Source organism: Pelmatolapia mariae, linkage group LG7, assembly GCF_036321145.2.
Source record: "Pelmatolapia mariae isolate MD_Pm_ZW linkage group LG7, Pm_UMD_F_2, whole genome shotgun sequence".
Classification (NCBI taxonomy): domain Eukaryota; kingdom Metazoa; phylum Chordata; class Actinopteri; order Cichliformes; family Cichlidae; genus Pelmatolapia; species Pelmatolapia mariae.
Window position 1 is genome coordinate 28,966,431 of NC_086233.1, and position 144,179 is coordinate 29,110,609.

The window sequence follows — 144,179 nt, forward strand, 5'->3', positions numbered from 1 at the left end:
CGTGTATTCATTAAAATGCCGTCTAATTGCACACGGCCGGATCAGTGGTGGTTATTTTGGATTCCTCCTCAATATCTGAACCTTAACAGTAGCACTCGTCAGTACAGCCCTGTTACTAGTACTAGTCTGTTGTAACTACGTTTTCTTGTATATAGATTCCTGGACCCATTTCTGTTTCCTGATCTGTTCCCCTGAGTCTGGCAGTGAGGTGTGGAGTAAACGAGAGCGTGAGTGGTGAAGAGGATTGTGAAAGTGGAGAGTGAGGAGCGGACGTGTGGTGTGTTTTGGAACCGTTTCCCTTGCATCCCTGGAAATCCCAGCCCTGTGCACTGTATATAGTTTCATCTCGTGTTGTTGTTAATAAACTTGGGACTTTTATTCTGAATTCAGCTGCTCTATGCCTGAGTCCGTTCCTCCCTTATGACAGTTTTCTAAATAATCGAATATTAATACAACGATAAAAAACACTTGAAATTGGAGAAAACTAATGAAAATAAGGTCCTGGCGTTTCTGCACATTTCCTAGTAATTGGTGCATCTTTCCCTGGAATTAATTCAAGACAGACTGGTGATCACAGTCTTGATGGAAATGTTTGATGGACTGAGATGGAATGACCCAGGAGTACATAAAAGTCCCACAGGTCTTAAACTAACAGCTTTACTTTATGTTTTCCACCAAACACCAGTCACAACATCCACACTGAAGAGTGGTCTCCAGGCTGCTGCGCTTCCGGGTAGAGCGGCAAAGAAGAAGCCAATAAAAGGAAAAAGTTGAGATGGTCAAGTCAATTGGCTTTTATTGTCATTTCAACCACGTCATATCCAATGCTTTTCTTACGTGCAAACAATGCGCAGTATCCACAGCGTCACAAGCTGTCAAAATCAGACCAGCTTCCTCCAGCTTGCCAAATCAAGCACATGCAAGCACACAACGCAAACCAATGTACCCAATGGACAAGCAGTGACACAAACTGTGTTCAAAACATTCAATAATACACAGAGTGAATCTGCGTGTCCTACCGCTTCTGATGTGTATGTTGCGTCAATCTTTTTCGTGTCACTGTGGCGGTGCCGTTTCCAATAACTCCTTTGAGAACAGCGTCCGACTATCTGAAAGCTTCGTGACTTCAAAACGTATATCCACAAATCCTCTTCATTGTTCTGATGCATGCGATAAAACACATTTGAATGTTGGGACTTCCATCCGCAAATGTGGATGTGTGACGTGTCTCCAATGAGCCACTTAGTCCCATTTGTGTTTGCGTATTTATTTTAAAACAAAACAACAAACTTTGCGCTTTGATTCAAAACAAATGTACAAATGTATTAACTGACGTGCTAAAATGACGGTCAGCAGAAAAGTTTGCAACCAAACCACTCCCCCAACCTCCGTGTTGAGAACGTCAGGTAAATAACGTGCGACCCCAGGATGCAATTATCTGAGGTGCGGGGAAAATCTAAAGTGCCACCATAACAAATAAAGAAAACCTAAACATTCCCTTTGGCTCTTACAGTGAAGTTCAAGTCTTATTACTCTGGTGTAGTTCTTTTATAGCATAAATGTTAGCACTGCACCTTTAGTGAAAATGTGTAAGAGAACAAAACAAAAAGTTGTTAATTTGAGAACAATATTTTCTGAACAAAACATTTCATCTCTGCTGCACTCTATACAGAAATTAAAGTCAACCAATTCCTCAAACAACATGTTCAAAAAACCAGCAAAAACTGCAAAAATCTGCCCCACAACGCAAAGATTCAGCTCAAAACCTCATTACAGGTTTCTCATACTTTAAATGATCCGTCAGTTTTGGAATACAACTTATTTTCATCAAACTTAGCACTTTTTTTCTTATATAACTAGTATATTGTCTTTTAGAAATCAAAATGTAAACATAATTAAAGCTCAGACCTAAAGCCGACTCCATGGGTCTAAACTGACTGGAGTTTTTGTTTACGCACCAAATAACATCGGTCTGCTCTTGACGCTCAGTGGAAAAACAAACAAAGGAAACGTTCGCTGTTCAAGCTTAACAAATATAAAAATTAAAAATACACTTTTATAGTTGCGGTGGTGTTGTTTTTCTTGCACAACAAAGAACCGAAGCCTAAGCAATGGCTAAAACAGAGGTAAACAATTGAAACCCAAACACACTCCCGTTCATTTCAATACGCATGATCTGAGCATGCGCGGAATGCAAACGCTCCACTTTGATGGGTTCCAGCGACAGTGACGTCAGCGCTTTTGTATGAGAAGATCAAAGAAGATCAAAGCGCTGACGTCACTGTCGCCGCCACAGAAATGCTTAAATACCCCACTTTCACCTTCCTAAACACAGTTTCACTTGGAGCATTTTCAGAAACAGCGATTTGTTCTTGCAAACTAGTATTCTTTGAGAAAGGGAATACTTTTACATTTAAAGAATTCAACAAGCGTTCTTTTTTTTCTTTCGACACTTTGTGTAAAGTTTTTAAAGAAATGTCACAGGAAAGATTCATTAATTCATCACAAAGACAGACTGAGGCACAGGTATCTCATAACACAAGAATGCAGGCAGGGTTTGAAACCATTGAGATGATGCTCCATGAGCTTCAGAAAAGGCAAGAGTGTCTCCTTAAGCAGGAAACGAGCATTGCTGATTTAGAAGGTCTTGAATGCCAAGTGGGAGAAGCTCAGTGTTTTGTAATTAAAAATAATGAAATAATAGAAAGACAGTACACAGCAGAGATTGAAACCATTAATCTGATGCTCCATGAGCTTCAGGAAAAGGAAGTGTTTCTCCTTGAGCAGAAAAGGAGCATTGCTGTTGACCTGTCCAATGTTGAAAGTGAGAGAGGTGAACAAAATAAAGACAACACAAATCTCAGGAAAGCTTTGGAAAATCTTGAGTGCAAAGTGGCAGAAGCACAGGGTTTAATACTTAAAAACAATGAAATAATAACAAAACAGAACAGGGCAGAGATTAAAACCATTCAGATGCATCTGCATGAGATTCAAAAAAAGCAAGCGTTTCTCTTTAAGCAGAGAAGGAGCATTGCTGCTTTAGAAAATCTTGAGTGCCAAGCAGGAGAAGCTCAGCATTTAATAATTCAAAATAATGAAATAATAGAAAGACAGTACAGGGAAATTGTGTACAAGTGGGAACTGATAGATGACCTTTATAAAATTTTAGAAACAAGGCTACAGACGGCCCAAGATCTTAAGGATGTGCTCAGTATGGTGCAAAAACAAAATGTATCGGCTAATGTGAACAATGTGCAAGAGGAATGTCAGATCGCTGATGAACTTCTGCAGCTGGAGAATCCTCCTCTTGAACCTGAGGAAGTTGAGACTCCTGTCTCCGAACCACCTCCTAATGAGGTTCAGACTAGTGGTTCATGGCGTCGTGGTGCCAAACGCCTACTTGAAGTAGGTTTACATCTTGCCACAGCAGGCAGTTCAGAGAGTCCTGCCTCTGAACCACCTGCTGACGAGGTTCAGACTAGTGGTTCATGGCGTCGTGGTGCCAAATGCCTACTTGAAGTAGGTTTACATCTTGCCACAGCAGGCAGTTCAGAGAGTCCTGCCTCTGAACCACCTGCTGACGAGGTTCAGACTAGTGGTTCATGGCGTCGTGGTGCCAAATGCCTACTTGAAGTAGGTTTACATCTTGCCACAGCAGGCAGTTCAGAGAGTCCTGCCTCTGAACCACCTGCTGACGAGGTTCAGACTAGTGGTTCATGGCGTCGTGGTGCCAAACGCCTACTTGACATAGGTTTAGGTATTGCCACACTGGGCCTTCTTGCTCCTGCAGCTTATTGGGGATTCTCAAAGATTTTTGGCCATCTGACTTTACGCAGAGTGTATAAGTCAGTGGAGAGAGAACTATCTGAGCATATAGAGCTTAAACAGAAAATTAAAGATCTCCAGTTGGAGATGAACACTCTAAAGCTCGAAAAGAATTATCATCAATTATCATCAGAAGACCTTGAAAAAGAGAGATTAGTTTCAGATGAGATTGAAGACAACCTCGATGATAAAGTGGCCCATCTGGAACATCTGATGGAGGAATATCAAAAAGAGATGAGAAGTCTCAGAGCGGCCCTGTATGATCGTCAGAAAAAATTAGGCAGAAAATTACAATCTGCAGCTAAAGGTTCATGCCCTTCGAGTAAATAAGAAAATCAAAACTGAAAATAATGAAAAGCCTGTACTCAGATCTTAAGGAAATATGCTGTGCTCTCTTTTATGTTTTTGGCTCCTCATCTCCCAACCAGTCATGGCAGATGGCTGCCCCTCCCTGAGCCTGGTTCTGTCATAGGTTTCTTCCTGTTAAAAGGGAGTTTTTCCTTTCCACAGTTGCCTAGTGCTTGCTCATAGGGGATCATTTGATTGTTGGGGTTGATAATTTCAATCCAATTGGATTGAAATTAATTGGCTTGAAGTGAAAAACTTCAGGTGAGGGGTTCACTTGATGAAGAGCACTAAAAAAAACTGCGGAAAAACATCAAATGTAGTTATTTGCAAATCAAAATAAAGAAAACAAATATTTAAAAATTCCCTACTGCTTTGTTTATTTATTTAAATGAACAGTTTTACATTTTGGCCACTGTGTCATTTACTGCCAAGTAAATGGTTTCAGACTGGCCAGAACGTCACATGAACATCAGCCTGCTATAACTAATTTTTCAGTGACTTAGTATGAAGTAATCGTCCTATAGACAATGTGTGTGTGTGTGTGTGTGTGTGTGTGTGTGTGTGTATGTGTGTACGGGTTCGTACTATCCTGGTGGGGACCAAAATCTGACTTTTACTATCCTGGTGGGGACTTTCTGCACCGTGGGGACCAAAATCCAGGTCCCCTTGGGGTTGAAAGCAATTTTCACACTCAAAATGCGGTTTTACTGTCAGGGTTACAATTAGGTTATGGTTAGGTTTAGGGTAAGGGTTAGGGTTAGGCATTCATTTTTAATGGTTAGGGTTAGGGTAAGGGGCTAGGGAAAGCATTATGTCAATGGGATGTCCCCACGAGGATAGCAAACCAGACATGTGTGTGTGTGTGTGTGTGTGTGTGTGTGTGTGGCCAAGCCACACAGTGAACCTGGATGAGTTGAATTTATTTATTAACCTCCTAGGACCTGCCGTCCACATATGTGGACATCACATCTTGCGTTATTTAGACCAAAATATTCAAATTTGCTCTACACGGGCCTGATATCTACTTACGAGGACATTATACTGCTACTGTTCTATCAACATTTTAAATGAATATCCTCATTTGTGGCTCTCATTTTTTAAAAAACAAAAACTAAGGTAAAAATCTGGAAATTCTTTGTTTTTACATTCATTGGGCCCCAATATGCACAAATATCCAAGAGAAATTAAAAATGCATGTCGTGGCAGAGTTCGGGTCTTGGGAGGTTAAAGTAAAGAAGAAAAAAAACTGTAAAACAACATTCAGTTATCTGACATATTTCGAAGGAGTACAGGGGATGTAATCTATAGGCTAGTGTTTGGATTTTTAAGAACGACAGGTGTTTATCTGAGATAAACGGAGGCGGAGAAACCTCTCCGACCCACACTCCAGTCCAGAAGGTGGCGATAATGCAACTAAAAGTTGTTTGCAACCGCCATTAAAATGTAGAAGAAGAAGCACAAGAAGAAGAAGAAGAAGAAGAAGAATGTTTTTTCGTTGGTTTGCTGAGAAGCACTCGTCAGTACAGCCATGTTACTAGTACTAGTCTGTTGTAACTACGTTTTCTTGTATATAGATTCCTGGACCCATTTCTGTTTCCTGATCTGTTCCCCTGAGTCTGGCAGTGAGGTGTGGAGCAAACGAGAGCGTGAGTGGTGAAGAGGATTGTGAAAGTGGAGAGTGAGGAGCGGACGTGTGGTGTGTTTTGGAACCGTTTCCCTTCCATCCCTGGAAATCCCAGCCCTGTGCACTGTATATAGTTTCATCTCGTGTTGTTGTTAATAAACTTGGGACTTTTATTCTGAATTCAGCTGCTCTATGCCTGAGTCCGTTCCTCCCTTATGACAGTTTTCTAAATAATCGAATATTAATACAACGATAAAAAACACTTGAAATTGGAGAAAACTAATGAAAATAAGGTCCTGGCATTTCTGCACATTTCCTAGTAATTAGTGCATCTTTCCCTGGAATTAATTCAAGACAGACTGGTGATCACAGTCTTGAAGGAAATGTTTGATGGACTGAGATGGAATGACCCGGGAGTACATAAGAGTCCCACAGGTCTTAAACTAACAGCTTTACTTTATGTTTTCCACCAAACACCAGTCACAACATCCACACTGAAGAGTGGTCTCCAGGCTGCTGCGCTTCCGAGTAGAGCGGCAAAGAAGAAGCCAATAAAAGGAAAAAGTTGAGATGGTCAAGTCAATTGGCTTTTATTGTCATTTCAACCATGTACAGTGCTACAGTACAGAGTGAAACGAGACAATGTTCCTCCGAGGCTGGTGCTACATATGACATATAACAGACAATCAAGACAGGATTACATAAAGTGCAATATGTAAAAATTGTAAAAAAAAAAAAACCCAAGACAAGACAGTGCAACACTAGACAGAACAGGACGATACAGACACAAGACAGTATTTATTATTTTGTTCCACTTCCCCTTTGCCCCATTTATTCAGTATATTTCTGGTTTTCCTTAACAAAAAAATTGCTGTCTATGGTCTCATCATTCACACCATCTGGGCTCCTAAAGAACTTTTCTTCTGCGCGTAAGTCAGTTAAACTCATCCTGCTACGGCCCTAGCAGGGCCTCCTCCTGAAGGTGCCTGTGTGGGCGTGTCCTACAATCTCTTCTGCCTGAGGTGCCACCTTTCTCTTTTACACAGCTAACTCACATCAGTAATTAAAGGTATTTAAGCCCAGGGAAAGGTGAGCTCTGGGCCAGAGTGCCATGTGAATAGTTGCAGCTAGTAAGCTGCGTGTGCTCTGCTCCTACTTGGTGGGGAGTAGTGTGTTTGGCAATTTATCCTTCTCTGGCTTACTTCTCAGTTTAATTGACCAACGTTTGAGTTTTGTTTTGTTTCTTTAAATGGTGATAGCGGCTTGTCCGTCTCTTTCAGTTAGTATCGATAGAAACTTTAATAAAACTCTTTAATTTAACCATTTTGCCTCTGTCTCCTTTTTCTGACCCAGACACATTTTGTTACTTCCCCTTCATCGCCTGGACCCTTTTAGGGGAACGTAACACACCCATTGCAATAAATCTAGCCCTTAAATAACTTTGCATTACACTGCTTTTCTGGCTTGCCTTTTAATGGTGAGTGCAACTGTTTCATAAAGGTTTTAGTGCACCATAAACTCCAGCAGATATTTTTGTCACAATGAAAAACATTTTAGGAAAATAACAAGAAGTAAAAGAAGGAAACCCACAGAAGCAGAAAGGATAAGACGTGCACCAGATCTGAGACAATAACCAGGGCCAGACCGTTTCTGACACCTCGATCATATTTATTGTGCAACAACATGGCACCAGAGGACATTTTTAATTTGTCTTGGGAATAATTCACAGGACTCAGATCAACACAGTCTACTCTCCAAAACCAGAACCAGAACAATAGGCTGAGTTCATGGTGGACGATAAATATTCATCACTAGAACGATGAGACACAAACACAGAAGAGCCGTTTGTAACGGCAGGAGATGCAGTGTTGACAGGCGGCAAGAAATGTAAGTACAAGGCTACGTCTGTCTCTATCAATAATTATCCCATATCATACAAAAGATATGACACATATAAACAGAGAATTGTCCAGGTTCATCCTGACCATCAACCTTTCTGACTGAAGATCACTTCTGCCAGCACCACAACACTTACTGCTAAACACATTTAAAGGACCAGTTCTGTGTTTTTACAGTTTTAGCTCACTTCATTTTAATGCTATAAACAAATGCTTCATAAAAACGTGACTGAAGAAATCCTCCAAAGCTCACTGTCATGGTTTCATATCGTTTTCCTACATTCAAGGCAGCCTTTGCTTTACTTCAGTCCAATCTTGTGCAGCTTGGTTTAGCAATCAGTACAAGCCCACAATGACTCCTGGGGTTCATCGGGGATCTGCTTCATATTTCCAGTTTATTTTAATGTAAACAAAAACAAATAGAAATCTAACAGCACACAGATGAAACTCTGTAGAGATTTCGCAGGTCTTTCCAACCCACTGTTGTCAGACTCCACAACAAAGACTTTAACTGATCAAACACACACCCACACATGTGCAATAACACTAAGTGCAATACTCCTTTCTGGCATCGTTGTATTTTTACTCAGTTGTGTACAACATTTTATTCTATTTTTATCCTATTGTATATTTTATTCTACTGTATATAGTATTTGATTTTATTCTATTCTGTACAGTTGTGTACTGTATTTATTCTTATTGTAGTCTAATTATTGCTTCAGAACTTTTGCACTGTCCACTTCCTGCTGTGACAAAACAAATTTCCCACGTGTGGGACTACTAAAGGTCATGTTATCTTATCTTATTTAAACATGGTGAAGGTGTTGATGAACTTACAGTGATTACATGGTTTCACACACAATCACCTGCCAATCAACTTTAAATGACATAAATACAGATGCAATTAAACTGCACATGAATCCCATAAACATGAAGCTCTGACCTCCTACATGACTGAAGGACTTCAGGTTTATCAGTGACTGAATCAGTTGATCCTAACAGCTCCCATCGTGACAGACAGATAAATAAATCTACAACATTAAACACTAGAAATGAAATATATTAGCAAGACCTTCATAAAACCTACATTTAAAGTGATTCACATTCATGTGCTCACACTGTCTCTACTGCCGGCATGACAGCCCCCCCCCCCCCCCCCCCCCAAAGAAATAATAATATAAGAAGAGTGAAAAAATAAATATACACTTTAAGACTTGGAGGTAAATGTATTAATAACAATTTACAATTTGAATGATTTAAAGTGACCTTGAAGTGATTTAAAGTGACCAGCGTAGCAGCTTGTAAACATGAGCAGAGTTCTTGAGTGTAAGGATTGTCCATAGAGCAGCATCTGCATTACAAAGGCAGTGGTATGTGGAGTGCAATAGAGTTAGGTAACGGTTTGTGTGGGTGTGGGTGTTGGGGGGGAGTGGGAGAGCCGGTAGTGAGTTCAAGAGTCTGATGGCTTGTGGGAAAAAGCTACTTCGCAGCCTGGAGGATTGGGCCCCAATGCTGCGATAGCGTCGGCCAGACGGGAGGAGAGAAAAGAGTGCGTGTGAGGGAGAGAGATGTTCCAGTGATCTTGGCAGCTGCTTTAACAATCCGTTGTAGCTGGATGAGATTGCCGAACCACACAGAGATGCAGCTGGTCAGAACACTCTCTATGGTGCTCCTGTAGAACACGGTGAGGATGGGAAGAGGAAGGCTGGCCCGCTTCAGGCGTCTCAGGAAGTGGAGGCGCTGCTAGGCTATTTTGGTGATGGAGGTGGTGTTGATGGTCTCGCTGCACCAGAACGCCAGCTGCTCAAACTCATCTCTGTACGCCGACTCGTCGTCGTTGCTGATGAGCGAACCTGATGATGTGGTTGGAGCTGTGTAGAGCAGTGCAGTGTCAGGACAGCGAACAACAGCGGGGTGAGAACACAGCCTCGAGGAGCTCCTGTTCTCAGTCTGATGGTGCTGGAGATGTTGTCGCCGATTCTGAAGAGCTGTCTCGGTTTTACTGACCTGCTGGGAGGCAGATGTTCAATCTTCAATCTTAAGCAGAATATCCAGTGATGAGCAGCTTCTTTGTACTTCCCGTTTCACTGTTGTTTCTTCTCCCAGCAGATGACTTTCTTATTTTGGAATCATATAGTATATGTGAGGAAACCTGCTGTAAACTGCAGTCTGTGCACTTAATACACAATGAAAATATATATTTTATGTTATTAGAATAAGATGTGTAAAAGGACTTTGATGTGTGTGAGTGACTTCTATTGTTATATCATACACTGATTAGTTTTCTCTGAAATCTAAACAGAAGAAACAAAGAGGTATTTACCCTCCGCCTCTTCCTATAACTGTACAAATATTATATTTTATTATAACTGTCTTGTTAAACAGAATTCAGATGGTGGCGACAGTCTCACCCTGGCGGTTCAGCTCCTTTCCCTCGTCCATCAGGTCAGAGGTCATTTCACTGTCTTCCATAAACTGCTGGAAGCCCAGAAGATCAAGGCAGCGGGTCCTTAAACTGAAGAGAACATTGATTACGACACAGAATCACAAACATAATTACATACAGTACTGTGCAAAGCTTTCATCAATCAACAAAATGCAGTGAATGAACAAAAGAGAAATCTAAATCACGTCGCATTTTGAAGGAACTCAGCTGGTCGGTTGTTCCAAAGATCTTGGAGAACTAACCACAGATTTTCTGTGGATACAGGCTTCCTCAACCCCTTCTGTCTCTTCATGTAATCCCAGACACATTCGATGATGTTAAGATCAGAGCTCTGTGGGGGCCGTACCATCACTTCCAGTACTTCTTGTTCTTCTTTACACTGAAGATAGTTCCTAATGACTTTGGCTGTGTGTTTGGGGTCGTTGTCCTGCTGTAGAATACATTTGGGGTTAATAAACAATCATTAATCATTCATGAACTGAATTGAATGGAATGAATTGAACTGGAGATTGCTATACATGCATTTATTTCCTCACGCTTGGACTACTGTAACTCACTGTTGATGTATCTAAGCAAAGGTTCTCTGGATCGTCTGCAGGTTGTGCAAAACGCTGCCGCTAGGGTTTTGACAAAATCTGTATTCACATGTGACACCGTTGCTATCTCAGCTACACTGGCTTCCTGTTGAATTCAGAGGCCATTTTAAGATCCTGGTCTTGACTTTTAGATCAGAGATGTTGGCACCAGCCTACATCTCTGATCTGCTACAGCCCTACGTCCCTAGACTGTGGAACTCTCTCCCCCAAACCTTAAGAATTGTGGATGGAGTAGTTGTTTTTAAAAAAAACTGCTTTTGGTTAATTTTGCCTGTTTTAAATTGTCTGTTTGATATTGTCTGTTTTACCTTTCTATGACTGGTTATCTTATGTGCAGCACTTTATGACTCTGTCTAGAAAGGCGCTATATATATACAGTATATATATAATTTTATTTACTTATTTATTTTTCTGAACGCATTCTATGTTTACAGCGTTGTTGCATACCTGCCTAAACCTTTGGCACACTACTGTATATGTAACCGCTGTGTTCCTGCATTGTGTTCCTGCGATGAAAGGTAAAAAGAATGAAAGACCTCCAAGTAATTAACTTGCCCGCTCCAGTTCCTCTCCTACAGGGAATTGTAGAAAAGGGGAGAGGCCAAAGGGGTACCCCAAATTTAAAGGGTTGCACCAAAAAGGTGTAACAGCAGGTGTGTTACACAGTGTGGGTATTTACAGAGGTGTGAGCAGTCTGCAGCTTGTTGTGGTGGGAGATGGCCGAGTCCATGTGGATCAAACAGGGGAGGAGTGAGACGACAGGACAGCCTGCAGGAGGAAAACACCACAAAGTCACAAAACCTCCATCAAGTTGACTCCTCCATTATCTCCGGGTCAACATCTGGGTCACATGATATGTTGTTTAATAACACGTTGACTCACTGCACAACTCTGTAGTTTGTGTGCTTTAAGAAAAATAAGAGGAGACTTTAAGGTCTTTTGAAACAGTACAAATGTTCGCCCTGTATATGAGGAGGAACATTCCCGAAAGAAACACGTGTACTTGTGTCTTCTCTTGGTTTACAGGGATGTGTTTCCTCACGCTTTCAGAACCCTTTCAAGTACCCTCACAGAGTGGAGTGTCTTTTAACATGATGAACTAGAGACTCACACAACCGCAGGTTACATCAAGCACTGCATGGACACTGTCTCCACGGAAAAGCCTGTCCTGCTCTACCCCAAACGTAAACCCTGGATGACGAGTAAGGTTCAGGCATTGTTAAAGGCATGCAACTCAACACACAAATCTGGGGACCAGGACATGTACAGCAGAGCAAGAGCAGACCTTAAATAAGGCATCAGAGCAGCAAAGCTGGACTATTCAAACAATCTATCAGACCACCTCTGTGATAACAACTCCAGAAAGGTATGGGAAGGCCTGAAACACATCACCAATTACAAAGGCAGTGGGACAAATATAGATAATATGGACATCTCATTAGCAGAGGAACATAAGCACTTCTTTGCCCGCTTCGAGAAAACTGCAGTCAACCCCACCATGCACGACGCCCTGCCCACAGCCTCCTCTGAGCACAGTCCCCACACATTTAGCCTCCAAGAACATGAGGTCGGCAATGTGTTCAGAGCAGAATATCAGAGGAAAGCAGCTGGCCCTGACGGAATACCTGGTAGATTGCTCAAAGCCTGCGCCGACCAGCTGGCTCCCATGTTCACCAGACTATTCAATCTCTCCCTGTCACATGCCACTGTCCCTCACTCTCTGAAATCTGCAACAATAGTCCCCAAGTCCACCACCATCAGTAGCCTCAGCGACTACAGACCCATCGCACTGACTCCAGTGATTGCACAGTGCTTCGAGAAGCTGCTCCTAAGGCACATAAAGGACTGCCTCCCACCCTACAAGGCAAAAAAGTCCACAGAGGATGCAATTTGCACCGCCCTTCACTCTCCTCTGCATCACCTGGAGTATCCTGGGAAATCAGTAAGGATGCTCTTTATTGAATTCAGCTCGGCCTTCAATACCATCATCCCAGACATTCGTATAGACAACCTTTTAAACCTAGACCCAGACCATTTCATCTCCGCCGAAGTTATCTCGGAGAGAAGTAGAGCAAGTGTGTAAGTTCATCTCTGAATGTTTGTAAAGCGTTCCCATGTTAAGCTTAACAACCGATATATGGAGCGACTGCCTCTCGCTCTCCTGCTGCTACTTCAATCGTGAAACTGCTTAATGATCAGCTGATCGGCTTTTCTGTCACGAGTCCGTCTCTCTTCTTTGTTTTTGGCCCACTTTGCGCCAGAAAGAGTAAAACCAGCGGCTGAACAACAGCAGCACGTTTAAGCTTGATAAGCTGTTGTTAGAATATATTTAATATTACTTTCTAGACCAGGATCGTTTTCTACGCAGCTGACAACTGGTAACTGTGCAGGGGCGGATCTAGCAAAGTTTAGCCAAGGGGGCCGATAGGGCATGAACAGGGAAAAGGGGGGCACAAAGACATACCTTTCTTTCTTATTCTCATTTAAAATGTCTAGCTTTTAATAAATAATTATCTGAATCTTACACCCAAAGTTTTAATCTGATGTAAAATGTGTAGAAGTCCATTACTGTATATAGTAACTGTTAAGTCTAATATACCCTAGTAAGCTATAGTACTTTTTCCTTTGGGAAAGTACCATCTGTGAATCCTGCAATTCTGTTGAAGAAAGATGTTTAAGCTATTTACTTATTCTTGAAAAATTATTTGTTTCTGTGCATTTTGTTTTCATCCTGCATCAAATTAAAGTTGATTACATCGATTAAGCATCATGAGTTGGAGGGTGGTTCCCTATTTTTTCTTTTTTCTTTTTTTTTGCTGGGAGTTTGCAACCCTATTAGTTAGGTTGCTTAATATTTATGCTAAGTACTCTACCAGAATAGGGAGGATGGAGTAGGTTTAAGTTTATTAGATTGATCAGTGTTGCTGAACTATGAAATATTTTGGGTGCAGTGTATTTTTTCCCCACACACAGGTATAATGCAGAATAGCTTTAGTGTTGTTGTTTATTTAAACTTGAGTATGAACTTATACAAAATGCAGCGAGATATTAAAAAACAGTTTTATTGATTAAGAAACACACAATATCGGATTCATATGGGTATCGGCTGATATCCAAATTTATGATATCGGTATCGGACATAAAAAAGTGGTATCGTGCCATCTCTACCCTAAACACCAAGAAAACAAAGGAAGAGGTCAGCGTACCACACGCCATCCCCGTGTGGTACGCTGGTTGCACAACAGCTGGCAAGAAGATTATGTGCAATGTCTTATGTGCAATATCTCACTCTTTCCATGCTCTGTGCAATATTTTTGGCTCATGTGCAATATTTTGGTCTCATTGGAATCACCACCCCCACCCTAAATGACCATGGCCCCTCCACCCTTATTTTATTTATTATATTATATAACTGCCCTTGTATACAACCACACAATGTTTCAATGTTTCCTACGCACACACCATGTATATAGTTCACTCACACATATATGGATACATATATATTGCTTTTTATTTATTTATTTGTTTCCCCCTCATTGTATATTGTTTTCCCTTCTTTACTTTTCACCTTGTGGTCCAGCTACCCAGTTTCGCTGTGCAAGAAACTACACAATGACAATAAAACTCTAAGTCAATACCAGGTGCAAAGGAAGAAGATTGTGATGAAGCATGCCATCTGGTGGAGAGAGCAAGCATTACGAGGCAGTGAGCTGAACAAGAGGAGCTCAGCGGTCTGAATGAAGTGAGATCGTGTTTCAACAACGAAGCACTGAAACAAACGTCACATGTCACGTTTCCTTCATTGTAACACAACAAAGACTCAGCTGTGCAGCACTCCATCACACAGCAGCTTTAAACACTTTTAGAGGCTGTATAGAAATATGAAGCTCTGTGTCTGACGGTTTGTGTGTAAACTAGCGTCTGCCCTCTCAGGCTCACCTCGATGTACTGGTAGTTGTAGCCTCTCAGCCAACCGGATGACAATCAGCGAGAGGACAGGCCACGTGCTGAAGAAGGTGAAGAAGGTGCACTTGGACCAAACCACAGCCACGCTGAACAGAGTGAGGACGACGGAGAGGAGGCGGTAAAACCAAAGGTTCAGGAGGCACTCCTAGTACTACTCTGTGACACACACACACACACACACACACACACACATACACAGGGCAGTGTTTACTCTTCGATGTCACTGCCACTAGCACCCAAAGGAAAACTGTAGCAGGACACCTGTGCAGGTGATCACAGCAGGAATCTGATTACACCCACCTACAGTCAGGATGTAGATGTATCTGCTGAGCCAGCCGGCTGGCTCTGACAACGGGAAGCTGTGGACGAATTGGTGGGTGGAGCTGTTCTCCTTCTTGGCCACATCATCCAGGTGGATGGCATGCTGCAAGAGGATCTACCACTGCACATCAGTACTGTTGTGTCTCAGCACGGTGTAGATCACCTGCACATGATGGGTTCAGACATGAGAGCATAAAAAAAAAACACAGAGTTACTGCTAACATTAACCAATCCATGAGAGCGTGACAGCAGGTGACTTATTACCTTAAAACCCCTGAGGAGAAAACCAGTACTTTAAGAGTGCACAGGAAACAGAAGATTTCAGCTGTGTGCAGCCTGAGGAGGAAACTACGAGCACAGAGAGAAACCTCATCATCACCTCGTCATTATCTTCCTCTTCTTTTTTTGCTCTGTGGTGGAACGAGGACTATCTTTTCTCCTCTTCTTCTGCTGTTTACCTGAACCACCATCAAACAAAGCTCAGCTGACAGCAGTGATTACAAAGCTATTGAGTCATGTCTTTATCGCCTTTTGCATCGTGTGCCTTAGTTTGGTTGAAGTCTATGGTACCGTCACACTGGTGCTCTTTCAATGAACCATCACAATGAATAACACGTGTGACAAGCCAGCACAGCTGCTAGGAAACTAATACTCTCCCCACGTTTTACATACAGATCTTTCTCCTGTGTGATTTCACTGTTGCTTCTTGAGATTAAAAATATAAATAAAAAGCTTTTCTTTGCCACTTTGTGTCAGGTTTATATTATTGGATTGTCATTTATGCTTAGAAATATTTACTCATATATGCTTAGAGTTTTATAATCAATTGCATGTTGATAGAGGTTTGATCCTTAGCAGTCTGTAAAGACTGTGTGCCTTCCAGAGTGTTCTGGCATACACACTCACATCCTGCGGTCACGAGAAGAGGTTGTACCTTCTTTTATTGTTTTATGGTATAGCAAACAAGTATAAGTGTACTGTAAAATCTAATTGGTTCCCAGAACTAAAAAAAAAAGTTGAGTAAAGCTTAGCTAAAAATGACTAAATTTGGACAACTTATTTATTTTGAGTACTCTGTACAGGCTCATTTGTTCCCTGAACTCTGTTTAACAGGTACCGCATCCGTATCTGCCAACGGAATGAGTCGCCACCAAAAAACCCCCCACAAAATTACTCTGGCAAAGAAAAAAAAATACACATCTCTCCATAACAAAATGGAGCCCGAAAGAAAAACGTTTCTGCTGTGTGGGATCATTTTGATCTTTTAACTGCAAATAAGGTAACTGTTTGTTTCAGTGTAATCTACCAGAATAGGAAAAACAGCAATTTGACTTGAAGTGTAAATTATTTATTTCATTTTATGCAGGATAAATGTTGCATCTGTTCTGCGGAGCTTTCTTACAAACAAAAACAAATCCTCAGTGTTACAGAGGCATTACAGAGCCAAACATGAAAATGAGGAGACAAACACACTGAGAATGAACACAGGTCGGCCTATACTGACACTGAACAGCTTTATCATCATTTTTTTTTTATTAGTATGCGTTTTATTTTTCAAATCAAGCATCTAGGAAGACTGTTCTGGACCAAGCAGTCCTGAATTTTATTATAAAGGACTGCCAACCCCTTAGTATTGTGGAGAGTGTCAGAGAGAAAAATTCCAAGATCAGAGGATCCTTTAACGTACTGGGGGAATAGGAAGACATCTTATCAGAACCTTTTCCACCTGACTTTACAGCTTTTGTGTACCCTAGCTTCATCTGTGCCTGTGAGTTTTCCAAAGCTGGGGAAAAGGTGTAAAAAACAAACAAACAAACAAACAAACAAACAAACAAACAAACAAACAAAAAAAAAAAACAACACAATAGACTAAATGCAAAAAGATTGGATAAACTTATATTTCTGAATAGAAATTTATAATAAACTGAGTCGAATGGGTAATATTACATTCACAATACTTTCATCTTAATTTTCATTTAATGTGATTCACACTATATTTTAAAGATGTAAATGGCCTGTATTTGTATAGCACTTTACTAGTCCCTAAGGACCCCAAAGCGCTTTACACATCCAGTCATCCACCCATTCACACACTGGTGATGTCTACAATATTTGCAACATAAAAGATATAAAATGATTCCATAGAAAGTACAATACCTTACAGTGTATAAGTATGACTAGGTCATTGAATTGTTGTGAAATGTTGTGAGTCTCAAGTAAGTTGCCTACAATGATATTTAAGGTCCAGCAGGTGTCAGTATGGAGCAAAACAGCAAAACTGTGTCCACACAGTTTGGGGAATGTGCTGAAACGCTTCACGAGGCCTCATCTACCCATCACTACCAATTAGTTTGCCAAATAACAACTTGGCCTATGGCATCAATTAGTGCACAACTATACAAAAAACATCAAGTTACAGTCAAAATCTATCAAAGTCATTCAAGCTGCGCTCAAGCTGCGCTCAACAGAAAGTTTTGCCTCATGCTCACCCTACCTTTCTGCTCACCAACATCAGGTGCAGTGAACAGGTGAGTGCAACCACATTTATCTTCTACCACACCCATGAGGCACGCCCCACACCCGTGCACCAATACAGTGAGTCCATTTAAACCAACCCACTTAGTCAAAAAAGAGCAACTCATATGGCTCCTACATTACTTATATAATCAAGATAAAATATATTTATTGTTCTGTCACAAGTGCAGTCTCTTATTTAAACAACACATTTGTTTTTCATTCCAACACAGGAGCTGGAATGTCGTAATATTTTAAAGATGACTTGTTTCCAGTCCAGGCATTACTGCCTGAATGACTGTCATGGATCGAGGTGATCCAAATGTAGGTGCAGAAGAAAGTCTTTAATAGGGCTGGGCCATATTATACCGTTCACGGTAATACCGGTACAATGTTAGGCAACGATAAGAAAATGAAATATAGCGATAGAATATGGGTAAAACGCGCATGCGCAGTGCCTTTGTTTTCATACGCACATGGCTGATTGTTGAGTGAAACGGATGAACCAGAATCGGTTTGTAAAAATGGTGCAACTTCAGTGATGTGGAACTGGTTTGGTGTTTGTCCGTCAGATACACAGCAAAGCACATTTTTTTGTAGAACATGCAAGCGGGCCGTCGTTATTGCCATATTTGTCGGACTAAGGTGCTTGTAAATCTGGGAGTAATCTGGGTCCTAATCTCCGTCGCTTCAGGTCCCAAAGTCAACCGAACACACAGCATCACTGAGAGTTAAAAACTGTCTAAATTCTTTCATCTTTAATAAAACGATCAGCATTGCTGCTTTACCAGGTGTTTAACATCCAGGCATCCATGAAAACAGAATTTATTACATTTAAGCGGAAGTTAGCTCTCTAGTTACCTAAGCATGGTATAGCATGTTCTGACTGAGTGATTTCTGAAAAAATTCAAACGTATAGCTCTGCTATCACTTCCAACATAAATGAAGACAGAAAATTAAACAGCAGTGACGTTTGTAGGGTTACTGAAGTTGGGCTATGTGGTATATAATGATGTGCTACGTGATCGCTAGCGACACAGCTATGTTAGCATAACATAAACAGTGAAGCTGGAGGATAAACGCTAACACTTTTCCACTCGATAAAGGTTAACGTGAGGGTTCGTGGTGGTTAGGGACAAATGCAATCACATGGCAAGATGCTGTAAACGGACCAAACTTCAGTCAGGAGAACAACTGAGATAATCCATCCACAATACGAGGTTAGTCATTAATATACAGCAACAACATGGGAATAGAGCAGCTGTGATAGAATACAGCATTAATGAATCAATGGTACAGAAGTGGAGGAAGCAAGAAGAATGAGTTGAATAAAGTTTGATTTATCTGACTGCTTTGTTTCGCTTAAAGTGCCTTATAATCCCGTGCACCTTATGGTCCGAAAAATACATATTTGGCTTTTTTATTTGGCACACTGCAGTTTAATAAGGAGCTTGGAAAGAAAAGCGTCTGGACTTCTTGAGTTGCTTGAAGACGTTTCACCTCTCATCCGAGAAGCTTCTTCAGTTCAGTTCTTCTTCAGTTCCCCTTAGAACTGAAGAAGCTTCTCGGATGAGAGGTGAAACGTCTTCAAGCAACTCAAGAAGTCCAGACGCTTTTCTTTCCAAGCTCCTTAGTCTACGATGACCTGGATGACTGAGAACCTTCACAGACACACTGCAGTTTAATGTTGCAAAGCACCTCTTTTTAACTTAAGTGGATATTATAAATGGTTATGCTCAGGATATGTCAGCCCATTTCTACTGGAAATGCATTTGGGTTAAACTTTCAGCAAGGAATTTGCATTTGCACTGTTAAATTTTGATATAGCTTTAATGCATAAAAAAAAAACAGCTGCTTGTTTAAAGTATGAGAAACCTGTAATGAGGTTTTGAGCTGAGTCTTTGCGTTGTGGGGCAGATTTTTGCAGTTTTTGCTGGTTTTTTGAACTTGTTGTTTGAGGAATTGGTTGACTTTAATTTCTGTATAGAGTGCAGCAGAGATGAAATGTTTTGTTCAGAAAATATTGTTCTCAAATTAACAACTTTTTGTTTTGTTCTCTTACACATTTTCACTAAAGGTGCAGTGCTAACATTTATGCTATAAAAGAACTACACCAGAGTAATAAGACTTGAACTTCACTGTAAGAGCCAAAGGGAATGTTTAGGTTTTCTTTATTTGTTATGGTGGCACTTTAGATTTTCCCCGCACCTCAGATGATTGCATGGCTGGGTCACACGTTATTTACCTGACGTTCTCAACACGGAGGTTGGGGGAGTGGTTTGGTTGCAAACTTTTCTGCTGACCGTCATTTTAGCACGTCAGTTAATACATTTGTACATTTGTTTGGAATCAAAGCGCAAAGTTTGTTGTCTTGTTTTAAAATAAATACGCAAACACAAATGGGACTAAGTGGCTCATTGGAGACACGTCACACATCCACATTTGCGGATGGAAGTCCCAACATTCAAATGTGTTTTATCGCATGACATCGCATCGCATCGCATTATTTAAGGGCTAGATTTATTGCAATGGGTGTGTTACGTTCCCCTAAAAGGGTCCAGGCGATGAAGGGGAAGTAACAAAATGTGTCTGGGTCAGAAAAAGGAGACAGAGGCAAAATGGTTAAATTAAAGAGTTTTATTAAAGTTTCTATTGATACTAACTGAAACTAACTAACTGTGCTACATATGACTTATATGTCATATAGCACCAGCCTCGGAGGAACGTTGTCCTGTTTCACTCTGTACTGTACCACTGTACATGGTTGAAATGACAATAAAAGTAATAATTTGACCATCTCAACTTTTTCCTTTTATTGGCTTCTTCTTTGCCGCTCTACCAGAAGGCGCAGCAGCCTGGAGACCACTCTTCAGTGTGGAGGCTGTGACTGGTTTTTGACTCGTGGGTCATTCCATCTCAGTCCATCAAACATTTCCATCAAGACTGTGATCATCAGTCTTTCTTGAATTAATTCCAAGGAAAGATGATCTAATTTCACACACACACACACAAACAGCCACAGCATGAAATTACATGGAAACGGTGTCTATAGGACCTTTACTTCATCCTAAGTCATCCTAAGATAAATTCGTTATAGCAGGCTGATGTTCAAGTGATGTTCTGGCCAGTCTGAAACCATTTACTTGGCAGTAAATGACACAGTGGCCAAAATGTAAAACTGTTCATTTAAATAAATAAACAAAGCAGTAGGAGATTTTTTAATTTTTATTTTCTTTATTTTCATTTGCAAATAACTACATTTGATGTTTTTCCGCAGTTTTTTTTAGTGCTCTTCATCAAGTGAACCCCTCACCTGAAGTTTTTCACTTCAAGCCAATTAATTTCAATCCAATTGGATTGAAATTATCAACCCCAACAATCAAATGATCCCCTATGAGCAAGCACTAGGCAACTGTGGAAAGGAAAAACTCCCTTTTAACAGGAAGAAACCTATGACAGAACCAGGCTCAGGGAGGGGCAGCCATCTGCCATGACTGGTTGGGAGATGAGGGGCCAAATAAAACATAAAAGAGAGCACAGTATAGTTACCACAGGTTGGTATGGTCAGTAGAACGTGGTTGGAAAACATCATTACTGTTCTTTAAAATGTAACTGGTGCACATCGACAATTGCAGTAGGGCTCGAGTAGATAATAAGCACAATTCCACAAATAGCAGCTGGGACATTCACTTCAGTTGAACATCTTTGAGTAGGCCCAGCAAGCAACAAGGCCCGCTGTGGCAAGACCTAAACCTACTTTAAGTAGTCGTTTGGCACCACAACACCACGAATCACTAGTCTGAACCTCGTCAGGAGGATTCTCCAGCTGCAGAAGTTCACCAGCAATCTGACATTCCTCTTGCACATTGTTCACATCACCCGATACATTTTGTTTTTGCACCATACTGAGCACATCCTTAAGATCTTGGGCCGTCTGTAGCCTTGTTTCTAAAACTTTATGAAGGTCATCTATCAGTTCCCACTTGTACACAATTTCCCTGTACTGTCTTTCTATTATGTCATTATTTTGAATTATTAGACGATGAGCTTCTCCCGCTTGCCGCTCAAGTGTGTGTAAAGCAGCAATGCTCCTTCTCCGCTTAAAGAGAAACGCTTGCTTTTTTTGAATCTCATGCAGATGCATCTGAATGGTTTTAATCTCTGCTCTGTTCTGTTTTGTTATTATTTCATTGTTTTTAATTATTAAATCCTGTGCTTCTGACACTTTGCACTCAAGATTTTCCAAAGCTTTCCTGAGATTTGTGTTATCTATCTTTTCTCCATCTCTCTCACTTTCAACATTGGAAAGCTCAGCAGTAATGCTGCTGTTCTGCTCAAGGAGAAATTCTTCCTTTTCCTGAAGCTCATGGAGCATCAGATTAATGTTTTTAATCTCTGCTGTGTTCTGTCTTTCTATTATTACATTATTTTTAATTATGAAAAACTGAGCTTCTCCCACTTGGCGTTCAAGACTTTCTAAGCCAGCAATGCTCATTTCCTGCTTAAGGAGAAACTCTTGTCTTTTCTGAATCTCATGCAGATGCATCTTAATTGTTTTAATCTTTGCCTGCATTTTTGTCTTATGAGATACCTGTGCCTCTGTATGTCTTTGTGATTCCTCTCGATTCTCTTTGTCAGAAGGTGAATAATTGAATTTTTCCTGTGACATTTCTTTAAGAGCTTAACGCATAAATCACTAAATCCTTCTCTTTCTCAAAATTTCCTGGTTTGCAAAAACAACTCGCTGTTTCTGAAAATGCTCCAAGTGAAACTGTGTTTAGGAAGGTGAAAGTGGGGTATTTAAGCATTTCTGTGGCGGCGACAGTGACGTCAGCGCTTTGATCTACTTTGATCTTCTCATTTCAAAGCGCTGACGTCACTGTCGCTGGAACCCATAAAGTGGAGCGTTTGCATTCCGCGCATGCTCAGATCATGCGTATTGAAATGAACGGGAGTGTGTTTGGGTTTAGGTCTGAGCTTTAATTATGTTTACATTTTGATTTCTAAAAGACAATATACTAGTTACATAAGAAAAAAAAGTGCTCAGTTTGATGAAAATAAGTTGTATTCCAAAACTGACGGATCATTTAAAGTATGAGAAACCTGTAATGAGGTTTTGAGTTGAACCTTTGCGTTGTGGGGCAGATTTTTTGCAGTTTTTGCTGCGGTTTGCAAGCGCAACCCTTGCAGTTTTTTAGCTTTTGTTGTTTGAGGAATTGGTTGACTTTAATTTCTGTATAGAGTGCAGCAGAGATGAAATGTTTTGTTCAGAAAATATTGTACTAGTCCTGATGATCCTGTACATGAAAAGCAACATGTGCATATCTTTAAGGAGCATAATGTTGCAGATTGACACGCTCTTAACTGGAGGCAAAGTTCCAAATTAACCACAGACTTTTTCTGAAGATCCCTTGACATAGCAGTCAAACATTAGAAATTCACATGAAAATAAAAGTGTGTGTGTGGTAAGACTTGACTAGATGTTTGCCTATTGCAGACTACATATGAAATATGGTTAAATCAAAACAAGAATGTTAACTAAGAATATGGACAAGTGGTGTTCTTACCCACTTTGTCACAATGTTCTCAAGTTTCTAGTCATGAAGAAGAATGTTACATCTTATCTGTCACAAGTAAGCAAAATGAACCCACTGCTTGATTAATCCAACAGCATGATTTTTCTTCATTACCTAAAAAGGAGAGCCCAGTTTTTGATGGTGATCTACTTCAGTACCTGTCATGGTCTGGGTGTGTTTGTGTGCCAGTGTTTTGTTTTTTTTCTTTTTTTCTTTCATTGAGCCGGCAGTTTCCCTCTGGGAGGATCCACAGTGTCCCTGCTAATTGCTCTCACCTGTGGGTAATAAAGCTGTCGAATTATAAGGCCAGCGCTCTCAACTTCGCTTTGCCAGATTCGCAGCTAACCACAGTTAATGCAGGCCACTGTTGTGTTTTGTAAACGTCATAGTAAATTACCTTGCCCTTGTACCTGCATGCCTCAACATCAGGAGTTTTGGATTTCTTACCACTCATCCGGATCACTCTCCCCTCCACGCTGCTGATCCACCTGCGACAAGGAAGCAGTTTACAGGAACTTTCAGAGCCAATATCTGCCAGCATTCTTCTGGAACCATACCTGAACTTGGTTACTCTTGTTTCAGTGACTCTGACCCTTGCCCAGGACCCTCCATCCAGTCTGACTCTCCCTTTGGCCCCCAAATCGCAGAACTGCAGTTTCATTAATTGAAATCTCACTTATTGTTTGCTTAGCTCAGATTGATTGCATAAGTGCTCCATAGTTTTGGCTTTGTTCACGGCACAAGTGTAAACTCGCTGCTTAGTTCACAGTTGAATAGCCTTGTTGCATTCACTTGTTTTCTAAATAAACTTTGTCACTTAAACGTTCCCTGTGCTCCATCTGCATCCTGCATTGGAGTCCTTTTCTCTCGGGTCGGCTACGACTGTGACGCAGACTTTTATTAAATGATTTGAACACAACATTGAAAGCAGAAATAAAACCCTAGAGGTTTTCTTTATTATTTAGAACAATACACAAAAGGACAACCAAGAGAACCTGTGAGGAGTTGCCTACACATGACTTCAGAAGCAGGATTCAGAAAGTCTTTGTTACAGCAGCATTTTGGCAACATCATTGGCTGTTTCTCGTATACGAGGAAGACCAACTGGTCAAAAGTTACCAGTACTTTTTATGCAAAAATGCTGATAAACTCAATTTATTTGAGTTGTCTTAATTTAGAAAATACTAAGTAAGCCGGAAGTTTTGCTTCTCACTGCGGAAGGATGAAAGATGTGTTTTGAAAATGCCAGGTCACTACCGTCCTTCTCCCTCGCGGATCAGTCCGCATGTTCATAGTGCCAGCATTTGTTATGGAATATGTTGATCAAACCTGGAGAAGCGTCAGCTCAAGATGTTATCATCGGGTGAGAAAGCCGAGAAAGACAAAGCTGATTCTGATGCGTCGGGTCCGCTCTGTGTTACGTCTTTGTGTGGAATCCGTGTGCCTGCTCTCATTTGCTGTTTGGTGGTTGTGGAAATAGTTTTGTGAGCTTTAAGGCACCGAAAGCGCTTTACAATGCCATTATTCATTTACGCTCACATTCACACACTGGTGGAGGCAAGCTACGGTTGTAGCCACAGCTGCTCTGGGGCAGACTGACAGAAGCGAGGCTGCCATATCCCTCTGGCCAACACCAGTAGGCGGTAGGGTAAAGTGTCTTGCCCAAGGACACAACAACCAGGACAGAAGCCGGGGATCGAACCGGCGACCTTCCGGTTACAGGTGCCCTTCCCAACCCCCTGAGCCACGGTCGCCCGTGATTGCACAGCCATTAAGGATGAAATCAGTTTCTGAAAAGTGTTCTGTTTTTTTTCTCCCTCTGCTTGCTTCTTACTGTCTTTGAGGCTCGGGACCAGCACTCCTGTTGTTGGACAAAAAGAAATCAACTCAGTGTTTTGGTTTTCCAATATATTAGCAACTGTCAGTGACATTTATATTAATCAGGCTGAACTTTAATCATACTTTAGATCAGCCTGTTTTACTTATTGTTTAATTTTGCTATGGTTTGGGAAAGTTGTTTCTTTACTGATCTTTTCCTGTCTTCTGTTATTAGACTTGAGATATGACTGCACTATGCTGTTGCTGTGACTCCAGTTAATTCTACAAGACATGCTGTGTAAGTAAACAAACAACAACAGTTTGGTCTGCATTTCTTGAAAGATCACATCCCCCAAACTTAGTTTAGAGGGTTTACACTGTATATAGTGAAGTCTGCAAGTTTTCTAACAGCAAAATTTGTTTTGTGCCCAAATCATTTTGCACATCATTAGAATGAAAGTTATTGGCCATGTTTGCATAGCCCTTTTTAAAATGATGCTTTCATGACATTATTGTGTGTTGAGAAAATATATTTTACTGTTATTTTATCATTGCATCAGAATCATATGTAATAAGCATTACATTAAAGCATTTATTGAAGCTATTGACATTACATTAAAGTTGGGATGACAGTGACTGTTATAACCTCATGTTAATCTTCTATTTACAGGTGTTAGTATAATCATATAATCTTTCATTGCAGGTGTAACCATGATCATCTTTATACATATTGCCCCCTGGTGCTTATTATGGAGTTGTGCTCAAGTCAGTAAGGGTTAAAAGCTACAGTCAGCGGGATGTCTGATTGATCTATTGAGGGAAGTGGCTCAGAGCGTAGAAGGCCGCACACGCTTACAAAACACATATACCATGTTATGCATCATTATCCTTTATTCATTTATATTCTTTTATTAAGCTTTGAGTAGTGGCATTTGATTAGAACATTTATTCAACATATTAGCTGTATGGTTTCAGTTAGGTTATTCCACATATGAAGAGTTGGCCTCTGTCCTTACAGACAGAGTGAATGCTGAGGTCGAGGCACACACGCACACACACAAGCAGTAGTTAAACTCATGTGAAGGGGAGAGTTCAAATATTTAGAAAACAGTTTGCAAGGCCTTGTAGCTGTTTGATTGTGCTTGCAGGAGAGACTGTTTGTTCCAGGGGATAAGCAGAGTTAGAAGATTACTGGGAAGGATCTGGCCTCGGGAAGAGGAAGATGTTCTTTTAATTAGAGATGGCACGATACCACTTTTTTATGTCCGATACCGATACCGATATCATAAATTTGGATATCTGCCGATACCGATATTAATCCGATATAGTGTGTTTTTTAATCAATAAAACTGTTTTTTTAATATCTTGCTGCATTTTGTATAAGTTCATACTCAAGTTTAAATAAACAACAACACTAAAGCTATTCTGTTATACCTGTATGTAAAAAATACACTGCACCCAAAATATTTCATAGTTCAGCAATACTGATCAATCTAATAAACTTAAACCTACTCCATCCTTCCTATTCTGGTATTTTAAAGAGTACTTAGCAGAAATATTAAGCAACCTAACTAATAGGGTTGCAAACTGCCAGCAAAAAAAAAAAAAGGGAACCACCCCCCACCTCATGATGCTTAATCAACGTAATCAACTTTAATTTGATGCAGTGTGAAAAAAAAATGCACCGAAATAAATTATTTTTCAAGAATAATTAAATAGATTCAACATCTTTCTTCTACAGAATTGCAGACTGCACAGATGGTATCTTCCCAAAGGAAAAAGTACTATAGCTTACTAGGGTATATTAGACTTAACAGTTACTATATACAGTAATGAACTTCTATACATTTTACATCAGATTAAAACTTTGGGTGTAAGATTCAGATAATTATTTATTAAAAGCTAGACATTTTAAATGAGAATAAGAAAGAAAAGTATGTCTTTGTGCCCCCTTTTCCCTGTTAATGCCCTATCGGCCCCCCTGGCTAAACTTTGCTAGATCCGCCCCTGCACAGTTACCAGCCGTCAGCTACATACAAAGGATCCTGGTCTAGAAAGTAATATTAAATAAATTCTAACGACAGCTTATCAAGGTTAAACGTGCTGCTGTTGTTCAGCCGCTGGTTTCCTCTTTCTGGTGCAAAGTGAGCCAAAAACAAAGAAGAGAGACGGACTCGCGACAGAAAAGCCGATCAGCTGATCATTAAGCAGTTTCATGAAGTAGCGGCAGGAGAGGGAGGGAGAGAGAGGCAGTCGCTCCATATATCGGTTGTTAAGCTTAACGTAGGTACGCTTTACAAACATTCAGAGATGAACTTACACACTTGCTTTACTTCTCTCTGGGATAACTTCCTCGGAGATGAAATGCTGGTTTGCTAGCGAGGCTACAAATACACACAGCCGCTCTATCACGTGAGCACACTGCTCCGACATGCTACGGTTATGAGCCGAGTTACGCCGTGTCGCAAGTTTTGTGAGGTGCTTTTTTGATATTTAATGGATCGGATTACATTTTTTATTTCTCACCGATATCCGATCCAGCAATTTACGTCAGTATCGGACCGATACCGATACGTAATATCAGATCGGTCCATCTCTACTTTTAATGTGTTAAAAGTTGTCAACATTGATTGTATTGTACCTACTTTACGCATGAGGGGGCGTTCTAATACCCTGAGGTTCATAAAAACTATTGTTGTGTGGTTTTCGGTGAGAGATCGATGCTGTCGGCGCAGTATTCATCTCCCACACGTGTGCATTAAAATCATCGTTTTGACTTGACCCGGCTGGACCAGTGTTGTTATTTTGGTTTTCCTCTTGTATCCATCCCCAATATTTTGAACTCATAACAGTTATGGGGGCTCGTCCTGAGGTATTGGGGTGGAAGTTGAATCTGGAGGCTTGGACGGTCCGAGGTGGTCGAACGGACAGGCGCGAGCCAGTGAGCTGAAGTGAGTGGGCAGACCGGTCACATCTAAAAGGTGAGGCACTACCTGTTGATTTATTCCGAAGTGTGCCAAATTGGACATTGACAAAATTAAAAGTCTGCTCACTGAAATTACTGGTAAAGGTCTGTTTTGATTTTGGTGAAAACCTCATGAGAAGTGTATTGTTGTGAATATGTGATTAATGGCTGTGGTTGGCATATTGTGATGCAAAGCTGGATGTTTTAGAGTTTGAAAATGCTTTTGATTCAAGTAATGTATACATGATGATACAAAAGGTTGAGTTTCTTTTTCTCTCAGCTTGAAAACACATAGATAGATATTTTTGATAAATCAAGTTACCGTTTGGCTTTAGTATAATGTATGGTGTATTTAGAGTATGAGCTATCTTGATACAGAGAAAGTGGAGTTTGCCATCGTGGAGGATTGAATGATGTTCTGCCTCTGTGGTCAACTCCAGACACAGGCTTTAAGCAGTCATGAGCTGCTACGTTCACACTGCAGGTCTTAATGCTCAATTCCGATTTTTTGATCAAATCCGATTTTTTTGTCTGCTTGTTCACACTACACATAAAATGCGACAGCAAACGCTCTCCAGTGTGAACGCTCAAAGCGGCCCGCATGCGCAAAAGAAGATGTCACACACAAGGTGCTGTTTAGACCCAGAGCAAACAATATTGTTTGACTGATGGCCCTTAAAATAAAGACTTCGGACTTTACGTTTCACAATTTTTGCTTTAAGTTATTTTGTTATTTACATAATAATGTATATAACCTAATAATTATCCTTATTGCTGTTTTAGAGGAGCGGTGCTTCAAAGGATAGCTGCAGATTACTGTCAGATTCTGCAGATTATACAGTACAAATAAAATGTTCACGTTTCTCCAACGTTGTCTTCCCAACAGTTTCACTAACATCTACACTGGATGGCCAGGAAGCGTTCGCGATGTCCTATCGGGCGCTTCTCCGGCGCTGATAATCGGCGTCTGTCTTGTGTCAGTGACGTAAAAGACGGATTTAATGCGACCTGACCGTTCACACAGCAGTCGCTTTCTAAAACATCGGATACGTATCGGATTCAGTACCACTTACGAAAGTGACCCAGATCGGATTTGAAAATATCGGATTTGTGCCGTTCACACTGTCATACCATGATCGGATACGGGTCGCATAGGGTCGAAAAAATCGGATTTGATGCGCTTTCGCCTGCAGTGTGAACGTAGCCTAATGAGCGTGACAGAGCAATAAGCTTAAACAAAGTACATTTGGTGAATCTCTCTGATAAAAAAAATCTATGAGCACGCAATAAAGTGGACTTGTTAGGGGCAGTTTAACATAAGTCTGGTGAAAAGTTTAAATTGATTTGTACTTACAGACAGACTTTAAAGAAAATTGTATTTGTAATGATAAAATCATAAAATGATTTGGATCATGTTTGCGGTGTGAAGCATGATTTTATAAGATCTTTAAGTGGTTATTGTTTTAGTTGAATAATATAAGCATTTACATTTAATTTACTTTACTGTTTGGTTCTATCATTATATAGGGTGTGATTAAGCATGAATTTCACCACTATATGTGGTGTAGCAACTTAATTTTGTGTAGATAAAGGGCATGCTTATTTCAGGGCCGTGCCAAATTGAAATTTCACCTATAGGGGATTTTCTTTACATGAATTGCATTTGTCTCAGTGAGTATGAATAAAGGATTAAATACAGTGAATTCTTGAGGGTGTGTGTGTTTCTAGGGGTAATACTGGTTTTATACATTGATATTGAGGAGCGGATGATTGTGGCTAAGTGTGCGGATAGATACCGTGAAGACAACTTTGCAGCTGCTGGGTGTGAGTAGCTGTGTGTGTGTGTGACAGGAACTCTGCATGCCCATAAAAGGCAACTGCCAGACTGTGTGGAGTATGCACCCAGACAGAGAGAGAGTAAAATCTAGGTAGATGAAGTGAATGGCGGTTTTCAGAAATGGAATACTAATTGAATGTTTTAGTGTGTTAATACAGGTGGATTTCTCTCAACCTGGAAACCTGAGTACAGCGAAAAAGGATAGATTAACAGGATTAGGACGACAGACTGGCTCAAAATTTTACAGCCTTGACCTCTTACTTGGTCCCCACCCTGAGAAGAAGCTTAAAAGACATCTTCTCATCCGGTTATCGGTTACCATCACTGGAAATTTTCAGGCAAGTTTTTGGCTAAATTGTTGTTAGCACCATGTGTCCCTGAATCTCACGAGCAAGCCCTAACTCCTGGCTGAAGACAAGGAATGCTGTTATTTAAGGTGGGAAATCAAAAGTTGGGAAACAAAATAAAAACACACACACAACCAGAGAAATGTATGAGAAAGGCACTTGTTAGAGGAATGCCTTGCTGGAGAAGCAAGTTAAAATAACCCACCTACAAACGCACACACATGCAATGAAGAAACAGCTTACACTCATGAACATGTGAAGATTTTCCAGCAAGGTTAAAGCAGCGAAAATTAACAGACACCTGTTGTTTTAATGATGAAGTTTATCCACTACTAACAAATAAACTCTCTGGGTTGCAGGACAACAACTTAACTTCAAAAAGAAAGATACTGGTATGACCAACCAGTGTTGAAACAACAGATTTAGTGGTTAAGAGTCAAATTGTGAGATGTTTTTGCTGATTGAATAATATAAGTGATTACTGAAGGAAGGAAATTGCTTTTTGGGCTTTTAAACACGATCCTAAGAATTTTAACATGTACCTGTGTTGTCCTGTCAACTTGGTGGGTTGATTATACGGTGAGAAAAAACAAAAGGGTGAGAGAAGGCTGACACAGGGCCTGGCCCGGTGTTTCTCCCCTCTCTGAATAACACAGCCAAAACAACATCATTTTCCTGTTCGTCTGTTTTTGTTTTGTTTTGTTTTATCTCTTTATGTTTAATTGCAGGCTGCGTTGCCAGCCCGGAAAGCCGAGGCTGACCTGGACTCCTGCTCTCCCCTCTGCCATCTTTGATGTGACCCTGACCAAACGCTGCAGCAGCTGGACCCACAACAACAACCTGAAAATGTAAACAGTGCTGCAGGAAAGCGATCTCATGCAGCAGAGACGGAGCGCGTTAAACCCAAGGCTCGTTTCACTACACGGGGGAGATTTTGAGACAGCTTCAGCTGACAGAGCTGTGACGAGACGCCCATTAAGCCCGGATGAAAGGTGAGGCCGAGCAACAGAATGCTGACCTTAACAACTCTGCATTAACACTGTGCAGGACAGTGATGGACCAACACGGCAGCAAAAAAGGCGTGCCAGAGACAGGAGGAGTAACTGAGGTCAGGAGGCACCTCAGAACGGACAAAAGCACAAGAAGAAAATAAGCTGAAGGCACAGGTGTCGGGGCTCAGCCAGGAGCTGACCTCTGAGAAGAGCCGGACAGCAGAGGTGCAGAAGTCCGTGGAGCAAAGCAAGGAAAACATCAATAAACTTCAATCTGACGTGTACGGAAAAGACTCTGAGGTTTCTGTCCTCAGTAAGAGCTCAAGGCATCAGAGCAGAAACTGAGCATGGCTCAGGAGGAGCTGGACAAGGAGAAGATGCAGGTTTCACCTGCGGTGAACATGGACACTGGAGAAAAGCACTGCCTGATTTGGGGCCAGAACCAGGACAGACTGAACTTTGAACAGCAGCAAGGGTGGCGAACAGGCTGAAATGGAGGAGGGCAGGACCCCAGGGCACGCTTCAGGCCGTGGTTTACCCAAGACACCAGAACAGGAAAGTGATGAACACACAAACACACACATATATATACACTGACTCAGAATGAAGAGAAACACACACATGAACACATGTGCACTCGTTGATTGAGTGAGAAATGACACACACACATACACACACACAACCACACACCTGAATCGAAATGCTGAGGCATTAGAAGTGATACATACACATGCACACGCTTGTGCAATGAAGAGTGATGCGCACACACACATGCGCTGATGCAATGAAGAATGCTTTGCTAACAAATGCTTATGCTGATACGCAAAAAAAAAAAGAAAAAATGCTGCACACAAACATCCAAACACAGAATCTGTCACAACAACAAGAAGCCATTGATTGTTTATTGGTAAATGCGTTTCATGTCACCCAGAGGGCATTTGTGTAGATTTAAGGGACAGGGTCTAAAGCAGTTTGGTTATGAAAACAATGTCTGTTTATGGCTCAGGGCCTCGACTGAATTGTTTACTGTGCTTCACACAGCCTGTGTGGTACAGAGTGAAAATGTTGAATTAACGGTGTGAGTTTTATTTCAGAGCACCACATGTTGGTGATGGAGACTTAATTAAAGCAGGAACACACTGGAAGAAAAAAAGAAGGTCCTGGGTTCAAGTCCACAGTCTGGCTAGTTTGCAGTGGTTTCTCTTTGGGTATTCTGGTTTCCTGCCACAGGTAGAAGTCATGCAGTTATTAGAGCTAGGTTAATTGATGATTCTAAATTACCAGTGAATGTAAGTGTAAATGGTTGTTTGTTTTTATGTGATAAACTGGCGAGCCGTCCCCGCCTAGTAACCTATCTCTTCAGGGTTGTTTCCCAGCCCTCCTGCAACCAGGATAAAGATAGGAGGATGGTAGTTGTTGTAGGCCCATTCAATTTTTATGGTAACCGGGACCTAGACTTTGTTAAACAGTATGTGATATGAAGACAACATGTAGTATTTAAGTGACCGAGTAGTATTTATATAAGTCTTATTGAATAGTGTTGAAATAAATTGACAGAATTGTGAAGGATTGAAATATTCCAAGAGCTCAACTTACTTGATCTGAATATGTTTCAATCATGTTCTATGAACACAAAAGGCACAGGTTTACTGAATATGGAAAAGTTGTGTTGATTTAACTCAGTTGTTTAAGTTTCTGCCAATACAAAATATTTGTGTGCAACCGGTGTCCACTATTGAATCAAGTAAATCCAACATGTTTTTCAGTGCAAAAGGAGTTATGGTACCTGTATTCCTACACGATATTGTCCGTGGAGTTAGGAGAACTTTGTGGTGAAGTTTTGGTTAATTTTTGGGTTTTGCTTAACACTAGGTCGATTTTTATGAGTGAGGTTTGGGTTGTTTTCTTTCTCTCTTTTTTTTTTTTTTTTTTTTTTTTTTTTTTTTTAAACCTGTCCCGTTTGGTTCTTTTGCCATCAGAATTGTTGTCTAAAGGCGAAGAAAGATGCCCAACGGATTTACTTTACCAAATGGACCATCCCAGCCTTGCCGTAATGGTCCATTTGATTTACCTTTTATTGTTTATTTTATTTTATTTTATTTATTTTTTTTTTTTAACTTGCTAGATACGGGACAGGGGAAAAGAAAAGGGAGAAAGAAAGAGGGGGGAAAAAAGCAAAACAAAACAAAACAAAAAAAAAAAACAGCGGAGAAGAGGGACGGGGATAAAGGGCAAAAAACAAAAACCAACAAAATAAGCAGACAAAAAATACATATATCGATCACCTGGATCACCTGTTGAGAAAGAAAAAAGAAAACAAGCAGAAGAAAACGAGAGTAATAGAATAAACAACATCACAATGATATATGGGAATATAACACTAAATACTTAATATTAAACATTATTGTGCAGCACGTAAGATCGACAGCGCACAGTGTGCTTTGAGGTAGGAGCCAAAAAGGGTGTAGTTTGTGTGTGTGATCACCTGTGTGTACACCTGTGAGCATGAGCGCGCTTGTATTTAAAAGGTTCCTTAATGTAATGATCTGCTAGAGGGTGTGGGGGGCCACAGTCCCATCCTCCAGGGCATGAAGCAGGTATGGAGGAGATCAAAACTCCAGACATCCAGAGGCCCCCAGAACACAAGAGACCAAGGAAGACCAACAGAGGGGCAGCCGCGCCACTGTCCCAGAAAGAGCTGAGGAGAGTCCCAGATGAGGGGTCACCCAGCAGCCGCGGAGCAGAAGCCAGGGGGGGTTGCAGTGACGTGCCCGTGAGCTCCGCCGGCAGCCAGCTGTGCCTGAGTGACCGAGCCCCAGGCCGAGAGGCCGAAGGCACCCCACCCCCGAAGTGGCCCGAGCGAGCCCCAGGTTCCAGGCCCGGATAAGCAGCCACCAAGGAGTGAGCCGGTGTGTACCAGGACGCCCACCCCCGGACACAAAGAACCACCAACGCATCGATGTCTGAGGGCGTCTGCCACCGGCAGGGGAAGTGGTGGGGGGAGATAGGCCTCCAAACCTTGGAGGGCCTGAGATGTCCCCAGAGAGGTGGCGTCTGATACCCAACCTGACATATGGACACAGACATACAGGCACACTCAAATACAAACATCCATTCCCACCCTCATGCTCTCATAGGCAATTACTCCACACTCAACCAACGTGGAGACAGACATAAAGAGACGCTGTACACACAATCACACTCCCCAAGCGTACTCTAAGAACCGGGTCTAGGTACCCTTGCCCCTGGAGGGGGAAACTGCACCCAGACCCAGGTGGTGTTACCCTTTTCCCTGCAGTGGGGAGAAGCAGACTGCCCCGACTCCGCAGCAGCAGGGAGGCCCCACACACCAGACCCCAGTCGGACGGCCAACTCCTCCTCCTAGCCCCCCCGCTCCAGCAGGCCGCAGAGACCGGGGGTGTGAGAAGACTCCAAACCTCCCTCTACCCGCTCATATGTAGTGTTGATGTATATGTGTTCTAAGGTGCAATTAAAACCCAGGAGGGCATGGAGCTACCTGCCAGAGAGCAGCAGGTAAGCGCATAGCCCCTCCTGATAGCCCTCAATGTCTACGTGTATTTAAAATTGAGAGGTGGGCAACTACGCCAGGGGTGCGGTGTACACCCTGATGGTAATTTGGAGTCCGTGTTGTGAGCCCACCCCCAAGATCCTATATGTATGTGTTATGAGAGTGTGAGTAATGTGAATGTCTAAGTTGTGAGATAAAATTGAGGCAGAGGCAGCCAGAAGGGGACAGAGGGGGGGGATGCCTCCTCTGCACCCTGGTGACACACCCCTACCCCAAGGCCCTGCATGTGTGGGTGATTGTGGTGGAGCGGGAAGAGGGAGGCAGCTGGAGATGGGGAGGGAAGAAAGGGAGGGGCAAGTGACCCCTCCCTGGGGCCAGCTCCCCCGCTGACCCCAGTAGGCACCCCCATGCTCTGCAACCCGCCAGGGAAAGGGGGCCCAGGCCCATCCGGACCAGGGCCCAGTGCAGCAGCGCCGCCCGGCCCCACAGAGCCCGGGACAGCCCACCCGACCCCACTACAGAGAAAACTGCACCCACCCCATCATCCACTCATCTTCCAGACTACACAAGACAATAGACGCCCAGGCTGAGATCTTCCTCCACCTCTCCTATATCTCCCCCTCCTGCAGAGAGAATTCCTGAGGAGAGGAAAGCTCCTGGAAGATGTGACAACCTCCCCCACCAGTTGAAGAGTCCCCCAGGTGGCTCGATGCACCGGCGGCGCCCTGCGCCAGGACTGGGCCCCCATATACCCACCCGCCCACAACCCCAGCAACACACCAACCAGGACCCGAGCCCCCGAGGCCCGGCCAGGGCCCCAGCCCAGAGACGGAGCGCCCCCAGAACCTCACGCCTGTTTTCTTTCTCTAAGAGAGAGAGAGATGGGTCTATGCGTGGACATGTCTGCAACGGGCCCCAGTATTTGGTATTTTATTAGTATTTTATTGGTGACGTTTGTTTTTGCTTTTGTTACAGTGCACTGAGATAAGAAAATCTGAGAGGTGTGATCCACCGGTGGTGATATTTTGGTATTTTGAGAGTTCCTGATTTAACAAATCAGCTCTTTAATCCAGGCCTGAGAGATTGAACTTTAAAGCTCGATAAAATATTCTTACTGAAAACAGTCGCAAAGTGTTTTTCTCCATGATTAAAATGGGCTTGGGAGAACTTCACTTATATGGGACACTGATCACATGAGAAGTCCTGAGTCTATAAGGATTGCAGCGAGTCAATCCAGTCTAAAAAACAAGGAATTGTTTCCTTTAAAATGATGGCGTCATCTTGCTGGTGATGGATACTCGAATAGGTTGCGTGTGAGACTCCATTATCAGCAATATCTGGTACGAATGTGTGTGAATGTATGCATGTAACTGGACTGTGATGGACTGACTTGAGACTGAGATAAAGACTGCACCAACTTTAGGATTAATAAATGTCGACAGACAATTCACCCAGCCTGTGAGAGAAGGGTGGATGTTTTGTCTTGCCTTGTTTTTGTAGGAAGATAACAGAGACTGGAGGGGGAGAATGTAGCTTCACATGAGAGTGTGGAGCTGCGGACTTAACCGTTTGGTTGCTAATTTTGAGTTATTGATGTTTGCATTAAGAAAATTGTGTTTTATTAGTTGTGTTTCGATTAAAGTCATTACATTATATCCACCTTAAAAATGTTGGGGAATGTCAAAGGCTACAGTGAAGGAAAGGTTTGATGTTACTAATGACTGAACATGTTATTATTAACCATAGCAGGCCACTGTAAAAAGTCAATTAACGTTTATGGAGAAAAAGCCAAAACTTTAATAAAATGCATGATTATCAGGGAAATGGAAAACTTCACATTCAGAATAAGAGATATGTAATAACAAACACTGGTCCATGTGAATTAGGTTCTTTCTTGAAACGGTCAGAAATTTAAAAAGTAGAATATAACCGACAGGGCCATGTGATAGGATGTGGCGCTGCATAAGAACAAGAGCAAAGTGAAGAAAGAAAACCTATTGTGTTTCGTGTATTTTATAAAATTCCTTTTGACAAATTCAGGTGAAATGTACCACTACACTCAGAGGATCAATATGAAATCAAAATGTATGCAAATTCTGTATGAAGTACATGACTGATAACTGTTCTGTCCTGAGCTTTTGTTTCCTATAGCACCCGCTTGACCACACCAACAGCTTTTCGCCACCAAAGGAGGGCAATTGCCAATATTCGAGGGAGAAATATTATCAGTAGTGGGAAAGGTAAGCCCCGATGGGGGTGATAAAACCATAGATTTGAATTGAATTCTTATAATTAAAAACTGGGTTGTTGTTGTAAATTTAGTTTGTGTTGCATCTGATATGCGCTAACATAGAAGTCATTATACTCCACTCGTTAAAGGGGGACAGAGGACCTTAGATTTAGGAGCAAAAAAAAGCAATGGACCTCACAAAACTGGATTATGAGGTGTAGGTGATCTCTTTAAAAAAGAGATCACAAAGGGGGAATTGTAAGATTATTATATTGTGAAACTAGATGGTGAAACTATTATGTAGTTTTAGTTTGCATTGTTCTCCTGGATTAAAAGAAGGTGATAACTATTACACTTGTTTAAACTGATTTGTATTACATTGGACTGCTGATTTATTGTGCATGAATGATATTGTTTTATAATGCATTATACCGGGGAATTATAAGAAATACTGTTTTTAGAGAATTATGACCTTATTTGTCTGATTAGAAGAGAGCAGAATATACCGGAGAGGTTTTCTGCCTCATCTCATCAGGAGGAGATAAAACGGGAGCCAAGGCCGCTACTTAGGCGCCGTGTGAGAGAAAGAATGTGCATGTTTAGGCTTTTACGATGGTTTATGCTTAAAAGTGTTGAATTGTATGGAATAAAGTAATGGTCGATCAAGCATTTATACACCGAGCAGTGTCCTTCCTTTAGCCCAAAGGACCGAAAGAATTGGGAGAACTTAACAACTCAAGGTTCTTCAAATCTTGACAACAAGCATAAAATTCTCCAAAATTTAGAGACAGAACGGAGTTCTGGATAAACGTAATTTAGCGACCCACAGAAGGATGGAGGTTTGGAGTCTATAATACTGTGAAATAACATGCAATATAATGCGGACCATGTTGATTATGTTTATACTAGTGTGCAGACATTGGCTAACCTGACCAGGGAAGGCAGTAAACTGGATTGTTGAAACAGTCGGCGTTAAAGTCACCTTTCACAGTCCAGACTAGGATGGCGTTGGACATCCTCAGGGTGGAGAGAGGGGTTGGTGTGACCAAGGTATGGTTTGGCTTGTTGTATGTATATTTCAAAATGATACAGCTCTGGATAGCCCAGTTGCCAGGGCATGGACGGATGACAGACAGTATTAAAGGTGGAGAAGAAATTTTCTGGGATTGAGGATCCTCTGGGTAAGTGGTTGACTTAAACATGCATAAAATAAAAGCTATGATTTTGTTATTGACTGTTAATTGATTGATAATTGGCCACATTTACAGCTGTATTGACTTGTTATAAACACAGTCTACTTCATGTTCAAGAATTGTAATTAACAGATTGAAAATAGTGACACTAAGAGAAGAAGATGCAGTGCCACACTATCAGATGCCAGTGACGGTTGGGCTCAGTGATGAATCAGGTGAGCTGGATTCATGGCTGAATCAAGACATAGATTCCCCTGCTGTGGTCAGCGAGGGAAAACAAGGGGGAAATAAAAATTTAGAAAGGCGTTTTATATGTGAAGTTCATATTAATACAGGTTTTGTTTCTAGGCAATTCTGCGGATGCAGGCTCTGGGCGGAGCCCGGAGTGTAACAGGTCAATCATGATAACTAAATTGATTTCATTCCCTAGCACAGGAAGACAAGGCTGGAGCAACAACACGGGAGAAGAGAATTTCTGATACTTTCTGAGATATGATGTCACTAACCTTTTCTTTTAATTTTCTAGCTCGGATGAATCCGACACAAGGGATTGTGTCAAAAGGGGGGAAGTTTAACATAAAACAATGGTGTTATGAACATTTTTATGACTTTACTTGTGTGTTTAATAATGTCGGTATGGTAAAACTTAAGCTGATAATGACCTTATTGTTCCCAGAATTTTTTAGGGAGCAACTGGGAAGCATATATCAATATTTCCATGTTTGAGCGTTAATGATTTAAATAAACTGAATAGCGTTTAGAAGATAAAATGCCTGTGTTCACGAGATGCTGAGTATCACACTGGAGAGGAAACTCTGGGACGGTAGGCTAAAGGAAACACATGTTTTTTGTGAAAAGGGGGCAAATGTTAGAATTGAAATGGTTAATTTGTTTTTGCTGTCTTTGATTAAAATGAGTGGTTCTAATAATTTTCATACACACATTGCAAATGTGCTCATAATGAGTTAGCGCTCGGTCTTGAAGGTCATAAGCTTCGTTCGGCGTGATTGTCCGGACTGATATATTGTAGGTATTGGCCTTGAGTGCAGAGGGGTAAATGCAAACATGCTTACACACACATAGATTATGGTTAGAATAAGTTGCTGGGTCAGAGAGCCCTGAACATGATATTCTAAACCAAATTTGCAGTACTGAAAGAACAATGAACAATAAAGTTAGATTATGAAGATTAGGTAGGGCGGTGTTTTGGTTTTCTGTCTCTTACAGAGAAAGGCACGGACACCAGACGACGTGTCTGACGAGTGTAAGGGGGATTTCAACGGGGTAAGGGGGTGAGAACGCCTCTTTGAACACCTGAGGTTGTTGACTCATTCCTGAGCCAGAGGACGGCTTGAGAGGGTCAGAGCGAGGGCAGTGGACCTGGGAACGGTGGTTCCGGGGCCCATGATGCCATTAATGGACATGGAGGTGGCTGTGTAGGTCGAGGAGTGACACAAAACTAAGTGTGGTGACCTCTGGAGTAATCCAGAGGTCATGAGAAAATATATTTTACTGTTATTTTATCATTGCATCAGAATCATATAATAAGCATTACATTAAAGCATTTATTGAAGCTATTGACATTACATTAGTTTGGATGACAGTGATTGTTATAACCTCATGTTAATCTTCTATTTACAGGTGTTAGTATAATCATATAATCTTTCATTGCAGGTGTAACCATGATCATCTTTATACATATTGCCCCCTGGTGCTTATTATGGAGTTGTGCTCAAGTCAGTAAGGGTTAAAAGCTACAGTCAGCGGGATGTCTGATTGATCTATTGAGGGAAGTGGCTCAGAGCGTAGAAGGCCGCACACGCTTACAAAACACATATACCATGTTATGCATCATTATCCTTTATTCATTTATATTCTTTTATTAAGCTTTGAGTAGTGGCATTTGATTAGAACATTTATTCAACATATTAGCTGTATGGTTTCAGTTAGGTTATTCCACATATGAAGAGTTGGCCTCTGTCCTTACAGACAGAGTGAATGCTGAGGTCGAGGCACACACGCACACACACAAGCAGTAGTTAAACTCGTGTGAAGGGGAGAGTTCAAATATTTAGAAAACAGTTTGCAAGGCCTTGTAGCTGTTTGATTGTGCTTGCAGGAGAGACTGTTTGTTCCAGGGGATAAGCAGAGTTAGAAGATTACTGGGAAGGATCTGGCCTCGGGAAGAGGAAGATGTTCTTTTAATGTGTTAAAAGTTGTCAACATTGATTGTATTGTACCTACTTTACGCATGAGGGGGCGTTCTAATACCCTGAGGTTCATAAAAACTATTGTTGTGTGGTTTTCGGTGAGAGATCGATGCTGTCGGCGCGCCGTATTCATCTCCCACACGTGTGCATTAAAATCATTGTTTTGACTTGACCCTGCCGGACCAGTGTTGTTATTTTGGTTTTCCTCTTGTATCCATCCCCAATATTTTGAACTCGTAACAGTGTTGGTTGGTGGTCAGGGCTATCCAGACTGACAATTGGGACATTGAATGTCAACTCTCCAGTGGGGAGGGAGCCTGAGATTGTCTAAATTTGAGTCTGTTCTATACCAAATGCAGAAAAAAATATTTTAGGAAAGCAATTAAGTTCATGTTCCAAAAAATATGATTGTTTGCTTGCAGGACAACAGGAGAGATGGGTCCTCCGTCACAGATGGTGTGGTCAGTGAAGATGGTCGCCTGCAGGTTCAAGCTCATTGCATCTCCAACCCACATCCACTGCCACTCTACTTAAGGGAAGTTAAAGACTAGAGCAGGGCGATATGGCCAAAAATATTTATCACCATATATATTTGAAAATTTGCGATAACGATATAACTGACGATATAATTGATGCGAGACAAAATATAACTCCACAACTAGCGCAAAAAGAAAAAATCCATCCATTTATTTTCACTTAAACAAGCAGCTGGTTTTTTTTATGCATTAAAGCTATATCAAAATTTAACAGTGCAAATGCAAATTCCTTGCTGAAAGTTTAACCCAAATGCATTTCCAGTAGAAATGGGCTGACATATCCTGAGCATAACCATTTATAATATCCACTGAAGTTAAAAAGAGGTGCTTTGCAACATTAAACTGCAGTGTGCCAAATAAAAAAGCCAAATATGTATTTTTCGGACCATAAGGTGCACGGGATTATAAGGCACATTAAGCGAAACAAAGCAGTCAGATAAATCAAACTTTATTCAACTCATTCTTCTTGCTTCCTCCACTTCTGTACCATTGATTCATTAATGCTGTATTCTATCACAGCTGCTCTATTCCCATGTTGTTGCTGTATATTAATGACTAACCTCGTATTGTGGATGGATTATCTCAGTTGTGCTCCTGACTGAAGTTTGGTCCGTTTACAGCATCTTGCCATGTGATTGCATTTGTCCCTAACCACCACGAACCCTCACGTTAACCTTTATCGAGTGGAAAAGTATTTTATCTTGATTATATAAGTAATGTAGGAGCCATATGAGTTGCTCTTTTTTGACTAAGTGGGTTGGTTTAAATGGACTCACTGTATTGGTGCACGGGTGTGGGGCGTGCCTCATGGGTGTGGTAGATGATAAATGTGGTTGCACTCACCTGTTCACTGCACCTGATGTTGGTGAGCAGAAAGGTAGGGTGAGCATGAGGCAAAACTTTCTGTTGATCGCAGCTTGAGCGCAGCTTGAATGACTTTGATAGATTTTGACTGTAACTTGATGTTTTTTGTATAGTTGTGCACTAATTGATGCCATAGGCCAAGTTGTTATTTGGCAAACTAATTGGTAGTGATGGGTAGATGAGGCCTCGTGAAGCGTTTCAGCACATTCCCCAAACTGTGTGGACACAGTTTTGCTGTTTTGCTCCATACTGACACCTGCTGGGCCTTAAATATCATTGTAGGCAACTTACTTGAGACTCACAACAATTCACAACAATTCAATGACCTAGTCATACTTATACACTGTAAGGTATTGTACTTTCTATGGAATCATTTTATATCTTTTATGTTGCAAATATTGTAGACATCACCAGTGTGTGAATGGGTGGATGACTGGATGTGTAAAGCGCTTTGGGGTCCTTAGGGACTAGTAAAGTGCTATACAAATACAGGCCATTTACATCTTTAAAATATAGTGTGAATCACATTAAATGAAAATTAAGATGAAAGTATTGTGAATGTAATATTACCCATTCGACTCAGTTTATTATAAATTTCTATTCAGAAATATAAGTTTATCCAATCTTTTTGCATTTAGTCTATTGTGGTTTTTTTTGTTTTGTTTTTTTTGTTTGTTTGTTTTTTACACCTTTTCCCCAGCTTTGGAAAACTCACAGGCACAGATGAAGCTGGGGTACACAAAAGCTGTAAAGTCAGGTGGAAAAGGTTCTGATAAGATGTCTTCCTATTCCCCCAGTACGTTAAAGGATCCTCTGATCTTGGAATTTTTCTCTCTGACACTCTCCACAATACTAAGGGGTTGGCAGTCCTTTATAATAAAATTCAGGACTGCTTGGTCCAGAACAGTCTTCCTAGATGCGTGATTTGAAAAATAAAACGCATACTAATAAAAAAAAAAATGATGATAAAGCTGTTCAGTGTCAGTATAGGCCGACCTGTGTTCATTCTCAGTGTGTTTGTCTCCTCATTTTCATGTTTGGCTCTGTAATGCCTCTGTAACACTGAGGATTTGCTTTTGTTTGTAAGAAAGCTCTGCAGAACAGATGCAACATTTATCCTGCATAAAATGAAATAAATAATTTACACTTCAAGTCAAATTGCTGTTTTTCCTATTCTGGTAGATTACACTGAAACAAACGGTTACCTTATTTGCAGTTAAAAGATCAAAATGATCCCACACAGCAGAAACGTTTTTCTTTCGGGCTCCATTTTGTTATGGAGAGATGTGTATTTTTTTTTCTTTGCCAGAGTAATTTTGTGGGGGGTTTTTTGGTGGCGACTCATTCCGTTGGCAGATACGGATGCGGTACCTGTTAAACAGAGTTCAGGGAACAAATGAGCCTGTACAGAGTACTCAAAATAAATAAGTTGTCCAAATTTAGTCATTTTTAGCTAAGCTTTACTCAACTTTTTTTTTAGTTCTGGGAACCAATTAGATTTTACAGTACACTTATACTTGTTTGCTATACCATAAAACAATAAAAGAAGGTACAACCTCTTCTCGTGACCGCAGGATGTGAGTGTGTATGCCAGAACACTCTGGAAGGCACACAGAGTCTTTACAGACTGCTAAGGATCAAACCTCTATCAACATGCAATTGATTATAAAACTCTAAGCATATATGAGTAAATATTTCTAAGCATAAATGACAATCCAATAATATAAACCTGACACAAAGTGGCAAAGAAAAGCTTTTTATTTATATTTTTAATCTCAAGAAGCAACAGTGAAATCACACAGGAGAAAGATCTGTATGTAAAACGTGGGGAGAGTATTAGTTTCCTAGCAGCTGTGCTGGCTTGTCACACGTGTTATTCATTGTGATGGTTCATTGAAAGAGCACCAGTGTGACGGTACCATAGACTTCAACCAAACTAAGGCACACGATGCAAAAGGCGATAAAGACATGACTCAATAGCTTTGTAATCACTGCTGTCAGCTGAGCTTTGTTTGATGGTGGTTCAGGTAAACAGCAGAAGAAGAGGAGAAAAGATAGTCCTCGTTCCACCACAGAGCAAAAAAAGAAGAGGAAGATAATGACGAGGTGATGATGAGGTTTCTCTCTGTGCTCGTAGTTTCCTCCTCAGGCTGCACACAGCTGAAATCTTCTGTTTCCTGTGCACTCTTAAAGTACTGGTTTTCTCCTCAGGGGTTTTAAGGTAATAAGTCACCTGCTGTCACGCTCTCATGGATTGGTTAATGTTAGCAGTAACTCTGTGTTTTTTTTTTATGCTCTCATGTCTGAACCCATCATGTGCAGGTGATCTACACCGTGCTGAGACACAACAGTACTGATGTGCAGTGGTAGATCCTCTTGCAGCATGCCATCCACCTGGATGATGTGGCCAAGAAGGAGAACAGCTCCACCCACCAATTCGTCCACAGCTTCCCGTTGTCAGAGCCAGCCGGCTGGCTCAGCAGATACATCTACATCCTGACTGTAGGTGGGTGTAATCAGATTCCTGCTGTGATCACCTGCACAGGTGTCCTGCTACAGTTTTCCTTTGGGTGCTAGTGGCAGTGACATCGAAGAGTAAACACTGCCCTGTGTATGTGTGTGTGTGTGTGTGTGTGTGTGTGTGTCACAGAGTAGTACTAGGAGTGCCTCCTGAACCTTTGGTTTTACCGCCTCCTCTCCGTCGTCCTCACTCTGTTCAGCGTGGCTGTGGTTTGGTCCAAGTGCACCTTCTTCACCTTCTTCAGCACGTGGCCTGTCCTCTCGCTGATTGTCATCCGGTTGGCTGAGAGGCTACAACTACCAGTACATCGAGGTGAGCCTGAGAGGGCAGACGCTAGTTTACACACAAACCGTCAGACACAGAGCTTCATATTTCTATACAGCCTCTAAAAGTGTTTAAAGCTGCTGTGTGATGGAGTGCTGCACAGCTGAGTCTTTGTTGTGTTACAATGAAGGAAACGTGACATGTGACGTTTGTTTCAGTGCTTCGTTGTTGAAACACGATCTCACTTCATTCAGACCGCTGAGCTCCTCTTGTTCAGCTCACTGCCTCGTAATGCTTGCTCTCTCCACCAGATGGCATGCTTCATCACAATCTTCTTCCTTTGCACCTGGTATTGACTTAGAGTTTTATTGTCATTGTGTAGTTTCTTGCACAGCGAAACTGGGTAGCTGGACCACAAGGTGAAAAGTAAAGAAGGGAAAACAATATACAATGAGGGGGAAACAAATAAATAAATAAAAAGCAATATATATGTATCCATATATGTGTGAGTGAACTATATACATGGTGTGTGCGTAGGAAACATTGAAACATTGTGTGGTTGTATACAAGGGCAGTTATATAATATAATAAATAAAATAAGGGTGGAGGGGCCATGGTCATTTAGGGTGGGGGTGGTGATTCCAATGAGACCAAAATATTGCACATGAGCCAAAAATATTGCACAGAGCATGGAAAGAGTGAGATATTGCACATAAGACATTGCACATAATCTTCTTGCCAGCTGTTGTGCAACCAGCGTACCACACGGGGATGGCGTGTGGTACGCTGACCTCTTCCTTTGTTTTCTTGGTGTTTAGGGTAGAGATGGCACGATACCACTTTTTTATGTCCGATACCGATATCATAAATTTGGATATCAGCCGATACCCATATGAATCCGATATTGTGTGTTTCTTAATCAATAAAACTGTTTTTTAATATCTCGCTGCATTTTGTATAAGTTCATACTCAAGTTTAAATAAACAACAACACTAAAGCTATTCTGCATTATACCTGTGTGTGGGGAAAAAATACACTGCACCCAAAATATTTCATAGTTCAGCAACACTGATCAATCTAATAAACTTAAACCTACTCCATCCTCCCTATTCTGGTAGAGTACTTAGCATAAATATTAAGCAACCTAACTAATAGGGTTGCAAACTCCCAGCAAAAAAAAAAAAAAAGAAAAAATAGGGAACCACCCTCCAACTCATGATGCTTAATCGATGTAATCAACTTTAATTTGATGCAGGATGAAAACAAAATGCACAGAAACAAATAATTTTTCAAGAATAAGTAAATAGCTTAAACATCTTTCTTCAACAGAATTGCAGGATTCACAGATGGTACTTTCCCAAAGGAAAAAGTACTATAGCTTACTAGGGTATATTAGACTTAACAGTTACTATATACAGTAATGGACTTCTACACATTTTACATCAGATTAAAACTTTGGGTGTAAGATTCAGATAATTATTTATTAAAAGCTAGACATTTTAAATGAGAATAAGAAAGAAAGGTATGTCTTTGTGCCCCCCTTTTCCCTGTTCATGCCCTATCGGCCCCCTTGGCTAAACTTTGCTAGATCCGCCCCTGCACAGTTACCAGTTGTCAGCTGCGTAGAAAACGATCCTGGTCTAGAAAGTAATATTAAATATATTCTAACAACAGCTTATCAAGCTTAAACGTGCTGCTGTTGTTCAGCCGCTGGTTTTACTCTTTCTGGCGCAAAGTGGGCCAAAAACAAAGAAGAGAGACGGACTCGTGACAGAAAAGCCGATCAGCTGATCATTAAGCAGTTTCACGATTGAAGTAGCAGCAGGAGAGCGAGAGGCAGTCGCTCCATATATCGGTTGTTAAGCTTAACATGGGAACGCTTTACAAACATTCAGAGATGAACTTACACACTTGCTCTACTTCTCTCCGAGATAACTTCGGCGGAGATGAAATGGTCTGGGTCTAGGTTTAAAAGGTTGTCTATACGAATGTCTGGGATGATGGTATTGAAGGCCGAGCTGAATTCAATAAAGAGCATCCTTACTGATTTCCCAGGATACTCCAGGTGATGCAGAGGAGAGTGAAGGGCGGTGCAAATTGCATCCTCTGTGGACTTTTTTGCCTTGTAGGGTGGGAGGCAGTCCTTTATGTGCCTTAGGAGCAGCTTCTCGAAGCACTGTGCAATCACTGGAGTCAGTGCGATGGGTCTGTAGTCGCTGAGGCTACTGATGGTGGTGGACTTGGGGACTATTGTTGCAGATTTCAGAGAGTGAGGGACAGTGGCATGTGACAGGGAGAGATTGAATAGTCTGGTGAACATGGGAGCCAGCTGGTCGGCGCAGGCTTTGAGCAATCTACCAGGTATTCCATCAGGGCCAGCTGCTTTCCTCTGATATTCTGCTCTGAACACATTGCCGACCTCATGTTCTTGGAGGCTAAATGTGTGGGGACTGTGCTCAGAGGAGGCTGTGGGCAGGGCGTCGTGCATGGTGGGGTTGACTGCAGTTTTCTCGAAGCGGGCAAAGAAGTGCTTATGTTCCTCTGCTAATGAGATGTCCATATTATCTATATTTGTCCCACTGCCTTTGTAATTGGTGATGTGTTTCAGGCCTTCCCATACCTTTCTGGAGTTGTTATCACAGAGGTGGTCTGATAGATTGTTTGAATAGTCCAGCTTTGCTGCTCTGATGCCTTATTTAAGGTCTGCTCTTGCTCTGCTGTACATGTCCTGGTCCCCAGATTTGTGTGTTGAGTTGCATGCCTTTAACAATGCCTGAACCTTACTCGTCATCCAGGGTTTACGTTTGGGGTAGAGCCGGACAGGCTTTTCCGTGGAGACAGTGTCCATGCAGTGCTTGATGTAACCTGCGGTTGTGTGAGTCTCTAGTTCATCATGTTAAAAGACACTCCACTCTGTGAGGGTACTTGAAAGGGTTCTGAAAGCGTGAGGAAACACATCCCTGTAAACCAAGAGAAGACACAAGTACACGTGTTTCTTTCGGGAATGTTCCTCCTCATATACAGGGCGAACATTTGTACTGTTTCAAAAGACCTTAAAGTCTCCTCTTATTTTTCTTAAAGCACACAAACTACAGAGTTGTGCAGTGAGTCAACGTGTTATTAAACAACATATCATGTGACCCAGATGTTGACCCGGAGATAATGGAGGAGTCAACTTGATGGAGGTTTTGTGACTTTGTGGTGTTTTCCTCCTGCAGGCTGTCCTGTCGTCTCACTCCTCCCCTGTTTGATCCACATGGACTCGGCCATCTCCCACCACAACAAGCTGCAGACTGCTCACACCTCTGTAAATACCCACACTGTGTAACACACCTGCTGTTACACCTTTTTGGTGCAACCCTTTAAATTTGGGGTACCCCTTTGGCCTCTCCCCTTTTCTACAATTCCCTGTAGGAGAGGAACTGGAGCGGGCAAGTTAATTACTTGGAGGTCTTTCATTCTTTTTACCTTTCATCGCAGGAACACAATGCAGGAACACAGCGGTTACATATACAGTAGTGTGCCAAAGGTTTAGGCAGGTATGCAACAACGCTGTAAACATAGAATGCGTTCAGAAAAATAAATAAGTAAATAAAATTATATATATACTGTATATATATAGCGCCTTTCTAGACAGAGTCATAAAGTGCTGCACATAAGATAACCAGTCATAAAAAGGTAAAACAGACAATATCAAACAGACAATTTAAAACAGGCAAAATTAACCAAAAGCAGTTTTTTTTAAAAACAACTACTCCATCCACAATTCTTAAGGTTTGGGGGAGAGAGTTCCACAGTCTAGGGACGTAGGGCTGTAGCAGATCAGAGATGTAGGCTGGTGCCAACATCTCTGATCTAAAAGTCAAGACCAGGATCTTAAAATGGCCTCTGAATTCAACAGGAAGCCAGTGTAGCTGAGATAGCAACGGTGTCACATGTGAATACAGATTTTGTCAAAACCCTAGCGGCAGCGTTTTGCACAACCTGCAGACGATCCAGAGAACCTTTGCTTAGATACATCAACAGTGAGTTACAGTAGTCCAAGCGTGAGGAAATAAATGCATGTATAGCAATCTCCAGTTCAATTCATTCCATTCAATTCAGTTCATGAATGATTAATGATTGTTTATTAACCCCAAATGTATTCTACAGCAGGACAACGACCCCAAACACACAGCCAAAGTCATTAGGAACTATCTTCAGTGTAAAGAAGAACAAGAAGTACTGGAAGTGATGGTACGGCCCCCACAGAGCTCTGATCTTAACATCATCGAATGTGTCTGGGATTACATGAAGAGACAGAAGGGGTTGAGGAAGCCTGTATCCACAGAAAATCTGTGGTTAGTTCTCCAAGATCTTTGGAACAACCGACCAGCTGAGTTCCTTCAAAATGCGACGTGATTTAGATTTCTCTTTTGTTCATTCACTGCATTTTGTTGATTGATGAAAGCTTTGCACAGTACTGTATGTAATTATGTTTGTGATTCTGTGTCGTAATCAATGTTCTCTTCAGTTTAAGGACCCGCTGCCTTGATCTTCTGGGCTTCCAGCAGTTTATGGAAGACAGTGAAATGACCTCTGACCTGATGGACGAGGGAAAGGAGCTGAACCGCCAGGGTGAGACTGTCGCCACCATCTGAATTCTGTTTAACAAGACAGTTATAATAAAATATAATATTTGTACAGTTATAGGAAGAGGCGGAGGGTAAATACCTCTTTGTTTCTTCTGTTTAGATTTCAGAGAAAACTAATCAGTGTATGATATAACAATAGAAGTCACTCACACACATCAAAGTCCTTTTACACATCTTATTCTAATAACATAAAATATATATTTTCATTGTGTATTAAGTGCACAGACTGCAGTTTACAGCAGGTTTCCTCACATATACTATATGATTCCAAAATAAGAAAGTCATCTGCTGGGAGAAGAAACAACAGTGAAACGGGAAGTACAAAGAAGCTGCTCATCACTGGATATTCTGCTTAAGATTGAAGATTGAACATCTGCCTCCCAGCAGGTCAGTAAAACCGAGACAGCTCTTCAGAATCGGCGACAACATCTCCAGCACCATCAGACTGAGAACAGGAGCTCCTCGAGGCTGTGTTCTCACCCCACTGTTGTTCGCTGTCCTGACACTGCACTGCTCTACACAGCTCCAACCACATCATCAGGTTCGCTCATCAGCAACGACGACGAGTCGGCGTACAGAGATGAGCTTGAGCAGCTGGCGTTCTGGTGCAGCGAGACCACCAACACCATCTCCATCACCAGAATAGCCTAGCAGCGCCTCCACTTCCTGAGACGCCTGAAGCGGGCCAGCCTTCCTCTTCCCATCCTCACCGTGTTCTACAGGAGCACCATAGAGAGTGTTCTGACCAGCTGCATCTCCGTGTGGTTCGGCAATCTCATCCAGCTACAACGGATTGTTAAAGCAGCTGCCAAGATCACTGGAACATCTCTCTCCCTCACACGCACTCTTTTCTCTCCTCCCGTCTGGCCGACGCTATCGCAGCATTGGGGCCCAATCCTCCAGGCTGCGAAGTAGCTTTTTCCCACAAGCCATCAGACTCTTGAACTCACTACCGGCTCTCCCACTCCCCCCCAACACCCACACCCACACAAACCGTTACCTAACTCTATTGCACTCCACATACCACTGCCTTTGTAATGCAGATGCTGCTCTATGGACAATCCTTACACTCAAGAACTCTGCTCATGTTTACAAGCTGCTACGCTGGTCACTTTAAATCACTTCAAGGTCACTTTAAATCATTCAAATTGTAAATTGTTATTAATACATTTACCTCCAAGTCTTAAAGTGTATATTTATTTTTTCACTCTTCTTATATTATTATTTCTTTTGGGGGGGGGATTGCACTGAATGTAACTGGAGCCTCATCATCTCATCTCTAGATACTGTACTGTATATAGCGGAGATGACAATGAAGCGTACATTGGCTTGACTTTGATGTGACAGACTGCAGGCCTGAGCTTCTAAACAGATCAAATCCTCAATTTACTGCCTGTCATGCCGGCAGTAGAGACAGTCTGAGCACATGAATGTGAATCACTTTAAACGCAGTTTTTATGAAGGTCTTGCTAATATATTTCATTTCTAGTGTTTAATGTTGTAGATTTATTTATCTGTCTGTCACGATGGGAGCTGTTAGGATCAACTGATTCAGTCACTGATAAACCTGAAGTCCTTCAGTCATGTAGGAGGTCAGAGCTTCATGTTTATGGGATTCATGTGCAGTTTAATTGCATCTGTATTTATGTCATTTAAAGTTGATTGGCAGGTGATTGTGTGTGAAACCATGTAATCACTGTAAGTTCATCAACACCTTCACCATGTTTAAATAAGATAAGATAACATGACCTTTAGTAGTCCCACACGTGGGAAATTTGTTTTGTCACAGCAGGAAGTGGACAGTGCAAAAGTTCTGAAGCAATAATTAGACTACAATAAGAATAAATACAGTACACAACTGTACAGAATAGAATAAAATCAAATACTATATACAGTAGAATAAAATATACAATAGGATAAAAATAGAATAAAATGTTGTACACAACTGAGTAAAAATACAACGATGCCAGAAAGGAGTATTGCACTTAGTGTTATTGCACATGTGTGGGTGTGTGTGTTTGATCAGTTAAAGTCTTTGTTGTGGAGTCTGACAGCAGTGGGTTGGAAAGACATGCGAAATCTCTACAGAGTTTCATCTGTGTGCTGTTAGATTTCTATTTGTTTTTGTTTACATTAAAATAAACTGGAAATATGAAGCAGATCCCCGATGAACCCCAGGAGTCATTGTGGGCTTGTACTGATTGCTAAACCAAGCTGCACAAGATTGGACTGAAGTAAAGCAAAGGCTGCCTTGAATGTAGGAAAACGATATGAAACCATGACAGTGAGCTTTGGAGGATTTCTTCAGTCACGTTTTTATGAAGCATTTGTTTATAGCATTAAAATGAAGTGAGCTAAAACTGTAAAAACACAGAACTGGTCCTTTAAATGTGTTTAGCAGTAAGTGTTGTGGTGCTGGCAGAAGTGATCTTCAGTCAGAAAGGTTGATGGTCAGGATGAACCTGGACAATTCTCTGTTTATATGTGTCATATCTTTTGTATGATATGGGATAATTATTGATAGAGACAGACGTAGCCTTGTACTTACATTTCTTGCCGCCTGTCAACACTGCATCTCCTGCCGTTACAAACGGCTCTTCTGTGTTTGTGTCTCATCGTTCTAGTGATGAATATTTATCGTCCACCATGAACTCAGCCTATTGTTCTGGTTTTGGAGAGTAGACTGTGTGTTGATCTGAGTCCTGTGAATTATTCCCAAGACAAATTAAAAATGTCCTCTGGTGCCGTGTTGTTGCACAATAAATATGATCGAGGTGTCAGAAACGGTCTGGCCCTGGTTATTGTCTCAGATATGGTGCACGTCTTATCCTTTCTGCTTCTGTGGGTTTCCTTCTTTTACTTCTTGTTATTTTCCTAAAATGTTTTTCATTGTGACAAAAATATCTGCTGGAGTTTATGGTGCACTAAAACCTTTATGAAACAGTTGCACTCACCGTTAAAAGGCAAGCCAGAAAAGCAGTGTAATGCAAAGTTATTTAAGGGCTAGATTTATTGCAATGGGTGTGTTACGTTCCCCTAAAAGGGTCCAGGCGATGAAGGGGAAGTAACAAAATGTGTCTGGGTCAGAAAAAGGAGACAGAGGCAAAATGGTTAAATTAAAGAGTTTTATTAAAGTTTCTATCGATACTAACTGAAAGAGACGGACAAGCCGCTATCACCATTTAAAGAAACAAAACAAAACTCAAACGTTGGTCAATTAAACTGAGAAGTAAGCCAGAGAAGGATAAATTGCCAAACACACTACTCCCCACCAAGTAGGAGCAGAGCACACGCAGCTTACTAGCTGCAACCACCAATAGGCACAATAGGCACAAAAAGCACCAGCAGCTCACTAGCTGCAACCATTCACATGGCACTCTGGCCCAGAGCTCACCTTTCCCTGGGCTTAAATACCTTTAATTACTGATGTGAGTTAGCTGTGTAAAAGAGAAAGGTGGCACCTCAGGCAGAAGAGATTGTAGGACACGCCCACACAGGCACCTTCAGGAGGAGGCCCTGCTAGGGCCGTAGCAGGGTGAGTTTAACTGACTTACGCGCAGAAGAAAAGTTCTTTAGGAGCCCAGATGGTGTGAATGATGAGACCATAGACAGCAATTTTTTTGTTAAGGAAAACCAGAAATATACTGAATAAATGGGGCAAAGGGGAAGTGGAACAAAATAATAAATACTGTCTTGTGTCTGTATCGTCCTGTTCTGTCTAGTGTTGCACTGTCTTGTCTTGGGTTTTTTTGTTTGGTTTTTTTTTACAATTTTTGCATATTGCACTTTATGTAATCCTGTCTTGATTGTCTGTTATATGTCATATGTAGCACCAGCCTCGGAGGAACATTGTCTCGTTTCACTCTGTACTGTAGCACTGTACATGGTTGAAATGACAATAAAAGCCAATTGACTTGACCATCTCAACTTTTTCCTTTTATTGGCTTCTTCTTTGCCGCTCTACCCGGAAGCGCAGCAGCCTGGAGACCACTCTTCAGTGTGGATGTTGTGACTGGTGTTTGGTGGAAAACATAAAGTAAAGCTGTTAGTTTAAGACCTGTGGGACTTTTATGTACTCCCGGGTCATTCCATCTCAGTCCATCAAACATTTCCTTCAAGACTGTGATCACCAGTCTGTCTTGAATTAATTCCAGGGAAAGATGCACTAATTACTAGGAAATGTGCAGAAATGCCAGGACCTTATTTTCATTAGTTTTCTCCAATTTCAAGTGTTTTTTATCGTTGTATTAATATTCGATTATTTAGAAAACTGTCATAAGGGAGGAACGGACTCAGGCATAGAGCAGCTGAATTCAGAATAAAAGTCCCAAGTTTATTAACAACAACACTAGATGAAACTATATACAGTGCACAGGGCTGGGATTTCCAGGGATGCAAGGGAAACGGTTCCAAAACACACCACACGTCCGCTCCTCACTCTCCACTTTCACAATCCTCTTCACCACTCACGCTCTCGTTTGCTCCACACCTCACTGCCAGACTCAGGAGAACAGATCAGGAAACAGAAATGGGTCCAGGAATCTATATACAAGAAAACGTAGTTACAACAGACTAGTACTAGTAACAGGGCTGTACTGACGAGTACAGCGAAAAAAATTCTTCTTCTTCTTCTTCTTCTTCTTGTGCTTCTTCTTCTACATTTTAATGGCGGTTGCAAACAACTTTTAGTTGCATTATCGCCACCTTCTGGACTGGAGTGTGGGTCGGAGAGGTTTCTCCGCCTCCGTTTATCTCAGATAAACACCTGTCGTTCTTAAAAATCCAAACACTAGCCTATAGATTACATCCCCTGTACTCCTTCGAAATATGTCAGATAACTGAATGTTGTTTTACAGTTTTTTTTCTTCTTTACTTTAATAAATTCAACTAATCCAGGTTTACTGTGTGGCTTGGCCACACACACACACACACACACACACACACATGTCTGGTTTGCTATCCTCGTGGGGACATCCCATTGACATAATGCTTTCCCTAGCCCCTTACCCTAACCCTAACCATTAAAAATGAATGCCTAACCCTAACCCTTACCCTAAACCTAACCATAACCTAATTGTAACCCTTACAGTAAAACCGCATTTTGAGTGTGAAAATTGCTTTCAACCCCGAGGGGACCTGGATTTTGGTCCCCACGGTGCAGAAAGTCCCCACCAGGATAGTAAAAGTCAGATTTTGGTCCCCACCAGGATAGTACGAACCCGTACACACACACACACACACACACACACACACACACACACACACACACACACACACACACATTGTCTGTAGGACCTTTACTTCATCCTAAGTCACTGAAAAATTAGTTATAGCAGGCTGATGTTCATGTGATGTTCTGGCCAGTCTGAAATAATTTACTTAGCAGTAAATGAGACAGTGGCCAAAATGTAAAACTGTTCATTTAAATAAATAAACAAAGCAGTAGGAGATTTTTTAATTTTTATTTTCTTTATTTTCATTTGCTTTTAACTACATTTTCTCTTTTTCCATAGTTTTTTTAGTGCTCCCCATCAAGTGAACCCCTCACCTGAAGTTTTTCACTTCAAGCCAATTAATTTCAATCCAATTGGATTGAAATTATCAACCCCAACAATCAAATGATCCCCTATGAGCAAGCACTAGGCAACTGTGGAAAGGAAAAACTCCCTTTTAACAGGAAGAAACCTATGACAGAACCAGGCTCAGGGAGGGGCAGCCATCTGCCATGACTGGTTGGGAGATGAGGGGCCAAATAAAACATAAAGGAGAGCACAGTATAGTTACCACAGGTTGGTATGGTCAGTAGAACGTGGTTGGAAAACATCATTACTGTTCTTTAAAATGTAACTGGCGCACATCGACAATTGCAGTAGGGCTTGAGTAGATAATGAGCACAATTCCACAAATAACAGCTGGGACATTCACTTCAGTTGAACATCTTTGAGTAGGCCCAGTAAACTGCAGGAACAACAAGACCCACTGTGGCAAGCCCTAAACCTACTTTAGGTAGATGTTTAGCACCATGATGCCCCGAATCACTAGTCTGAACCTCTTCATGAGTGTCAGGAACTGGTTTTGCAACAGGAGTCTCAAGTGCCTCCGATTCAGGAGCAAGATTCTCCAGCTGCAGAGGTTCACCAGCAATCTGACATTCCTCTCTAACATTGTTCACGTCAACCAATACATTTTCGTTTTGCTTCATACTGACCAGCTCTTTAAGATCTTGGACCATCTGTCTTCTCATTTCTAAATCCTTATAAAGCTCATCTATCTGTTTCTGCTTGTCCACAATTGTCTTGCTCTGTTTTTCTATTATTTCATTATTTTGAATTATTAAACCCTGTGCTTCTCCCATTTGGCACTCAAGAGTTTCTAAATCTTTCCTGAGATCTGCATTCTCTTGACTGAGATCTGTGTTTTCTTTAATTTGTCCATCTCGCTCACTTTCAACTATGGAAAGCTCAGCAGTAATGCTGCTGTTCTGCTCCAGTAGAAGATCTTGGTTTTCCCGAAGCTCATACAGATGCATCTGAATGGTTTTAATCTCTGCCCTGGTCTGTTTTTCTATTACTTCATTATTTTTAATTAGTAAACACAGAGCTTCTCCCACTTGCCACTCGGGATTTTCCAAACCTGTCCTGAGATTTGTGTTCTCTTTCTGTTGTTCATTTCTCTCGCTTTCGGCCTGGGACAACTCAGCAGCAATGTTACTGTTCTGCTCAAGGAGAAACACTTGGTTTTTCTGAAGCTCATGGAGCATCATCTCAATGGTTTCAAACCCTGCCTGCATTCTCTGTCTTTGTGACTCCTCTCGATTCTCTCTGTTAGAAGGTGAATTATTTAATCTTTCCTGTGACATTTCTTTAAAAACTTAATGCAAAGTGTCGAAAGAAAAAAAAGAACGCTTGTTGAATTCTTTAAATGTAAAAGTATTCCCTTTCTCAAAGAATACTAGTTTGCAAGGACAAATCGCTGTTTCTGAAAATGCTCCAAGTGAAACTGTGTTTAGGAAGGTGAAAGTGGGGTATTTAAGCATTTCTGTGGCGGCGACAGTGACGTCAGCGCTTTGATCTTCTTTGATCTTCTCATACAAAAGCGCTGACGTCACTGTCGCTGGAACCCATCAAAGTGGAGCGTTTGCATTCCGCGCATGCTCAGATCATGCGTATTGAAATGAACGGGAGTGTGTTTGGGTTTCAATTGTTTACCTCTGTTTTAGCCATTGCTTAGGCTTCGGTTCTTTGTTGTGCAAGAAAAACAACACCACCGCAACTATAAAAGTGTATTTTTAATTTTTATATTTGTTAAGCTTGAACAGCGAACGTTTCCTTTGTTTGTTTTTCCACTGAGCGTCAAGAGCAGACCGATGTTATTTGGTGCGTAAACAAAAACTCCAGTCAGTTTAGACCCATGGAGTCGGCTTTAGGTCAGGGCCCTGTTTCAGAAAGCCGGTTTAGTGCAAACTCTGAGTAAGTACACCCTGAGTTAACGAAAACTCTGGGTTTTCGGTTTCACAAAACGAGTTTAGATTAATTCTGAGTGAGTTACTATGACGACACACTCCGTGAAGCTAACCTGCCCCCTAGCAGGTTTACTTCAACTAACCCTGACTGTCTCCGCCTCTTTGTCGGAAATCTGACTGTAGGAAGTGTCAGACATGGCGTGCCCCTTCCTTGAAGAGCCAGTAGATGTTGAAGCCCAAATTCTCCGCAGAGCTCTCCGCCGGGAGAGAGTGATTAGAGCGCGTTTGGACATTTTATCATTTCCTGATGATTTTCTGTGTGAACGTTACCGTTTTTCAGCACAATCTATAATTTATTTGAATAACATCGTCAGGCCTTATATTGCTCATGTGACACATCGCGGACATTCTCTCAGTTTTGTACATATTATTTGTATTGCACTTCGTTTTTTTGCAAACGGGAGCTTTCTGTATAATATTGGTGACGCTGAGCACGTTTCCAAGGCTACTGTCTGTCGGGCAGTCAGGAATGTTACAGTTGCACTGAAACGTCTCCTGTACTCGTTTGTGGTGTTCCCCGGTCATAGACCCACAAGATTTATCAAAGAGGGATTCCACAAAATTGCAGGTATCAGGATGAACAAAACCTAATTCATGATGTGGTGATACTTGAACTACTACTTAAAATTTACATTTATTTTCAGGGTTCCCAGGCGTGATTGGCTGTATAGATGGCACTCACATTCCAGTCATTGCTCCTTCAGTAAATGAAGGAGACTATGTGAACAGGAAGTCTTTCCACAGCATTAATGTACAGGTACATAGTTCCCTGTAGCATTTCAAACTAACAAATTATTTCATTATAGTAATGGATGCTAATTTGTGTTCTCTGCACTGTGAAGATCATATGTGATGCTGCCAACATTATCACAAATGTGGAAGCCAAGTGGCCAGGCTCTGTTCATGACTCACAAATTTTTCGTGAATGTACACTGAGCACAAAATTTGGACATGGTGAGTTGAAAATACTTTAAAATGTATAAAGACCAATTGCTACAGGGACATTTGAACTGAAGTGTATCCTTCTGTCTTAGGAGAGTTCACTGGCTACTTGCTTGGTGATAGGGGGTATCCATGTTTACCCTATTTGCTTACCCCTTACCCTGACCCTGAACCGGGCCCACAGCAGCGATATAATCTGGCTCATTGCAGGACAAGAGCCAGAGTTGAAATGACTATCGGAATGCTTAAGGCCCGGTTCCAGTGCCTTCAAAGACTCAGGGTCACCCCAGAAAGGGCATGTGACATTATTGTGGCATGTGTGATTCTTCACAACATTGCCATAATTAGAGGAGAACACTGTCCTTCTGAACCAAACATCAGCAGTGATCCAAACCATGAACATCCTGACCCTCCCACGGACATACAAGATGGAAGAGCAGTCAGAGACACCATATGTCACAATCATTTCCTGTGACCCATCACCTCAACATGTTGAAAGATGAATAAACAGATTTTTTGTTCAACTGGCTTTATTGGTCGCCTGTATTTCCTGTACACAAAGTATTAATAAGTATATTAGTATGTTGTTCAAACACTGAATTAATTCGTCCATCTCTGACCACTTCACCCACCCTTAACTGATGTTCCAGGAGTAAAATCTCAATCTTGGTCTTTTGGATCTGCTGCTTGAAGTGTTCCATTTCCAAGTCGCATTTTTCTATTTTCTTGATCAAATATTTCTTATACAGCTGCTTTACAGGGAGCTATGGAAACACGGGAAATAGCATTGACATTCATAGTACATGCCTACTTAGGTTGGTTGTAAATCAGTGCTGAACATCTTACTGAGGAAAGGTTTGTTGGAGAAGTGGCTGGACCCTCTTCCTCTGCATTTCCATCATCACTCTGTTAGAGACATAGAAAGTCCATGGTTTTATTATAGTACCACATTTTATTCAATTGTTATATTTTGCATTGTAAGATGTAAACCTCATAAAGTGTCTCTGTTGCTTCCTCCTCTGTGACAGCTGTCAATGTTTCTTCAAGTTCCTGTAGTAGAGAAATTAACAACATTGCTGTTCTACTGTAAACTCATATGATCTGTGGAGTATTAAGAGTACTCACAACTGCATGTTGGTCTGGCTCAACAGGAGGCTGCACCAGATGCAGTACACCATCACCATCAACTGATAAAATATGAGGTTTATACAGGTCACTTATAACTTACAAGGAACCAAATGGCAATTAACAAACATATACCAATCACCTTACAGTTCATTGTCATTATGCTCTCAAAGACAACCAAGACTGAGGGAAGGCAAAATCAGTAGGAAGATAACTTCACTACAAAATAATTCATTATGGTAAAGAGTTTATCAAATGAATGAGTAGCACTGCAAAGGTGACTGTGAAGAAAGGATGTATGCACATCATGTATTATTTTGAATTTACCTCTTATGTAGGCACTTGTGTCTTGCGGGGTTATTGACTCAGAGGATGTCCCCGCAGAGATGCCTTCAGCCACAGGGCGCCCACTGTTTTGGCTGGGGCCAACTGCTCAGCCTCTGTGAGTGGTGGTGGTGGAGGACCCCCACCTGTTTTTCGGGCCTCCGCTTTTTTTCTGTTGGCTATAACGGGTCACATTTGAGCATACTGAGTAAGCAAATATGTACTTGTAATGTGCTCAGATAATTTCAATAAGTACTTACAGAAAGAAAAATAATGTAGCCTCTAACTGCAATTGATCTACATAGGACAAACAGACCAAGCACTATGGCTCATAATACAATTACACCTTACCTGTTTGGACTATATTTTTATATTTCATTTTTACTTGCTGCCAGGAACGTTTGGGGCCTGTTGGGTTGCACCTGCGCTCACATCACATCACAAAATAAAATGTATGAAATAAACACTAAAATTAAATATAATAAAATAACGTGTTAAATGGGTGGAAATCCCTAGATCAATATTTAAATTAACACTCACGCATTGACTCTGTCGGCTATGTTTTGCCATGCATGCTCCCTTTCTTTTGCAGCTGAGGCTGTGTTACTTTTTTTCTGCAAAATATGCATGTTATCGGCATATGCTGCCATCAGAATTTCGGCCTCAAGCGCTGTAAAATACATTGACCGCGCCTTCTTTCCCTCCGTCTCCATGGTGACTCGCTTAATCTGTGCTCCACTAATCAGGGCTTTATGTATCCTCGTGCGCGCGCTTAACTTGGGGTTAAAGCAACTCCGCGTTGATTGAACTAATTGTTATCAGCCTTTCTGAAACCGAATATTCCGAGTTGGACAGTTCGGGGTTACTCAACCCTGAGTATCATTTTTAACTCTGAGTTTTCTAAACCGGCTTTCTGAAACAGGGCCCTGAGCTTTAATTATGTTTACATTTTGATTTCTAAAAGACAATATACTAGTTATATAAGAAAAAAAGTGCTAAGTTTGATGAAAATAAGTTGTATTCCAAAACTGACGGATCATTTAAAGTATGAGAAACCTGTAATGAGGTTTTGAGCTGAATCTTTGCGTTGTGGGGCAGATTTTTGCAGTTTTTGCTGGTTTTTTGAACATGTTGTTTGAGGAATTGGTTGACTTTAATTTCTGTATAGAGTGCAGCAGAGATGAAATGTTTTGTTCAGAAAATATTGTTCTCAAATTAACAACTTTTTGTTTTGTTCTCTTACACATTTTCACTAAAGGTGCAGTGCTAACATTTATGCTATAAAAGAACTACACCAGAGTAATAAGACTTGAACTTCACTGTAAGAGCCAAAGGGAATGTTTAGGTTTTCTTTATTTGTTATGGTGGCACTTTAGATTTTCCCCGCACCTCAGATAATTGCATCCTGGGGTCGCACGTTATTTACCTGACGTTCTCAACACGGAGGTTGGGGGAGTGGTTTGGTTGCAAACTTTTCTGCTGACCGTCATTTTAGCACGTCAGTTAATACATTTGTACATTTGTTTTGAATCAAAGCGCAAAGTTTGTTGTTTTGTTTTAAAATAAATACGCAAACACAAATGGGACTAAGTGGCTCATTGGAGACACGTCACACATCCACATTTGCGGATGGAAGTCCCAACATTCAAATGTGTTTTATCGCATGCATCAGAACAATGAAGAGGATTTGTGGATATACGTTTTGGAGTCACGAAGCTTTCAGATAGTCGGACGCTGTTCTCAAAGGAGTTATTGGAAACGTCACCGCCACAGTGACACGAAAAAGATTGACGCAACATACACATCAGAAGCGGTAGGACACGCAGATTCACTCGGTGTATTATTGAATGTTTTGAACACAGTTTGTGTCACCGCTTGTCCATTGGGTACATTGGTTTGCGTTGTGTGCTTGCATGTGCTTGATTTGGCAAGCTGGAGGAAGCTGGTCTGATTTTGACAGCTTGTGACGCTGTGGATACTGCGCATTGTTTGCACGTAAGAAAAGCATTGGATATGATCGATCTTTCAAGCTGTGGAATATAATATTGTGTTTGCTGCATGTGAGAAAGTGACAATTAGTGAAACATAAGAAGCCACATGAACTGGAAGAAAAAAAAGATCTGCAAAACTGACGGGTAAATCACGTGCTTATAAAATGGAAACCACAGAAAGAGCGAAAACCTCAGGTTAATATCACGCGTTAACCCTTGAATTTTGTTAAAGAACTACGGTTGCCCTGAGAGGCCAAACGGCCCGCAACTTAAGAAAACACAGAAACCACCCGCAATAAGAAAAACGCCGCAAAAACGCAAAACGCAACTGAAATGGGGGGAAAAAAATTCCAAAAGCACAAGGGAAGTGTTTCTGGGGAGACAATAACCCGACGGAGCAGTTGCAGGAACCAAAATATGCCAAGAATTGCGCTGGGAGACATTTAAAAGAAGTGGAGGATCTATCGGTTTTGTGAGGGGGAAAAAAGATGAGAGGTAAGTGGGTTAGCCTAAAAATCCGTCATCAGTATTATATGAATCTTGATAAAACACATCTACCATGTTTTGGATTCCTGCAACTGGTCTGTTGGGTTATTGCTTTTGGAAACCGTAACGAAAGAAAGGGTCACCGTAAAGAACTGATTAAAAAAAAAAAAGAAGCAAAAGCTGTGCAGTTCAAATTGGAAAAACTGAATGATTTGTATCAAAATGCTGAAGCAGTTCATGATCCATTCATTTTACTGATTCCGGAAGATGAACAAGACACTCATGTTGACTGTTTGGGACGCATCACAAAATGTAATTGTTAGAGTGAATTGTTAAATGTTTGTCATTTTTATTCTTACCATTTGTACTTTAACTGTGTGTTGAAAGGAATTCTTTTGTTCTCCCCTCCCCAGATTCTCGAGGTTCTGAGTGGGGGGCTGTAGTGTTTTATCACAGGCAAACATCCTTGTGAAGGTCTGATGTGGTAAAACTGCCTGCCCTTTGTATGGCTTCACTGTGTTATCTAGGGTGAACCATAGATTGGGTGTGGGGAGGTTACCCTCTTTATGACCTAGGATGTTGTTCCTGCTTTATGACCCTTTTGGTCAGCAGTACACACACACACACACACACTTACAAAACCACAGGCAAGGTACTCTTTGTGTGTATGTATACATCATATGTTAATGACCCTATGCATATTCAAGTAACCTCAATAAAAGGAGTGCTATGGGGAACCTGGCTGAGAGTCTGATGGAGGTCAAGTAGGTGGAACGACACTTGGCTCCAGGCAGGCCTCCCTCATGCATGAGTAACACAAAGAACGTTGCCTACTTCGTGTCTTGCTTGCTGTGTAATCACATTGCCTTTAACGTTCCAGCGAATAGGTTTAAGCTACAAACCTACCATTAATTGGTCCTTCGAGCCGGATCCCTGGAGTCGACATTCACCGAGGGGAGAGGAGACACGCTGAAAGACCGACGTCAGCCAGGAAGTTCCTGTGGATTAGCTGTCTGTCTTTCTTCCTCGATGAATGACGATCGGCGGGATCCGAGGCTGATATTACACGCTAAGCAACGCCAAGTAAGTTGGAAGAGTTGACTGGGTTAGTGTCCCAGAACTGGGTTAGGGTCCCGAGAGAGAGGTTTTGGTAAAATCGCCCAAGGACCCAAGCGTCCGGTGAGTGTCCGGTTTTGAAATCGCCCTGGGTTTGTGTCCCGAGCGTCCCTTCACTGGGTTTTGAGTCGCGCGACTGGGTTAGGGTCCCAGAAGAGTGTTGCTGTGTTTGTGTGAATGCTGCGGAGCAGGCGGTCTGTGACACGGTTGTTGTTGTTATCATGGGTTCCCGAGCAAGTAAGACTGCCTCACAGGGAGATGACACATTCATGCAAGAATTCACTCCCGGCAGCGCGAGCCATTTATATTCTCATAATTGTCATGAGCATAAACTTGTCGCGGGAGAATCTCAAAAGTTAGAAGTTTTCAGGAAAACAGCAGCCTTGAAGAGCGTGTGGAGAAGGCCAGCCCACATCAGCAACAGTTAAGCTATGCTCTGGTGAATGGCTTCCCCCACCCCTTGCTGACACAAAATGTTTAGATGATTTCCCTGATCAACAACAGCCTGTGCTCCAGACCATTACTTTAACCAGTTGTTAAAAGCAATCTGCATTAAGCTTAGGGTTGCTCAAAGTCAGTACAATGACATATGAGATGAAGTAAAATAGATAAATATTTTACCTAATTACGTGCATAGAGGCACTTGTCCTGTTTGAAAACTGTCATCCTAATATGAGCCGTTGTTGAGATATAGAGCACACCTGTGAAAACAACTAGTATGCTGAACCCTGTGTGAAACAGCTGACACCTACATGATGGAGAAGCTGAGTTGAATATGAAAATGTAAGTCTTTGCCACTGTGGGCAAAGCACGCAACCACTGTGTGAGGTTGCGTTGCTGTCTCGTCTGAGCTGATGAGCAAGCTACACATTATCAGATCAGGAGCTGGCTGAGAACTCATCAAAGAGAGAGAAACAGAATTATGATAACTCGAGTATGTAGCGTATCCGTGAGTTCAGCTTCGCAGCAGTTTTCCTGGATCTTGACTCATGTGTGTAGAGTGTTCATAGCATCAGCATCATGTTCTTGTTTATTTGCTTTGTTGGGTTGAAAAATAATTAAATAAACTTGTGATCATACTTATGGATCACCATGGCACATATCATCAGCCATATGTTTCATTTATGCAGATGAAAAAGTGAGTGTGAATGTGCCTGACGTCACAGTGTGTGTGTGTGTGCGTTGTGTAAACGTAATTGTCTCCAATTGTGAGAGCGGTGATTCTGCAGTTCACCAGCTAGTGTAAAGAAAGGAAGAGTAAAAAAAGAGACAAAATCTACATTGTAGATGAAAAATCATAGGAAAAAGGTTTTGTGTTTATTAGCCAAGAACAACTACAATCTCATTTTCTGCTTTAAGAAAGGAGAGTTCTGTGTGTTGGTTAAGCAGGGATGATAATAATAATGGAAATGTCTTAGTTTTGTCACTTTCAGATGAAAAGCAGACCTGGATCAGTTTTCCACATGCAGCAGTCGGAATAAAGTTATAGTTTGACATCATTGGAAACATTCAGGCCAATTTCTGCAATTTCTGGCTAACTTATGTACAGCACCATGTGTTCCTCATCCTCACAAGTGAGCTCTCACTCCTCCCTGAAGACAAGGAATGCAGTTCCAAAGAGCAATAACATGGCAGATAAAGAGAGAGCAGCAAAGTCCTGAGCAAAGAGACCCAGCAAGCAGCAGCAGTGTGGACAAACAGCATCGGAGAAGAAGAGCAAACCCATCATCCTGACTGATTGATGAATGACACTGTGTTTCCAACAAGCTGCAAAGTTCACTGTGCATGTGAAGAGAACGTTTGAGGAGAACTGAGGAGACTGTTGGAGGTTGACATTTGACACTTTCGGAGTAAAATGGCAAGAAGAGACAGTGGAACACAGGGCAAAGCTGAAGAAGAACTGCCGGCTGTTGGACTGTTGAAGTGGGAGAAGACAACAGAGTGAGAGTAAGTAAGGACACAGAGGAAAGCTGTTGTTTAATGTGGGAAATCAAAATTTGGGTTAGCAAACCTGGCTGCTGACTACTGACTGCTTAAGTTGGAAAATTGTGAAGGGATCTGAAACACTGCAAGAAGAAACATATACAAAATCACACACACAAGCAGAACATGCATTAACCCTACTAACACAAACACAAGAGAGCTCATGAAGATTAGACACCATCTTGAGCATGTGAGTCTGTTTATCATCTTGTCCAAGTCACTTCGTGTGATGCAAAGACCAGTGGACTCATAGCACATTAGTTGAAAATGATCAATTAATAGCAGAGAAGTGTGTAGGAAAGGCAGCTTTAAGAACATGCCCTGCTGGAGATGTAGCTCCACAGACACATTGATTAAACCTGCCTAATAACAAACATACATGCAATGAAAATCAGCTTGTTATCTCTCATCAGTGTTAAAATAGTATAAATTTAACAGAGACTTGTTATCAAATGCTGAATTTACCCAATGCTGACAGTTAACTCTCTAGGTTACAGGACAACAGTTTAATTTTTGTGGGAAACAAGATTCTGGTTTGACCAACCAGTGATCAGACAATAAATTTAGTTGTTCATTTAGTAAATTGGGAGATGCTTTCTGCCTGATTGATGCAGCACAAGTAATTTACTGTATGAGGGAAATTCTATTTTTGTGATAATATTTTGAACATGCATTTCTGTTGTCCTGTCATCTTAGTGGGTTAATAGCTGATATGCAAATTAGTTGATCGTTCTTAGATTAATGAAAGGTGACTGAATTCTAGCACGAGTGAATGGGAAGTGTTGGAGTTTGTAAGAATGGAGACTCTAAAACACTGAGTTTCCTGTTGTGATGTGCGAGTGAATCCTGCACCCAGATACACAATTCTGAATACATAAGAACAAACTTCTTTTGTAAAATGCATGACAACATGTCACATGTTTTATGATGATGGGGAAAAAAAGGAAAACTAAAAAGGAAAACTAAATGAGATCTTTGGCCTAAATGAGTAAAAAAGTACAGATTAAATTCATAGCTAATAAGACATTAGGCTTATGTTGTGTGTTGTGTGGCTGATGGTTGGTTTGAAGTTTATCTTGCTGATGATTTTTCTTTTGTTGTGAAGTTGAGCCTGCCAATTAGTATGATGGTTTGATAAATCATGCTAATCGTATGATTTACCCTCCTGTGATGAGGAGCGTGTGTCATGACTGAACGAGGCCTTTTTATTTTGATACTTTCACAGTGCACTGAAAGTTTTGTTTGATAATCTCTGTTTGAGCAGATCTGCACGACTGGAACAAAAGCACTATACGACATGTCGAGGAAACCGTTGCAAACTGTTGACTTTCTCCAAAAAATTAAAATGGGCTCAGGAGAAAGTCACTTATCTGAGACAATTAGAAAATAAGTTCCTGTCCAAAAGGATTCAACGAGAAAATCCAGTCTAAATTCTTTTCTTTTTGAAATGACGTCATTTTGCTGAGAAGTGGAAATGAAAATGCGACAATAATTTCCACCGTCAGCAAAGAAAGAATGAATGAATGCGTGAATGAATGTGTGAGAGAAAATAAATTGACTGACTGGTAAAAGCGGACAGAAGCTGACAGACTGACTGACATCGCTGTGCGAAGTTAACCCCCACCTGACAAAGGTGCAGATGAATCTATGTGTGTTGTTAATGTTGTTTTTTCTAAGAGTGCATGTAGAGGATTCAGCAGAGACGGACAAGTAACATGAGAAAGCAAATGAGAGATGCAGTGTTTATGTAATAGTTTAATATGGGGCTCATTAGCTGGCCACTACTGAGCTCCTAGTGATAGCTAAGTGGAGTGACTTTGCTTAAGGGAAGTCACCGATTACATTAATGTTAACTGAGTACATGGGATGATCCATGTCCGAGGCAAATTATGCCAATAATTGCAGTTTATTGATTTGAGAAAACCTGCACATGGTACTTGTCCTGTTGATGTTGACTGCTTTATTACTCTTATTATACAATTGTTTATAAGCGTGAAGGTTGATTTGACTTCTAGATCTTGTTTTCCAGGCCATGATGGTGTGTATGCAGGCTCCTGGCGGAGCCGGATTTTAAGCAAACCTAATATGCAAAACACACTAACATCTTTTTATTGCAGGGTTACGAGGCTGCTCCAGAGGAGACGCCCTGATGTTGCCTGGGACATGATCTAGCTGACCTTTTTCTTTCAGACAGGAATCTAGGTTTGATGAGTTGACTCATGGGAGTGTCCATGCGTCAAGAGGAGGGGTCCAGAATTATAGAGTTACATGAAACTATCTTGCAGCAGTTAGAGTATTGCTGAAAGGAATCTCCTGAGAAATCTTCTGAGGCCCAGTGAGATGCAACCCATTCCAGGCATAGCTGACAGTCCAGGCAGTGGTTGAGGTCAAAGGTCGAGCTGTTTGGGACCCATCATGAGATCAGACTTTGGAGCCACAGCAAGGACCACGAAGCTGCGTTGGAATGAGAGCTGTGCCAAGGGGGCTTTCCAGAGGCCAACAGAGGAGATTGTGGACGACAGACGGGCACCTGAAGGATGAGGGGAGTGTGCCAAGCTCCATCGACAGCGCAGGCGGAGTCCAAGGATGGCATCATGATTCTGTGAAAAGCACAGGAACCAGGAGCTATGGAGGTGATGACAGCAGTTTCCTATGAACATCACCTAATGCTGTGTCACTGTACTGTGCATACGATAGCACACTGAAGACTGCTGGGATCATAACAGCAGTAAGATAACTGGATCCAGCACCCTTTCCACAGAGGGTTTTCCTGCAGAGGATGGACAATGGAGGATATGTATCCCCCACAGGACAAGGAGGCCTGAAGTGAGGTGATGGGGGTTGGTAGAGGCCATAAATCTAGAGTGTTGACGAGGTCTGCAGCTTTGAAGATGAGACCCATGTTGACAAACAACAAACTCAACTGGTATGTTTGAATGTCTATTCTACATACATTTGGACTCTGGTCCTATGGACAGTGATGGGAACATCTGGAAGAGACAATTATGACGCCCTATAGAGCTTAAACCACTCTACAGAGAGACATGCTATTTACATGTCTTGCGGAGGAGCACCACCAAGCTGGAGTGTTTTTGAAGTGTTGCTTTCTTATTTTAACTATTAAAGTAACAATTCATTTGTTTGCTTATGTATAGGATGCATTTTACCATGTATAAGATCACTGTTAACTAAAATGATTTCTGATACATTTGTTAATTATGTACTTTTACAACAATATGAAATGACTGAAATGAATGACATGACAGAGGCCTGTGTATGAATGACGCCTGCACTGGAAATGTTAAGCAAGAGGTGCATGGCTGAGAATATACTACATAGGAATAATTTGGAGCATAAAAATCACAAAACAGGAGGGAAATGTTAGAGTGAATTGTTAAATGTTTGTCATTTTTATTCTTACCATTTGTACTTTAACTGTGTGTTGAAAGGAATTCTTTTGTTCTCCCCTCCCCAGATTCTCGAGGTTCTGAGTGGGGGGCTGTAGTGTTTTATCACAGGCAAACATCCTTGTGAAGGTCTGATGTGGTAAAACTGCCTGCCCTTTGTATGGCTTCACTGTGTTATCTAGGGTGAACCATAGATTGGGTGTGGGGAGGTTACCCTCTTTATGACCTAGGATGTTGTTCCTGCTTTATGACCCTTTTGGTCAGCAGTACACACACACACACACACACACACACACACACACACACACACACACACACACACACACACACACACACACACACACACACACACACACACACACACACACACACGCACTTACAAAACCACAGGCAAGGTACTCTTTGTGTGTATGTATACATCATATGTTAATGACCCTATGCATATTCAAGTAACCTCAATAAAAGGAGTGCTATGGGGAACCTGGCTGAGAGTCTGATGGAGGTCAAGTAGGTGGAACGACACTTGGCTCCAGGCAGGCCTCCCTCATGCATGAGTAACACAAAGAACGTTGCCTACTTCGTGTCTTGCTTGCTGTGTAATCACATTGCCTTTAACGTTCCAGCGAATAGGTTTAAGCTACAAACCTACCAGTAATAATGATTTTGTTTGACAGCGGGAGCAACTGGAGCTGGAAACAAATATAGCTGCCACGGTTGCAAAAATGAAAGTACTTGGAGACTCAAAAGGATCCAGCATTAAAAGTAAACTTACCAAAATATGTGATGGTATGGAGTCTTATTTTGAAAAGGGACAAAAGGTAACTAATACATTGAATACTAGTCCTGATGATCCTGTACATGAAAAGCAACATGTGCATATCTTTAAGGAGCATAATGTTGCAGATTGACACGCTCTTAACTGGAGGCAAAGTTCCAAATTAACCACAGACTTTTTCTGAAGATCCCTTGACATAGCAGTCAAACATTAGAAATTCACATGAAAATAAAAGTGTGTGTGTGGTAAGACTTGACTGAAGTGGCCAAAGAAGTGCAGGAGAAAAATGCTGTCCAGTGTAGCAAGTGATTTATTCACCAATTAAATCAACGGATTTAAGGTCAAACTGCACACAGCTAAACTGACCTGTTTTGTTTTTTTATTCCTGAACACCTGCGTTCATCTGCTTAAATAGTCAATTCACCCTGGACTATTCCATTAGGGCAGGTAAGGCAAACATATTCTCCGACCTATACTGCTACTCTTCCTAGCAATAAAACTCTACGGTATACTCTAGACATCTTACAACAAATCCTGTTTCTCTACTAACACTCTAAAATCAGCTTTATTAAATTACAGGGATTCTCCCCCTTCTTCTCCTGGTCTCTTCCTGTGACCTCAGATTAACCAGGAAGCTATAAATGCAGGAAGTAAAACAATATTTCCTCCTTTTGTTCCTAGAACACAGGTAGGTGAGTTCAAACAAAACCAATTAACAGTTAAAATAAATACATGTTAACTTAACAAACTTGTAGGAATTGATTTAAACCAAGATGTTATGTTACATAATCTGTAAAAAAGCAAAACATAAACAAACCCGGGATAGTAGATGTTTGCCTATTGCAGACTACATATGAAATATGGTTAAATCAAAACAAGAATGTTAACTAAGAATATGGACAAGTGGTGTTCTTACCCACTTTGTCACAATGTTCTCAAGTTTCTAGTCATGAAGAAGAATGTTACATCTTATCTGTCACAAGTAAGCAAAATGAACCCACTGCTTGATTAATCCAACAGCATGATTTTTCTTCATTACCTAAAAAGGAGAGCCCAGTTTTTGATGGTGATCTACTTCAGTACCTGTCATGGTCTGGGTGTGTTTGTGTGCCAGTGTTTTGTTTTTTTTCTTTTTTTCTTTCATTGAGCCGGCAGTTTCCCTCTGGGAGGATCCACAGTGTCCCTGCTAATTGCTCTCACCTGTGGGTAATAAAGCTGTCGAATTATAAGGCCAGCGCTCTCAACTTCGCTTTGCCAGATTCGCAGCTAACCACAGTTAATGCAGGCCACTGTTGTGTTTTGTAAACGTCATAGTAAATTACCTTGCCCTTGTACCTGCATGCCTCAACATCAGGAGTTTTGGATTTCTTACCACTCATCCGGATCACTCTCCCCTCCACGCTGCTGATCCACCTGCGACAAGGAAGCAGTTTACAGGAACTTTCAGAGCCAATATCTGCCAGCATTCTTCTGGAACCATACCTGAACTTGGTTACTCTTGTTTCAGTGACTCTGACCCTTGCCCAGGACCCTCCATCCAGTCTGACTCTCCCTTTGGCCCCCAAATCGCAGAACTGCAGTTTCATTAATTGAAATCTCACTTATTGTTTGCTTAGCTCAGATTGATTGCATAAGTGCTCCATAGTTTTGGCTTTGTTCACGGCACAAGTGTAAACTCGCTGCTTAGTTCACAGTTGAATAGCCTTGTTGCATTCACTTGTTTTCTAAATAAACTTTGTCACTTAAACGTTCCCTGTGCTCCATCTGCATCCTGCATTGGAGTCCTTTTCTCTCGGGTCGGCTACGACTGTGACGCAGACTTTTATTAAATGATTTGAACACAACATTGAAAGCAGAAATAAAACCCTAGAGGTTTTCTTTATTATTTAGAACAATACACAAAAGGACAACCAAGAGAACCTGTGAGGAGTTGCCTACACATGACTTCAGAAGCAGGATTCAGAAAGTCTTTGTTACAGCAGCATTTTGGCAGCATCATTGGCTGTTTCTCGTATACGAGGAAGACCAACTGGTCAAAAGTTACCAGTACTTTTTATGCAAAAATGCTGATAAACTCAATTTATTTGAGTTGTCTTAATTTAGAAAATACTAAGTAAGCCGGAAGTTTTGCTTCTCACTGCGGAAGGATGAAAGATGTGTTTTGAAAATGCCAGGTCACTACCGTCCTTCTCCCTCGCGGATCAGTCCGCATGTTCATAGTGCCAGCATTTGTTATGGAATATGTTGATCAAACCTGGAGAAGCGTCAGCTCAAGATGTTATCATCGGGTGAGAAAGCCGAGAAAGACAAAGCTGATTCTGATGCGTCGGGTCCGCTCTGTGTTACGTCTTTGTGTGGAATCCGTGTGCCTGCTCTCATTTGCTGTTTGGTGGTTGTGGAAATAGTTTTGTGAGCTTTAAGGCACCGAAAGCGCTTTACAATGCCATTATTCATTTACGCTCACATTCACACACTGGTGGAGGCAAGCTACGGTTGTAGCCACAGCTGCTCTGGGGCAGACTGACAGAAGCGAGGCTGCCATATCCCTCTGGCCAACACCAGTAGGCGGTAGGGTAAAGTGTCTTGCCCAAGGACACAACGACCAGGACAGAGGCCGGGGATCGAACCGGCGACCTTCCGGTTACAGGTGCCCTTCCCAACCCCCTGAGCCACGGTCGCCCGTGATTGCACAGCCATTAAGGATGAAATCAGTTTCTGAAAAATGTTCTGTTTTTTTCTCCCTCTGCTTGCTTCTTACTGTCTTTGAGGCTCGGGACCAGCACTCCTGTTGTTGGACAAAAAGAAATCAACTCAGTGGTAAGTATTTTGGTTTTCCAATACATTAGCAACTGTCAGTGAGATTTATATTAATCAGGCTGAACTTTAATCATACTTTAGATCAGCCTGTTTTACTTATTGTTTAATTTTGCTATGGTTTGGGAAAGTTGTTTCTTTACTGATCTTTTCCTGTCTTCTGTTATTAGACTTGAGATATGACTGCACTATGCTGTTGCTGTGACTCCAGTTAATTCTACAAGACATGCTGTGTAAGTAAACAAACAACAACAGTTTGGTCTGCATTTCTTGAAAGATCACATCCCCCAAACTTAGTTTAGAGGGTTTACACTGTATATAGTGAAGTCTGCAAGTTTTCTAACAGCAAAATTTGTTTTGTGCCCAAATCATTTTGCACATCATTAGAATGAAAGTTATTGGCCATGTTTGCATAGACCTTTTTAAAATGATGCTTTCATGACATTATTGTGTGTTGAGAAAATATATTTTACTGTTATTTTATCATTGCATCAGAATCATATGTAATAAGCATTACATTAAAGCATTTATTGAAGCTATTGACATTACATTAAAGTTTGGATGACAGTGACTGTTATAACCTCATGTTAATCTTCTATTTACAGGTGTTAGTATAATCATATAATCTTTCATTGCAGGTGTAACCATGATCATCTTTATACATATTGCCCCCTGGTGCTTATTATGGAGTTGTGCTCAAGTCAGTAAGGGTTAAAAGCTACAGTCAGCGGGATGTCTGACTGATCTATTGAGGGAAGTGGCTCAGAGCGTAGAAGGCCGCACACGCTTACAAAACACATATACCATGTTATGCATCATTATCCTTTATTCATTTATATTCTTTTATTAAGCTTTGAGTAGTGGCATTTGATTAGAACATTTATTCAACATATTAGCTGTATGGTTTCAGTTAGGTTATTCCACATATGAAGAGTTGGCCTCTGTCCTTACAGACAGAGTGAATGCTGAGGTCGAGGCACACACGCACACACACAAGCAGTAGTTAAACTCATGTGAAGGGGAGAGTTCAAATATTTAGAAAACAGTTTGCAAGGCCTTGTAGCTGTTTGACTGTGCTTGCAGGAGAGACTGTTTGTTCCAGGGGATAAGCAGAGTTAGAAGATTACTGGGAAGGATCTGGCCTCGGGAAGAGGAAGATGTTCTTTTAATTAGAGATGGCACGATACCACTTTTTTATGTCCGATACCGATACCGATATCATAAATTTGGATATCTGCCGATACCGATATTAATCCGATATAGTGTGTTTTTTAATCAATAAAACTGTTTTTTTAATATCTTGCTGCATTTTGTATAAGTTCATACTCAAGTTTAAATAAACAACAACACTAAAGCTATTCTGTTATACCTGTATGTAAAAAATACACTGCACCCAAAATATTTCATAGTTCAGCAATACTGATCAATCTAATAAACTTAAACCTACTCCATCCTTCCTATTCTGGTATTTTAAAGAGTACTTAGCAGAAATATTAAGCAACCTAACTAATAGGGTTGCAAACTCCCATGAAAAAAAAAAAAAAAGGGAACCACCCCCCACCTCATGATGCTTAATCAACGTAATCAACTTTAATTTGATGCAGTGTGGAAAAAAAAATGCACAGAAATAAATTATTTTTCAAGAATAATTAAATAGATTCAACATCTTTCTTCTACAGAATTGCAGACTGCACAGATGGTATCTTCCCAAAGGAAAAAGTACTATAGCTTACTAGGGTATATTAGACTTAACAGTTACTATATACAGTAATGGACTTCTACACATTTTACATCAGATTAAAACTTTGGGTGTAAGATTCAGATAATTATTTATTAAAAGCTAGACATTTTAAATGAGAATAAGAAAGAAAAGTATGTCTTTGTGCCCCCTTTTCCCTGTTAATGCCCTATCGGCCCCCCTGGCTAAACTTTGCTAGATCCGCCCCTGCACAGTTACCAGCCGTCAGCTACGTACAAAGGATCCTGGTCTAGAAAGTAATATTAAATAAATTCTAACGACAGCTTATCAAGGTTAAACGTGCTGCTGTTGTTCAGCCGCTGGTTTCCTCTTTCTGGTGCAAAGTGAGCCAAAAACAAAGAAGAGAGACGGACTCGCGACAGAAAAGCCGATCAGCTGATCATTAAGCAGTTTCATGAAGTAGCGGCAGGAGAGGGAGGGAGAGAGAGGCAGTCGCTCCATATATCGGTTGTTAAGCTTAACGTAGGTACGCTTTACAAACATTCAGAGATGAACTTACACACTTGCTTTACTTCTCTCTGGGATAACTTCCTCGGAGATGAAATGCTGGTTTGCTAGCGAGGCTACAAATACACACAGCCGCTCTATCACGTGAGCACACTGCTCCGACATGCTACGGTTATGAGCCGAGTTACGCCGTGTCGCAAGTTTTGTGAGGTGCTTTTTTGATATTTAATGGATCGGATTACATTTTTTATTTCTCACCGATATCCGATCCAGCAATTTACGTCAGTATCGGACCGATACCGATACGTAATATCGGATCGGTCCATCTCTACTTTTAATGTGTTAAAAGTTGTCAACATTGATTGTATTGTACCTACTTTACGCATGAGGGGGCGTTCTAATACCCTGAGGTTCATAAAAACTATTGTTGTGTGGTTTTCGGTGAGAGATCGATGCTGTCGGCGCAGTATTCATCTCCCACACGTGTGCATTAAAATCATCGTTTTGACTTGACCCGGCTGGACCAGTGTTGTTATTTTGGTTTTCCTCTTGTATCCATCCCCAATATTTTGAACTCATAACAGTTATGGGGGCTCGTCCTGAGGTATTGGGGTGGAAGTTGAATCTGGAGGCTTGGACGGTCCGAGGTGGTCGAACGGACAGGCGCGAGCCAGTGAGCTGAAGTGAGTGGGCAGACTGGTCACATCTAAAAGGTGAGGCACTACCTGTTGATTTATTCCGAAGTGTGCCAAATTGGACATTGACAAAATTAAAAGTCTGCTCACTGAAATTACTGGTAAAGGTCTGTTTTGATTTTGGTGAAAACCTCATGAGAAGTGTATTGTTGTGAATATGTGATTAATGGCTGTGGTTGGCATATTGTGATGCAAAGCTGGATGTTTTAGAGTTTGAAAATGCTTTTGATTCAAGTAATGTATACATGATGATACAAAAGGTTGAGTTTCTTTTTCTCTCAGCTTGAAAACACATAGATAGATATTTTTGATAAATCAAGTTACCGTTTGGCTTTAGTATAATGTATGGTGTATTTAGAGTATGAGCTATCTTGATACAGAGAAAGTGGAGTTTGCCATCGTGGAGGATTGAATGATGTTCTGCCTCTGTGGTCAACTCCAGACACAGGCTTTAAGCAGTCATGAGCTGCTACGTTCACACTGCAGGTCTTAATGCTCAATTCCGATTTTTTGATCAAATCCGATTTTTTTGTCTGCTTGTTCACACTACACATAAAATGCGACAGCAAACGCTCTCCAGTGTGAATGCTCAAAGCGGCCCGCATGCGCAAAAGAAGATGTCACACACAAGGTGCTGTTTAGACCCAGAGCAAACAATATTGTTTGACTGATGGCCCTTAAAATAAAGACTTCGGACTTTACGTTTCACAATTTTTGCTTTAAGTTATTTTGTTATTTACATAATAATGTATATAACCTAATAATTATCCTTATTGCTGTTTTAGAGGAGCGGTGCTTCAAAGGATAGCTGCAGATTACTGTCAGATTCTGCAGATTATACAGTACAAATAAAATGTTCACGTTTCTCCAACGTTGTCTTCCCAACAGTTTCACTAACATCTACACTGGATGGCCAGGAAGCGTTCGCGATGTCCTATCGGGCGCTTCTCCGGCGCTGATAATCGGCGTCTGTCTTGTGTCAGTGACGTAAAAGACGGATTTAATGCGACCTGACCGTTCACACAGCAGTCGCTTTCTAAAACATCGGATACGTATCGGATTCAGTACCACTTACGAAAGTGACCCAGATCGGATTTGAAAATATCGGATTTGTGCCGTTCACACTGTCATACCATGATCGGATACGGGTCGCATAGGGTCGAAAAAATCGGATTTGATGCGCTTTCGCCTGCAGTGTGAACGTAGCCTAATGAGCGTGACAGAGCAATAAGCTTAAACAAAGTACATTTGGTGAATCTCTCTGATAAAAAAAATCTATGAGCACGCAATAAAGTGGACTTGTTAGGGGCAGTTTAACATAAGTCTGGTGAAAAGTTTAAATTGATTTGTACTTACAGACAGACTTTAAAGAAAATTGTATTTGTAATGATAAAATCATAAAATGATTTGGATCATGTTTGCGGTGTGAAGCATGATTTTATAAGATCTTTAAGTGGTTATTGTTTTAGTTGAATAATATAAGCATTTACATTTAATTTACTTTACTGTTTGGTTCTATCATTATATAGGGTGTGATTAAGCATGAATTTCACCACTATATGTGGTGTAGCAACTTAATTTTGTGTAGATAAAGGGCATGCTTATTTCAGGGCCGTGCCAAATTGAAATTTCACCTATAGGGGATTTTCTTTACATGAATTGCATTTGTCTCAGTGAGTATGAATAAAGGATTAAATACAGTGAATTCTTGAGGGTGTGTGTGTTTCTAGGGGTAATACTGGTTTTATACATTGATATTGAGGAGCGGATGATTGTGGCTAAGTGTGCGGATAGATACCGTGAAGACAACTTTGCAGCTGCTGGGTGTGAGTAGCTGTGTGTGTGTGTGACAGGAACTCTGCATGCCCATAAAAGGCAACTGCCAGACTGTGTGGAGTATGCACCCAGACAGAGAGAGAGTAAAATCTAGGTAGATGAAGTGAATGGCGGTTTTCAGAAATGGAATACTAATTGAATGTTTTAGTGTGTTAATACAGGTGGATTTCTCTCAACCTGGAAACCTGAGTACAGCGAAAAAGGATAGATTAACAGGATTAGGACGACAGACTGGCTCAAAATTTTACAGCCTTGACCTCTTACTTGGTCCCCACCCTGAGAAGAAGCTTAAAAGACATCTTCTCATCCGGTTATCGGTTACCATCACTGGAAATTTTCAGGCAAGTTTTTGGCTAAATTGTTGTTAGCACCATGTGTCCCTGAATCTCACGAGCAAGCCCTAACTCCTGGCTGAAGACAAGGAATGCTGTTATTTAAGGTGGGAAATCAAAAGTTGGGAAACAAAATAAAAACACACACACAACCAGAGAAATGTATGAGAAAGGCACTTGTTAGAGGAATGCCTTGCTGGAGAAGCAAGTTAAAATAACCCACCTACAAACGCACACACATGCAATGAAGAAACAGCTTACACTCATGAACATGTGAAGATTTTCCAGCAAGGTTAAAGCAGCGAAAATGAACAGACACCTGTTGTTTTAATGATGAAGTTTATCCACTACTAACAAATAAACTCTCTGGGTTGCAGGACAACAACTTAACTTCAAAAAGAAAGATACTGGTATGACCAACCAGTGTTGAAACAACAGATTTAGTGGTTAAGAGTCAAATTGTGAGATGTTTTCTGCTGATTGAATAATATAAGTGATTACTGAAGGAAGGAAATTGCTTTTTGGGCTTTTAAACACGATCCTAAGAATTTTAACATGTACCTGTGTTGTCCTGTCAACTTGGTGGGTTGATTATACGGTGAGAAAAAACAAAAGGGTGAGAGAAGGCTGACACAGGGCCTGGCCCGGTGTTTCTCCCCTCTCTGAATAACACAGCCAAAACAACATCATTTTCCTGTTCGTCTGTTTTTGTTTTGTTTTGTTTTATCTCTTTATGTTTAATTGCAGGCTGCGTTGCCAGCCCGGAAAGCCGAGGCTGACCTGGACTCCTGCTCTCCCCTCTGCCATCTTTGATGTGACCCTGACCAAACGCTGCAGCAGCTGGACCCACAACAACAACCTGAAAATGTAAACAGTGCTGCAGGAAAGCGATCTCATGCAGCAGAGACGGAGCGCGTTAAACCCAAGGCTCGTTTCACTACACGGGGGAGATTTTGAGACAGCTTCAGCTGACAGAGCTGTGACGAGACGCCCATTAAGCCCGGATGAAAGGTGAGGCCGAGCAACAGAATGCTGACCTTAACAACTCTGCATTAACACTGTGCAGGACAGTGATGGACCAACACGGCAGCAAAAAAGGCGTGCCAGAGACAGGAGGAGTAACTGAGGTCAGGAGGCACCTCAGAACGGACAAAAGCACAAGAAGAAAATAAGCTGAAGGCACAGGTGTCGGGGCTCAGCCAGGAGCTGACCTCTGAGAAGAGCCGGACAGCAGAGGTGCAGAAGTCCGTGGAGCAAAGCAAGGAAAACATCAATAAACTTCAATCTGACGTGTACGGAAAAGACTCTGAGGTTTCTGTCCTCAGTAAGAGCTCAAGGCATCAGAGCAGAAACTGAGCATGGCTCAGGAGGAGCTGGACAAGGAGAAGATGCAGGTTTCACCTGCGGTGAACATGGACACTGGAGAAAAGCACTGCCTGATTTGGGGCCAGAACCAGGACAGACTGAACTTTGAACAGCAGCAAGGGTGGCGAACAGGCTGAAATGGAGGAGGGCAGGACCCCAGGGCACGCTTCAGGCCGTGGTTTACCCAAGACACCAGAACAGGAAAGTGATGAACACACAAACACACACATATATATACACTGACTCAGAATGAAGAGAAACACACACATGAACACATGTGCACTCGTTGATTGAGTGAGAAATGACACACACACATACACACACACAACCACACACCTGAATCGAAATGCTGAGGCATTAGAAGTGATACATACACATGCACACGCTTGTGCAATGAAGAGTGATGCGCACACACACATGCGCTGATGCAATGAAGAATGCTTTGCTAACAAATGCTTATGCTGATACGCAAAAAAAAAAAGAAAAAATGCTGCACACAAACATCCAAACACAGAATCTGTCACAACAACAAGAAGCCATTGATTGTTTATTGGTAAATGCGTTTCATGTCACCCAGAGGGCATTTGTGTAGATTTAAGGGACAGGGTCTAAAGCAGTTTGGTTATGAAAACAATGTCTGTTTATGGCTCAGGGCCTCGACTGAATTGTTTACTGTGCTTCACACAGCCTGTGTGGTACAGAGTGAAAATGTTGAATTAACGGTGTGAGTTTTATTTCAGAGCACCACATGTTGGTGATGGAGACTTAATTAAAGCAGGAACACACTGGAAGAAAAAAAGAAGGTCCTGGGTTCAAGTCCACAGTCTGGCTAGTTTGCAGTGGTTTCTCTTTGGGTATTCTGGTTTCCTGCCACAGGTAGAAGTCATGCAGTTATTAGAGCTAGGTTAATTGATGATTCTAAATTACCAGTGAATGTAAGTGTAAATGGTTGTTTGTTTTTATGTGATAAACTGGCGAGCCGTCCCCGCCTAGTAACCTATCTCTTCAGGGTTGTTTCCCAGCCCTCCTGCAACCAGGATAAAGATAGGAGGATGGTAGTTGTTGTAGGCCCATTCAATTTTTATGGTAACCGGGACCTAGACTTTGTTAAACAGTATGTGATATGAAGACAACATGTAGTATTTAAGTGACCGAGTAGTATTTATATAAGTGTTATTGAATAGTGTTGAAATAAATTGACAGAATTGTGAAGGATTGAAATATTCCAAGAGCTCAACTTACTTGATCTGAATATGTTTCAATCATGTTCTATGAACACAAAAGGCACAGGTTTACTGAATATGGAAAAGTTGTGTTGATTTAACTCAGTTGTTTAAGTTTCTGCCAATACAAAATATTTGTGTGCAACCGGTGTCCACTATTGAATCAAGTAAATCCAACATGTTTTTCAGTGCAAAAGGAGTTATGGTACCTGTATTCCTACACGATATTGTCCGTGGAGTTAGGAGAACTTTGTGGTGAAGTTTTGGTTAATTTTTGGGTTTTGCTTAACACTAGGTCGATTTTTATGAGTGAGGTTTGGGTTGTTTTCTTTCTCTCTTTTTTTTTTTTTTTTTTTTTTTTTTTTTTTTTTAAAACCTGTCCCGTTTGGTTCTTTTGCCATCAGAATTGTTGTCTAAAGGCGAAGAAAGATGCCCAACGGATTTACTTTACCAAATGGACCATCCCAGCCTTGCCGTAATGGTCCATTTGATTTACCTTTTATTGTTTATTTTATTTTATTTTATTATTATTTTTTTTTTAACTTGCTAGATACGGGACAGGGGAAAAGAAAAGGGAGAAAGAAAGAGGGGGGAAAAAAGCAAAACAAAACAAAACAAAAAAAAAAAACAGCGGAGAAGAGGGACGGGGATAAAGGGCAAAAAACAAAAACCAACAAAATAAGCAGACAAAAAATACATATATCGATCACCTGGATCACCTGTTGAGAAAGAAAAAAGAAAACAAGCAGAAGAAAACGAGAGTAATAGAATAAACAACATCACAATGATATATGGGAATATAACACTAAATACTTAATATTAAACATTATTGTGCAGCACGTAAGATCGACAGCGCACAGTGTGCTTTGAGGTAGGAGCCAAAAAGGGTGTAGTTTGTGTGTGTGATCACCTGTGTGTACACCTGTGAGCATGAGCGCGCTTGTATTTAAAAGGTTCCTTAATGTAATGATCTGCTAGAGGGTGTGGGGGGCCACAGTCCCATCCTCCAGGGCATGAAGCAGGTATGGAGGAGATCAAAACTCCAGACATCCAGAGGCCCCCAGAACACAAGAGACCAAGGAAGACCAACAGAGGGGCAGCCGCGCCACTGTCCCAGAAAGAGCTGAGGAGAGTCCCAGATGAGGGGTCACCCAGCAGCCGCGGAGCAGAAGCCAGGGGGGGTTGCAGTGACGTGCCCGTGAGCTCCGCCGGCAGCCAGCTGTGCCTGAGTGACCGAGCCCCAGGCCGAGAGGCCGAAGGCACCCCACCCCCGAAGTGGCCCGAGCGAGCCCCAGGTTCCAGGCCCGGATAAGCAGCCACCAAGGAGTGAGCCGGTGTGTACCCGGACGCCCACCCCCGGACACAAAGAACCACCAACGCATCGATGTCTGAGGGCGTCTGCCACCGGCAGGGGAAGTGGTGGGGGGAGATAGGCCTCCAAACCTTGGAGGGCCTGAGATGTCCCCAGAGAGGTGGCGTCTGATACCCAACCTGACATATAGACACAGACATACAGGCACACTCAAATACAAACATCCATTCCCACCCTCATGCTCTCATAGGCAATTACTCCACACTCAACCAACGTGGAGACAGACATAAAGAGACGCTGTACACACAATCACACTCCCCAAGCGTACTCTAAGAACCGGGTCTAGGTACCCTTGCCCCTGGAGGGGGAAAGTGCACCCAGACCCAGGTGGTGTTACCCTTTTCCCTGCAGTGGGGAGAAGCAGACTGCCCCGACTCCGCAGCAGCAGGGAGGCCCCACACACCAGACCCCAGTCGGACGGCCAACTCCTCCTCCTAGCCCCCCCGCTCCAGCAGGCCGCAGAGACCGGGGGTGTGAGAAGACTCCAAACCTCCCTCTACCCGCTCATATGTAGTGTTGATGTATATGTGTTCTAAGGTGCAATTAAAACCCAGGAGGGCATGGAGCTACCTGCCAGAGAGCAGCAGGTAAGCGCATAGCCCCTCCTGATAGCCCTCAATGTCTACGTGTATTTAAAATTGAGAGGTGGGCAACTACGCCAGGGGTGCGGTGTACACCCTGATGGTAATTTGGAGTCCGTGTTGTGAGCCCACCCCCAAGATCCTATATGTATGTGTTATGAGAGTGTGAGTAATGTGAATGTCTAAGTTGTGAGATAAAATTGAGGCAGAGGCAGCCAGAAGGGGACAGAGGGGGGGGATGCCTCCTCTGCACCCTGGTGACACACCCCTACCCCAAGGCCCTGCATGTGTGGGTGATTGTGGTGGAGCGGGAAGAGGGAGGCAGCTGGAGATGGGGAGGGAAGAAAGGGAGGGGCAAGTGACCCCTCCCTGGGGCCAGCTCCCCCGCTGACCCCAGTAGGCACCCCCATGCTCTGCAACCCGCCAGGGAAAGGGGGCCCAGGCCCATCCGGACCAGGGCCCAGTGCAGCAGCGCCGCCCGGCCCCACAGAGCCCGGGACAGCCCACCCGACCCCACTACAGAGAAAACTGCACCCACCCCATCATCCACTCATCTTCCAGACTACACAAGACAATAGACGCCCAGGCTGAGATCTTCCTCCACCTCTCCTATATCTCCCCCTCCTGCAGAGAGAATTCCTGAGGAGAGGAAAGCTCCTGCAAGATGTGACAACCTCCCCCACCAGTTGAAGAGTCCCCCAGGTGGCTCGATGCACCGGCGGCGCCCTGCGCCAGGACTGGGCCCCCATATACCCACCCGCCCACAACCCCAGCAACACACCAACCAGGACCCGAGCCCCCGAGGCCCGGCCAGGGCCCCAGCCCAGAGACGGAGCGCCCCCAGAACCTCACGCCTGTTTTCTTTCTCTAAGAGAGAGAGAGATGGGTCTATGCGTGGACATGTCTGCAACGGGCCCCAGTATTTGGTATTTTATTAGTATTTTATTGGTGACGTTTGTTTTTGCTTTTGTTACAGTGCACTGAGATAAGAAAATCTGAGAGGTGTGATCCACCGGTGGTGATATTTTGGTATTTTGAGAGTTCCTGATTTAACAAATCAGCTCTTTAATCCAGGCCTGAGAGATTGAACTTTAAAGCTCGATAAAATATTCTTACTGAAAACAGTCGCAAAGTGTTTTTCTCCATGATTAAAATGGGCTTGGGAGAACTTCACTTATATGGGACACTGATCACATGAGAAGTCCTGAGTCTATAAGGATTGCAGCGAGTCAATCCAGTCTAAAAAACAAGGAATTGTTTCCTTTAAAATGATGGCGTCATCTTGCTGGTGATGGATACTCGAATAGGTTGCGTGTGAGACTCCATTATCAGCAATATCTGGTACGAATGTGTGTGAATGTATGCATGTAACTGGACTGTGATGGACTGACTTGAGACTGAGATAAAGACTGCACCAACTTTAGGATTAATAAATGTCGACAGACAATTCACCCAGCCTGTGAGAGAAGGGTGGATGTTTTGTCTTGCCTTGTTTTTGTAGGAAGATAACAGAGACTGGAGGGGGAGAATGTAGCTTCACATGAGAGTGTGGAGCTGCGGACTTAACCGTTTGGTTGCTAATTTTGAGTTATTGATGTTTGCATTAAGAAAATTGTGTTTTATTAGTTGTGTTTCGATTAAAGTCATTACATTATATCCACCTTAAAAATGTTGGGGAATGTCAAAGGCTACAGTGAAGGAAAGGTTTGATGTTACTAATGACTGAACATGTTATTATTAACCATAGCAGGCCACTGTAAAAAGTCAATTAACGTTTATGGAGAAAAAGCCAAAACTTTAATAAAATGCATGATTATCAGGGAAATGGAAAACTTCACATTCAGAATAAGAGATATGTAATAACAAACACTGGTCCATGTGAATTAGGTTCTTTCTTGAAACGGTCAGAAATTTAAAAAGTAGAATATAACCGACAGGGCCATGTGATAGGATGTGGCGCTGCATAAGAACAAGAGCAAAGTGAAGAAAGAAAACCTATTGTGTTTCGTGTATTTTATAAAATTCCTTTTGACAAATTCAGGTGAAATGTACCACTACACTCAGAGGATCAATATGAAATCAAAATGTATGCAAATTCTGTATGAAGTACATGACTGATAACTGTTCTGTCCTGAGCTTTTGTTTCCTATAGCACCCGCTTGACCACACCAACAGCTTTTCGCCACCAAAGGAGGGCAATTGCCAATATTCGAGGGAGAAATATTATCAGTAGTGGGAAAGGTAAGCCCCGATGGGGGTGATAAAACCATAGATTTGAATTGAATTCTTATAATTAAAAACTGGGTTGTTGTTGTAAATTTAGTTTGTGTTGCATCTGATATGCGCTAACATAGAAGTCATTATACTCCACTCGTTAAAGGGGGACAGAGGACCTTAGATTTAGGAGCAAAAAAAAGCAATGGACCTCACAAAACTGGATTATGAGGTGTAGGTGATCTCTTTAAAAAAGAGATCACAAAGGGGGAATTGTAAGATTATTATATTGTGAAACTAGATGGTGAAACTATTATGTAGTTTTAGTTTGCATTGTTCTCCTGGATTAAAAGAAGGTGATAACTATTACACTTGTTTAAACTGATTTGTATTACATTGGACTGCTGATTTATTGTGCATGAATGATATTGTTTTATAATGCATTATACCGGGGAATTATAAGAAATACTGTTTTTAGAGAATTATGACCTTATTTGTCTGATTAGAAGAGAGCAGAATATACCGGAGAGGTTTTCTGCCTCATCTCATCAGGAGGAGATAAAACGGGAGCCAAGGCCGCTACTTAGGCGCCGTGTGAGAGAAAGAATGTGCATGTTTAGGCTTTTACGATGGTTTATGCTTAAAAGTGTTGAATTGTATGGAATAAAGTAATGGTCGATCAAGCATTTATACACCGAGCAGTGTCCTTCCTTTAGCCCAAAGGACCGAAAGAATTGGGAGAACTTAACAACTCAAGGTTCTTCAAATCTTGACAACAAGCATAAAATTCTCCAAAATTTAGAGACAGAACGGAGTTCTGGATAAACGTAATTTAGCGACCCACAGAAGGATGGAGGTTTGGAGTCTATAATACTGTGAAATAACATGCAATATAATGCGGACCATGTTGATTATGTTTATACTAGTGTGCAGACATTGGCTAACCTGACCAGGGAAGGCAGTAAACTGGATTGTTGAAACAGTCGGCGTTAAAGTCACCTTTCACAGTCCAGACTAGGATGGCGTTGGACATCCTCAGGGTGGAGAGAGGGGTTGGTGTGACCAAGGTATGGTTTGGCTTGTTGTATGTATATTTCAAAATGATACAGCTCTGGATAGCCCAGTTGCCAGGGCATGGACGGATGACAGACAGTATTAAAGGTGGAGAAGAAATTTTCTGGGATTGAGGATCCTCTGGGTAAGTGGTTGACTTAAACATGCATAAAATAAAAGCTATGATTTTGTTATTGACTGTTAATTGATTGATAATTGGCCACATTTACAGCTGTATTGACTTGTTATAAACACAGTCTACTTCATGTTCAAGAATTGTAATTAACAGATTGAAAATAGTGACACTAAGAGAAGAAGATGCAGTGCCACACTATCAGATGCCAGTGACGGTTGGGCTCAGTGATGAATCAGGTGAGCTGGATTCATGGCTGAATCAAGACATAGATTCCCCTGCTGTGGTCAGCGAGGGAAAACAAGGGGGAAATAAAAATTTAGAAAGGCGTTTTATATGTGAAGTTCATATTAATACAGGTTTTGTTTCTAGGCAATTCTGCGGATGCAGGCTCTGGGCGGAGCCCGGAGTGTAACAGGTCAATCATGATAACTAAATTGATTTCATTCCCTAGCACAGGAAGACAAGGCTGGAGCAACAACACGGGAGAAGAGAATTTCTGATACTTTCTGAGATATGATGTCACTAACCTTTTCTTTTAATTTTCTAGCTCGGATGAATCCGACACAAGGGATTGTGTCAAAAGGGGGGAAGTTTAACATAAAACAATGGTGTTATGAACATTTTTATGACTTTACTTGTGTGTTTAATAATGTCGGTATGGTAAAACTTAAGCTGATAATGACCTTATTGTTCCCAGAATTTTTTAGGGAGCAACTGGGAAGCATATATCAATATTTCCATGTTTGAGCGTTAATGATTTAAATAAACTGAATAGCGTTTAGAAGATAAAATGCCTGTGTTCACGAGATGCTGAGTATCACACTGGAGAGGAAACTCTGGGACGGTAGGCTAAAGGAAACACATGTTTTTTGTGAAAAGGGGGCAAATGTTAGAATTGAAATGGTTAATTTGTTTTTGCTGTCTTTGATTAAAATGAGTGGTTCTAATAATTTTCATACACACATTGCAAATGTGCTCATAATGAGTTAGCGCTCGGTCTTGAAGGTCATAAGCTTCGTTCGGCGTGATTGTCCGGACTGATATATTGTAGGTATTGGCCTTGAGTGCAGAGGGGTAAATGCAAACACGCTTACACACACATAGATTATGGTTAGAATAAGTTGCTGGGTCAGAGAGCCCTGAACATGATATTCTAAACCAAATTTGCAGTACTGAAAGAACAATGAACAATAAAGTTAGATTATGAAGATTAGGTAGGGCGGTGTTTTGGTTTTCTGTCTCTTACAGAGAAAGGCACGGACACCAGACGACGTGTCTGACGAGTGTAAGGGGGATTTCAACGGGGTAAGGGGGTGAGAACGCCTCTTTGAACACCTGAGGTTGTTGACTCATTCCTGAGCCAGAGGACGGCTTGAGAGGGTCAGAGCGAGGGCAGTGGACCTGGGAACGGTGGTTCCGGGGCCCATGATGCCATTAATGGACATGGAGGTGGCTGTGTAGGTCGAGGAGTGACACAAAACTAAGTGTGGTGACCTCTGGAGTAATCCAGAGGTCATGAGAAAATATATTTTACTGTTATTTTATCATTGCATCAGAATCATATAATAAGCATTACATTAAAGCATTTATTGAAGCTATTGACATTACATTAGTTTGGATGACAGTGATTGTTATAACCTCATGTTAATCTTCTATTTACAGGTGTTAGTATAATCATATAATCTTTCATTGCAGGTGTAACCATGATCATCTTTATACATATTGCCGCCTGGTGCTTATTATGGAGTTGTGCTCAAGTCAGTAAGGGTTAAAAGCTACAGTCAGCGGGATGTCTGACTGATATATTGAGGGAAGTGGCTCAGAGCGTAGAAGGCCGCACACGCTTACAAAACACATATACCATGTTATGCATCATTATCCTTTATTCATTTATATTCTTTTATTAAGCGTTGAGTAGTGGCATTTGATTAGAACATTTATTCAACATATTAGCTGTATGGTTTCAGTTAGGTTATTCCACATATGAAGAGTTGGCCTCTGTCCTTACAGACAGAGTGAATGCTGAGGTCGAGGCACACACGCACACACACAAGCAGTAGTTAAACTCATGTGAAGGGGAGAGTTCAAATATTTAGAAAACAGTTTGCAAGGCCTTGTAGCTGTTTGATTGTGCTTGCAGGAGAGACTGTTTGTTCCAGGGGATAAGCAGAGTTAGAAGATTACTGGGAAGGATCTGGCCTCGGGAAGAGGAAGATGTTCTTTTAATGTGTTAAAAGTTGTCAACATTGATTGTATTGTACCTACTTTACGCATGAGGGGGCGTTCTAATACCCTGAGGTTCATAAAAACTATTGTTCTGTGGTTTTCGGTGAGAGATCGATGCTGTCGGCGCGCCGTATTCATCTCCCACACGTGTGCATTAAAATCATCGTTTTGACTTGACCCGGCCGGACCAGTGTTGTTATTTTGGTTTTCCTCTTGTATCCATCCCCAATATTTTGAACTCGTAACAGTGTTGGTTGGTGGTCAGGGCTATCCAGACTGACAATTGGGACATTGAATGTCAACTCTCCAGTGGGGAGGGAGCCTGAGATTGTCTAAATTTGAGTCTGTTCTATACCAAATGCAGAAAAAAATATTTTAAGAAAGCAATTAAGTTCATGTTCCAAAAAATATGATTGTTTGCTTGCAGGACAACAGGAGAGATGGGTCCTCCGTCACAGATGGTGTGGTCAGTGAAGATGGTCGCCTGCAGGTTCAAGCTCATTGCATCTCCAACCCACATCCACTGCCACTCTACTTAAGGGAAGTTAAAGACTAGAGCAGGGCGATATGGCCAAAAATAATTATCACCATATGTATTTGAAAATTTGCGATAACGATATAACTGACAATATAATTGATGCGAGACAAAATACAACTCCACAACTAGCGCAAAAAGAAAAAACCCATCCATTTATTTTCACTTAAACAAGCAGCTGTTTTTTTTTGATGCATTAAAGCTATATCAAAATTTAACAGTGCAAATGCAAATTCCTTGCTGAAAGTTTAACCCAAATGCATTTCCAGTAGAAATGGGCTGACATATCCTGAGCATAACCATTTATAATATCCACTGAAGTTAAAAAGAGGTGCTTTGCAACATTAAACTGCAGTGTGCCAAATAAAAAAGCCAAATATGTATTTTTCGGACCATAAGGTGCACGGGATTATAAGGCACATTAAGCGAAACAAAGCAGTCAGATAAATCAAACTTTATTCAACTCATTCTTCTTGCGTCCTCCACTTCTGTACCATTGATTCATTAATGCTGTATTCTATCACAGCTGCTCTATTCCCATGTTGTTGCTGTATATTAATGACTAACCTCGTATTGTGGATGGATTATCTCAGTTGTGCTCCTGACTGAAGTTTGGTCCGTTTACAGCATCTTGCCATGTGATTGCATTTGTCCCTAACCACCACGAACCCTCACGTTAACCTTTATCGAGTGGAAAAGTATTTTATCTTGATTATATAAGTAATGTAGGAGCCATATGAGTTGCTCTTTTTTGACTAAGTGGGTTGGTTTAAATGGACTCACTGTATTGGTGCACAGGTGTGGGGCGTGCCTCATGGGTGTGGTAGATGATAAATGTGGTTGCACTCACCTGTTCACTGCACCTGATGTTGGTGAGCAGAAAGGTAGGGTGAGCATGAGGCAAAACTTTCTGTTGATCGCAGCTTGAGCGCAGCTTGAATGACTTTGATAGATTTTGACTGTAACTTGATGTTTTTTGTATAGTTGTGCACTAATTGATGCCATAGGCCAAGTTGTTATTTGGCATACTAATTGGTAGTGATGGGTAGATGAGGCCTCGTGAAGCGTTTCAGCACATTCCCCAAACTGTGTGGACACAGTTTTGCTGTTTTGCTCCATACTGACACCTGCTGGACCTTAAATATCATTGTAGGCAACTTACTTGAGACTCACAACAATTCACAACAATTCAATGACCTAGTCATACTTATACACTGTAAGGTATTGTACTTTCTATGGAATCATTTTATATCTTTTATGTTGCAAATATTGTAGACATCACCAGTGTGTGAATGGGTGGATGACTGGATGTGTAAAGCGCTTTGGGGTCCTTAGGGACTAGTAAAGTGCTATACAAATACAGGCCATTTACATCTTTAAAATATAGTGTGAATCACATTAAATGAAAATTAAGATGAAAGTATTGTGAATGTAATATTACCCATTCGACTCAGTTTATTATAAATTTCTATTCAGAAATATAAGTTTATCCAATCTTTTTGCATTTAGTCTATTGTGTTTTTTTTGTTTTGTTTTTTTTGTTTGTTTGTTTTTTACACCTTTTCCCCAGCTTTGGAAAACTCACAGGCACAGATGAAGCTGGGGTACACAAAAGCTGTAAAGTCAGGTGGAAAAGGTTCTGATAAGATGTCTTCCTATTCCCCCAGTACGTTAAAGGATCCTCTGATCTTGGAATTTTTCTCTCTGACACTCTCCACAATACTAAGGGGTTGGCAGTCCTTTATAATAAAATTCAGGACTGCTTGGTCCAGAACAGTCTTCCTAGATGCTTGATTTGAAAAATAAAACGCATACTAATAAAAAAAAATGATGATAAAGCTGTTCAGTGTCAGTATAGGCCGACCTGTGTTCATTCTCAGTGTGTTTGTCTCCTCATTTTCATGTTTGGCTCTGTAATGCCTCTGTAACACTGAGGATTTGTTTTTGTTTGTAAGAAAGCTCTGCAGAACAGATGCAACATTTATCCTGCATAAAATGAAATAAATAATTTACACTTCAAGTCAAATTGCTGTTTTTCCTATTCTGGTAGATTACACTGAAACAAACAGTTACCTTATTTGCAGTTAAAAGATCAAAATGATCCCACACAGCAGAAACGTTTTTCTTTCGGGCTCCATTTTGTTATGGAGAGATGTGTATTTTTTTTTCTTTACCAGAGTAATTTTGTGGGGGGTTTTTTGGTGGCGACTCATTCCGTTGGCAGATACGGATGCGGTACCTGTTAAACAGAGTTCAGGGAACAAATGAGCCTGTACAGAGTACTCAAAATAAATAAGTTGTCCAAATTTAGTCATTTTTAGCTAAGCTTTACTCAACTTTTTTTTTAGTTCTGGGAACCAATTAGATTTTACAGTACACTTATACTTGTTTGCTATACCATAAAACAATAAAAGAAGGTACAACCTCTTCTCGTGACCGCAGGATGTGAGTGTGTATGCCAGAACACTCTGGAAGGCACACAGAGTCTTTACAGACTGCTAAGGATCAAACCTCTATCAACATGCAATTGATTATAAAACTCTAAGCATATATGAGTAAATATTTCTAAGCATAAATGACAATCCAATAATATAAACCTGACACAAAGTGGCAAAGAAAAGCTTTTTATTTATATTTTTAATCTCAAGAAGCAACAGTGAAATCACACAGGAGAAAGATCTGTATGTAAAACGTGGGGAGAGTATTAGTTTCCTAGCAGCTGTGCTGGCTTGTCACACGTGTTATTCATTGTGATGGTTCATTGAAAGAGCACCAGTGTGACGGTACCATAGACTTCAACCAAACTAAGGCACACGATGCAAAAGGCGATAAAGACATGACTCAATAGCTTTGTAATCACTGCTGTCAGCTGAGCTTTGTTTGATGGTGGTTCAGGTAAACAGCAGAAGAAGAGGAGAAAAGATAGTCCTCGTTCCACCACAGAGCAAAAAAAGAAGAGGAAGATAATGACGAGGTGATGATGAGGTTTCTCTCTGTGCTCGTAGTTTCCTCCTCAGGCTGCACACAGCTGAAATCTTCTGTTTCCTGTGCACTCTTAAAGTACTGGTTTTCTCCTCAGGGGTTTTAAGGTAATAAGTCACCTGCTGTCACGCTCTCATGGATTGGTTAATGTTAGCAGTAACTTTGTGTTTTTTTTTATGCTCTCATGTCTCAACCCATCATGTGCAGGTGATCTACACCGTGCTGAGACACAACAGTACTGATGTGCAGTGGTAGATCCTCTTGCAGCATGCCATCCACCTGGATGATGTGGCCAAGAAGGAGAACAGCTCCACCCACCAATTCGTCCACAGCTTCCCGTTGTCAGAGCCAGCCGGCTGGCTCAGCAGATACATCTACATCCTGACTGTAGGTGGTTGTAATCAGATTCCTGCTGTGATCACCTGCACAGGTGTCCTGCTACAGTTTTCCTTTGGGTGCTAGTGGCAGTGACATCGAAGAGTAAACACTGCCCTGTGTATGTGTGTGTGTGTGTGTGTGTCACAGAGTAGTACTAGGAGTGCCTCCTGAACCTTTGGTTTTACCGCCTCCTCTCCGTCGTCCTCACTCTGTTCAGCGTGGCTGTGGTTTGGTCCAAGTGCACCTTCTTCACCTTCTTCAGCACGTGGCCCGTCCTCTCGCTGATTGTCATCCGGTTGGCTGAGAGGCTACAACTACCAGTACATCGAGGTGAGCCTGAGAGGGCAGACGCTAGTTTACACACAAACCGTCAGACACAGAGCTTCATATTTCTATACAGCCTCTAAAAGTGTTTAAAGCTGCTGTGTGATGGAGTGCTGCACAGCTGAGTCTTTGTTGTGTTACAATGAAGGAAACGTGACATGTGACGTTTGTTTCAGTGCTTCGTTGTTGAAACACGATCTCACTTCATTCAGACCGCTGAGCTCCTCTTGTTCAGCTCACTGCCTCGTAATGCTTGCTCTCTCCACCAGATGGCATGCTTCATCACAATCTTCTTCCTTTGCACCTGGTATTGACTTAGAGTTTTATTGTCATTGTGTAGTTTCTTGCACAGCGAAACTGGGTAGCTGGACCACAAGGTGAAAAGTAAAGAAGGGAAAACAATATACAATGAGGGGGAAACAAATAAATAAATAAAAAGCAATATATATGTATCCATATATGTGTGAGTGAACTATATACATGGTGTGTGCGTAGGAAACATTGAAACATTGTGTGGTTGTATACAAGGGCAGTTATATAATATAATAAATAAAATAAGGGTGGAGGGGCCATGGTCATTTAGGGTGGGGGTGGTGATTCCAATGAGACCAAAATATTGCACATGAGCCAAAAATATTGCACAGAGCATGGAAAGAGTGAGATATTGCACATAAGACATTGCACATAAGACATTGCACATAATCTTCTTGCCAGCTGTTGTGCAACCAGCGTACCACACAGGGATGGCGTGTGGTACGCTGACCTCTTCCTTTGTTTCCTTGGTGTTTAGGGTAGAGATGGCACGATACCACTTTTTTATGTCCGATACTGATATCATAAATTTGGATATCAGCCGATACCCATATGAATCCGATATTGTGTGTTTCTTAATCAATAAAACTGTTTTTTAATATCTCGCTGCATTTTGTATAAGTTCATACTCAAGTTTAAATAAACAACAACACTAAAGCTATTCTGCATTATACCTGTGTGTGGGGAAAAAAATACACTGCACCCAAAATATTTCATAGTTCAGCAACACTGATCAATCTAATAAACTTAAACCTACTCCATCCTCCCTATTCTGGTAGAGTACTTAGCATAAATATTAAGCAACCTAACTAATAGGGTTGCAAACTCCCAGCAAAAAAAAAAAAAAAGAAAAAATAGGGAACCACCCTCCACCTCATGATGCTTAATCGATGTAATCAACTTTAATTTGATGCAGGATGAAAACAAAATGCACAGAAACAAATAATTTTTCAAGAATAAGTAAATAGCTTAAACATCTTTCTTCAACAGAATTGCAGGATTCACAGATGGTACTTTCCCAAAGGAAAAAGTACTATAGCTTACTAGGGTATATTAGACTTAACAGTTACTATATACAGTAATGGACTTCTACACATTTTACATCAGATTAAAACTTTGGGTGTAAGATTCAGATAATTATTTATTAAAAGCTAGACATTTTAAATGAGAATAAGAAAGAAAGGTATGTCTTTGTGCCCCCCTTTTCCCTGTTCATGCCCTATCGGCCCCCCTGGCTAAACTTTGCTAGATCCGCCCCTGCACAGTTACCAGCCGTCAGCTGCGTAGAAAACGATCCTGGTCTAGAAAGTAATATTAAATATATTCTAACAACAGCTTATCAAGGTTAAACGTGCTGCTGTTGTTCAGCCGCTGGTTTTACTCTTTCTGGCGCAAAGTGAGCCAAAAACAAAGAAGAGAGACGGACTCGTGACAGAAAAGCCGATCAGCTGATCATTAAGCAGTTTCACGATTGAAGTAGCAGCAGGAGAGCGAGAGGCAGTCGCTCCATATATCGGTTGTTAAGCTTAACATGGGAACGCTTTACAAACATTCAGAGATGAACTTACACACTTGCTCTACTTCTCTCCGAGATAACTTCGGCGGAGATGAAATGGTCTGGGTCTAGGTTTAAAAGCTTGTCTATACGAATGTCTGGGATGATGGTATTGAAGGCCGAGCTGAATTCAATAAAGAGCATCCTTACTGATTTCCCAGGATACTCCAGGTGATGCAGAGGAGAGTGAAGGGCGGTGCAAATTGCATCCTCTGTGGACTTTTTTGCCTTGTAGGGTGGGAGGCAGTCCTTTATGTGCCTTAGGAGCAGCTTCTTGAAGCACTGTGCAATCACTGGAGTCAGTGCGATGGGTCTGTAGTCGCTGAGGCTACTGATGGTGGTGGACTTGGGGACTATTGTTGCAGATTTCAGAGAGTGAGGGACAGTGGCATGTGACAGGGAGAGATTGAATAGTCTGGTGAACATGGGAGCCAGCTGGTCAGCGCAGGCTTTGAGCAATCTACCAGGTATTCCGTCAGGGCCAGCTGCTTTCCTCTGATATTCTGCTCTGAACACATTGCCGACCTCATGTTCTTGGAGGCTAAATGTGTGGGGACTGTGCTCAGAGGAGGCTGTGGGCAGGGCGTCGTGCATGGTGGGGTTGACTGCAGTTTTCTCGAAGCGGGCAAAGAAGTGCTTATGTTCCTCTGCTAATGAGATGTCCATATTATCTATATTTGTCCAACTGCCTTTGTAATTGGTGATGTGTTTCAGGCCTTCCCATACCTTTCTGGAGTTGTTATCACAGAGGTGGTCTGATAGATTGTTTGAATAGTCCAGCTTTGCTGCTCTGATGCCTTATTTAAGGTCTGCTCTTGCTCTGCTGTACATGTCCTGGTCCCCAGATTTGTGTGTTGAGTTGCATGCCTTTAACAATGCCTGAACCTTACTCGTCATCCAGGGTTTACGTTTGGGGTAGAGCAGGACAGGCTTTTCCGTGGAGACAGTGTCCATGCAGTGCTTGATGTAACCTGCGGTTGTGTGAGTCTCTAGTTCATCATGTTAAAAGACACTCCACTCTGTGAGGGTACTTGAAAGGGTTCTGAAAGCGTGAGGAAACACATCCCTGTAAACCAAGAGAAGACACAAGTACACGTGTTTCTTTCGGGAATGTTCCTCCTCATATACAGGGCGAACATTTTTACTGTTTCAAAAGACCTTAAAGTCTCCTCTTATTTTTCTTAAAGCACACAAACTACAGAGTTGTGCAGTGAGTCAACGTGTTATTAAACAACATATCATGTGACCCAGATGTTGACCCGGAGATAATGGAGGAGTCAACTTGATGGAGGTTTTGTGACTTTGTGGTGTTTTCCTCCTGCAGGCTGTCCTGTCGTCTCACTCCTCCCCTGTTTGATCCACATGGACTCGGCCATCTCCCACCACAACAAGCTGCAGACTGCTCACACCTCTGTAAATACCCACACTGTGTAACACACCTGCTGTTACACCTTTTTGGTGCAACCCTTTAAATTTGGGGTACCCCTTTGGCCTCTCCCCTTTTCTACAATTCCCTGTAGGAGAGGAACTGGAGCGGGCAAGTTAATTACTTGGAGGTCTTTCATTCTTTTTACCTTTCATCGCAGGAACACAATGCAGGAACACAGCGGTTGCATATACAGTAGTGTGCCAAAGGTTTAGGCAGGTATGCAACAACGCTGTAAACATAGAATGCGTTCAGAAAAATAAATAAGTAAATAAAATTATATATATACTGTATATATATAGCGCCTTTCTAGGCAGAGTCATAAAGTGCTGCACATAAGATAACCAGTCATAGAAAGGTAAAACAGACAATATCAAACAGACAATTTAAAACAGGCAAAATTAACCAAAAGCAGTTTTTTTTAAAAACAACTACTCCATCCACAATTCTTAAGGTTTGGGGGAGAGAGTTCCACAGTCTAGGGACATAGGGCTGTAGCAGATCAGAGATGTAGGCTGGTGCCAACATCTCTGATCTAAAAGTCAAGACCAGGATCTTAAAATGGCCTCTGAATTCAACAGGAAGCCAGTGTAGCTGAGATAGCAACGGTGTCACATGTGAATACAGATTTTGTCAAAACCCTAGCGGCAGCGTTTTGCACAACCTGCAGACGATCCAGAGAACCTTTGCTTAGATACATCAACAGTGAGTTACAGTAGTCCAAGCGTGAGGAAATAAATGCATGTATAGCAATCTCCAGTTCAATTCATTCCATTCAATTCAGTTCATGAATGATTAATGATTGTTTATTAACCCCAAATGTATTCTACAGCAGGACAACGACCCCAAACACACAGCCAAAGTCATTAGGAACTATCTTCAGTGTAAAGAAGAACAAGAAGTACTGGAAGTGATGGTACGGCCCCCACAGAGCTCTGATCTTAACATCATCGAATGTGTCTGGGATTACATGAAGAGACAGAAGGGGTTGAGGAAGCCTGTATCCACAGAAAATCTGTGGTTAGTTCTCCAAGATCTTTGGAACAACCGACCAGCTGAGTTCCTTCAAAATGCGACGTGATTTAGATTTCTCTTTTGTTCATTCACTGCATTTTGTTGATTGATGAAAGCTTTGCACAGTACTGTATGTAATTATGTTTGTGATTCTGTGTCGTAATCAATGTTCTCTTCAGTTTAAGGACCCGCTGCCTTGATCTTCTGGGCTTCCAGCAGTTTATGGAAGACAGTGAAATGACCTCTGACCTGATGGACGAGGGAAAGGAGCTGAACCGCCAGGGTGAGACTGTCGCCACCATCTGAATTCTGTTTAACAAGACAGTTATAATAAAATATAATATTTGTACAGTTATAGGAAGAGGCGGAGGGTAAATACCTCTTTGTTTCTTCTGTTTAGATTTCAGAGAAAACTAATCAGTGTATGATATAACAATAGAAGTCACTCACACACATCAAAGTCCTTTTACACATCTTATTCTAATAACATAAAATATATATTTTCATTGTGTATTAAGTGCACAGACTGCAGTTTACAGCAGGTTTCCTCACATATACTATATGATTCCAAAATAAGAAAGTCATCTGCTGGGAGAAGAAACAACAGTGAAACGGGAAGTACAAAGAAGCTGCTCATCACTGGATATTCTGCTTAAGATTGAAGATTGAACATCTGCCTCCCAGCAGGTCAGTAAAACCGAGACAGCTCTACAGAATCGGCGACAACATCTCCAGCACCATCAGACTGAGAACAGGAGCTCCTCGAGGCTGTGTTCTCACCCCGCTGTTGTTCGCTGTCCTGACACTGCACTGCTCTACACAGCTCCAACCACATCATCAGGTTCGCTCATCAGCAACGACGACGAGTCGGCGTACAGAGATGAGTTTGAGCAGCTGGCGTTCTGGTGCAGCGAGACCACCAACACCACCTCCATCACCAAAATAGCCTAGCAGCGCCTCCACTTCCTGAGACGCCTGAAGCGGGCCAGCCTTCCTCTTCCCATCCTCACCGTGTTCTACAGGAGCACCATAGAGAGTGTTCTGACCAGCTGCATCTCCGTGTGGTTCGGCAAGCTCATCCAGCTACAACGGATTGTTAAAGCAGCTGCCAAGATCACTGGAACATCTCTCTCCCTCACACGCACTCTTTTCTCTCCTCCCGTCTGGCCGACGCTATCGCAGCATTGGGGCCCAATCCTCCAGGCTGCGAAGTAGCTTTTTCCCACAAGCCATCAGACTCTTGAACTCACTACCGGCTCTCCCACTCCCCCCCACCACCCACACCCACACAAACCGTTACCTAACTCTATTGCACTCCACATACCACTGCCTTTGTAATGCAGATGCTGCTCTATGGACAATCCTTACACTCAAGAACTCTGCTCATGTTTACAAGCTGCTACGCTGGTCACTTTAAATCACTTCAAGGTCACTTTAAATCATTCAAATTGTAAATTGTTATTAATACATTTACCTCCAAGTCTTAAAGTGTATATTTATTTTTTCACTCTTCTTATATTATTATTTCTTTGGGGGGGGGGGGGATTGCACTGAATGTAACTGGAGCCTCATCATCTCATCTCTAGATACTGTACTGTATATAGCGGAGATGACAATGAAGCGTACATTGGCTTGACTTTGATGTGACAGACTGCAGGCCTGAGCTTCTAAACAGATCAAATCCTCAATTTACTGCCTGTCATGCCGGCAGTAGAGACAGTCTGAGCACATGAATGTGAATTACTTTAAACGCAGGTTTTATGAAGGTCTTGCTAATATATTTCATTTCTAGTGTTTAATGTTGTAGATTTATTTATCTGTCTGTCACGATGGGAGCTGTTAGGATCAACTGATTCAGTCACTGATAAACCTGAAGTCCTTCAGTCATGTAGGAGGTCAGAGCTTCATGTTTATGGGATTCATGTGCAGTTTAATTGCATCTGTATTTATGTCATTTAAAGTTGATTGGCAGGTGATTGTGTGTGAAACCATGTAATCACTGTAAGTTCATCAACACCTTCACCATGTTTAAATAAGATAAGATAACATGACCTTTAGTAGTCCCACACGTGGGAAATTTGTTTTGTCACAGCAGGAAGTGGACAGTGCAAAAGTTCTGAAGCAATAATTAGACTACAATAAGAATAAATACAGTACACAACTGTACAGAATAGAATAAAATCAAATACTATATACAGTAGAATAAAATATACAATAGGATAAAAATAGAATAAAATGTTGTACACAACTGAGTAAAAATACAACGATGCCAGAAAGGAGTATTGCACTTAGTGTTATTGCACATGTGTGGGTGTGTGTGTTTGATCAGTTAAAGTCTTTGTTGTGGAGTCTGACAGCAGTGGGTTGGAAAGACATGCGAAATCTCTACAGAGTTTCATCTGTGTGCTGTTAGATTTCTATTTGTTTTTGTTTACATTAAAATAAACTGGAAATATGAAGCAGATCCCCGATGAACCCCAGGAGTCATTGTGGGCTTGTACTGATTGCTAAACCAAGCTGCACAAGATTGGACTGAAGTAAAGCAAAGGCTGCCTTGAATGTAGGAAAACGATATGAAACCATGACAGTGAGCTTTGGAGGATTTCTTCAGTCACGTTTTTATGAAGCATTTGTTTATAGCATTAAAATGAAGTGAGCTAAAACTGTAAAAACACAGAACTGGTCCTTTAAATGTGTTTAGCAGTAAGTGTTGTGGTGCTGGCAGAAGTGATCTTCAGTCAGAAAGGTTGATGGTCAGGATGAACCTGGACAATTCTCTGTTTATATGTGTCATATCTTTTGTATGATATGGGATAATTATTGATAGAGACAGACGTAGCCTTGTACTTACATTTCTTGCCGCCTGTCAACACTGCATCTCCTGCCGTTACAAACGGCTCTTCTGTGTTTGTGTCTCATCGTTCTAGTGATGAATATTTATCGTCCACCATGAACTCAGCCTATTGTTCTGGTTCTGGTTTTGGAGAGTAGACTGTGTTGATCTGAGTCCTGTGAATTATTCCCAAGACAAATTAAAAATGTCCTCTGGTGCCGTGTTGTTGCACAATAAATATGATCGAGGTGTCAGAAACGGTCTGGCCCTGGTTATTGTCTCAGATATGGTGCACGTCTTATCCTTTCTGCTTCTGTGGGTTTCCTTCTTTTACTTCTTGTTATTTTCCTAAAATGTTTTTCATTGTGACAAAAATATCTGCTGGAGTTTATGGTGCACTAAAACCTTTATGAAACAGTTGCACTCACCGTTAAAAGGCAAGCCAGAAAAGCAGTGTAATGCAAAGTTATTTAAGGGCTAGATTTATTGCAATGGGTGTGTTACGTTCCCCTAAAAGGGTCCAGGCGATGAAGGGGAAGTAACAAAATGTGTCTGGGTCAGAAAAAGGAGACAGAGGCAAAATGGTTAAATTAAAGAGTTTTATTAAAGTTTCTATCGATACTAACTGAAAGAGACGGACAAGCCGCTATCACCATTTAAAGAAACAAAACAAAACTCAAACGTTGGTCAATTAAACTGAGAAGTAAGCCAGAGAAGGATAAATTGCTAAACACACTACTCCCCACCAAGTAGGAGCAGAGCACACGCAGCTTACTAGCTGCAACCACCAATAGGCACAAAAAGCACCAGCAGCTCACTAGCTGCAACCATTCACATGGCACTCTGGCCCAGAGCTCACCTTTCCCTGGGCTTAAATACCTTTAATTACTGATGTGAGTTAGCTGTGTAAAAGAGAAAGGTGGCACCTCAGGCAGAAGAGATTGTAGGACACGCCCACACAGGCACCTTCAGGAGGAGGCCCTGCTAGGGCCGTAGCAGGGTGAGTTTAACTGACTTACGCGCAGAAGAAACGTTCTTTAGGAGCCCAGATGGTGTGAATGATGAGACCATAGACAGCAATTTTTTTGTTAAGGAAAACCAGAAATATACTGAATAAATGGGGCAAAGGGGAAGTGGAACAAAATAATAAATACTGTCTTGTGTCTGTATCGTCCTGTTCTGTCTAGTGTTGCACTGTCTTGTCTTGGGTTTTTTTTTTTTTTTTTTTTACAATTTTTGCATATTGCACTTTATGTAATCCTGTCTTGATTGTCTGTTATATGTCATATGTAGCACCAGCCTCGGAGGAACATTGTCTCGTTTCACTCTGTACTGTAGCACTGTACATGGTTGAAATGACAATAAAAGCCAATTGACTTGACCATCTCAACTTTTTCCTTTTATTGGCTTCTTCTTTGCCGCTCTACCCGGAAGCGCAGCAGCCTGGAGACCACTCTTCAGTGTGGATGTTGTGACTGGTGTTTGGTGGAAAACATAAAGTAAAGCTGTTAGTTTAAGACCTGTGGGACTTTTATGTACTCCCGGGTCATTCCATCTCAGTCCATCAAACATTTCCTTCAAGACTGTGATCACCAGTCTGTCTTGAATTAATTCCAGGGAAAGATGCACTAATTACTAGGAAATGTGCAGAAATGCCAGGACCTTATTTTCATTAGTTTTCTCCAATTTCAAGTGTTTTTTATCGTTGTATTAATATTCGATTATTTAGAAAACTGTCATAAGGGAGGAACGGACTCAGGCATAGAGCAGCTGAATTCAGAATAAAAGTCCCAAGTTTATTAACAACAACACTAGATGAAACTATATACAGTGCACAGGGCTGGGATTTCCAGGGATGCAAGGGAAACGGTTCCAAAACACACCACACGTCCGCTCCTCACTCTCCACTTTCACAATCCTCTTCACCACTCACGCTCTCCTTTGCTCCACACCTCACTGCCAGACTCAGGAGAACAGATCAGGAAACAGAAATGGGTCCAGGAATCTATATACAAGAAAACGTAGTTACAACAGACTAGTACTAGTAACAGGGCTGTACTGACGAGTGCTACTCAGCAAACCAGCGAAAAAAATTCTTCTTCTTCTTCTTCTTCTTCTTCTTGTGCTTCTTCTTCTACATTTTAATGGCGGTTGCAAACAACTTTTAGTTGCATTATCGCCACCTTCTGGACTGGAGTGTGGGTCGGAGAGGTTTCTCCGCCTCCGTTTATCTCAGATAAACACCTGTCGTTCTTAAAAATCCAAACACTAGCCTATAGATTACATCCCCTGTACTCCTTCGAAATATGTCAGATAACTGAATGTTGTTTTACAGTTTTTTTTCTTCTTTACTTTAATAAATTCAACTAATCCAGGTTTACTGTGTGGCTTGGCCACACACACACACACACACACACACACACACACACACACACACACACATGTGTGTATTTATATCCTTGTGGGGACATCTCATTGACACAATGCTTTCCCTAGCCCCTTACCCTAACCCTAACCATCAAAAATGAATGCCTAACCCTGACCCTTACCCTAAACCTAACCATAACCTAATTGTAACCCTGACACTAAAACCCCATTTTGAGGCTCAAAAATGCCTTCAAACTCGTGGGGACCGGGATTTTGGTCCCCACAAGGGCTGTTTGTCCCCACAAGTATAGTAAACTACCAATTTTTGGTCCCCATGAAGATGTTAATACCCGTCCACACACACACACACACACACACACACACACACACACACACACACACACACACATTGTCTGTAGGACCTTTACTTCATCCTAAGTCACTGAAAAATTAGTTATAGCAGGCTGATGTTCATGTGATGTTCTGGCCAGTCTGAAATAATTTACTTAGCAGTAAATGAGACAGTGGCCAAAATGTAAAACTGTTCATTTAAATAAATAAACAAAGCAGTAGGAGATTTTTTAATTTTTATTTTCTTTATTTTCATTTGCTTTTAACTACATTTTCTCTTTTTCCATAGTTTTTTTAGTGCTCCCCATCAAGTGAACCCCTCACCTGAAGTTTTTCACTTCAAGCCAATTAATTTCAATCCAATTGGATTGAAATTATCAACCCCAACAATCAAATGATCCCCTATGAGCAAGCACTAGGCAACTGTGGAAAGGAAAAACTCCCTTTTAACAGGAAGAAACCTATGACAGAACCAGGCTCAGGGAGGGGCAGCCATCTGCCATGACTGGTTGGGAGATGAGGGGCCAAATAAAACATAAAGGAGAGCACAGTATAGTTACCACAGGTTGCTATGGTCAGTAGAACGTGGTTGGAAAACATCATTACTGTTCTTTAAAATGTAACTGGCGCACATCGACAATTGCAGTAGGGCTTGAGTAGATAATGAGCACAATTCCACAAATAACAGCTGGGACATTCACTTCAGTTGAACATCTTTGAGTAGGCCCAGTAAACTGCAGGAACAACAAGACCCACTGTGGCAAGCCCTAAACCTACTTTAGGTAGATGTTTAGCACCACGATGCCCCGAATCACTAGTCTGAACCTCTTCATGAGTGTCAGGAACTGGTTTTGCAACAGGAGTCTCAAGTGCCTCCGATTCAGGAGCAAGATTCTCCAGCTGCAGAGGTTCACCAGCAATCTGACATTCCTCTCTAACATTGTTCACGTCAACCAATACATTTTCGTTTTGCTTCATACTGACCAGCTCTTTAAGATCTTGGACCATCTGTCTTCTCATTTCTAAATCCTTATAAAGCTCATCTATCTGTTTCTGCTTGTCCACAATTGTCTTGCTCTGTTTTTCTATTATTTCATTATTTTGAATTATTAAACCCTGTGCTTCTCCCATTTGGCACTCAAGAGTTTCTAAATCTTTCCTGAGATCTGCATTCTCTTGACTGAGATCTGTGTTTTCTTTAATTTGTCCATCTCGCTCACTTTCAACTATGGAAAGCTCAGCAGTAATGCTGCTGTTCTGCTCCAGTAGAAGATCTTGGTTTTCCCGAAGCTCATACAGATGCATCTGAATGGTTTTAATCTCTGCCCTGGTCTGTTTTTCTATTACTTCATTATTTTTAATTAGTAAACACAGAGCTTCTCCCACTTGCCACTCGGGATTTTCCAAACCTGTCCTGAGATTTGTGTTCTCTTTCTGTTGTTCATTTCTCTCGCTTTCGGCCTGGGACAACTCAGCAGCAATGTTACTGTTCTGCTCAAGGAGAAACACTTGGTTTTTCTGAAGCTCATGGAGCATCATCTCAATGGTTTCAAACCCTGCCTGCATTCTCTGTCTTTGTGACTCCTCTCGATTCTCTCTGTTAGAAGGTGAATTATTTAATCTTTCCTGTGACATTTCTTTAAAAACTTAATGCAAAGTGTCGAAAGAAAAAAAAGAACGCTTGTTGAATTCTTTAAATGTAAAAGTATTCCCTTTCTCAAAGAATACTAGTTTGCAAGGACAAATCGCTGTTTCTGAAAATGCTCCAAGTGAAACTGTGTTTAGGAAGGTGAAAGTGGGGTATTTAAGCATTTCTGTGGCGGCGACAGTGACGTCAGCGCTTTGATCTTCTTTGATCTTCTCATACAAAAGCGCTGACGTCACTGTCGCTGGAACCCATCAAAGTGGAGCGTTTGCATTCCGCGCATGCTCAGATCATGCGTATTGAAATGAGCGGGAGTGTGTTTGGGTTTCAATTGTTTACCTCTGTTTTAGCCATTGCTTAGGCTTCGGTTCTTTGTTGTGCAAGAAAAACAACACCACCGCAACTATAAAAGTGTATTTTTAATTTTTATATTTGTTAAGCTTGAACAGCGAACGTTTCCTTTGTTTGTTTTTCCACTGAGCGTCAAGAGCAGACCGATGTTATTTGGTGCGTAAACAAAAACTCCAGTCAGTTTAGACCCATGGAGTCGGCTTTAGGTCTGAGCTTTAATTATGTTTACATTTTGATTTCTAAAAGACAATATACTAGTTATATAAGAAAAAAAGTGCTAAGTTTGATGAAAATAAGTTGTATTCCAAAACTGACGGATCATTTAAAGTATGAGAAACCCGTAATGAGGTTTTGAGCTGAATCTTTGCGTTGTGGGGCAGATTTTTGCAGTTTTTGCTGGTTTTTTGAACATGTTGTTTGAGGAATTGGTTGACTTTAATTTCTGTATAGAGTGCAGCAGAGATGAAATGTTTTGTTCAGAAAATATTGTTCTCAAATTAACAACTTTTTGTTTTGTTCTCTTACACATTTTCACTAAAGGTGCAGTGCTAACATTTATGCTATAAAAGAACTACACCAGAGTAATAAGACTTGAACTTCACTGTAAGAGCCAAAGGGAATGTTTAGGTTTTCTTTATTTGTTATGGTGGCACTTTAGATTTTCCCCGCACCTCAGATAATTGCATCCTGGGGTCGCACGTTATTTACCTGACGTTCTCAACACGGAGGTTGGGGGAGTGGTTTGGTTGCAAACTTTTCTGGTGACCGTCATTTTAGCACATCAGTTAATACATTTGTACATTTGTTTTGAATCAAAGCGCAAAGTTTGTTGTTTTGTTTTAAAATAAATACGCAAACACAAATGGGACTAAGTGGCTCATTGGAGACACGTCACACATCCACATTTGCGGATGGAAGTCCCAACATTCAAATGTGTTTTATCGCATGCATCAGAACAATGAAGAGGATTTGTGGATATACGTTTTGGAGTCACGAAGCTTTCAGATAGTCGGACGCTGTTCTCAAAGGAGTTATTGGAAACGGCACCGCCACAGTGACACGAAAAAGATTGACGCAACATACACATCAGAAGCGGTAGGACACGCAGATTCACTCGGTGTATTATTGAATGTTTTGAACACAGTTTGTGTCACCGCTTGTCCATTGGGTACATTGGTTTGCGTTGTGTGCTTGCATGTGCTTGATTTGGCAAGCTGGAGGAAGCTGGTCTGATTTTGACAGCTTGTGACGCTGTGGATACTGCGCATTGTTTGCACGTAAGAAAAGCATTGGATATGATCGATCTTTCAAGCTGTGGAATATAATATTGTGTTTGCTGCATGTGAGAAAGTGACAATTAGTGAAACATAAGAAGCCACATGAACTGGAAGAAAAAAAAGATCTGCAAAACTGACGGGTAAATCACGTGCTTATAAAATGGAAACCACAGAAAGAGCAAAAAACCTCAGGTTAATATCACGCGTTAACCCTTGAATTTTGTTAAAGAACTACGGTTGCCCTGAGAGGCCAAACGGCCCGCAACTTAAGAAAACACAGAAACCACCCGCAATAAGAAAAACGCCGCAAAAACGCAACTGAAATGGGGGGGAAAAAATTCCAAAAGCACAAGGGAAGTGTTTCTGGGGAGACAATAACCCGACGGAGCAGTTGCAGGAACCAAAATATGCCAAGAATTGCGCTGGGAGACATTTAAAAGAAGTGGAGGATCTATCGGTTTTGTGAGGGGGAAAAAAGATGAGAGGTAAGTGGGTTAGCCTAAAAATCCGTCATCAGTATTATATGAATCTTGATAAAACACATCTACCATGTTTTGGATTCCTGCAACTGGTCTGTTGGGTTATTGCTTTTGGAAACCGTAAAGAAAGAAAGGGTCACCGTAAAGAACTGATTAAAAAAAAAAAGAAGCAAAAGCTGTGCAGTTCAAATTGGAAAAACTGAATGATTTGTATCAAAATGCTGAAGCAGTTCATGATCCATTCATTTTACTGATTCCGGAAGATGAACAAGACACTCATGTTGACTGTTTGGGACGCATCACAAAATGTAATTGTTAGAGTGAATTGTTAAATGTTTGTCATTTTTATTCTTACCATTTGTACTTTAACTGTGTGTTGAAAGGAATTCTTTTGTTCTCCCCTCCCCAGATTCTCGAGGTTCTGAGTGGGGGGCTGTAGTGTTTTATCACAGGCAAACATCCTTGTGAAGGTCTGATGTGGTAAAACTGCCTGCCCTTTGTATGGCTTCACTGTGTTATCTAGGGTGAACCATAGATTGGGTGTGGGGAGGTTACCCTCTTTATGACCTAGGATGTTGTTCCTGCTTTATGACCCTTTTGGTCAGCAGTACACACACACACACACACACACACACACACACACACACACACACACACACACACACGCACTTACAAAACCACAGGCAAGGTACTCTTTGTGTGTATGTATACATCATATGTTAATGACCCTATGCATATTCAAGTAACCTCAATAAAAGGAGTGCTATGGGGAACCTGGCTGAGAGTCTGATGGAGGTCAAGTAGGTGGAACGACACTTGGCTCCAGGCAGGCCTCCCTCATGCATGAGTAACACAAAGAACGTTGCCTACTTCGTGTCTTGCTTGCTGTGTAATCACATTGCCTTTAACGTTCCAGCGAATAGGTTTAAGCTACAAACCTACCATTAATTGGTCCTTCGAGCCGGATCCCTGGAGTCGACATTCACCGAGGGGAGAGGAGACACGCTGAAAGACCGACGTCAGCCAGGAAGTTCCTGTGGATTAGCTGTCTGTCTTTCTTCCTCGATGAATGACGATCGGCGGGATCCGAGGCTGATATTACACGCTAAGCAACGCCAAGTAAGTTGGAAGAGTTGACTGGGTTAGTGTCCCAGAACTGGGTTAGGGTCCCGAGAGAGAGGTTTTGGTAAAATCGCCCAAGGACCCAAGCGTCCGGTGAGTGTCCGGTTTTGAAATCGCCCTGGGTTTGTGTCCCGAGCGTCCCTTCACTGGGTTTTGAGTCGCGCGACTGGGTTAGGGTCCCAGAAGAGTGTTGCTGTGTTTGTGTGAATGCTGCGGAGCAGGCGGTCTGTGACACGGTTGTTGTTGTTATCATGGGTTCCCGAGCAAGTAAGACTGCCTCACAGGGAGATGACACATTCATGCAAGAATTCACTCCCGGCAGCGCGAGCCATTTATATTCTCATAATTGTCATGAGCATAAACTTGTCGCGGGAGAATCTCAAAAGTTAGAAGTTTTCAGGAAAACAGCAGCCTTGAAGAGCGTGTGGAGAAGGCCAGCCCACATCAGCAACAGTTAAGCTATGCTCTGGTGAATGGCTTCCCCCACCCCTTGCTGACACAAAATGTTTAGATGATTTCCCTGATCAACAACAGCCTGTGCTCCAGACCATTACTTTAACCAGTTGTTAAAAGCAATCTGCATTAAGCTTAGGGTTGCTCAAAGTCAGTACAATGACATATGAGATGAAGTAAAATAGATAAATATTTTACCTAATTACGTGCATAGAGGCACTTGTCCTGTTTGAAAACTGTCATCCTAATATGAGCCGTTGTTGAGATATAGAGCACACCTGTGAAAACAACTAGTATGCTGAACCCTGTGTGAAACAGCTGACACCTACATGATGGAGAAGCTGAGTTGAATATGAAAATGTAAGTCTTTGCCACTGTGGGCAAAGCACGCAACCACTGTGTGAGGTTGCGTTGCTGTCTCGTCTGAGCTGATGAGCAAGCTACACATTATCAGATCAGGAGCTGGCTGAGAACTCATCAAAGAGAGAGAAACAGAACTATGATAACTCGAGTATGTAGCGTATCCGTGAGTTCAGCTTCGCAGCAGTTTTCCTGGATCTTGACTCATGTGTGTAGAGTGTTCATAGCATCAGCATCATGTTCTTGTTTATTTGCTTTGTTGGGTTGAAAAATAATTAAATAAACTTGTGATCATACTTATGGATCACCATGGCACATATCATCAGCCATATGTTTCATTTATGCAGATGAAAAAGTGAGTGTGAATGTGCCTGACGTCACAGTGTGTGTGTGTGTGCGTTGTGTAAACGTAATTGTCTCCAATTGTGAGAGCGGTGATTCTGCAGGTCACCAGCTAGTGTAAAGAAAGGAAGAGTAAAAAAAGAGACAAAATCTACATTGTAGATGAAAAATCATAGGAAAAAGGTTTTGTGTTTATTAGCCAAGAACAACTACAATCTCATTTTCTGCTTTAAGAAAGGAGAGTTCTGTGTGTTGGTTAAGCAGGGATGATAATAATAATGGAAATGTCTTAGTTTTGTCACTTTCAGATGAAAAGCAGACCTGGATCAGTTTTCCACATGCAGCAGTCGGAATAAAGTTATAGTTTGACATCATTGGAAACATTCAGGCCAATTTCTGCAATTTCTGGCTAACTTATGTACAGCACCATGTGTTCCTCATCCTCACAAGTGAGCTCTCACTCCTCCCTGAAGACAAGGAATGCAGTTCCAAAGAGCAATAACATGGCAGATAAAGAGAGAGCAGCAAAGTCCTGAGCAAAGAGACCCAGCAAGCAGCAGCAGTGTGGACAAACAGCATCGGAGAAGAAGAGCAAACCCATCATCCTGACTGATTGATGAATGACACTGTGTTTCCAACAAGCTGCAAAGTTCACTGTGCATGTGAAGAGAACGTTTGAGGAGAACTGAGGAGACTGTTGGAGGTTGACATTTGACACTTTCGGAGTAAAATGGCAAGAAGAGACAGTGGAACACAGGGCAAAGCTGAAGAAGAACTGCCGGCTGTTGGACTGTTGAAGTGGGAGAAGACAACAGAGTGAGAGTAAGTAAGGACACAGAGGAAAGCTGTTGTTTAATGTGGGAAATCAAAATTTGGGTTAGCAAACCTGGCTGCTGACTACTGACTGCTTAAGTTGGAAAATTGTGAAGGGATCTGAAACACTGCAAGAAGAAACATATACAAAATCACACACACAAGCAGAACATGCATTAACCCTACTAACACAAACACAAGAGAGCTCATGAAGATTAGACACCATCTTGAGCATGTGAGTCTGTTTATCATCTTGTCCAAGTCACTTCGTGTGATGCAAAGACCAGTGGACTCATAGCACATTAGTTGAAAATGATCAATTAATAGCAGAGAAGTGTGTAGGAAAGGCAGCTTTAAGAACATGCCCTGCTGGAGATGTAGCTCCACAGACACATTGATTAAACCTGCCTAATAACAAACATACATGCAATGAAAATCAGCTTGTTATCTCTCATCAGTGTTAAAATAGTATAAATTTAACAGAGACTTGTTATCAAATGCTGAATTTACCCAATGCTGACAGTTAACTCTCTAGGTTACAGGACAACAGTTTAATTTTTGTGGGAAACAAGATTCTGGTTTGACCAACCAGTGATCAGACAATAAATTTAGTTGTTCATTTAGTAAATTGGGAGATGCTTTCTGCCTGATTGATGCAGCACAAGTAATTTACTGTATGAGGGAAATTCTATTTTTGTGATAATATTTTGAACATGCATTTCTGTTGTCCTGTCATCTTAGTGGGTTAATAGCTGATATGCAAATTAGTTGATCGTTCTTAGATTAATGAAAGGTGACTGAATTCTAGCACGAGTGAATGGGAAGTGTTGGAGTTTGTAAGAATGGAGACTCTAAAACACTGAGTTTCCTGTTGTGATGTGCGAGTGAATCCTGCACCCAGATACACAATTCTGAATACATAAGAACAAACTTCTTTTGTAAAATGCATGACAACATGTCACATGTTTTATGATGATGGGGAAAAAAAGGAAAACTAAAAAGGAAAACTAAATGAGATCTTTGGCCTAAATGAGTAAAAAAGTACAGATTAAATTCATAGCTAATAAGACATTAGGCTTATGTTGTGTGTTGTGTGGCTGATGGTTGGTTTGAAGTTTATCTTGCTGATGATTTTTCTTTTGTTGTGAAGTTGAGCCTGCCAATTAGTATGATGGTTTGATAAATCATGCTAATCGTATGATTTACCCTCCTGTGATGAGGAGCGTGTGTCATGACTGAACGAGGCCTTTTTATTTTGATACTTTCACAGTGCACTGAAAGTTTTGTTTGATAATCTCTGTTTGAGCAGATCTGCACGATTGGAACAAAAGCACTATACGACATGTCGAGGAAACCGTTGCAAACTGTTGACTTTCTCCAAAAAATTAAAATGGGCTCAGGAGAAAGTCACTTATCTGAGACAATTAGAAAATAAGTTCCTGTCCAAAAGGATTCAACGAGAAAATCCAGTCTAAATTCTTTTCTTTTTGAAATGACGTCATTTTGCTGAGAAGTGGAAATGAAAATGCGACAATAATTTCCACCGTCAGCAAAGAAAGAATGAATGAATGCGTGAATGAATGTGTGAGAGAAAATAAATTGACTGACTGGTAAAAGCGGACAGAAGCTGACAGACTGACTGACATCGCTGTGCGAAGTTAACCCCCACCTGACAAAGGTGCAGATGAATCTATGTGTGTTGTTAATGTTGTTTTTTCTAAGAGTGCATGTAGAGGATTCAGCAGAGACGGACAAGTAACATGAGAAAGCAAATGAGAGATGCAGTGTTTATGTAATAGTTTAATATGGGGCTCATTAGCTGGCCACTACTGAGCTCCTAGTGATAGCTAAGTGGAGTGACTTTGCTTAAGGGAAGTCACCGATTACATTAATGTTAACTGAGTACATGGGATGATCCATGTCCGAGGCAAATTATGCCAATAATTGCAGTTTATTGATTTGAGAAAACCTGCACATGGTACTTGTCCTGTTGATGTTGACTGCTTTATTACTCTTATTATACAATTGTTTATAAGCGTGAAGGTTGATTTGACTTCTAGATCTTGTTTTCCAGGCCATGATGGTGTGTATGCAGGCTCCTGGCGGAGCCTGATTTTAAGCAAACCTAATATGCAAAACACACTAACATCTTTTTATTGCAGGGTTACGAGGCTGCTCCAGAGGAGACGCCCTGATGTTGCCTGGGACATGATCTAGCTGACCTTTTTCTTTCAGACAGGAATCTAGGTTTGATGAGTTGACTCATGGGAGTGTCCATGCGTCAAGAGGAGGGGTCCAGAATTATAGAGTTACATGAAACTATCTTGCAGCAGTTAGAGTATTGCTGAAAGGAATCTCCTGAGAAATCTTCTGAGGCCCAGTGAGATGCAACCCATTCCAGGCAGTGGTTGAGGTCAAAGGTCGAGCTGTTTGGGACCCATCATGAGATCAGACTTTGGAGCCACAGCAAGGACCACGAAGCTGCGTTGGAATGAGAGCTGTGCCAAGGGGGCTTTCCAGAGGCCAACAGAGGAGATTGTGGACGACAGACGGGCACCTGAAGGATGAGGGGAGTGTGCCAAGCTCCATCGACAGCGCAGGCGGAGTCCAAGGATGGCATCATGATTCTGTGAAAAGCACAGGAACCAGGAGCTATGGAGGTGATGACAGCAGTTTCCTATGAACATCACCTAATGCTGTGTCACTGTACTGTGCATACGATAGCACACTGAAGACTGCTGGGATCATAACAGCAGTAAGATAACTGTATCCAGCACCCTTTCCACAGAGGGTTTTCCTGCAGAGGATGGACAATGGAGGATATGTATCCCCCACAGGACAAGGAGGCCTGAAGTGAGGTGATGGGGGTTGGTAGAGGCCATAAATCTAGAGTGTTGACGAGGTCTGCAGCTTTGAAGATGAGACCCATGTTGACAAACAACAAACTCAACTGGTATGTTTGAATGTCTATTCTACATACATTTGGACTCTGGTCCTATGGACAGTGATGGGAACATCTGGAAGAGACAATTATGACGCCCTATAGAGCTTAAACCACTCTACAGAGAGACATGCTATTTACATGTCTTGCGGAGGAGCACCACCAAGCTGGAGTGTTTTTGAAGTGTTGCTTTCTTATTTTAACTATTAAAGTAACAATTCATTTGTTTGCTTATGTATAGGATGCATTTTACCATGTATAAGATCACTGTTAACTAAAATGATTTCTGATACATTTGTTAATTATGTACTTTTACAACAATATGAAATGACTGAAATGAATGACATGACAGAGGCCTGTGTATGAATGACGCCTGCACTGGAAATGTTAAGCAAGAGGTGCATGGCTGAGAATATACTACATAGGAATAATTTGGAGCATAAAAATCACAAAACAGGAGGGAAATGTTAGAGTGAATTGTTAAATGTTTGTCATTTTTATTCTTACCATTTGTACTTTAACTGTGTGTTGAAAGGAATTCTTTTGTTCTCCCCTCCCCAGATTCTCGAGGTTCTGAGTGGGGGGCTGTAGTGTTTTATCACAGGCAAACATCCTTGTGAAGGTCTGATGTGGTAAAACTGCCTGCCCTTTGTATGGCTTCACTGTGTTATCTAGGGTGAACCATAGATTGGGTGTGGGGAGGTTACCCTCTTTATGACCTAGGATGTTGTTCCTGCTTTATGACCCTTTTGGTCAGCAGTACACACACACACACACACACACACACACACACACACACACACACACACACACACACACACACACACACACACACACACACACTTACAAAACCACAGGCAAGGTACTCTTTGTGTGTATGTATACATCATATGTTAATGACCCTATGCATATTCAAGTAACCTCAATAAAAGGAGTGCTATGGGGAACCTGGCTGAGAGTCTGATGGAGGTCAAGTAGGTGGAACGACACTTGGCTCCAGGCAGGCCTCCCTCATGCATGAGTAACACAAAGAACGTTGCCTACTTCGTGTCTTGCTTGCTGTGTAATCACATTGCCTTTAACGTTCCAGCGAATAGGTTTAAGCTACAAACCTACCATTAATTGGTCCTTCGAGCCGGATCCCTGGAGTCGACATTCACCGAGGGGAGAGGAGACACGCTGAAAGACCGACGTCAGCCAGGAAGTTCCTGTGGATTAGCTGTCTGTCTTTCTTCCTCGATGAATGACGATCGGCGGGATCCGAGGCTGATATTACACGCTAAGCAACGCCAAGTAAGTTGGAAGAGTTGACTGGGTTAGTGTCCCAGAACTGGGTTAGGGTCCCGAGAGAGAGGTTTTGGTAAAATCGCCCAAGGACCCAAGCGTCCGGTGAGTGTCCGGTTTTGAAATCGCCCTGGGTTTGTGTCCCGAGCGTTCCTTCACTGGGTTTTGAGTCGCGCGACTGGGTTAGGGTCCCAGAAGAGTGTTGCTGTGTTTGTGTGAATGCTGCGGAGCAGGCGGTCTGTGACACGGTTGTTGTTGTTATCATGGGTTCCCGAGCAAGTAAGACTGCCTCACAGGGAGATGACACATTCATGCAAGAATTCACTCCCGGCAGCGCGAGCCATTTATATTCTCATAATTGTCATGAGCATAAACTTGTCGCGGGAGAATCTCAAAAGTTAGAAGTTTTCAGGAAAACAGCAGCCTTGAAGAGCGTGTGGAGAAGGCCAGCCCACATCAGCAACAGTTAAGCTATGCTCTGGTGAATGGCTTCCCCCACCCCTTGCTGACACAAAATGTTTAGATGATTTCCCTGATCAACAACAGCCTGTGCTCCAGACCATTACTTTAACCAGTTGTTAAAAGCAATCTGCATTAAGCTTAGGGTTGCTCAAAGTCAGTACAATGACATATGAGATGAAGTAAAATAGATAAATATTTTACCTAATTACGTGCATAGAGGCACTTGTCCTGTTTGAAAACTGTCATCCTAATATGAGCCGTTGTTGAGATATAGAGCACACCTGTGAAAACAACTAGTATGCTGAACCCTGTGTGAAACAGCTGACACCTACATGATGGAGAAGCTGAGTTGAATATGAAAATGTAAGTCTTTGCCACTGTGGGCAAAGCACGCAACCACTGTGTGAGGTTGCGTTGCTGTCTCGTCTGAGCTGATGAGCAAGCTACACATTATCAGATCAGGAGCTGGCTGAGAACTCATCAAAGAGAGAGAAACAGAACTATGATAACTCGAGTATGTAGCGTATCCGTGAGTTCAGCTTCGCAGCAGTTTTCCTGGATCTTGACTCATGTGTGTAGAGTGTTCATAGCATCAGCATCATGTTCTTGTTTATTTGCTTTGTTGGGTTGAAAAATAATTAAATAAACTTGTGATCATACTTATGGATCACCATGGCACATATCATCAGCCATATGTTTCATTTATGCAGATGAAAAAGTGAGTGTGAATGTGCCTGACGTCACAGTGTGTGTGTGTGTGCGTTGTGTAAACGTAATTGTCTCCAATTGTGAGAGCGGTGATTCTGCAGGTCACCAGCTAGTGTAAAGAAAGGAAGAGTAAAAAAAGAGACAAAATCTACATTGTAGATGAAAAATCATAGGAAAAAGGTTTTGTGTTTATTAGCCAAGAACAACTACAATCTCATTTTCTGCTTTAAGAAAGGAGAGTTCTGTGTGTTGGTTAAGCAGGGATGATAATAATAATGGAAATGTCTTAGTTTTGTCACTTTCAGATGAAAAGCAGACCTGGATCAGTTTTCCACATGCAGCAGTCGGAATAAAGTTATAGTTTGACATCATTGGAAACATTCAGGCCAATTTCTGCAATTTCTGGCTAACTTATGTACAGCACCATGTGTTCCTCATCCTCACAAGTGAGCTCTCACTCCTCCCTGAAGACAAGGAATGCAGTTCCAAAGAGCAATAACATGGCAGATAAAGAGAGAGCAGCAAAGTCCTGAGCAAAGAGACCCAGCAAGCAGCAGCAGTGTGGACAAACAGCATCGGAGAAGAAGAGCAAACCCATCATCCTGACTGATTGATGAATGACACTGTGTTTCCAACAAGCTGCAAAGTTCACTGTGCATGTGAAGAGAACGTTTGAGGAGAACTGAGGAGACTGTTGGAGGTTGACATTTGACACTTTCGGAGTAAAATGGCAAGAAGAGACAGTGGAACACAGGGCAAAGCTGAAGAAGAACTGCCGGCTGTTGGACTGTTGAAGTGGGAGAAGACAACAGAGTGAGAGTAAGTAAGGACACAGAGGAAAGCTGTTGTTTAATGTGGGAAATCAAAATTTGGGTTAGCAAACCTGGCTGCTGACTACTGACTGCTTAAGTTGGAAAATTGTGAAGGGATCTGAAACACTGCAAGAAGAAACATATACAAAATCACACACACAAGCAGAACATGCATTAACCCTACTAACACAAACACAAGAGAGCTCATGAAGATTAGACACCATCTTGAGCATGTGAGTCTGTTTATCATCTTGTCCAAGTCACTTCGTGTGATGCAAAGACCAGTGGACTCATAGCACATTAGTTGAAAATGATCAATTAATAGCAGAGAAGTGTGTAGGAAAGGCAGCTTTAAGAACATGCCCTGCTGGAGATGTAGCTCCACAGACACATTGATTAAACCTGCCTAATAACAAACATACATGCAATGAAAATCAGCTTGTTATCTCTCATCAGTGTTAAAATAGTATAAATTTAACAGAGACTTGTTATCAAATGCTGAATTTACCCAATGCTGACAGTTAACTCTCTAGGTTACAGGACAACAGTTTAATTTTTGTGGGAAACAAGATTCTGGTTTGACCAACCAGTGATCAGACAATAAATTTAGTTGTTCATTTAGTAAATTGGGAGATGCTTTCTGCCTGATTGATGCAGCACAAGTAATTTACTGTATGAGGGAAATTCTATTTTTGTGATAATATTTTGAACATGCATTTCTGTTGTCCTGTCATCTTAGTGGGTTAATAGCTGATATGCAAATTAGTTGATCGTTCTTAGATTAATGAAAGGTGACTGAATTCTAGCACGAGTGAATGGGAAGTGTTGGAGTTTGTAAGAATGGAGACTCTAAAACACTGAGTTTCCTGTTGTGATGTGCGAGTGAATCCTGCACCCAGATACACAATTCTGAATACATAAGAACAAACTTCTTTTGTAAAATGCATGACAACATGTCACATGTTTTATGATGATGGGGAAAAAAAGGAAAACTAAAAAGGAAAACTAAATGAGATCTTTGGCCTAAATGAGTAAAAAAGTACAGATTAAATTCATAGCTAATAAGACATTAGGCTTATGTTGTGTGTTGTGTGGCTGATGGTTGGTTTGAAGTTTATCTTGCTGATGATTTTTCTTTTGTTGTGAAGTTGAGCCTGCCAATTAGTATGATGGTTTGATAAATCATGCTAATCGTATGATTTACCCTCCTGTGATGAGGAGCGTGTGTCATGACTGAACGAGGCCTTTTTATTTTGATACTTTCACAGTGCACTGAAAGTTTTGTTTGATAATCTCTGTTTGAGCAGATCTGCACGATTGGAACAAAAGCACTATACGACATGTCGAGGAAACCGTTGCAAACTGTTGACTTTCTCCAAAAAATTAAAATGGGCTCAGGAGAAAGTCACTTATCTGAGACAATTAGAAAATAAGTTCCTGTCCAAAAGGATTCAACGAGAAAATCCAGTCTAAATTCTTTTCTTTTTGAAATGACGTCATTTTGCTGAGAAGTGGAAATGAAAATGCGACAATAATTTCCACCGTCAGCAAAGAAAGAATGAATGAATGCGTGAATGAATGTGTGAGAGAAAATAAATTGACTGACTGGTAAAAGCGGACAGAAGCTGACAGACTGACTGACATCGCTGTGCGAAGTTAACCCCCACCTGACAAAGGTGCAGATGAATCTATGTGTGTTGTTAATGTTGTTTTTTCTAAGAGTGCATGTAGAGGATTCAGCAGAGACGGACAAGTAACATGAGAAAGCAAATGAGAGATGCAGTGTTTATGTAATAGTTTAATATGGGGCTCATTAGCTGGCCACTACTGAGCTCCTAGTGATAGCTAAGTGGAGTGACTTTGCTTAAGGGAAGTCACCGATTACATTAATGTTAACTGAGTACATGGGATGATCCATGTCCGAGGCAAATTATGCCAATAATTGCAGTTTATTGATTTGAGAAAACCTGCACATGGTACTTGTCCTGTTGATGTTGACTGCTTTATTACTCTTATTATACAATTGTTTATAAGCGTGAAGGTTGATTTTACTTCTAGATCTTGTTTTCCAGGCCATGATGGTGTGTATGCAGGCTCCTGGCGGAGCCGGATTTTAAGCAAACCTAATATGCAAAACACACTAACATCTTTTTATTGCAGGGTTACGAGGCTGCTCCAGAGGAGACGCCCTGATGTTGCCTGGGACATGATCTAGCTGACCTTTTTCTTTCAGACAGGAATCTAGGTTTGATGAGTTGACTCATGGGAGTGTCCATGCGTCAAGAGGAGGGGTCCAGAATTATAGAGTTACATGAAACTATCTTGCAGCAGTTAGAGTATTGCTGAAAGGAATCTCCTGAGAAATCTTCTGAGGCCCAGTGAGATGCAACCCATTCCAGGCATAGCTGACAGTCCAGGCAGTGGTTGAGGTCAAAGGTCGAGCTGTTTGGGACCCATCATGAGATCAGACTTTGGAGCCACAGCAAGGACCACGAAGCTGCGTTGGAATGAGAGCTGTGCCAAGGGGGCTTTCCAGAGGCCAACAGAGGAGATTGTGGACGACAGACGGGCACCTGAAGGATGAGGGGAGTGTGCCAAGCTCCATCGACAGCGCAGGCGGAGTCCAAGGATGGCATCATGATTCTGTGAAAAGCACAGGAACCAGGAGCTATGGAGGTGATGACAGCAGTTCCCTATGAACATCACCTAATGCTGTGTCACTGTACTGTGCATACGATAGCACACTGAAGACTGCTGGGATCATAACAGCAGTAAGATAACTGGATCCAGCACCCTTTCCACAGAGGGTTTTCCTGCAGAGGATGGACAATGGAGGATATGTATCCCCCACAGGACAAGGAGGCCTGAAGTGAGGTGATGGGGGTTGGTAGAGGCCATAAATCTAGAGTGTTGACGAGGTCTGCAGCTTTGAAGATGAGACCCATGTTGACAAACAACAAACTCAACTGGTATGTTTGAATGTCTATTCTACATACATTTGGACTCTGGTCCTATGGACAGTGATGGGAACATCTGGAAGAGACAATTATGACGCCCTATAGAGCTTAAACCACTCTACAGAGAGACATGCTATTTACATGTCTTGCGGAGGAGCACCACCAAGCTGGAGTGTTTTTGAAGTGTTGCTTTCTTATTTTAACTATTAAAGTAACAATTCATTTGTTTGCTTATGTATAGGATGCATTTTACCATGTATAAGATCACTGTTAACTAAAATGATTTCTGATACATTTGTTAATTATGTACTTTTACAACAATATGAAATGACTGAAATGAATAACATGACAGAGGCCTGTGTATGAATGACGCCTGCACTGGAAATGTTAAGCAAGAGGTGCATGGCTGAGAATATACTACATAGGAATAATTTGGAGCATAAAAATCACAAAACAGGAGGGAAATGTTAGAGTGAATTGTTAAATGTTTGTCATTTTTATTCTTACCATTTGTACTTTAACTGTGTGTTGAAAGGAATTCTTTTGTTCTCCCCTCCCCAGATTCTCGAGGTTCTGAGTGGGGGGCTGTAGTGTTTTATCACAGGCAAACATCCTTGTGAAGGTCTGATGTGGTAAAACTGCCTGCCCTTTGTATGGCTTCACTGTGTTATCTAGGGTGAACCATAGATTGGGTGTGGGGAGGTTACCCTCTTTATGACCTAGGATGTTGTTCCTGCTTTATGACCCTTTTGGTCAGCAGTACACACACACACACACACACACACACACACACACACACACACACACACACACACACACACACACACACACACACACACACACACACACACACGCACTTACAAAACCACAGGCAAGGTACTCTTTGTGTGTATGTATACATCATATGTTAATGACCCTATGCATATTCAAGTAACCTCAATAAAAGGAGTGCTATGGGGAACCTGGCTGAGAGTCTGATGGAGGTCAAGTAGGTGGAACGACACTTGGCTCCAGGCAGGCCTCCCTCATGCATGAGTAACACAAAGAACGTTGCCTACTTCGTGTCTTGCTTGCTGTGTAATCACATTGCCTTTAACGTTCCAGCGAATAGGTTTAAGCTACAAACCTACCAGTAATAATGATTTTGTTTGACAGCGGGAGCAACTGGAGCTGGAAACAAATATAGCTGCCACGGTTGCAAAAATGAAAGTACTTGGAGACTCAAAAGGATCCAGCATTAAAAGTAAACATTAGAAATTCACATGAAAATAAAAGTGTGTGTGGTAAGACTTGACTGAAGTGGCCAAAGAAGTGCAGGAGAAAAATGCTGTCCAGTGTAGCAAGTGATTTATTCACCAATTAAATCAACGGATTTAAGGTCAAACTGCACACAGCTAAACTGACCTGTTTTGTTTTTTTATTCCTGAACACCTGCGTTCATCTGCTTAAATAGTCAATTCACCCTGGACTATTCCATTAGGGCAGGTAAGGCAAACATATTCTCCGACCTATACTGCTACTCTTCCTAGCAATAAAACTCTACGGTATACTCTAGACATCTTACAACAAATCCTGTTTCTCTACTAACACTCTAAAATCAGCTTTATTAAATTACAGGGATTCTCCCCCTTCTTCTCCTGGTCTCTTCCTGTGACCTCAGATTAACCAGGAAGCTATAAATGCAGGAAGTAAAACAATATTTCCTCCTTTTGTTCCTAGAACACAGGTAGGTGAGTTCAAACAAAACCAATTAACAGTTAAAATAAATACATGTTAACTTAACAAACTTGTAGGAATTGATTTAAACCAAGATGTTATGTTACATAATCTGTAAAAAAGCAAAACATAAACAAACCCGGGATAGTAGATGTTTGCCTATTGCAGACTACATATGAAATATGGTTAAATCAAAACAAGAATGTTAACTAAGAATATGGACAAGTGGTGTTCTTACCCACTTTGTCACAATGTTCTCAAGTTTCTAGTCATGAAGAAGAATGTTACATCTTATCTGTCACAAGTAAGCAAAATGAACCCACTGCTTGATTAATCCAACAGCATGATTTTTCTTCATTACCTAAAAAGGAGAGCCCAGTTTTTGATGGTGATCTACTTCAGTACCTGTCATGGTCTGGGTGTGTTTGTGTGCCAGTGTTTTGTTTTTTTTCTTTTTTTCTTTCATTGAGCCGGCAGTTTCCCTCTGGGAGGATCCACAGTGTCCCTGCTAATTGCTCTCACCTGTGGGTAATAAAGCTGTCGAATTATAAGGCCAGCGCTCTCAACTTCGCTTTGCCAGATTCGCAGCTAACCACAGTTAATGCAGGCCACTGTTGTGTTTTGTAAACGTCATAGTAAATTACCTTGCCCTTGTACCTGCATGCCTCAACATCAGGAGTTTTGGATTTCTTACCACTCATCCGGATCACTCTCCCCTCCACGCTGCTGATCCACCTGCGACAAGGAAGCAGTTTACAGGAACTTTCAGAGCCAATATCTGCCAGCATTCTTCTGGAACCATACCTGAACTTGGTTACTCTTGTTTTAGTGACTCTGACCCTTGCCCAGGACCCTCCATCCAGTCTGACTCTCCCTTTGGCCCCCAAATCGCAGAACTGCAGTTTCATTAATTGAAATCTCACTTATTGTTTGCTTAGCTCAGATTGATTGCATAAGTGCTCCATAGTTTTGGCTTTGTTCACGGCACAAGTGTAAACTCGCTGCTTAGTTCACAGTTGAATAGCCTTGTTGCATTCACTTGTTTTCTAAATAAACTTTGTCACTTAAACGTTCCCTGTGCTCCATCTGCATCCTGCATTGGAGTCCTTTTCTCTCGGGTCGGCTACGACTGTGACGCAGACTTTTATTAAATGATTTGAACACAACATTGAAAGCAGAAATAAAACCCTAGAGGTTTTCTTTATTATTTAGAACAATACACAAAAGGACAACCAAGAGAACCTGTGAGGAGTTGCCTACACATGACTTCAGAAGCAGGATTCAGAAAGTCTTTGTTACAGCAGCATTTTGGCAGCATCATTGGCTGTTTCTCGTATACGAGGAAGACCAACTGGTCAAAAGTTACCAGTACTTTTTATGCAAAAATGCTGATAAACTCAATTTATTTGAGTTGTCTTAATTTAGAAAATACTAAGTAAGCTGGAAGTTTTGCTTCTCACTGCGGAAGGATGAAAGATGTGTTTTGAAAATGCCAGGTCACTACCGTCCTTCTCCCTCGCGGATCAGTCCGCATGTTCATAGTGCCAGCATTTGTTATGGAATATGTTGATCAAACCTGGAGAAGCGTCAGCTCAAGATGTTATCATCGGGTGAGAAAGCCGAGAAAGACAAAGCTGATTCTGATGCGTCGGGTCCCTGCTCTCATTTGCTGTTTGGTGGTTGTGGAAATAGTTTTGTGAGCTTTAAGGCACCGAAAGCGCTTTACAATGCCATTATTCATTTACGCTCACATTCACACACTGGTGGAGGCAAGCTACGGTTGTAGCCACAGCTGCTCTGGGGCAGACTGACAGAAGCGAGGCTGCCATATCCCTCTGGCCAACACCAGTAGGCGGTAGGGTAAAGTGTCTTGCCCAAGGACACAACGACCAGGACAGAGGCCGGGGATCGAACCGGCGACCTTCCGGTTACAGGTGCCCTTCCCAACCCCCTGAGCCACGGTCGCCCGTGATTGCACAGCCATTAAGGATGAAATCAGTTTCTGAAAAATGTTCTGTTTTTTTCTCCCTCTGCTTGCTTCTTACTGTCTTTGAGGCTCGGGACCAGCACTCCTGTTGTTGGACAAAAAGAAATCAACTCAGTGTTTTGGTTTTCCAATATATTAGCAACTGTCAGTGAGATTTATATTAATCAGGCTGAACTTTAATCATACTTTAGATCAGCCTGTTTTACTTATTGTTTAATTTTGCTATGGTTTGGGAAAGTTGTTTCTTTACTGATCTTTTCCTGTCTTCTGTTATTAGACTTGAGATATGACTGCACTATGCTGTTGCTGTGACTCCAGTTAATTCTACAAGACATGCTGTGTAAGTAAACAAACAACAACAGTTTGGTCTGCATTTCTTGAAAGATCACATCCCCCAAACTTAGTTTAGAGGGTTTACACTGTATATAGTGAAGTCTGCAAGTTTTCTAACAGCAAAATTTGTTTTGTGCCCAAATCATTTTGCACATCATTAGAATGAAAGTTATTGGCCATGTTTGCATAGCCCTTTTTAAAATGATGCTTTCATGACATTATTGTGTGTTGAGAAAATATATTTTACTGTTATTTTATCATTGCATCAGAATCATATGTAATAAGCATTACATTAAAGCATTTATTGAAGCTATTGACATTACATTAAAGTTGGGATGACAGTGACTGTTATAACCTCATGTTAATCTTCTATTTACAGGTGTTAGTATAATCATATAATCTTTCATTGCAGGTGTAACCATGATCATCTTTATACATATTGCCGCCTGGTGCTTATTATGGAGTTGTGCTCAAGTCAGTAAGGGTTAAAAGCTACAGTCAGCGGGATGTCTGACTGATCTATTGAGGGAAGTGGCTCAGAGCGTAGAAGGCCGCACACGCTTACAAAACACATATACCATGTTATGCATCATTATCCTTTATTCATTTATATTCTTTTATTAAGCTTTGAGTAGTGGCATTTGATTAGAAAATTTATTCAACATATTACCTGTATGGTTTCAGTTAGGTTATTCCACATATGAAGAGTTGGCCTCTGTCCTTACAGACAGAGTGAATGCTGAGGTCGAGGCACACACGCACACACACAAGCAGTAGTTAAACTCATGTGAAGGGGAGAGTTCAAATATTTAGAAAACAGTTTGCAAGGCCTTGTAGCTGTTTGATTGTGCTTGCAGGAGAGACTGTTTGTTCCAGGGGATAAGCAGAGTTAGAAGATTACTGGGAAGGATCTGGCCTCGGGAAGAGGAAGATGTTCTTTTAATGTGTTAAAAGTTGTCAACATTGATTGTATTGTACCTACTTTACGCATGAGGGGGCGTTCTAATACCCTGAGGTTCATAAAAACTATTGTTCTGTGGTTTTCGGTGAGAGATCGATGCTGTCGGCGCGCCGTATTCATCTCCCACATGTGTGCATTAAAATCATCGTTTTGACTTGACCCGGCCGGACCAGTGTTGTTATTTTGGTTTTCCTCTTGTATCCATCCCCAATATTTTGAACTCGTAGTAGTGTTGGTTGGTGGTCAGGGCTATCCAGACTGACAATTGGGACATTGAATGTCAACTCTCCAGTGGGGAGGGAGCCTGAGATTGTCTAAATTTGAGTCTGTTCTATACCAAATGCAGAAAAAAATATTTTAAGAAAGCAATTAAGTTCATGTTCCAAAAAATATGATTGTTTGCTTGCAGGACAACAGGAGAGATGGGTCCTCCGTCACAGATGGTGTGGTCAGTGAAGATGGTCGCCTGCAGGTTCAAGCTCATTGCATCTCCAACCCACATCCACTGCCACTCTACTTAAGGGAAGTTAAAGACTAGAGCAGGGCGATATGGCCAAAAATAATTATCACCATATGTATTTGAAAATTTGCGATAACGATATAACTGACGATATAATTGATGCGAGACAAAATACAACTCCACAACTTTACTAGCGCAAAAAAAAAAAAAACCCATTCATTTATTTTCACTTAAATGATCCGTCAGTTTTGGAATACAACTTATTTTCATCAAACTTAGCACTTTTTTTCTTATATAACTAGTATATTGTCTTTTAGAAATCAAAATGTAAACATAATTAAAGCTCAGACCTAAAGCCGACTCCATGGGTCTAAACTGACTGGAGTTTTTGTTTACGCACCAAATAACATCGGTCTGCTCTTGACGCTCAGTGGAAAAACAAACAAAGGAAACGTTCGCTGTTCAAGCTTAACAAATATAAAAATTAAAAATACACTTTTATAGTTGCGGTGGTGTTGTTTTTCTTGCACAACAAAGAACCGAAGCCTAAGCAATGGCTAAAACAGAGGTAAACAATTGAAACCCAAACACACTCCCGTTCATTTCAATACGCATGATCTGAGCATGCGCGGAATGCAAACGCTCCACTTTGATGGGTTCCAGCGACAGTGACGTCAGCGCTTTTGTATGAGAAGATCAAAGAAGATCAAAGCGCTGACGTCACTGTCGCCGCCACAGAAATGCTTAAATACCCCACTTTCACCTTCCTAAACACAGTTTCACTTGGAGCATTTTCAGAAACGGCGATTTGTTCTCGCAAACTAGTATTCTTTGAGAAAGGGAATACTTTTACATTTAAAGAATTCAACAAGCGTTCTTTTTTTTCTTTTGACACTTTGTGTAAAGTTTTTAAAGAAATGTCACAGGAAAGATTCAATAATTCATCACAAAGACAGACTGAGGCACAGGTATCTCATAAGACAAGAATGCAGGCAAATATTAAAACAATTAAGATGCATCTGCATGAGATTCAGAAAAGACAAGAGTTTCTCCTTAAGCAGGAAATGAGCATTGCTGGCTTAGAAAGTCTTGAACGCCAAGTGGGAGAAGCTCAGTTTTTCATAATTAAAAATAATGTAATAATAGAAAGACAGAACACAGCAGAGATTAAAAACATTAATCTGAAGCTCCATGAGCTTCAGGAAAAGGAAGAATTTCTCCTTGAGCAGAACAGAAGCATTACTGCTGAGCTTTCCAATGTTGAAAGTGAGAGAGATGGAGAAAAGATAGATAACACAAATCTCAGGAAAGCTTTGGAAAATCTTGAGTGCAAAGTGGCAGAAGCACAGGGTTTAATACTTAAAAACAATGAAATAATAACAAAACAGAACAGGGCAGAGATTAAAACCATTCAGATGCATCTGCATGAGATTCAAAAAAAGCAAGCGTTTCTATTTAAGCAGAAAAGGAGCATTGCTGCTTTAGAAAATCTTGAGTGCCAAGCAGGAGAAGCTCAGCATTTAATAATTCAAAATAATGAAATAATAGAAAGACAGTACAGGGAAATTGTGTACAAGTGGGAACTGATAGATGACCTTTATAAAATTTTAGAAACAAGGCTACAGACGGCCCAAGATCTTAAGGATGTGCTCAGTATGGTGCAAAAACAAAATGTATCGGCTAATGTGAACAATGTGCAAGAGGAATGTCAGATCGCTGATGAACTTCTGCAGCTGGAGAATCCTCCTCTTGAACCTGAGGAAGTTGAGACTCCTGTCTCCGAACCACCTCCTAATGAGGTTCAGACTAGTGGTTCATGGCGTCGTGGTGCCAAACGCCTACTTGAAGTAGGTTTACATCTTGCCACAGCAGGCAGTTCAGAGAGTCCTGCCTCTGAACCACCTGCTGACGAGGTTCAGACTAGTGGTTCATGGCGTCGTGGTGCCAAACGCCTACTTGACATAGGTTTAGGTATTGCCACACTGGGCCTTCTTGCTCCTGCAGCTTATTGGGGATTCTCAAAGATTTTTGGCCATCTGAATTTACGCAGAGTGTATAAGTCAGTGGAGAGAGAACTATCTGAGCATATAGAGCTTAAACAGAAAATTAAAGATCTCCAGTTGGAGATGAACACTCTAAAGCTCGAAAAGAATTATCATCAATTATCATCAGAAGACCTTGAAAAAGAGAGATTAGTTTCAGATGAGATTGAAGACAACCTCGATGATAAAGTGGCCCATCTGGAACATCTGATGGAGGAATATCAAAAAGAGATGAGAAGTCTCAGAGCGGCCCTGTATGATCGTCAGAAAAAATTAGGCAGAAAATTACAATCTGCAGCTAAAGGTTCATGCCCTTCGAGTAAATAAGAAAATCAAAACTGAAAATAATGAAAAGCCTGTACTCAGATCTTAAGGAAATATGCTGTGCTCTCTTTTATGTTTTTGGCTCCTCATCTCCCAACCAGTCATGGCAGATGGCTGCCCCTCCCTGAGCCTGGTTCTGTCATAGGTTTCTTCCTGTTAAAAGGGAGTTTTTCCTTTCCACAGTTGCCTAGTGCTTGCTCATAGGGGATCATTTGATTGTTGGGGTTGATAATTTCAATCCAATTGGATTGAAATTAATTGGCTTGAAGTGAAAAACTTCAGGTGAGGGGTTCACTTGATGAAGAGCACTAAAAAAAACTGCGGAAAAACATCAAATGTAGTTATTTGCAAATCAAAATAAAGAAAACAAATATTTAAAAATTCCCTACTGCTTTGTTTATTTATTTAAATGAACAGTTTTACATTTTGGCCACTGTGTCATTTACTGCCAAGTAAATGGTTTCAGACTGGCCAGAACGTCACATGAACATCAGCCTGCTATAACTAATTTTTCAGTGACTTAGGATGAAGTAATCGTCCTATAGACAATGTGTGTGTGTGTGTGTGTGTGTGTGTGTGTGTGTGTGTGTGTGTGTGTGTGGCCAAGCCACACAGTGAACCTGGATGAGTTGAATTTATTTATTAACCTCCTAGGACCTGCCGTCCACATATGTGGACATCACATCTTGCGTTATTTAGACCAAAATATCCAAATTTGCTCTACACGGGCCTGATATCTACTTACAAGGACATTATACTGCTACTGTTCTATCAACATTTTAAATGAATATCCTCATTTGTGGCTCTCATTTTTTAAAAAACAAAAACTAAGGTAAAAATCTGGAAATTCTTTGTTTTTACATTCATTGGGCCCCAATATGCACAAATATCCAAGAGAAATTAAAAATGCATGTTGTGGCAGAGTTCGGGTCTTGGGAGGTTAAAGTAAACAAGAAAAAAAACTGTAAAACAACATTCAGTTATCTGACATATTTCGAAGGAGTACAGGGGATGTAATCTATAGGGTAGTGTTTGGATTTTTAAGAATGACAGGTGTTTATCTGAGATAAACGGAGGCGGAGAAACCTCTCCGACCCACACTCCAGTCCAGAAGGTGGCGATAATGCAACTAAAAGTTGTTTGCAACCGCCATTAAAATGTAGACGAAGAAGCACAAGAAGAAGAAGAAGAAGAAGAAGAATTTTTTTCGCTGGTTTGCTGAGTAGCACTCGTCAGTACAGCCCTGTTACTAGTACTAGTCTGTTGTAACTACGTTTTCTTGTATATAGATTCCTGGACCCATTTCTGTTTCTTGATCTGTTCTCCTGAGTCTGGCAGTGAGGTGTGGAGCAAAGGAGAGCGTGAGTGGTGAACAGGATTGTGAAAGTGGAGAGTGAGGAGCGGACGTGTGGTGTGTTTTGGAACCGTTTCCCTTGCATCCCTGGAAATCCCAGCCCTGTGCACTGTATATAGTTTCATCTCGTGTTGTTGTTAATAAACTTGGGACTTTTATTCTGAATTCAGCTGCTCTATGCCTGAGTCCGTTCCTCCCTTATGACAGTTTTCTAAATAATCGAATATTAATACAACGATAAAAAACACTTGAAATTGGAGAAAACTAATGAAAATAAGGTCCTGGCGTTTCTGCACATTTCCTAGTAATTAGTGCATCTTTCCCTGGAATTAATTCAAGACAGACTGGTGATCACAGTCTTGATGGAAATGTTTGATGGACTGAGATGGAATGACCCGGGAGTACATAAAAGTCCCACAGGTCTTAAACTAACAGCTTTACTTTATGTTTTCCACCAAACACCAGTCACAACATCCACACTGAAGAGTGGTCTCCAGGCTGCTGCGCTTCCGGGTAGAGCCCCTTTTTTTAAGATGGCGCCGAGTATGGCAGCCTCGTCGCGAGCTCCCCCAAGCAACAGCTGTTTTTTGTGTTTAATTTTACTTTTTCTTTATTTTTTCACGAGTAGCACATGTCTCCTTGTGTACGACCGACAAACCTTACTGGACATAAAAGATGGACTTTCTCATCACTTTCCGGAGTTCAAGTTTTGCAACACGGACCCTCCGTTTGCAGACCCCCCATTCATCCCACCTGAGACGCCTTGTTCTGGGCCCGTGGAGGCCGCAAACGCCGACGCAGAGGGAGAAGATCTGGCGTTCTGGTTCGACTGAGACGGCGCACTAACAGACCACCGTTACCCAGTTTATTACTGGCTAATGTGCAGTCTCTGGAGAACAAGCTGTGCGAGCTTCGGGCACGGATCTCATTCCAGCGAGAGATGCGGGACTGCTGCGTGATCTGCCTCACAGAAACCTGGCTATCGGACAAGGTACCGGACTCCGCAATACAACTACCGGGGTTCTCTGTGCACCGCGCGGACAGATCACAGGAGCTTACTGGGAAAAGCAGAGGCGGTGGTGTATGTTTCATGATCAACAACAGCTGGTGTGATTATGCGAACGTGCACCCGGTCAAATCTTTCTGCTCACCGGACCTGGAGTACCTGATGATTAAGTGCCGGCCATTCTGGCTACCGAGGGAATTCACAGCAGTGATTATTACGGCTGTTTACATTCCCCCACAAGCTGACACTGACCGAGCACTCAGGGAACTGTACAGCGCGATCAGCAGTGAGGAAACCGCACACCCAGAGGCGGCGTTTATCACGACCGGGGACTTTAATAAGGGTAACCTGAAGAAAGTCTCACAAAAACTCCACCAACACATCCATTTCAGCACTCGTGGAGACCGGCTTCTTGACCACTGCTACACCTCTTTCCGGGATGCATACAAAGCCCTCCCCCGCGCCCCATTCGGCCAATCAGATCACCGCTCCATCCTGCTCCTGCCCGCCTACAGGCAGAAGCTGAAACAGGAAGCTCCAACCCTGAGGGCGGTGCACCGTTGGTCGGACCAATCGGAGTCTACGCTGCGGGACTGTTTTGATCACGCGGACTGGGAAATGTTTCACGTGGCTGCTAAAGACATTGATGAGTACACAGACTCAGTCTGCGGATTTATCAGAAAATGCGTGGAAGATGTCGTCCCATCCAGAACAGTTAAATCCTTCCCAAATCAAAAACCCTGGATTAACAGAGATGTTCGCACAGCACTGGCGGCACGGAGCACCGCTTTTGCCTCCGCGAACACATCGGACTACAAACACGCACATTACCAACTCCGGAAGACGATCAAAGCAGCCAAACGTGAGTACAGGGACAGGGTGGAGCAACATTTTGACAACCCTCGGAGTATGTGGCAGGGACTAAACACGATCACAGACTTTAGAGGGAAAACCAGCACACCGCAGACCACGGCCTCTCTGTGTGAGGATCTAAACGTATTCTACGCTAGATTCGACACAGCGAACACCACGAGACCGGACAGTGTGCGCACCGCGGATGACGTCAGTGCGCACACTGTGTCTGAGGAGGATGTGCGGAAGTGCTTCAGGAGGGTGAACGCACGCAAAGCTACTGGTCCGGACGGGATTCCCGGCCGCGTCCTCAAGTCATGCGCGGCTCAGCTGGCTGGAGTGTTTACACACATCTTCAACCTTTCCCTCTCTCTGTCTGTAGTCCCAGCCTGCTTCAAAATGGCCACCATCGTCCCTGTACCCAAATCCTCCACCATCTCCTCATTGAACGACTGGCGACCCGTAGCCCTGACCCCCATCGTGAGCAAATGCTTCGAGAAGCTGGTCAGGGACTTCATCTGCTCTGCACTACCCGACTCACTGGACCCTCTACAGTTCGCATACCGCCACAACAGGTCCACTGATGATGCCATAGCCCTGACACTCCATGCTGCCCTGTCACACCTGGAGAAGAGAGACACGTATGTGAGAATGCTGTTTGTAGATTACAGCTCAGCATTCAACACCATCGTTCCCTCGAAGCTGGACAGGAAACTGCAGGATCTAGGACTGAGCAGCTCCCTCGGCAGCTGGATCCTTAACTTCCTGTCTGACAGACGCCAAGTGGTCAGACTGGGCAGCACCACCTCATCCCCCATCACACTGAACACTGGTGCTCCACAGGGGTGTGTACTGAGCCCTCTCCTGTACTCACTCTACACCTACGACTGCACGGCCACTAGAAACTCCAACATCATTGTGAAGTTTGCGGACGACACTACAGTGGTGGGTCTTATTACCAACGGTGATGAGACGGCCTACAGGGAGGAGGTCAGCGCCCTGACCCACTGGTGTCAAGACAACCATCTCACCCTCAACGTCGCAAAGACAAAGGAGTTGATAGTGGACTTCCGGAGGTGCAGAGGAGTACACACCCCCATCACCACCAATGGCGCCGCTGTGGAGAGAGTGAGCAGCTTCCGCTTCCTTGGTGTACATCTGGCTGAGGATCTTACGTGGTCAGTACACATAAACAAAACAGTGAAGAAGGCGCAGCAGCGCCTCTTCTTTCTCAGGAGACTGAAAAGATTCGGCATGAGCCCCCGCATCCTCAGGACCTTCTATCGCTGTGCCATTGAGAGCATCCTCACTGGATGCATCACCACCTGGTACGGCAACAGCACCGCTCACAACCGCAAAGCTCTCCAGAGAGTAGTGCGGTGTGCTGAACGGATAATTGGAGGTGAGCTTCCCTCCCTCCAAGACATCTACAGGAAGCGGTGCCTGAGGAAAGCGGGGAGGATCATCAAGGACTCCAGTCACCCCAGCCATAAACTGTTCAGACTACTACCATCAGGAAGGAGGTTCTGCAGCATCCGGTCCCGTACCAGCAGACTGAGAGACAGCTTTTTCCATCAGGCCATCAGACTGCTGAACACTTCATAGACACCTCACCCTCACTACTGGAACTTCAACATTATGCACTCCATACTGTATATAAATACCACTGTTTTGCACATACCAACCTCTGTATATTTTATATATCTTATTTTATTGTTTACTTTATTTCATTTGTAAAACATGTATATACACACTATATACACACTCAAACACACACACGTAGAAAAACAAATTTAGTATACACATTCAGTAATGTATATACCTTTACATATTGAACATATATTTATTACTTTTTAGATTAGCCATTTTTATATTTTGCTTGTTTTACATTATTGTATTTTGCACAACTCTGTTGCTTGTGAAGCTCGCACACAAGAATTTCACTCACATGTACTGTACCAGTGTACCTGCACATGTGATGTGACAATAAAAGTGATTTGATTTGATTTTAGAGCGGCAAAGAAGAAGCCAATAAAAGGAAAAAGTTGAGATGGTCAAGTCAATTGGCTTTTATTGTCATTTCAACCACGTCATATCCAATGCTTTTCTTACGTGCAAACAATGCGCAGTATCCACAGCGTCACAAGCTGTCAAAATCAGACCAGCTTCCTCCAGCTTGCCAAATCAAGCACATGCAAGCACACAACGCAAACCAATGTACCCAATGGACAAGCGGTGACACAAACTGTGTTCAAAACATTCAATAATACACAGAGTGAATCTGCGTGTCCTACCGCTTCTGATGTGTATGTTGCGTCAATCTTTTTCGTGTCACTGTGGCGGTGCCGTTTCCAATAACTCCTTTGAGAACAGCGTCCGACTATCTGAAAGCTTCGTGACTCCAAAACGTATATCCACAAATCCTCTTCATTGTTCTGATGCATGCGATAAAACACATTTGAATGTTGGGACTTCCATCCGCAAATGTGGATGTGTGACGTGTCTCCAATGAGCCACTTAGTCCCATTTGTGTTTGCGTATTTATTTTAAAACAAAACAACAAACTTTGCGCTTTGATTCCAAACAAATGTACAAATGTATTAACTGACGTGCTAAAATGACGGTCAGCAGAAAAGTTTGCAACCAAACCACTCCCCCAACCTCCGTGTTGAGAACGTCAGGTAAATAACGTGCGACCCCAGGATGCAATTATCTGAGGTGCGGGGAAAATCTAAAGTGCCACCATAACAAATAAAGAAAACCTAAACATTCCCTTTGGCTCTTACAGTGAAGTTCAAGTCTTATTACTCTGGTGTAGTTCTTTTATAGCATAAATGTTAGCACTGCACCTTTAGTGAAAATGTGTAAGAGAACAAAACAAAAAGTTGTTAATTTGAGAACAATATTTTCTGAACAAAACATTTCATCTCTGCTGCACTCTATACAGAAATTAAAGTCAACCAATTCCTCAAACAACATGTTCAAAAAACCAGCAAAAACTGCAAAAATCTGCCCCACAACGCAAAGATTCAGCTCAAAACCTCATTACGGGTTTCTCATACTTTAAATGATCCGTCAGTTTTGGAATACAACTTATTTTCATCAAACTTAGCACTTTTTTTCTTATATAACTAGTATATTGTCTTTTAGAAATCAAAATGTAAACATAATTAAAGCTCAGACCTAAAGCCGACTCCATGGGTCTAAACTGACTGGAGTTTTTGTTTACGCACCAAATAACATCGGTCTGCTCTTGACGCTCAGTGGAAAAACAAACAAAGGAAACGTTCGCTGTTCAAGCTTAACAAATATAAAAATTAAAAATACACTTTTATAGTTGCGGTGGTGTTGTTTTTCTTGCACAACAAAGAACCGAAGCCTAAGCAATGGCTAAAACAGAGGTAAACAATTGAAACCCAAACACACTCCCGTTCATTTCAATACGCATGATCTGAGCATGCGCGGAATGCAAACGCTCCACTTTGATGGGTTCCAGCGACAGTGACGTCAGCGCTTTTGTATGAGAAGATCAAAGAAGATCAAAGCGCTGACGTCACTGTCGCCGCCACAGAAATGCTTAAATACCCCACTTTCACCTTCCTAAACACAGTTTCACTTGGAGCATTTTCAGAAACAGCGATTTGTCCTTGCAAACTAGTATTCTTTGAGAAAGGGAATACTTTTACATTTAAAGAATTCAACAAGCGTTCTTTTTTTTCTTTCGACACTTTGCATTAAGTTTTTAAAGAAATGTCACAGGAAAGATTAAATAATTCACCTTCTAACAGAGAGAATCGAGAGGAGTCACAAAGACAGAGAATGCAGGCAGGGTTTGAAACCATTGAGATGATGCTCCATGAGCTTCAGAAAAACCAAGTGTTTCTCCTTGAGCAGAACAGTAACATTGCTGCTGAGTTGTCCCAGGCTGAAAGCGAGAGAAATGAACAACAGAAAGAGAACACAAATCTCAGGACAGGTTTGGAAAATCCCGAGTGGCAAGTGGGAGAAGCTCTGTGTTTACTAATTAAAAATAATGAAGTAATAGAAAAACAGACCAGGGCAGAGATTAAAACCATTCAGATGCATCTGTATGAGCTTCGGGAAAACCAAGATCTTCTACTGGAGCAGAACAGCAGCATTACTGCTGAGCTTTCCATAGTTGAAAGTGAGCGAGATGGACAAATTAAAGAAAACACAGATCTCAGTCAAGAGAATGCAGATCTCAGGAAAGATTTAGAAACTCTTGAGTGCCAAATGGGAGAAGCACAGGGTTTAATAATTCAAAATAATGAAATAATAGAAAAACAGAGCAAGACAATTGTGGACAAGCAGAAACAGATAGATGAGCTTTATAAGGATTTAGAAATGAGAAGACAGATGGTCCAAGATCTTAAAGAGCTGGTCAGTATGAAGCAAAACGAAAATGTATTGGTTGACGTGAACAATGTTAGAGAGGAATGTCAGATTGCTGGTGAACCTCTGCAGCTGGAGAATCTTGCTCCTGAATCGGAGGCACTTGAGACTCCTGTTGCAAAACCAGTTCCTGACACTCATGAAGAGGTTCAGACTAGTGATTCGGGGCATCGTGGTGCTAAACATCTACCTAAAGTAGGTTTAGGGCTTGCCACAGTGGGTCTTGTTGTTCCTGCAGTTTACTGGGCCTACTCAAAGATGTTCAACTGAAGTGAATGTCCCAGCTGTTATTTGTGGAATTGTGCTCATTATCTACTCAAGCCCTACTGCAATTGTCGATGTGCGCCAGTTACATTTTAAAGAACAGTAATGATGTTTTCCAACCACGTTCTACTGACCATAGCAACCTGTGGTAACTATACTGTGCTCTCCTTTATGTTTTATTTGGCCCCTCATCTCCCAACCAGTCATGGCAGATGGCTGCCCCTCCCTGAGCCTGGTTCTGTCATAGGTTTCTTCCTGTTAAAAGGGAGTTTTTCCTTTCCACAGTTGCCTAGTGCTTGCTCATAGGGGATCATTTGATTGTTGGGGTTGATAATTTCAATCCAATTGGATTGAAATTAATTGGCTTGAAGTGAAAAACTTCAGGTGAGGGGTTCACTTGATGGGGAGCACTAAAAAAACTATGGAAAAAGAGAAAATGTAGTTAAAAGCAAATGAAAATAAAGAAAATAAAAATTAAAAAATCTCCTACTGCTTTGTTTATTTATTTAAATGAACAGTTTTACATTTTGGCCACTGTCTCATTTACTGCTAAGTAAATTATTTCAGACTGGCCAGAACATCACATGAACATCAGCCTGCTATAACTAATTTTTCAGTGACTTAGGATGAAGTAAAGGTCCTACAGACAATGTGTGTGTGTGTGTGTGTGTGGCCAAGCCACACAGTAAACCTGGATTAGTTGAATTTATTAAAGTAAAGAAGAAAAAAAACTGTAAAACAACATTCAGTTATCTGACATATTTCGAAGGAGTACAGGGGATGTAATCTATAGGCTAGTGTTTGGATTTTTAAGAACGACAGGTGTTTATCTGAGATAAACGGAGGCGGAGAAACCTCTCCGACCCACACTCCAGTCCAGAAGGTGGCGATAATGCAACTAAAAGTTGTTTGCAACCGCCATTAAAATGTAGAAGAAGAAGCACAAGAAGAAGAAGAAGAAGAATTTTTTTTCGCTGGTTTGCTGAGTAGCACTCGTCAGTACAGCCCTGTTACTAGTACTAGTCTGTTGTAACTACGTTTTCTTGTATATAGATTCCTGGACCCATTTCTGTTTCCTGATCTGTTCTCCTGAGTCTGGCAGTGAGGTGTGGAGCAAAGGAGAGCGTGAGTGGTGAAGAGGATTGTGAAAGTGGAGAGTGAGGAGCGGACGTGTGGTGTGTTTTGGAACCGTTTCCCTTGCATCCCTGGAAATCCCAGCCCTGTGCACTGTATATAGTTTCATCTCGTGTTGTTGTTAATAAACTTGGGACTTTTATTCTGAATTCAGCTGCTCTATACCTGAGTCCGTTCCTCCCTTATGACAGTTTTCTAAATAATCGAATATTAATACAACGATAAAAAACACTTGAAATTGGAGAAAACTAATGAAAATAAGGTCCTGGCATTTCTGCACATTTCCTAGTAATTAGTGCATCTTTCCCTGGAATTAATTCAAGACAGTCTTGAAGGAAATGTTTGATGGACTGAGATGGAATGACCCGGGAGTACATAAGAGTCCCACAGGTCTTAAACTAACAGCTTTACTTTATGTTTTCCACCAAACACCAGTCACAACATCCACACTGAAGAGTGGTCTCCAGGCTGCTGCGCTTCCGGGTAGAGCGGCAAAGAAGAAGCCAATAAAAGGAAAAAGTTGAGATGGTCAAGTCAATTGGCTTTTATTGTCATTTCAACCATGTACAGTGCTACAGTACAGAGTGAAACGAGACAATGTTCCTCCGAGGCTGGTGCTACATATGACATATAACAGACAATCAAGACAGGATTACATAAAGTGCAATATGCAAAAATTGTAAAAAAAAAAAAACCAAGACAAGACAGTGCAACACTAGACAGAACAGGACGATACAGACACAAGACAGTATTTATTATTTTGTTCCACTTCCCCTTTGCCCCATTTATTCAGTATATTTCTGGTTTTCCTTAACAAAAAAATTGCTGTCTATGGTCTCATCATTCACACCATCTGGGCTCCTAAAGAACTTTTCTTCTGCACGTAAGTCAGTTAAACTCATCCTGCTACGGCCCTAGCAGGGCCTCCTCCTGAAGGTGCCTGTGTGGGCGTGTCCTACAATCTCTTCTGCCTGAGGTGCCACCTTTCTCTTTTACACAGCTAACTCACATCAGTAATTAAAGGTATTTAAGCCCAGGGAAAGGTGAGCTCTGGGCCAGAGTGCCATGTGAATGGTTGCAGCTAGTGAGCTGCTGGTGCTTTTTGTGCCTATTGGTGGTTGCAGCTAGTAAGCTGCGTGTGCTCTGCTCCTACTTGGTGGGGAGTAGTGTGTTTGGCAATTTATCCTTCTCTGGCTTACTTCTCAGTTTAATTGACCAACGTTTGAGTTTTGTTTTGTTTCTTTAAATGGTGATAGCGGCTTGTCCGTCTCTTTCAGTTAGTATCGATAGAAACTTTAATAAAACTCTTTAATTTAACCATTTTGCCTCTGTCTCCTTTTTCTGACCCAGACACATTTTGTTACTTCCCCTTCATCGCCTGGACCCTTTTAGGGGAACGTAACACACCCATTGCAATAAATCTAGCCCTTAAATAACTTTGCATTACACTGCTTTTCTGGCTGGCCTTTTAACGGTGAGTGCAACTGTTTCATAAAGGTTTTAGTGCACCATAAACTCCAGCAGATATTTTTGTCACAATGAAAAACATTTTAGGAAAATAACAAGAAGTAAAAGAAGGAAACCCACAGAAGCAGAAAGGATAAGACGTGCACCATATCTGAGACAATAACCAGGGCCAGACCGTTTCTGACACCTCGATCATATTTATTGTGCAACAACACGGCACCAGAGGACATTTTTAATTTGTCTTGGGAATAATTCACAGGACTCAGATCAACACACAGTCTACTCTCCAAAACCAGAACCAGAACAATAGGCTGAGTTCATGGTGGACGATAAATATTCATCACTAGAACGATGAGACACAAACACAGAAGAGCCGTTTGTAACGGCAGGAGATGCAGTGTTGACAGGCGGCAAGAAATGTAAGTACAAGGCTACGTCTGTCTCTATCAATAATTATCCCATATCATACAAAAGATATGACACATATAAACAGAGAATTGTCCAGGTTCATCCTGACCATCAACCTTTCTGACTGAAGATCACTTCTGCCAGCACCACAACACTTACTGCTAAACACATTTAAAGGACCAGTTCTGTGTTTTTACAGTTTTAGCTCACTTCATTTTAATGCTATAAACAAATGCTTCATAAAAACGTGACTGAAGAAATCCTCCAAAGCTCACTGTCATGGTTTCATATCGTTTTCCTACATTCAAGGCAGCCTTTGCTTTACTTCAGTCCAATCTTGTGCAGCTTGGTTTAGCAATCAGTACAAGCCCACAATGACTCCTGGGGTTCATCGGGGATCTGCTTCATATTTCCAGTTTATTTTAATGTAAACAAAAACAAATAGAAATCTAACAGCACACAGATGAAACTCTGTAGAGATTTCGCATGTCTTTCCAACCCACTGCTGTCAGACTCCACAACAAAGACTTTAACTGATCAAACACACACACCCACACATGTGCAATAACACTAAGTGCAATACTCCTTTCTGGCATCGTTGTATTTTTACTCAGTTGTGTACAACATTTTATTCTATTTTTATCCTATTGTATATTTTATTCTACTGTATATAGTATTTGATTTTATTCTATTCTGTACAGTTGTGTACTGTATTTATTCTTATTGTAGTCTAATTATTGCTTCAGAACTTTTGCACTGTCCACTTCCTGCTGTGACAAAACAAATTTCCCACGTGTGGGACTACTAAAGGTCATGTTATCTTATCTTATTTAAACATGGTGAAGGTGTTGATGAACTTACAGTGATTACATGGTTTCACACACAATCACCTGCCAATCAACTTTAAATGACATAAATACAGATGCAATTAAACTGCACATGAATCCCATAAACATGAAGCTCTGACCTCCTACATGACTGAAGGACTTCAGGTTTATCAGTGACTGAATCAGTTGATCCTAACAGCTCCCATCATGACAGACAGATAAATAAATCTACAACATTAAACACTAGAAATGAAATATATTAGCAAGACCTTCATAAAACCTGCGTTTAAAGTGATTCACATTCATGTGCTCAGACTGTCTCTACTGCCGGCATGACAGGCAGTAAATTGGGGATTTGATCTGTTTAGAAGCTCAGGCCTGCAGTCTGTCACATCAAAGTCAAGCCAATGTACGCTTCATTGTCATCTCCGCTATATACAGTACAGTATCTAGAGATGAGATGATGAGGCTCCAGTTACATTCAGTGCAATCCCCCCCCCCCCCCCCCCCCCCAAAGAAATAATAATATAAGAAGAGTGAAAAAATAAATATACACTTTAAGACTTGGAGGTAAATGTATTAATAACAATTTACAATTTGAATGATTTAAAGTGACCTTGAAGTGATTTAAAGTGACCAGCGTAGCAGCTTGTAAACATGAGCAGAGTTCTTGAGTGTAAGGATTGTCCATAGAGCAGCATCTGCATTACAAAGGCAGTGGTATGTGGAGTGCAATAGAGTTAGGTAACGGTTTGTGTGGGTGGTGGGGGGGAGTGGGAGAGCCGGTAGTGAGTTCAAGAGTCTGATGGCTTGTGGGAAAAAGCTACTTCGCAGCCTGGAGGATTGGGCCCCAATGCTGCGATAGCGTCGGCCAGACGGGAGGAGAGAAAAGAGTGCGTGTGAGGGAGAGAGATGTTCCAGTGATCTTGGCAGCTGCTTTAACAATCCGTTGTAGCTGGATGAGATTGCCGAACCACACGGAGATGCAGCTGGTCAGAACACTCTCTATGGTGCTCCTGTAGAACACGGTGAGGATGGGAAGAGGAAGGCTGGCCCGCTTCAGGCGTCTCAGGAAGTGGAGGCGCTGCTAGGCTATTTTGGTGATGGAGGTGGTGTTGGTGGTCTCGCTGCACCAGAACGCCAGCTGCTCAAACTCATCTCTGTACGCCGACTCGTCGTCGTTGCTGATGAGCGAACCTGATGATGTGGTTGGAGCTGTGTAGAGCAGTGCAGTGTCAGGACAGCGAACAACAGCGGGGTGAGAACACAGCCTCGAGGAGCTCCTGTTCTCAGTCTGATGGTGCTGGAGATGTTGTCGCCGATTCTGAAGAGCTGTCTCGGTTTTACTGACCTGCTGGGAGGCAGATGTTCAATCTTCAATCTTAAGCAGAATATCCAGTGATGAGCAGCTTCTTTGTACTTCCCGTTTCACTGTTGTTTCTTCTCCCAGCAGATGACTTTCTTATTTTGGAATCATATAGTATATGTGAGGAAACCTGCTGTAAACTGCAGTCTGTGCACTTAATACACAATGAAAATATATATTTTATGTTATTAGAATAAGATGTGTAAAAGGACTTTGATGTGTGTGAGTGACTTCTATTGTTATATCATACACTGATTAGTTTTCTCTGAAATCTAAACAGAAGAAACAAAGAGGTATTTACCCTCCGCCTCTTCCTATAACTGTACAAATATTATATTTTATTATAACTGTCTTGTTAAACAGAATTCAGATGGTGGCGACAGTCTCACCCTGGCGGTTCAGCTCCTTTCCCTCGTCCATCAGGTCAGAGGTCATTTCACTGTCTTCCATAAACTGCTGGAAGCCCAGAAGATTAAGGCAGCGGGTCCTTAAACTGAAGAGAACATTGATTACGACACAGAATCACAAACATAATTACATACAGTACTGTGCAAAGCTTTCATCAATCAACAAAATGCAGTGAATGAACAAAAGAGAAATCTAAATCACGTCGCATTTTGAAGGAACTCAGCTGGTCGGTTGTTCCAAAGATCTTGGAGAACTAACCACAGATTTTCTGTGGATACAGGCTTCCTCAACCCCTTCTGTCTCTTCATGTAATCCCAGACACATTCGATGATGTTAAGATCAGAGCTCTGTGGGGGCCGTACCATCACTTCCAGTACTTCTTGTTCTTCTTTACACTGAAGATAGTTCCTAATGACTTTGGCTGTGTGTTTGGGGTCGTTGTCCTGCTGTAGAATACATTTGGGGTTAATAAACAATCATTAATCATTCATGAACTGAATTGAATGGAATGAATTGAACTGGAGATTGCTATACATGCATTTATTTCCTCACGCTTGGACTACTGTAACTCACTGTTGATGTATCTAAGCAAAGGTTCTCTGGATCGTCTGCAGGTTGTGCAAAACGCTGCCGCTAGGGTTTTGACAAAATCTGTATTCACATGTGACACCGTTGCTATCTCAGCTACACTGGCTTCCTGTTGAATTCAGAGGCCATTTTAAGATCCTGGTCTTGACTTTTAGATCAGAGATGTTGGCACCAGCCTACATCTCTGATCTGCTACAGCCCTACGTCCCTAGACTGTGGAACTCTCTCCCCCAAACCTTAAGAATTGTGGATGGAGTAGTTGTTTTAAAAAAAAACTGCTTTTGGTTAATTTTGCCTGTTTTAAATTGTCTGTTTGATATTGTCTGTTTTACCTTTCTATGACTGGTTATCTTATGTGCAGCACTTTATGACTCTGTCTAGAAAGGCGCTATATATCTACAGTATATATATAATTTTATTTACTTATTTATTTTTCTGAACGCATTCTATGTTTACAGCGTTGTTGCATACCTGCCTAAACCTTTGGCACACTACTGTATATGTAACCGCTGTGTTCCTGCATTGTGTTCCTGCGATGAAAGGTAAAAAGAATGAAAGACCTCCAAGTAATTAACTTGCCCGCTCCAGTTCCTCTCCTACAGGGAATTGTAGAAAAGGGGAGAGGCCAAAGGGGTACCCCAAATTTAAAGGGTTGCACCAAAAAGGTGTAACAGCAGGTGTGTTACACAGTGTGGGTATTTACAGAGGTGTGAGCAGTCTGCAGCTTGTTGTGGTGGGAGATGGCCGAGTCCATGTGGATCAAACAGGGGAGGAGTGAGACGACAGGACAGCCTGCAGGAGGAAAACACCACAAAGTCACAAAACCTCCATCAAGTTGACTCCTCCATTATCTCCGGGTCAACATCTGGGTCACATGATATGTTGTTTAATAACACGTTGACTCACTGCACAACTCTGTAGTTTGTGTGCTTTAAGAAAAATAAGAGGAGACTTTAAGGTCTTTTAAAACAGTACAAATGTTCGCCCTGTATATGAGGAGGAACATTCCCGAAAGAAACACGTGTACTTGTGTCTTCTCTTGGTTTACAGGAATGTGTTTCCTCACGCTTTCAGAACCCTTTCAAGTACCCTCACAGAGTGGAGTGTCTTTTAACATGATGAACTAGAGACTCACACAACCGCAGGTTACATCAAGCACTGCATGGACACTGTCTCCACGGAAAAGCCTGTCCGGCTCTACCCCAAACGTAAACCCTGGATGACGAGTAAGGTTCAGGCATTGTTAAAGGCATGCAACTCAACACACAAATCTGGGGACCAGGACATGTACAGCAGAGCAAGAGCAGACCATAAATAACCACCATCAGTAGCCTCAGCGACTACAGACCCATCGCACTGACTCCAGTGATTGCACAGTGCTTCGAGAAGCTGCTCCTAAGGCACATAAAGGACTGCCTCCCACCCTACAAGGCAAAAAAGTCCACAGAGGATGCAATTTGCACCGCCCTTCACTCTCCTCTGCATCACCTGGAGTATCCTGGGAAATCAGTAAGGATGCTCTTTATTGAATTCAGCTCGGCCTTCAATACCATCATCCCAGACATTCGTATAGACAAGCTTTTAAACCTAGACCCAGACCATTTCATCTCCGCCGAAGTTATCTCGGAGAGAAGTAAAGCAAGTGTGTAAGTTCATCTCTGAATGTTTGTAAAGCGTTCCCATGTTAAGCTTAACAACCGATATATGGAGCGACTGCCTCTCGCTCTCCTGCTGCTACTTCAATTGTGAAACTGCTTAATGATCAGCTGATCGGCTTTTCTGTCACGAGTCCGTCTCTCTTCTTTGTTTTTGGCCCACTTTGCGCCAGAAAGAGTAAAACCAGCGGCTGAACAACAGCAGCACGTTTAAGCTTGATAAGCTGTTGTTAGAATATATTTAATATTACTTTCTAGACCAGGATCGTTTTCTACGCAGCTGACGGCTGGTAACTGTGCAGGGGCGGATCTAGCAAAGTTTAGCCAGGGGGGCCGATAGGGCATGAACAGGGAAAAGGGGGGCACAAAGACATACCTTTCTTTCTTATTCTCATTTAAAATGTCTAGCTTTTAATAAATAATTATCTGAATCTTACACCCAAAGTTTTAATCTGATGTAAAATGTGTAGAAGTCCATTACTGTATATAGTAACTGTTAAGTCTAATATACCCTAGTAAGCTATAGTACTTTTTCCTTTGGGAAAGTACCATCTGTGAATCCTGCAATTCTGTTGAAGAAAGATGTTGAATCTATTTAATTATTCTTGAAAAATTATTTGTTTCTGTGCATTTTGTTTTCATCCTGCATCAAATTAAAGTTGATTACATCGATTGAGCATCATGAGGTGGAGGGTGGTTCCCTATTTTTTTTTTTTTTTGTTGCTGGGAGTTTGCAACCCTATTAGTTAGGTTGCTTAATATTTCTGCTAAGTACTCTTTAAAATACCAGAATAGGGAGGATGGAGTAGGTTTAAGTTTATTAGATTGATCAGTGTTGCTGAACTATGAAATATTTTGGGTGCAGTGTAGTTTTTTTCCCCACACACAGGTATAATGCAGAATAGCTTTAGTGTTGTTGTTTATTTAAACTTGAGTATGAACTTATACAAAATGCAGCGAGATATTAAAAAACAGTTTTATTGATTAAGAAACACACAATATCGGATTCATATGGGTATCGGCCGATATCCAAATTTATGATATCGGTATCGGACATAAAAAAGTGGTATCGTGCCATCTCTACCCTAAACACCAAGAAAACAAAGGAAGAGGTCAGCGTACCAAACGCCATCCCCGTGTGGTACGCTGGTTGCACAACAGCTGGCAAGAAGATTATGTGCAATGTCTTATGTGCAATATCTCACTCTTTCCATGCTCTGTGCAATATTTTTGGCTCATGTGCAATATTTTGGTCTCATTGGAATCACCACCCCCACCCTAAATGACCATGGCCCCTCCACCCTTATTTTATTCATAAGTCATTTATGCTTAGAAATATTTACTCCTATATGCTTAGTGTTTTATAATCAATTGCATGTTGATAGAGGTTTGATCCTTAGCAGTCTGTAAAGACTCTGTGTGCCTTCCAGAGTGTTCTGGCATACACACTCACATCCTGCGGTCACGAGAAGAGGTTGTACCTTCTTTTATTGTTTTATGGTATAGCAAACAAGTATAAGTGTACTGTAAAATCTAATTGGTTCCCAGAACTAAAAAAAAAGTTGAGTAAAGCTTAGCTAAAAATGACTAAATTTGGACAACTTATTTATTTTGAGTACTCTGTACAGGCTCATTTGTTCCCTGAACTCTGTTTAACAGGTACCGCATCCGTATCTGCCAACGGAATGAGTCGCCACCAAAAAACCCCCACAAAATTACTCTGGCAAAGAAAAAAAAATACACATCTCTCCATAACAAAATGGAGCCCGAAAGAAAAACGTTTCTGCTGTGTGGGATCATTTTGATCTTTTAACTGCAAATAAGGTAACTGTTTGTTTCAGTGTAATCTATCAGAATAGGAAAAACAGCAATTTGACTTGAAGTGTAAATTATTTATTTCATTTTATGCAGGATAAATGTTGCATCTGTTCTGCAGAGCTTTCTTACAAACAAAAGCAAATCCTCAGTGTTACAGAGGCATTACAGAGCCAAACATGAAAATGAGGAGACAAACACACTGAGAATGAACACAGGTCGGCCTATACTGACACTGAACAGCTTTATCATCATTTTTTTTTTATTAGTATGCGTTTTATTTTTCAAATCAAGCATCTAGGAAGACTGTTCTGGACCAAGCAGTCCTGAATTTTATTATAAAGGACTGCCAACCCCTTAGTATTGTGGAGAGTGTCAGAGAGAAAAATTCCAAGATCAGAGGATCCTTTAACGTACTGGGGGAATAGGAAGACATCTTATCAGAACCTTTTCCACCTGACTTTACAGCTTTTGTGTACCCTAGCTTCATCTGTGCCTGTGAGTTTTCCAAAGCTGGGGAAAAGGTGTAAAAAACAAACAAACAAACAAACAAACAAACAAACAAACAAAAAAAAAAAACAACACAATAGACTAAATGCAAAAAGATTGGATAAACTTATATTTCTGAATAGAAATTTATAATAAACTGAGTCGAATGGGTAATATTACATTCACAATACTTTCATCTTAATTTTCATTTAATGTGATTCACACTATATTTTAAAGATGTAAATGGCCTGTATTTGTATAGCACTTTACTAGTCCCTAAGGACCCCAAAGCGCTTTACACATCCAGTCATCCACCCATTCACACACTGGTGATGTCTACAATATTTGCAACATAAAAGATATAAAATGATTCCATAGAAAGTACAATACCTTACAGTGTATAAGTATGACTAGGTCATTGAATAGTTGTGAAATGTTGTGAGTCTCAAGTAAGTTGCCTACAATGATATTTAAGGTCCAGCAGGTGTCAGTATGGAGCAAAACAGCAAAACTGTGTCCACACAGTTTGGGGAATGTGCTGAAACGCTTCACGAGGCCTCATCTACCCATCACTACCAATTAGTATGCCAAATAACAACTTGGCCTATGGCATCAATTAGTGCACAACTATACAAAAAACATCAAGTTACAGTCAAAATCTATCAAAGTCATTCAAGCTGCGCTCAAGCTGCGATCAACAGAAAGTTTTGCCTCATGCTCACCCTACCTTTCTGCTCACCAACATCAGGTGCAGTGAACAGGTGAGTGCAACCACATTTATCATCTACCACACCCATGAGGCACGCCCCACACCCGTGCACCAATACAGTGAGTCCATTTAAACCAACCCACTTAGTCAAAAAAGAGCAACTCATATGGCTCCTACATTACTTATATAATCAAGATAAAATATATTTATTGTTCTGTCACAAGTGCAGTCTCTAATTTAAACAACACATTTGTTTTTCATTCCAACACAGGAGCTGGAATATTGTAATATTTTAAAGATGACTTGTTTCCAGTCCAGGCATTACTGCCTGAATGACTGTCATGGATCGAGGTGATCCAAATGTAGGTGCAGAAGAAAGTCTTTAATAGGGCTGGGCCATATTATACCGTTCACGGTAATACCGGTACAATGTTAGGCAACGATAAGAAAATGAAATATAGCGATAGAATATGGGTAAAACGCGCATGCGCAGTGCCTTTGTTTTCATACGCACATGGCTGATTGTTGAGTGAAATGGATGAACCAGAATCGGTTTGTAAAAATGGTGCAACTTCAGTGATGTGGAACTGGTTTGGTGTTTGTCCGTCAGATACACAGCAAAGCACATTTTTTTGTAGAACATGCAAGCGGGCCGTCGTTATTGCCATATTTGTCGGACTAAGGTGCTTGTAAATCTGGGAGTAATCTGGGTCCTAATCTCCGTCGCTTCAGGTCCCAAA

At 41.6% G+C, this 144,179-nt stretch overlaps 5 protein-coding genes and 4 long non-coding RNA genes across 20 annotated transcripts; 6 read left to right on the forward strand and 3 right to left on the reverse strand.

Annotated features, from left to right (window-relative positions):
- Positions 1 to 9,504: 9,504 nt before the first annotated feature.
- Positions 9,505 to 11,669, reverse strand: LOC134632145 (G-protein coupled receptor-associated protein LMBRD2B-like). 6 transcript variants are annotated; one of them, XR_010094463.1, is made up of 5 exons: positions 11,417 to 11,669; positions 10,384 to 10,571; positions 10,107 to 10,210; positions 9,703 to 9,808; positions 9,505 to 9,566 (listed from the first exon to the last, which is right to left on the reverse strand). XR_010094463.1 is itself a non-coding variant. In XM_063480764.1 (5 exons), exons 1-4 carry the CDS (start codon positions 11,465 to 11,467, stop codon positions 9,721 to 9,723), a joined length of 435 nt encoding a protein of 144 aa, XP_063336834.1. In that variant the 5' UTR covers positions 11,468 to 11,669; the 3' UTR covers positions 9,505 to 9,566; positions 9,703 to 9,720. The 6 variants fall into 6 exon arrangements, 5 of the variants coding, with proteins under 5 accessions (XP_063336834.1, XP_063336837.1, XP_063336836.1 ...); XM_063480764.1 differs by having other exon boundaries at positions 9,703 to 9,812; XM_063480767.1 differs by lacking the exon at positions 9,703 to 9,808 and having other exon boundaries at positions 9,514 to 9,702.
- A 12,722-nt stretch (positions 11,670 to 24,391) lies between these two features.
- On the forward strand, positions 24,392 to 40,810 carry LOC134630252 (uncharacterized). The gene is made up of 3 exons (XR_010094271.1): positions 24,392 to 24,477; positions 25,168 to 25,230; positions 40,658 to 40,810. It is a non-coding gene; the product is annotated as an uncharacterized LOC134630252 (long non-coding RNA).
- Positions 40,811 to 43,733: 2,923 nt separating this feature from the next.
- On the forward strand, positions 43,734 to 49,630 carry LOC134631722 (G-protein coupled receptor-associated protein LMBRD2B-like). The gene is made up of 9 exons (XM_063480278.1): positions 43,734 to 43,741; positions 43,847 to 43,856; positions 44,018 to 44,137; positions 44,181 to 44,230; positions 44,356 to 44,468; positions 47,639 to 47,727; positions 48,573 to 48,760; positions 48,934 to 49,037; positions 49,332 to 49,630. The coding sequence occupies exons 1-9, from the start codon at positions 43,734 to 43,736 to the stop codon at positions 49,421 to 49,423; spliced, it is 774 nt and encodes a 257-aa protein (XP_063336348.1). The 3' UTR covers positions 49,424 to 49,630.
- A 6,994-nt stretch (positions 49,631 to 56,624) lies between these two features.
- On the forward strand, positions 56,625 to 57,993 carry LOC134631723 (putative nuclease HARBI1). Its single transcript, XM_063480279.1, has 4 exons — positions 56,625 to 57,144; positions 57,221 to 57,333; positions 57,419 to 57,530; positions 57,611 to 57,993. The coding sequence occupies exons 1-4, from the start codon at positions 56,712 to 56,714 to the stop codon at positions 57,991 to 57,993; spliced, it is 1,041 nt and encodes a 346-aa protein (XP_063336349.1). The 5' UTR covers positions 56,625 to 56,711.
- A 69-nt stretch (positions 57,994 to 58,062) lies between these two features.
- On the reverse strand, positions 58,063 to 59,199 carry LOC134632146 (uncharacterized). Its single transcript, XR_010094464.1, has 5 exons — positions 58,971 to 59,199; positions 58,644 to 58,705; positions 58,509 to 58,568; positions 58,365 to 58,424; positions 58,063 to 58,282 (listed from the first exon to the last, which is right to left on the reverse strand). It is a non-coding gene; the product is annotated as an uncharacterized LOC134632146 (long non-coding RNA).
- A 762-nt stretch (positions 59,200 to 59,961) lies between these two features.
- On the forward strand, positions 59,962 to 87,382 carry LOC134630943 (uncharacterized). 2 transcript variants are annotated; one of them, XR_010094328.1, is made up of 3 exons: positions 59,962 to 60,780; positions 71,710 to 71,772; positions 87,206 to 87,382. It is a non-coding gene; the product is annotated as an uncharacterized LOC134630943 (long non-coding RNA). The 2 variants fall into 2 exon arrangements; XR_010094329.1 differs by lacking the exon at positions 59,962 to 60,780 and adding an exon at positions 70,928 to 71,013.
- Positions 87,383 to 90,279: 2,897 nt separating this feature from the next.
- Positions 90,280 to 96,362, forward strand: LOC134631724 (G-protein coupled receptor-associated protein LMBRD2B-like). The gene is made up of 10 exons (XM_063480281.1): positions 90,280 to 90,287; positions 90,393 to 90,402; positions 90,563 to 90,682; positions 90,726 to 90,775; positions 90,891 to 91,003; positions 94,189 to 94,277; positions 95,123 to 95,310; positions 95,484 to 95,587; positions 95,882 to 95,991; positions 96,128 to 96,362. Exons 1-9 carry the CDS (start codon positions 90,280 to 90,282, stop codon positions 95,971 to 95,973), a joined length of 774 nt encoding a protein of 257 aa, XP_063336351.1. The 3' UTR covers positions 95,974 to 95,991; positions 96,128 to 96,362.
- Positions 96,363 to 120,101: 23,739 nt separating this feature from the next.
- LOC134630944 (uncharacterized) lies at positions 120,102 to 122,489 on the forward strand. Its single transcript, XR_010094330.1, has 3 exons — positions 120,102 to 120,187; positions 120,842 to 120,904; positions 122,268 to 122,489. It is a non-coding gene; the product is annotated as an uncharacterized LOC134630944 (long non-coding RNA).
- A 14,489-nt stretch (positions 122,490 to 136,978) lies between these two features.
- Positions 136,979 to 140,680, reverse strand: LOC134632148 (G-protein coupled receptor-associated protein LMBRD2B-like). Of its 6 annotated transcripts, XM_063480769.1 has the most exons (5): positions 139,475 to 140,680; positions 138,385 to 138,629; positions 138,165 to 138,268; positions 137,761 to 137,870; positions 136,979 to 137,624 (listed from the first exon to the last, which is right to left on the reverse strand). In XM_063480769.1, exons 1-4 carry the CDS (start codon positions 139,523 to 139,525, stop codon positions 137,779 to 137,781), a joined length of 492 nt encoding a protein of 163 aa, XP_063336839.1. In that variant the 5' UTR covers positions 139,526 to 140,680; the 3' UTR covers positions 136,979 to 137,624; positions 137,761 to 137,778. The 6 variants fall into 6 exon arrangements, 5 of the variants coding, with proteins under 5 accessions (XP_063336839.1, XP_063336840.1, XP_063336844.1 ...); XR_010573755.1 differs by having other exon boundaries at positions 136,979 to 137,866; positions 138,442 to 138,629; XM_063480770.1 differs by having other exon boundaries at positions 136,979 to 137,870; positions 138,442 to 138,629.
- Between the last annotated feature and the right edge of the window lie 3,499 nt (positions 140,681 to 144,179).

Excerpts from the sequence above, each read along its gene's own strand:
- LOC134631722 (XM_063480278.1), top strand. Across the intron at positions 47,728-48,572 it reads TGCAGACTGCTCACACCTCT|CAGGACAACGACCCCAAACA; the intron begins GTAAATACCCAC and ends TGTATTCTACAG. Across the intron at positions 49,038-49,331 it reads AAAGGAGCTGAACCGCCAGG|AAAGTCATCTGCTGGGAGAA; the intron begins GTGAGACTGTCG and ends TTCCAAAATAAG.
- LOC134631723 (XM_063480279.1), top strand. The coding sequence starts at position 56,712 with ATGGCGTGCCCCTTCCTTGAAGAGCCAGTAGATGTTGAAGCCCAAATT. Across the intron at positions 57,145-57,220 it reads GGGATTCCACAAAATTGCAG|GGTTCCCAGGCGTGATTGGC; the intron begins GTATCAGGATGA and ends ATTTATTTTCAG. Across the intron at positions 57,334-57,418 it reads TCCACAGCATTAATGTACAG|ATCATATGTGATGCTGCCAA; the intron begins GTACATAGTTCC and ends TGCACTGTGAAG.
- LOC134631724 (XM_063480281.1), top strand. Across the intron at positions 91,004-94,188 it reads ACAACTACCAGTACATCGAG|GCTGTCCTGTCGTCTCACTC; the intron begins GTGAGCCTGAGA and ends TTCCTCCTGCAG. Across the intron at positions 94,278-95,122 it reads TGCAGACTGCTCACACCTCT|CAGGACAACGACCCCAAACA; the intron begins GTAAATACCCAC and ends TGTATTCTACAG.
- LOC134632145 (XM_063480764.1), bottom strand. The coding sequence starts at position 11,467 with ATGGACTCGGCCATCTCCCACCACAACAAGCTGCAGACTGCTCACACC. Across the intron at positions 10,211-10,383 it reads GTATCCACAGAAAATCTGTG|TTTAAGGACCCGCTGCCTTG; the intron begins GTTAGTTCTCCA and ends TGTTCTCTTCAG. Across the intron at positions 9,813-10,106 it reads AAAGGAGCTGAACCGCCAGG|AAAGTCATCTGCTGGGAGAA; the intron begins GTGAGACTGTCG and ends TTCCAAAATAAG.
- LOC134632148 (XM_063480769.1), bottom strand. The coding sequence starts at position 139,525 with ATGGACTCGGCCATCTCCCACCACAACAAGCTGCAGACTGCTCACACC. Across the intron at positions 138,630-139,474 it reads TGCAGACTGCTCACACCTCT|CAGGACAACGACCCCAAACA; the intron begins GTAAATACCCAC and ends TGTATTCTACAG. Across the intron at positions 137,871-138,164 it reads AAAGGAGCTGAACCGCCAGG|AAAGTCATCTGCTGGGAGAA; the intron begins GTGAGACTGTCG and ends TTCCAAAATAAG.